Here is a 144,179-nt window from a genome sequence, read left to right as displayed (position 1 = left end):
AACAAAATGGAGATGGCTTCTAAAGTGCAGTGATAATGGCACTATGTCCTCCATCTAATTTCATCATGTTGCATTTTACACATTTGTGAAAGCAACTGAGGTTTTTTTCACAGGGAGAGGAATAGAAAGGCTGAAAGAGCTACTGTATTTCACTATCGCAAAACCCCTGAGATGCAAGAGCTCAGCACTGTGCAAGTGTCAGAAAAGCTAATATGATATAGGAGGCCCTCTGACAATACTTTTCAACTTGCATCAGCAAAAGGGAAGAAAAGCATTAACTGAAATCAAATGGCCAGCAGTGGCTGCTATGGGCCACAAATCATACTAAGTATTATTTGACTTTTAGATACCTGCTTCCTGATTATGCATAATGCTGAATTATTTCATCATATTTGGTGTGGTGCATGTGAGGGAAATAGGAATGCTTAAACTTCAGTCATGTGATACCTTTAGCTTTGACACTTATTAAACCACTTCAGATATCAGGACATTTATTTTTTTCATGGACTAATAAAAAATATTGCAGCATACTTTATAAGAAAGCTTCTAATAAGCAATCATGAATTAGATTCAGAGGAGTAAGTAGTCTATAGTGTTATAGAACCAGGACCTATAGTGCCCAAGAAGTATGGGAGGTAGGTAGGGGGCTAAGAGGTAGGATTACTGATTTGGAAAGTATGAAGCAAAATGCTGTGGTAGAGGCTACTGGAGGTAATGGTAGGCTGATGTCCGTGGGCATGTCCTTGTTTGTTTCTCATAGTAGCAGTAAAACTCTTGATCAGCTACCTAGGAAGTTGGGCCTTGCTTACTTTCCTTGTCTATTCAACTGTGTCATAGGGTGATCTGGGCCTTTAGGAGAGTTGTAAGTCCCTGCTCTGATCTGTATCTGATTTCCTCCCCTATCGAGATAATTGCTGGCCTTGTAGTTTCCAGGTATCATGTATCTGTCTGCTATCAAAGGGTCTGCTGAAGATGGAGATATGGTAATATAAAGGCAGGTCATGTTCTTCAATGTGAGGAGATATTTGAATGGGTGTCAATGACTGACTCCACTTGTCCAGAGATGGGATGGTGCATCCCTAGCAGAGACAGAGCCAAGGCCAAAGACCCCAGAAGATCAGAAATGGCTGCAGTGGCCAAGGAAGGGTGCCATGAGGGGAGTGCCCTGGAGAAAGTCAAGGACCTGGGGAGGACCGTTCTTGTGGGTGAATGACCATGCGCCTGGGCCTAACCAGAGCAGTAAGGACCCACCACCACCCCTCAACAAGGAGTTGCTGTCTGGCGAGATAGACTTTGTAAAAGAACAAAGGAGTGACTCGACTTTGGACCAGGTTTATGAACACGTCACTAGACCCTCAGCTTTTGAAATCAATGCTCCATTTTGAGCTGGTTGAGGAAAGGGCATATCAGGCCATGAAGGACACCAAGATGGGGGAGGTGAGAATGCAGCTGCTCATGCCCAGGAAGTTCAGGGGCGGGGGGTGCTCCAATCGGTCCAAGCAATACTACGCAGGTGCCACTTTAGGAGAGAAAAGACACTTGACAGAGTGACTGTGCGGTCTATTGGCCAGGCATTCACTCAGAAGTTATGCCCCAAGTGCTAGTGGACAGATCCCCAAAATGTCCCAATGGCCACACTGGTACCATTGCCCATTCACAGCTGCCCTTTGAAAGGATAGGTGTTGACCTCTTGGGCCCATTGGAAAAGTCCACAGCTGGGTACAAATACATACTGGTGATCCTGGATTATGCCACCCAATGCCCTGAAGCCAACCCACTCTGATCAGTTACAGTGGCCACTATCACTAGTGAGCTACTGAAAGTGTTTTTCCAGGTCAGGATCCCCAAAGAGATGCTAACAGATCAGGGAACCAACTTCACTTCACAATTAGTGAAGAAATTACATGATGTACTAAGGGTCAAGTCTTTGAAAACATTTGCATACCACCCTCAAACTGATGGATTAGTAAGTGGTTCAACAAGACATTGAAGAATACATTGAAGAAGTTTGTAGCCACTGATCCCCAACACTGGCACCCCCTGCTCCCACCTCTTCTGTTTGTCTGTGAGGTGCCCCAAGCACCCACTGGTTTCTCCCCATTTGAGTTATTGTATGGGAGGCAGCCCCAGGGACTTCTAAACCTTCTCTGCAACACACTGGAGGAACTGGACTCCAGAGCAACCAGAATGGTACGGTACTTTACCCTGTTCTGAGGGAAGTTGAAGTCCCTGGAGGGAAAACCTGCAAAGGGCACAGCACAGCCAAGAGCAGACCTGTAACAAGGGAGCCCATCTACACAAGTTCCAGCCAGGGAACTGAGTGTTGCTCCTGATGCCAACATCAGAATCAAAGCTATTGGCCCAATGGCAGGGCTCCTTCGAGGTGGTGAGATGAGTGGGGGAAGGTGACGATATGTCCCAACAACTGGGAGGAACAAGTGAACCAAGTGTATCACACCAACCTGTTGAAGGCACGGAAAGGCCATGAAGTTTTCCTCATCACCACATGCCCCTCCTCCCCAACCCCGAACTTGGCCTACAGGCTCCAAGATCCTACCCTTGCTCCAGTAGGGAGACATCTGTGGACCAACCAAGTACAATAAGTTTGTTGGCTGGTTGCCTCATTCCCAGAGGTATTCTTGGTGTTGCCCAAGCAAACACATATGGTATCCCACCATAATGACACTGAACCCAGAAGAAAGTTGTGCAAGGGTCTGTCTCCTTCCAAAGAAGCTGTGGGAGACAGTGCACCAGGAGCTCTGGGCCATAGTAGATCTAGGGGTCATGGAAGAGTTGCACAGCAAATGGAAAAGCCCCATTGTGCTCATGCCCAAACACTGTTCTGCGTTGACTTCTGCAAGGTGAACGCAATATCAAAATTCAATGCATACTCCATGCCAAGGGTTGATGAACTATTAGAAAAACTGGGGGCAGCCAAGTATATATCTCGGCCTAACAAGGGGGTATTGGCAGATTCCTTTGACACCCGAGCCTAAAGAGAAGACTGCCTTCTTCACCCCCATTTGGGTTGTATCAGTTCAAGACCACATCCTTCAGGCTCCACAGGGCCGCTGCCACCTTTCAGTGGCTGATGGATAGAATGCTATGGCTGCATGGGGCATACGCTGATGCCTACATCAATGACAGCATCTTATACAATGAAGGGTGGGCTGACCATATAAGGCACTATTCAGCGATATTACAAATTCTGAAGGAGACAGGACTAATGGCCAACACAACCATGTGCTGTCTAGCTGACCAAGAAGTCACTTACCTGGGGTATACAGTGGGAGGAAGACAGTTACAACTCCTGGTGGGCAAAGTCCAAGCCCTAGCAGACTGCCCTGTCTCCTCCACCAAGAAGCAAGTTTGCCATTTCTTGGGATTGGTGGGACACTATCAGCGATTCATCCCAAACTTTGCTACCATTGCCATCCCTTGGGTCAACCTAGTGAAGGATTCAGCACCCAAAAAAATCTGTTGGACAAAAAGTTGTGAGGAGGCATTGAAAGACTGATTGAACCAGGTATATAGAATCAATGCTGTTTGGGAAAAAATAATCTCAATGAAGGTGGGCACAAACAAAGCAGATTGGAGAAACACAACCAAGGTAAGAAAATGATGTTCTCAATCTTATCTATATGTGTTGTCCCTCTAGATTCTATAAGTGACTGTTGAAGGGTGGAGGGTTGCGGAGTTGCCTTGTGGTTGTGGGTTGGGGTTGCAGCAGGCTTGCCTTGCTGGGGAGGGGGGTGCCAGTTTTTTTGTATTTCAAAGGTGGTAATCCTATCCCCAAACCTGTTAAGCACACTCTAACCGCAGAGGAGCAGGTTAAAAGGAGCTAAGAATTCCAAAGAAAGGGTGGTGGACAGGCTGCAGGAAAGAGTAATCCTTCTCCAGGAAGTCAGACAGAAGAGTGATCATGAACAGGGACCACAGAGCAGGAAATCCCCACAGGCAGAGCTTTCTCTAACCACCATCCCCTTTGAGAACTCCAAGGTCAGGTAGGGCCTTGCGCCTTTGGACTCTTTTGGTTGTACTATACTGTACTTTTGGACTATAAGGACTATGCCCCAAACTGAAGGGATCTATTGGTAGGAAGTAGCCCAGGGAAGCAACTTAGACTCACTGCAGGGAGGACCCTGCTGGTGTTGCTTCCAACGGGGCCCTGAGCTGGGACCAGGTGGAGATGGAAGGCCCAGGTCCCCCTACCAAACTCCTTAAGGGCCTAGACCCAGATGTAGGTGGAAAGCCAAAGATGCCTAGCTTAAGGTCAGGAACAGGTGCTTCTACTGCCTGGACAGAGAGACAAGGGGCTAGAAGTTGTTGGATGTGCTAATCACTAGGCTGCCCATCCCACTGAACTCCATATCGCACTCCCCTACACCTCAGCTGCCACCAGAAAGTGGTGAGCTGTTACAGTTGCACCTAAAGAAGAGGACTTTGTGGACCCCTGACAGCAAAACAGGGCACCCCTCATGCAAGGGGTGACAGGAGAGGTCACATACAGAGGGCTGTGGCCCAAGAAGGTCAAAGGAGTTTCACTGCCTCCTGAACCAAGGGGTGATGGTTGGGATTTGTGATATTTGCATTTGGACTTTCATTTACCTAAGAAAGTGAAATTGTTTTAGTTTGGCCAAAGAGACAAACTACTCTATCAAGAAGAGGGAAACTGAGGCAGATAGACCAAGTAAGCCATGGTTACAAACTCATATAAAAACTTGCTGGCTCATCTGTGTGTCCCGGCATAAAACGACTTAGAAGAAGAGCAGGCTACCGTGATTTCCATGCTCTCCCTCTGTACCATCTCTTTCCTTTGTGAAATTTATCTTCTCCATTTCTCCTCTACTCTTTCATCCATTCTTGCATCCCAGTTATCCTTGGAGGAAAAGGAACAATAATTAAAGACAGAAGGGGAACAGGAGGACTGATGCTAGGACTCAATGCCGTAATGTTAATTGACCTTACTGTCTTTGCCATATAATGAGAAAAGAATAATACCTAGCTCTTAGCACTTTTCATCAGTAGATCTCAAACCATTTCACAATTTTTAGTGTCTTTATCCAGAAACACCTCTGTGAGGAAGGGAAATATTACATTTTACAGATGGGGAACTGCATGATTATAATGTTGCTTAGAATGCACAGATTGTCTCTAACACTGAATTCTCTAAAATCCTTTCTTGAGGGGCAAACTCCCCCAGACATACACAATGTACCTTTTCCTAACTGCAATTGCTTTTTAAAAGCAAACGTTTCATTCTTGCCTGACATACTTGGAGGGGAAAACAGGGAAATGAGTACAAACAGTTATGATGAATAGTTTCTCAAAAATTACCTGTTCTCAGTTTGGAGCCTTAAGAGTTATCTTTGCTGAGTCAGCTGACCAAATGACACTGACAGACATTGCCATGATGAATATTTCTCCCCGTGTTCCATGCTCCCTGTTTTGGTACAGTCAGAAGACGATCAGATAAAACTAGACTTTAACTTTTTAAAATATTGATCTTGACTTGTACCCTGCCACTGGAAAGTAAACATGTTATTGTAATGGCTGGCAGGGAAAGATAATTTACTGTGTAATCTGGTCACAAACTTGGAAGAATGGATAACTGAGAAATACACCATGCTAATAGCTGAACATTGGCGAAAGAGTAAACTTAAGATAAGCTTTCTATGTGTGCTAAATATCCATTCTGATATCACCTGTCAGGAGATGCTGGGCATTATATGCTTGTAATGGACTTCCAGTTATCACAGGCAGAGTTACCCATTGGATATGTGACAGAGAGAGCATTGAGTGCCGAAGACACTTACGTACAGGGCATTCACTGAAATTTGAGACCCTGCATTGTGGGATGAAGTAAGGAAGTCTAGGTGAAAATAATTATCTAAACTGGAATTTGACCAAGACTCTAGAGTGTAATAGAATCTGTAATGACCTCAGGTACTTAGAACCTTGTTTTTATATCTCACGTGAAAGCAGCACCTCCACAGCAATGTGTCCTTTACCATCATGCTGATGCATTAATTCTGTGCTAATTAAGACAAAAAGTATTACCTGCTGAATCACCACCACTTTTTGCCACACCTGGCCTTTCCTCAGCGGTCTCACGCTCAAATACTGACCAAGCCTAACCCTGCATATGATCTGACAGGATCATAGTCCAAGGTGGTGTTGCTACAGGCCAAGAAAGCTATAATGAAACAAACTGAGCCAACCTTGTAAATTTTAGAGATCAAAAAATAGTTCATATGGAAACTGGCAGACAAATTAATCTGAATCACTTAATTAAGCTACTACCTTGTCCTAATTTCCTTGTCCACTTTTGTCTATATGGAATCAACACTGTAAATTTGTAACGGTAATACAGCCACAGATCTTTAATATATCCAAGGTAACGCTGCTCCTTTCTTAGGCTCTGCAGGCACACACACAGAGCAAGACTGGTAGTTAGACTGCTCAAGATATACCCTGCTCAAGTGTTAGACTTCCCTTCATTTGCTGGATGCCTTACTATATAACCTAGAAATATAAAGAATATGGAGACAATGAAGAGTCCGGTGGCACCTTAAAGACTACAGATTTATTTGGGCAGATTTATTTATGCCCAAATAAATCTGTTAGTCTTTAAGGTGCCACCAGACTCCTTGTTGTTTTTGTGGATACAGACTAACACAGCTACCCCTCTGATAAAGAATATGGAGGCAGATCATTAAATGGAGATATGAATATTGCAAGCATTACACAAATTTATTCCATGTGTGTGTTTAAACTTTTTTTTTTTTACATCAGAAACTGTTGTGGGTATTTAGCAGGCCAGATGAAATATGAGAATTGGGTATTTTGGGGGTAAATGGGTATGAAAATAAGGACAAGCCTGTTTTGCTGACGGTTTCCATATCCTCCACTACATAGGGGGAGATGAAACGTCTAATCACCAGATTTCTGGCTGAACAGTTTTGAAAAGCTCATGCTGTGGGTCCCAAGCCCAGAGTTTATTGCATTCTACACAGGTTCTTAGACTGTGTTCATCAGCATAGTATCTGAGCACCTTCCAGTAGTGCATTAAGCAACATGACTAACATCTGTCACATGTTGTTTGTTCTCTCATCCTCTTCCCAGGGGAAGAAGTATGTGAAGTGAAGTGTCTAGTTTTTGTGTGGCTTTATTTATTTTTGGAGGGATTTTTTATTTGTTTTTTAATATAAGTTATGTGTTTATGTAAGAGAAAGCAATATCAAAGGCCAAATCCATCTTTCACTTGGAAAGTGGCGAGGTTTGTAATGGTCCTTAATTCCTGGGGAAGTTCCTTCCATAGTCTTGAACCAGCCCTCAAGAAAGTTGTCTCCTGCACAGATGAGCCTTACCTTTACTTAGAGTTTGGTGCAGCTCTTGTATATCAGCTGACCAGATTTGCAGAGCGAGGGAGAATAACTAAATATCACTATACTTGGATTTTCTGTTAACTGGGATCCAGTTACATGCTGTTTTGCTGAAATAAATATTCCTCCCTTGGCACACATTTTTCACTTACTTTGCCTTTGCACAGTGAACCAGCTCATTAGACTTAACTGGACAGCCAATAAAAATGTCTTGAGTGAACAATTTCACAGCAAGTTTGAAAATGACAAAAATCATCTCCTTTAACTGTTGTGTTTTTGTCAGGGAATATAAATTGACTGTTTTATTAACCTGAAAGTATTTATAATTTATTTATAAATTAATGTATATTTCCAAGAGCTCACTGAAATTTTACAGAAGAAATTAAAAGTTGTCCTTGAGATCAGAATTGAAGAGAGACATTGACACAAACATGATTTATTTACTAAAAAAATTCTTTGTGTAATGGTAACTATGATTTTCCCTAGTATTAACAATTTAGGTACATACTTGATGCAAGGTCTCCACCTAGTGGACTAATTTTTAATTCTGTGTAATTGATTCATAATTCATTATATGAGATAAGTTGTATTTCTGAGCAATGCAAGGCCCATAATAGTTATGTTTTTCATTCATATAATATTTTAAGTATTTTTGCAATATTACAAATATTACCAAAATAAAAATGCATTTCTGTACATAATGTTTATGAAAGCAGAATTATATTTTGTTTCAAAAACATAAAAGCCTAAGACAACTTTTAATAAACAACTTACCAAAAACTACAGTCTATCCACAGTACAACTTAAAGAAACACTGCTCCAAGCTACTTTATTCACCCAGAGGTTGATTGTCTGGCAGGTCTTTAGTTAGTTTGGTTTTTTTCTAGAATCTATTTGAAATTCCTAGGTGTTTCACAAATACTAAAATCTATGCACAAATACTACAAGTACTATACAATTTTAGACAGTATATATACATGTATATTTGCTCATATCTCAATAATAAAACAAGCCCACCAGCCCATTACAGTAAGGGTTAATAAATGGAGCAATTTACCAAGGCATGTGGTGGATTCTGCATCACTTGAAGTCTTTAGATCAAAATTAGATGTCTGGGAAGAGAGGTAGTCTCTGGGAGAAATTAACAAATATAAGGCACCTTCATGGAGATCACCCTGCAAGCAGCCTCCCCTCATTAAAATGGGTGGGGATCCTACTCAAGTGCCTCTGTTGATCACAATTGTGGTAGTATTGCACAAGAAGAGAAGTGTTCCCTCAGGTAACTTAAGCCCCCCTTAATGTCTGGGGACCTAGTCAAAATTAATAACATGAAGAATTGCACCTAGATATTTATTCACATCCAATGCAGATCCCGAGCACTAGTGTAATGTGTTCTTATCCCTGTATGACACACCACTTAATAGTTGTGTGATTGCATGTTGAACTACCTTTGGTTTCAGAGTGGTCTCTAGGTGCAGCCACACCCAGAGTGTGTTAGTCATCCAATATTGAGGTCCCAAAGGTAAGGATTACTGTGGCAGAGAGAAAAGGTCTCAATATTCTGAACAGGTTCAAATTAAACTGTATACTTGTGCTAACAGACTATCTGAACCTCCTCATACATAATCTAATAATACTAAACTGAGAACTTGTGTTTCCAACATTGGCTACACTCCTGCAGTTGAAGGAGATCTCAATATAATCTTTTATCAGCAGCTTCCACCAACCCACCAAGACTTATCACAATTTGATCTGGGTTTAGTCACACTCAATTTGCTCCTATCCAGCATGCAGTCTCACAGACACTGGGCTATTTGTTCCCCTGCATCAGGCATATCGGTTGTGATGGAGTTGTGGAGCTTGGTGTCACCATCCTGTATATACAGTATGGCACCCCATGTTCCTTCACTAACCTTCCTGATGGTTTCATACACACATTCAACAGAAAATGTTAGAATATAGATCCCTCGGTACCCTGTCCTTGGGGCAGAGGAGCAATTGTAGCAAAGAAGAACAGGCTAAAAACATTTAAAGACAATAGAAAAATAGCCAAGGATTATCTGAAATCGTCTCACTTTTAGCATGTGCTTGGAATATGTTTCAAGTTCACAATTTTGTGAACAAAAATGCCTTTCATGTCAGCTATAAAATTACTTCAAGCGTGTGTGTTGGGAGGGGAACTCAAATAATTCTTAGCACTTCTCTAGAGCTTCATATGTTTAAAGCATTATACAAATATTAGCTAATCTTCCATATACCCACGTAAATCGGTATCATTGTCCCTATTGCTTAAAAATGGAAACTGACACTCTAGGAGGTTGAGATTTACCTGGGAAACACAACGAATCAGAGGCAAAGCAGGGAATAGAATTCAGGCATTACCAGATTCTATTCCTGTACTCTAGTCACTTGATCACACTCCCTTCCAAAACATCAGACTTTCCTGGTTCCTATTCCAACCAGGAAAGAGGATAGTACCTGCAGCCATAGTCCAGTACAGAAGTTATTCCTTACAGGCCAGGTAAGATTACTAATTTTGGTTGGATGTATTCCTGGAGATTTCATCACATGACATAATCTTTAATTAAAAATTAATCTTTAATTCCTGGAGACTGCAGGCCAATCCTGGAGCATTGGCAACCCTAAGGCCAGGTCATGCCAGATAGGACAGACCCCAGTAGGGGTTGATATGGTTGCAAGCTGTCTCATGGGGAGCTCTGGCAAAAATTACAGGTGCTCATGGGAAGTACCATCCCTTACTAGGGCTGAGTTGTTATTGTGGGAGAAACATTAACTACTGGAATTCTGTGACTTTTGAGTGCTTGGTGTCTCAATCTCAATATTAAATTAACACTAGTTTATTGCATTTAATTTCCTTGGGTGAAAGAAGAAAAATGCAGATCTATACAGCTTGCAGAGTTTTGTAGCTGCTTTCTTTCAAAGTTGCTGAGCTCCCTTAGCACCCAAGTCCTATTGCACTGAATGAGGCAGCACTCACTACAAGCTCAGTAGTCTCTTTATTAGGAGCCTAAATTATCTACATGACATATGAATCACAGAATCATAGAATATCAGGGTTGGAAGGGACCTCAGGAGGTCATCTAGTCCAACCCCCTGCTCAAAGCAGGACCAATCCCCAACTAAATCATCCCAGCCAGGGCTTTGTCAAGTGCACAGTGCACTTCTCTCTTTTTTATAATGTTGGGAGTGTGATGGGCTCAAAGACCTGGAGCTCCAGAAAGGGAAGGCAAGAGTTAAGTAGCTGGAAAGTCTAAGCCTCCTGGCGCTTATAAGAGGAAGTACAAGCCTGTGGCAGGACCTTTGGAAAATGGCTTAACAGCCAATGGTGACTGGGCTAAGGAAGGTCTGGGCCTCATCAAGGAACCATAACTGTAAGCGTTCACTTTGTTTTAAGATGGTGTTTGGGTAAATACTGTAACTGACCCCTGTTCTGGATGTTACTGTGAGTGTTGTGGGACAGCAGTCCCCTCTGGTTGTCTGGTAGTATACTCTGAGTAGCCTGAGATTTGATGTAAGACTGGGTTGTACAGGCTCTACCCTTTTGTGGGTTCCAATAAGCACTCACACGCTTCAGGTAAAAGGATTCCCTTACTAGAACTGCCTGCCAGAAATTAAGAGGTGCAAATAACCTAGGCATAATGGTTACAGACAGTAAAAATCAACCCCACACTTCCTAACCCAGGTACAGGTGGCTGGGAACTCTCTTGGCACTGGTGGACCAGTGGTGGGCAGCTTGATTTATAGGGAGGTAGTAAAAAAGTACTGTTTTAGAAATAAAGACTCCTGCACATGTGCAAACTCTAGTTTTCAAATCTTCCTAGGAAATAATACCAAATTTTCAACACTCCTAACAATTCAAACTGACTGAATCAAAATGATTTTTGGCAGCACACTAAATAGCTATTTCCCTGCCAAATTTCAGCTTCCTTGCCCCCAAATGCTTTGGCACTAGGACTGTTACAAATATTTTTTATTATGGGAGGAAAATATTTTTTCCACTTTCCTTGTTGTCAAAGAAGATTGAATTGTCTTTCTCAGTCTGTACAAATAGCTATGACCCTTGCGTAGAGACTGAGCCTGGAAAATTTCCGTGCGGTAAGTGAAAGTGTCAGAAAACAGTGAGCCACTGGAAATAGTGGGTTAGAATGGAAATGCTTAGACATCCTTAACCATGTTTGTTGCTAATGCTCCAGCTATAGTATGCTAAATTGTTTTAAATAGTCACTTACATTGGTATAAAGCTGTGGGTAAACTATTATTAAGGCTAGTGTACTTTCCTTTGCATTCATTTAAAACTGAACTGGCATTTGGCTTTGACCTCAGACTACTTTGCTACCCTTTTGATAATGGGGGATTTCCCTTGTCTTTGCTGCTGTTCTTAAAACCACCCACCCCCACCACCAAAAAAAAAAGCATGCTATAGCAGAAGTACAACTTGCAGCTCCAAAACACTTATTTATACATTTACAGCTGAAAGCAATTTTCAGCAGATTGCTACTGTGCAGCTACAGGAAGGGAGGGAACATTGCTTCATTATATTATCATTATAATTAGGGTCATATTGGACATAAATAAGCTTCCCTTGGGATTGGATTGTGATTCCAAATTCAGGGGGTTTTTTTTCCCCTAAAGATTATGGATGATGGACACACACAGCACTTTAAATAGCGGCTGTCCCTTTTTTTCCATGTACATATGTAAGAAAATGTTCCTTTATGAGCTGACCATTGAGTAATTACAAAAATTCTGAAAGGTCTTTCACTATCTGAATTTGTTTGCTGGCAAGGATTATACTCTGTTAAAATGTCCTAAATTGTGGGAGGCACGTGGACTGATTATTTGTGTGTTTGACTTGGTGTTTTCATCTGATCTTTACGCCTACCACACTGAAGGTTTCCACACTATGTTCTAGAAAGTGACACTTTCAGCTTTCATTCTACAACACTAAAGGATTCATCACTGTCTTATTAGAACAACGCCACTAGCAGCACTGCACTACATTTCATGTTGTATGAATAGTGGAAGGCAAGCAACTTAATACAGAATCTTTCCCATACAGAGGATGCAAAGGTTAATGATAAAGAGCTATAGAATGTTATGCTATCAGTGTGTCTGCTGACAATGAAACTCATAGGAAGCAGATTCTAGAAGCTTTCTTGAGGAAAGATAGTCAGAGCAGACTCAATTGCCCCAGGAAATGTATAATAAGTCCAGACTGTTGGGCTACAAAGGAAAAGCACTTTCACTTTTCCAGACCCAAGCCCGGATCACCTCTTCCATGGAAATATCTCTGGGAGAGTGCATGGTGTGTACATGAATGGGGGGCATATGGATCCCCTAGTGGCAATTCCTTGGGGTGTTCTGTCATGGTTGCTCCCCAGTGGAATGGCTTGTAACTGTGCACAGAACCTGCCATTCAGGTAGTCCCTGGGCTTCCATGCCAGTCCAATATCCCCACAAATGTGAGGTATTGTCAAAGACTCTCTATAGAAGAGAGAAAGCAGCCACAAGGTACATTACTTTTGCCTGCTCTTCTTCAGCATTTGGAAGAAGGATGTCACTCACACATGCTACTCTGTATAGTCCTTGACTAGCCACAGACTTTCCAGCCCTATGGAAGAGATTCCAAAAGGCTGGAACAGGAGGGCATGTCTGTGAAGACAACTGACCACCCTGTCCACACAAAGAAACGGGATTCATATAGAGGGAAACTCTGTACCCTTAATGCTGGGAAAAATACTGGCCTTGAGTTTGACAGTAGGAGAACCGTAGTTTGAGAGCATAGTTAGAGACAAGGCTCTGAGGAACAAATGTTTCAATCTACACTGGGTTTAGCTAAATCTATTTAAATTAACACTTTAAGTTAAATGAGTGCAACTCTCTGTGTAAACAAACTCTCAGATATTAATCTGACCACAATCCCCAGAACGCTTCTGGATCTCACCACATCTATCTGAGAAGTCTTACTAAATGTCAAGTTAATCAAAGAGGGCCAGAACCTCATCAGGAATAAGTTGGCTTCACAGCTCTAATTAATTCAATGGTGATCTTCTGATTTACAAGAGTTGAGGCTTTGACCTTCCCTTTTTTCCCCTGTAATAATGCACTAAATTTCAGATGCGCTAAGTTCTCTACTAAAAATTACTTTAAACACCAATCAATCTTTCCATTTTTGTAGAATTGTACCCCCTCTTCCATAGTTTAGCCCTAAAATATTGGAAAACACCTTTGGCACCACACCCCATATCCTCTTCTCTGTTTTCCCAGGAGACCTTTGCCTATCACTCCAACACTAGATTAGCAGGTTGAAAAAATAATCAGTTACATATCACTAATCATTATCTTTCATTTTATCCCTTATGTTGTTGTTATGGCTATACTGGATACCATGACATCACATTCTGGACCGGAATGACAAGATTGCCAAGAAACATAAATGAAAGTATTGTGTTCCCTTACATCCCAAGTAGTGATCAGGTCACTTCAGTATTTTATTTATTACTTTATACGTATATCTCCTCTTGTCCTAAAGGATTCCAAAACACACTATTTAGAAAAGCAATCAATATGATGTAGATATTACTTACTATAATCTGATAGTGTTCCTTGCTTCTGTGTTAAATTACTGTAGCAGCGTAGTCCATAGATAACCAAAGCTGGTCTCTGAGTTCTCAGTTCAATAAACAGTGTTCTCTTTGACCAACAGACTTGCAATTGTAGTACAGCATTTGTCAAAAGCTCTATTCTATCCTTAGCTGAATTAAGCTTATAAATGATGGCACAAACACATTTGTGCTGCTGATAGTGACAGTGCTAGCTCTCCAGATGTCACTGTTGCGTCCCTTTGCCCCCACATAACTCAGGCAATCTTGGATATTTTTCCAGAAACTTGGACAAAGACTCCTTTGCATTTATTGAAACACAGGGTCTGTATAGTACATGGAGTTACAACAGCAAGAAGGACTTAGACTGCAATATCTTATTTATTAAAATGCGCGGTCTGAACTAGAGTTGCAGCAAGAAGTTTGCCAGAGATTTGGTCCCTTGTGAATGAGTCCCTCTAGCTCATTTGGAAGAGTTGAACTTTTTTTTACATACTAGGCTCAATGAGTGAACTTCACACCTGAGCAGAGTGACAGCACAAGGCTTATGCCACAGTTATGTTCTACTTGCCCTGGACTCTGAGGGTTTTGTGGTGCCTAGGCCTCATGCTTGCCAATTGCCAATATTGCTCTTAAATGAAAAATCTACGTTAATGCAAAATTATGCCCAAGACTTTGCACAAAGTAAGGAAATATATAGTTATGGTTCCCCCAACAACCATAACTTTTGGCCCATGTGATCATATGAGGAGTCTGGGTATTTTTGCATATGAATTTAAGCATTATTTTACAACACCCAAAAGTATACTCAGTGCCTCACAGTATAGAAATTTTTCACATATCCCTTGCCCTAAAAAGCTTATAATCTAATTTCACACTTGATGTGACAACACGGAAGAATGGACATGGGGGAAGAAAAGCAGGGATCACTGCAATAATATTACACAGATAACCAACAAAGAGGTATGCTCAACATGGTCAAATAATTTTTATATCATACATATAGATATAGATGATATAGGTGCTCAGCACTTTCTGAAAAATTGGCCTTTTTAAGGTGTCTCCAGTTAGGTACCCCAACCCTAAGACATCCCAATCACTAGTCATGTCTCAAAAATCTTGGCATGTATAATAGTTTTGTATATATATACATACAAAACTAACTAGAAAATAGTTAATACTGAAGTGTCTTATCAATGGAGTCTACCTAATACATTTTCTGGTTATTATAATTGCCACAGAATAATTCTTCGATCTCCAACAACACCCAGGATGTACATCTGTAAACGAACAGTTAAGGGAGGCAGCCACTCCACTCATCCTACATTCATTCTTCATTTACTATTGCAACAGGCAAGTTACACCTCCATACCTAACCTTGAGTTGATGCCCCTTATTCTTAATAACAAAAAGTTTCTCCCTCAACAGAAGTTGGCACATAAAATCTCCTTCAGAGAAACTCTCAAAGCTTTGTCCTTTTTTTAAAAAATGGCCACTATTTCCCATTTCTCTCACTGAGACTGAGATCAGCCCCGGTGGAGCCTTCCCAAAAGTGGGGTGTCCAGGGGCCCCATCCCCTCTGCTCAAGGCCCTGCCCCTGGCCAAGCCGGAAGCCAGAGCAGGCTGGGAGCCATGGACCCTCCACCTGCCCACGTTGAGGGGGCCGAGAGCAGCCCTCAGCCCATGTCCCTACCCTGTGGGCCCCCCACCCAGAGCAAGTAGAGGGTTTGTGGCTCCCCACAGCTGCCTGGCTGCACGGCTCTTACCCTGACCCAGCTCGGGGGAAAGAGGACAGGTGGAGGGGCCAGGTCCATCCACTTTCAAAAGGTAGGAGGGTCATGGCCCCTGGCCTCTCCTATTCCATCGCTGATGACTGAGACCACAGATTTTCCTTAGCAAATACAGCCTCTGCAGTGAAGCAAACCTGCCCTCAAGGAAGATGGTGGCCCTGTATACTCTCAAGGAGGAGAGCAGCTTGTGGCATCAATCCTACTGTGAACAATGAAGGTGGTGGCCATTTTGAGGAGATCATCTTAACTGAGGGTAGCTTGTGGTCTTAGTTCCATTAGCAGTCATGGGAGATGGCAACTATTTTGAAATAAGGAAATTCTTTGAGTTATTCTGAAGGAGAATATTACTCTTCAGCCACTGCTGAAAGTGAAACTTTAAATTACAAAGAATAAATGGGAAATGACCATTAATCCTAAAAAAAATTACCTTCAAAATATACCTATTGCATCATATCAACTCAAGATTCAACTCTCTGCCAATTTTTCTCTAGATAGCCTCCACTTCCTTTGTTGTGTTGCAGTTTTGGGGACAGGAGAAACTGACTGTGACCACAGCAAATTTCTTTCCTGTTTTATACACTTTTTTTGAGCAGGGAGAGGTGACAGAAAGGGAGACATGACTTTGAGACTTCTGTGTCTAATACAGGTAAGTTCAGTACCACAGCCCTCTCAAGTAATATAAAATACTGCAATAAGCACCGATGACTGTTCAGAATATTGCAAGGCCAGCTGACTTTACATGAACCAGGATCCAAACTTTCATGAAACCCCCCCCCCCACCCCCCCCCACACAAGTTGTTTCTTCAGTAAATGGACACAGAGTGCCTCTCCCCATCCTGTGTTACACTGAAACAGTCTTTTGTCTCTATTCATAGACAGAGGAAACCTCTGTCTGTTGCAATGTTCCTTTTTTTACCTCCCAGTTGTTTCAATTGTTTGCAGTGGTCTCTGATAGTCTTCGGATGGAGCAAGGCTAGACAATTGAGCCTTGCATTACATCACTGGCTAACCATGGCAGGGTGACAACTCCATCCTACTTGAATAGGCCATCACTGAGATGTATTATCTATTCCTATGGGAATTCTGCGCCCAAAAAAATCTGCTCATGATATTTTAAAATTCTGCATATTTTGTCAATAAATAAATTTGGAGGATCCAGCATGGCAGTGGGGAGCACAGGCCACTGGCTGCATGGAGATGGGCGATCACCATGCAGCCTTGGACCTGCCCAGAAACACCCCAGGGCCCTGCCCCTCCATGCCAGGCACTCCAAGATAGCAAGCAAGAGGGACAGAGTCTTGAACACACAGCTGGCCCTGGGTCAGATATGTAGCAGGCAAGCTCAGCCCAGCAGGATCCAAGTTTGGAGGGGCTTAGTGTGGGGTGAGAGGATTCTGTATAGGGCAATCTGGATGTGGGTAGATCAGTGGGGAGTAAGGTGGGATCTGGATGCACAGGGGCTTGTTGCAGGGTTTTGGGTGCAAGGGGAATGAGACTTTGCAGGGGGGTCCAGGTGAAGGTGCTTGGGGGAGTGGGACTTGGTGGGGTGGGGGGTTGGGTGAACTGGTTGGGGCTCACTGGGATGGGGATCCAGGTGCAGGGGGCTCATCGGGGTGGTCCAAGTGCAGAGGGGATCTGGCTCATTGGTGATGGGGTTTGAGTGCGGGGCGCTCAGCAGGAGGTGGTCTTGGGTGTAGGGTGGGGGTCCAGATGCAGACAGGATGGGTCTCTGTGGGAAGGTCGGGGTACAGGGGGACTCCGGATGCAGAAGATGAGGCTCGGCAGGGTGGGGGTTCAGGTGTGGGCGGGTGAGGCTTAGCAGGGAGTTCTGGGTATGGGGGGGTCCAGATGCACAGGGGTTGGATGGACAGGGAGCAGCTCCCTCTACAGTGACCCCTCCCCCTGCAGTTGAGGAGAGATGGTGCCAGGAAGTGGAGTTGGGTGGGGAGCTTCCTACAGCTGGGGGAGTTTTCTGGGCATGGGTCTGCCCAGCCCCAGCCCTGGCTTCTCCTTGCAGGGGAAGAGGAGGTCCTGTCCTCCCCAACCCAGCCAGAACCAGCAGCTGAGGCCAGCCGGGGAGCCATCCCCCCCCCATGCCACCCCCTCCACTGTGGTGATTTACCTCTCCACTAGCTCCTCCGGGTGCCCAAAACTTTGTGGCTTCCCTTTTCTTCCCTGTCATTTTCTGCAGGGAAGCAAAGAAATCTGCAGGGGACACGAATTCTGCAAGCAGACAGTGGCATACAATTCCCCCAGGAGTAATTCTCTCCTGTTGACTAACTTTTACTCCCAAATCCATAAAACATACATTCAATATAAATATATTTTCCTTAAATATTAACCATACATACATCTCATGATAATTATGAATCTTGACAAGTTACAAGTTTTCTGTAGATACCTTCCATGTTACTCTTTATGGATAAATATCATGCAAGATACAGTGTAGTGAGTTTGTCAGGTCTGAGGTGAGAGTTGTTTTCAAAGAACAGGGGACACTTGGCTAATGAGCTTCTGTGTCACAAGCACTGGCTTCAATAATCCATACTAGTTTAATTTAAACACTTTTATTTTGATATCCTTCAGTAAACTAATGTTTTAGCCATGACTAGTGACCTTTCTCAAGGCTTCTTCAAAATGAGTCAAAGATAACTCCCCAAATATTTGGAACAAATGCAATGTCAAAATAACTGTCAACATGTAAGATTAAATTAAATCAATCTGAATTGAAGACTATGTGCTGCTATTATCTTGAAATGCAAACCAAACTTTATACTCATTGAGGGAACTGCGCCGAGAATTAACCTTGATAATTTCACTTGATTTTTGGGAAAGCAAACATGACATACCCCGTATCATTAAATATCAAAGTAGCTACAATTTGTTGTTTAACATCGTTAGTGTGCTGGAACTACTTAATAGCTATATTGTATTGAGCCCTTATGTGGTCAGATATGGTATGTCTGGACTGGAGCTTGTGTCCTGGATCAAACATTTGTGGAGTATCTAGATTAGTATTTGCAATCATGTAAGTCAACTCACCTTAATTAACAACAAATTAACTAGAGTTAAAACAGGACATCAAACTCTAGTCTGGACAAACCCATGGGGGGCGTGGGGAAGTATTACAGATACTTTTGTCCCATCCCACGAGGAACAAGTAGGTGGGTTCACAGGTCCCCTCCTTGTACACCATAGCCATTGGAACTTGCTGATGGCACAGAGAGGAAGTATGCTGCACCCCATAAAAGAGTGTAGCAAATAATTTCCCCATACCTTCTCCTTCTTATCCCCCTCCCCCCAGCTACAACAGGGGATTCCTTGGTAACTGGTGTCCCTATGCACCACCCCTTACTATGGGCGGCATGCAAACAGAATGGTCTAGCACTCAATGTGATACACATTTATATAATCTCTGCAAAGCTTACCAGTTTCACTTGTGGGGATGAGTGCTACTTAATACCTATTATCAAGGACCATAACTCCTCATAACTTACTGGGTTAGAATCAGACCTGATGTAAATGGGTGCAGCTCCTGCTTACATAGGTCTGAATTTAGCCTGCCATCTGTGCTGCTATTTATAATATTGGAAACTGGAAGTAAACCAAAATAGTAGATCCAAGAGTAACCTAGGATGAATACATCTGAATGAGTCAAAATATTTTTTAAGTGCTGGGTCTGGTGGTATCCAGAGTTTCTCCCTTTCTGGAAGCTTGACAAAGCATATTAGGGCTGCTTCCATTATAGATAGCTCATGGATATCTCCTTTCACTTTAGTTGGGTCACACTATCATTCAGTATCCAAAAGTTTCCTATTCAAGTTTCACTGGGGAGGGATTTCTCACAAGTGTTGGGAGTCATATGGATCAAATTCTGAGCACTTGGGCCTTACTCATTCCAAATAGTGCCTCTGAGTAACTCCATTAAAATCAATTGCACTGTGTGCAGAGCAAAGCACTACTTCTTGTGAATAAGGCTATCAGAATCTGGTCCTAATACATCAAGATAATCCCTCATCTGACCTTTACTAAATTGGGACCTTTATTCAGCCTTTATTCATGATGGTGAGCACCAACTTTCACAAGTAATCTCACTGAAGTGAATAAGAGTTGCACAATCCAGCCCTGGGTTAGTTTCCTAAATCCTGAACCACAATATCTCATCTATTTTAATGTAACCATTTTTATTCTTGGCAGGATGCACTTTTGTATATATATATATATACAAAAGTGCATCCTGCCAAAAATATACACATATTATTTTATATATATATAAAATTAACTTCAATATTTCATGTATAAATATGCACACACTTGCAAGTAAAAAGATAAATAGCTAAAAGATTGCTGTTGCATGCAAAAAGTGACTAGTGCTTTTCATCTTGAGAAAAATATTTGTGGACTTCCAGGGCAGATCTGCTTGAACCATGGGTGGTATCCATCGATGTTGTTCTTGTGTTCTTTTATGACTTGTTCCATTACATTTCCAAACATTCTCATGTTCATTTCTACTGCTAGGGGCAGGGATCAGATGAACTTTCATTAATCAAAAATTATTACACCGGATTGACTTCATGATTCAAAAGAGCAGGCTGAAAATTGCCAGAAACTGGGAGAAATCAAGCTCTGAGTTGCTTCTCCTTTTGGTCCTTTGTGCAAGTAAATACAGGGAGCAGGAGGTGTGCTAAATCTACCCAACTATGGCAGACAGATATGCTTCTTGTTAGTTAAAATATCATCAGGTTTTTATTTAACAGCTTCAGTGTTGTCTAATGTATTGGAAAGAGCATATGGGGCAAAATGCACCTTCAGTGCTGTCCCATGATTCAGTTATGAATGGATGTCTACACAGTACATAGATAGGTGGGTCTGTGGGGCATGAGTCTGGATTCTAGCTAAGGAGGAGCCCCCGTAACTGTGACTCTGTGAGGGCAAATCAATCCAATTAAAAAAGGGACTTCTGCTACCTCATCCCAACTGGTTGGTCCCTCTGCTTCTCAAATCCTTCCTGGTACCCACAAACATTCCTCAGGCTAATATGAACCCTCCTGGGTTAACTCTTAGTTCACAAATGTCCTTATTAGACCAGCAATACTTCATCATTTCAATGAGAATTAGTTAGATGCCTGTCCAGACGTCAGATCTTGCCAAACCCCATGTCCTTTTTCTCCAGGAACATCCTATTTGAAAGGACCACCATGCTCCAGCTGCACTCCCCAGATGAAGTGGCTCCTCCTCCCTATGGATGCTGCTACTCCTGACTGGGTAGAAAAGAGCTTCTCTTCCCACTTGCTGCTCCTGATGGGATTAAAAGGCTCCAAAGCTCCCCTTCTCTCTGCTGCTCCTCTTGACCATGGGAAAAGCTGTTCTTGGACTACTCCTCTTCCTCTTCCCCATCCTTCTACCTCTGCAAGGGAAGGAAACTCAGAGGCTCCTGCTGGAAACTGCTCTTCCACTGTGGTGCTCCTTTTCTCACTCCTCCAAAGCACCTCTTCTGGTGCAGCCTCCTCCATTTGGAGTTCTCCTTCTCCCCTGCTACTGCAGTCCTATTCCTGATAATGGTTCCTTTGGTCAGAATAGCTCTGAAGAGAGTTTGTTGTACAACATGGAGTTTAAACTTATTTCAACTCGAACCTAAAAGTGTGGTCTTATCACTGTATTTATAGGAATGATCCTACGGGAAGTGTCAGTTTCAGTTCTTTCAGTTTCAGTTCTTCATCAGTATTCTGACTGTATTCAAGGTAGGCTGCATCCATTTCAGGGCCAATTCAACCAATGTGATTATAAAAGCATGAATTCCTGGTCCAGATGCTTCTTGGATACCTTTTCCAGATCCTTTCTAGAATTCATAAGCTGTTTTGTCCAGTGCATTCTCCACCATGTTAAATTTGTCTCCATTTTATCACCTAGAACAGTGGTCCCCAAATTTTTAAGTGTCTGTCCCCCCTTACCCCTGTCCATGCCCCCCTGCCTCCCGGAGCCAGGGCCAGGAGCAGGGTCGTGGCTCCTGGGGAAGGGGGGTGCAGACAGGGGTAAGAGGGACAAGGCTGGGGCTGCAGCTGGGAGCGGGTCTTTGGCTGGGAATGGAGCTTCAGCCAGGGACCGAGGCTGGGGGTGGGGCCAGGACCAGGTGTGGAGATGCAGCCAGGCGATGATTGGGGGCCGAGGCTGGGGGTGGGATTGGGAACTGGGGGTGGAGCTGGGGCTGGGAGTGGAGTGGGGTTGGGTGGCGCTCTCCCCACCCCCCGTGGGGAATAGCCTAGGCCCTGCCGTGCCCCCCCCAAATGTTACTCTGTGCTCCCCTTGTGGGGGAACCCCACAGTTTGGGGACCTTTGATAGAACATTATGACGGCACCTACAGTGTGTGAGTCATTTTAGTATAATATTGAAAATATTTGTTTTCAAATACTATTGAAAATCAGGAGCTGAATACACTGGCATTTCAGATATGGTTTCACTGATTGTTCACAAAGAGGAGGGATGAGGGACTGAAGAATTTATGTATTTTCTGACATAAGCAAAAACATTTTCTCTTAAGCCAGTACAGAGGTAACAGCACTTGGCAAAAACATGTCAAGTGCTCTCTGCTGAAAAGGTGTACTGAGTATATTGTCAGTAGAGCATAGTGTTTGTTGTGTGTCATTTGAAATGGGTTGGGAAGGTGATAAAAGAGACCTTCTTGGTCATTCATTTTTTACAACACCAGCCATGGGGAGAAATTGTATCTATTCCAAGAGCAAAACATTTGCTTTTCAAAGCTATTTTTATGAGCCACAGAGATAAATCACCCCAACCTTTCCCTCAGTTTTGTGGCAAAACTTTACTAGAGGAGATTTGCAGCATCCTCACATCACAGTAAGTTTTGCACTTACCAGCATATAAAGCCTACATATACACAAGTGTCAAAACTTTGTTTCCTTTTGTTACAACTCTTGTTTATTATATGTTAATCACTGACTCTCTTAATATGGTGTTTTCCCCCAGCACTCCACTGCACTCCTAAGAATTAAATTTGTATGCTCAGAAGCAATCATTCCACGTACAGAAATAATTAGCAAGAACTTTGCTAATCATCAAGTTAACTGTTCTTGCACAGAAATATGTATTCTATTCTGCCTCCATAACCTGTAGTTGGTTCCTGACTAGAAGTTTGCATTTACAAAAACTCCAGCTAGATCACAGATACTCATCAGCATAAATTAGACATTCTTTTATTCTTTTTTATGTAAAAGCCAGAGACCAACTTATGTGTACAAATATGTGAGGAATTTACTCATCCTAGGACATAAGGTCAAGCATCTGTTTACTGCAAAATATGGCATTAACCCTATTTGATCCTTATCTGAGGGATAGGATAAACTGTTGCATAGAATCCTTATGTTTTCACTTTAAAAGCCATTGGTAAGTTTAGTGCTCATAAAGTTAAGGAACTGGTAAGGTGCTCTGAAGAGCAAGACAGTTAGTCTGCAAAGTGACTTCTGTAAGACTGTATAAACTCTTTGGAATGATCATGAAAGCCTTTTCTAGGAATATTTAAAGTATATGACATTTATAGCAAAAATAAATGCTACTAATTGACAAAACAAGTAAACATACTAACCTGAAACCTAGAAGAATGAGCAACAACAAAAAAAAGGGTAGGATATTCATTAAACCCATTGGTGCCCCCAAAAGATCTCTTACATTTTTCCCTCCATTAAGGAGCAGGAGAGAGGCATGCTTAATTGTGACAAATTAAGGATGAATTCACTTGGATATGTTAACAAGCCTATGAATCTCTGTATAGTCTGCTTGTTTTGGGGTCATTCCACTTATACAATTGGCATGTCACAATGAATGTATTTTGCTTTTGCTTTCTGCTTTTTTTCCAATTTACACTGAGAGCCAAACAGTTCTGCAAAATGGTTATTTTTATGGTATGCCTGACATTGTACTCCTTGTACTGGATACTGTGTTACATTCTAATACTGTATTTGCCATATTCTTGTACTCGTCTTCTGCCTTTATGCATTTTATAAGATGCACTTCTTTTACTGCTTTCATTTGAAGGAATAGTTTAAAGTCTTGTTTAGACTCATAATACCACAAATAACTTGTTCTTTGATTAGTCCAATTTTTAATTGTTCAAATTCAAATTACTTCGCTATTTTATGTAAGTCTTCAACAGAATGGTCACTGATCTCACTTGACAGCTGATAACCTATATAAAGACAGTGCCTTTCCCAAATAACAAACTTAGGTATATAAAAATATTTTTGAAACTCCTGAATAACTTTATCTAGTAGTTTGTTGTCCCCTCTGAGCTCCCACTGGAGCGCATTATAGATCTCCAGTGCTTCTGAACACACCACATGTACTAGTGTGGGGGATTTCTCTTCAATATCACTTCCTTCCAGAAAAACTTAGAACTGCAACCACGTCCTCCAGTTCTCTGTCAGGTCACTCAGGTGTCCTTCCAGACCAAGGGAATCAGTTAATTTCCTTTGCTCTTTTTTTGCCAAAAGTCTGTTTTCTAGGGCTGTCGATTATTGGCAGTTAACTCACGCAACTAACTCAAAAAAATTAATCGTGATTAATCGTAGTTTTAATCACACTGTTAAACAATAGAATACCAATTGAAATTTATTAAATATTTTGGATGTTTTTCTACATTTTCATATATACTGTATTGTTATAAGTGAAATCAAAGTGTATATTATTTTTTATTACAAATATTTGCACTATAAAAATGATAAACAAAAGAAATAGTATTTTTCAATTCACCTCATACAAGTACTGTAGTACAATCTCTTTGTCATGAAAGTGCAATTTACAAATATAGATTTTTTTTGTTACATAACTTCACTCAAAAGCAAAACAATGTAAAACTTCAGAGCCTACAAGTCCACTCAGTCCTACTCCTTTGTCAGCCAATCGCTAAGATAAACAAGTTTGTTCACATTTACGTGAGATAATGCTTCCCTCTTCCTATTTACAATGTCACCAAAAAGTGAGAACAGGCATTTGCATGGCACTTTTGTAGCCGGCATTGCAAGCTATTTTTGTGCCAGATATGCTAAACATTCGTATGCCCCTTCATGCTTCAGCCACCATTCCAGAGGACATGCTTCCATGCTGATAATGCTCGTTAAAAAAAATGTGTTAATTAAATTTGTGACTGAACTCCTTGGAGAGAATAGAATGTCTCCTGCTCTGTTTTACCTGCATTCTGCCATATATTTCATGTTATAGCAGTCTTGGATGATGACCCGGCACATGTTGTTCATTTTAAGAACACTTTCACTGCAGATTTGACAAAACACAAAGAAGGTACCAATATGAGATTTCTAAAGATAGCTACAGCACTCGACCCAAGGTTTAAGAATCTGAAGTGCCTTCCAAAATCTGAGAGAGGCGTGAAGTATGCTTTCAGAAGTCTTAACACAGCAACACTCCGATGTGGCAAATACAGAACCCGAACCACCAAAAAAGAAAATCAACCTTCTGCTGGTGGCATCTGACTCAGATGATGAAAATGAACATGCGTCAGTCCGCACTGCTTTGGATTGTTATTGAGCAGAACCCGTCATCAGAATGGATGTATGTCACCTGGAATGGTGGTTGAAGATTGTAAATATATTGTGAAGCTGGCTACAACAGTGTCATGCGAATGCCTGTTCTCACTTTCAGGTGACATTGTAAACAAGAAGCGGGCAGCATTATCTCCTGCAAATGTAAACACATTTGTTTGTCTGACTGGCTGAACAAGAAGTAGGACTGAGTGGACTTGCAGGCTTTAAAATTTTACATTGTTTTATTTTTGAATGCAGTTATTTTGTACATAATTCTACATTTGTACGTTCAACTTTCATGATAAAGAGATTGCACTACAATACGTGTATTAGGTGAATTGAAAAATACTATTTCTTTTTTTATTTTTACAGTGCAAATACTTGTAATCAAAAATAAATATAAAGTGAGCACTGTACACTTTGTATTCTGTGTTATAATTGAAATCAATATATTTGAAAATGTAGAAAACATCCAAAAACATTTAAATAAATGGTATTCTATTATTGTTTAACAGTGCAATTAATTGCGATTAATTTTTTTAATCACTTGATAGCCCTACTATTTTCATGTGATACAAGGGAGTTCTGGTTTTTATCAGAGACTGAATTTTATCTTCTGGTCACTAGCGAGAAATATGGGCAGAAATAACAAATGAATGTAGCTGGTCACAACATCTCTTTTTTGTGATAAACATGTTTTTTTTCTAAATGTCCTACAAAAACTGTTTTGCTGAAAGACAAACCTACTAAAACCCTATTTTTAACCAAAAATGTTTACTGACACTTTTGGTTTTCAGTTTTTCATATAAAAATATTGTTAAACTTTGACCAAAATGAAAATTTTCTGAGGAAAAACTTTGTTTTGCCTGAAAAGTCATCTTTCACTTTAAAAAAGTTTTGCAATTCTAAAAATGAGATTCAACTTTAGAAAAGGAAAAATAATCCAAAGAAAGTATATGCAATAGAAAGGAGAACCCTAAGAAGCTGAAGTGCTGAAAAGAGACTTAAGGATGAGGTGTTTCTGTATGTGGAATGATTGGTTCTGAGCATACAAATTTAATTAGACATGGGTTTACAATGCAATATGGCTGGCGGGGGAGGAGGAGAGGGGGAAGGGAAGCAAACTTGGGCTACAAACACAAAGATATCCTCCATCAGTGGACATTGGTAATGATGCAATCGCATCTTGAATATTACATTTACGTGAGGGCAGTCCATTGCTAGAAAGATACTGACAAACTTGGAGGTAATTCAGAGAAGAGCGGCAAATAATTGGTAATATAAATAATAGAAGGCTATGAGGATTGATTTAAGAGGAACAATTAAGCCTAGTTGTCATTGTCAATATTTAAATAAGAACCATATGTAGAAGCTGATGTATTTGCTGCTTGTGCAACCACAGGATTCATCATCACACTCATTCAGTGCTCTATAAACTTATGAGCATTTTTTTCCTTTCACACTCGAAAGAAATAGTATATGACACACTTTGAAATGTTGCAAGTTGCTGCATTATAAATGCAGAGATATGAATGAGGAAATAATTAGAATTCTTAATACACACTAGCAAACTAAAATTGTGTGTGGTAGCAGTGAAGGTTGAGGCAGGATACGTTCCATCCACCTAACACTTTAAAATAATGGAAATAAGTTAAAGGGAAAGACGTGTATTCCTTTACATCTTTGTATTGCCATCAGTATATTAGTAACTCAGTCCAACATTCCCTATGGCTTTCACTTCCATCTCCAACAGATACCAAAAAGTAACATAACAGTGCAAAACATTAACAGTGACCTCATATACTTTGAAATCAGCTATACACAGATCAGCACATCTTATTAACACACATTCTATGCATTTGGGAACATGTTCTTCCTTAACACTACTGAAGTCCCTGTTTGGGTATGTCTACGCAGGGATAAAAGCCCTGTGTTACAGTTACAGCTGGCTTGGGTCAGTTGACTCAGGTTTGCGGGGCTAGGACTGCGGGGCTAAAAATCGCTCTGTAGATGTTCAGGATTGGACTGGAGCCTGTGCTCTGTGACCCTTCACCCTTGCAAGGTCCCAGAACTTGGGCTCCAGCGCAAGCCCAAAAGTCTACACAGCAGTTTTCAGCCCCAGAGCCTGAGCCCTGCAACCTTGAGTCAGCTGACTTGGGCCAGCCATGGGGTTTTTATCCTTGTGTAGACAAGGAGTTTGCTGTGGAGTGCAAGTGCAATTCTGCAAGGAGTCCCAATATGGTAAAGGATAGGTCCCAGAGTGTCTTACATTTCTTGCAATAATATCACCTATACACCACTCTTTTTATCAGCAGCTCTCAGTGGTTTACAAAGGAGGTCAGTTTCATTATTCCCATTTTGCAGATTGGGAAACTGTCTCACTTTTCTTTCAGAGTAGCAGCCGTGTTAGTCTGTATCCGCAAAAAGAACAGGAGTACTTGTGGCACCTTAGAGACTAACAAATTTATTAGAGCATAAGCTTTCGTGGGCTACAACCCACTTCTTCGGATGATATAGATGCATATATATGCATCCGAAGAAGTGGGTTGTAGCCCACGAAAGCTTATGCTCTAATAAATTTGTTAGTCTCTAAGGTGCCACAAGTACTCCTGTTCTTTTCACTTTTCTTTGTACCCCTTTTGATCAATCCAGTGAAAAACTGCTGTAAATAGTGATGTTAAAATTTATTATTCTCTATCAATTTGTTTTTCATGAAATCACCATGAAAAATTCAAATAGTGTTAAACATAATTCTATGTTCTGGTTTTGGCCATTTCAATGAGATTTTTACAGAATAAAGGTTGAAAACTCCTGTCAGAACAGAACTCTGCAACGCCATCTTAAGTATGGTGCATCTATCACTGTACCATAGTTATCAGAAATATTTCCCATTTTACTTCACCATCCATCCACCAGATAATCGCCTAATTTCCCCATCCAGATCCTCCTGTAAGTCCACAAAAGCTTCACCTGTCACTTCCCTCCACTGCCACTTTCCCTATTCATACCCTAAAATTGTCCTGTCCCAAGTTCTCTACCAACTCAATTGATTCCCCAAATCCTAGTCTAGACAATTCCTTACTCCTTCTGCAGTAACCACATCCACTCACTCAATAGAGATGTAGGTGGGTTTTGTAAACAGAGAGCCTCAATAGCATTTTTGGTTGTATTGGGGACCGGGCTTCAGACCCATCTTTGGGCAACCACATTGCTGTTTTATGGTTTTAATCTGTTTTATTCTCCCCCTCTCCCCCGCCTTCTCCCTGACATTGTTAGTAACGTTTTTAATAAATTTCCTGTTTGTTTTTGAAGAATTTCCCTCTCTGGTCTTCTGTTACCTACCTGGTTGGCGGTGGGAAGATTTTAGTTAACTTAATCCCCAGGTGACTAGATACTGGTATTGCCAGTCAAAGAACCTGGCCCTGTTACCTGAGACTGTGTAACAGTTGTGGCGACCACGGCAGAACTGGCAGAGGAGTAAGTCCTAGCATCTAGCATCTATCAGTCTGCTTGGTTTGGTTTTGTCCCTTTATTATTTGCTTTGTGGTTGCATCGGTCCAGCAACTCAGAGGGAAATCCCAAGAGGGGGTCGGCAGTCAAAGACAGGCTGCCGGGTAGCTAAGGTTGCTGCCACCCTCCTACAGTTTGGCAATTGGGAGCTGTGACCCCTTGGCTGGAGAGCAGTCCCAGGTATCTGGCTAACCTCACAAGGTGTTGAGGAACCAGTCCCATCGGCCTAGGTGGCGACAAGTGGGTGTTGTTCTGTTTTTTTTAAGTGAAGGCTCAGGTTCCAGGGAGAAGGCATGGCCGGCCTGTCTGCCCATAGGAGCTTGCGAGCAGCAGCACAGATTAAGTGAGGCCCCCACTTAGTGCCGTTAACGTGTCCCAGCCCAAGAGGGTCCAAGGGACGTGGCTGCAACAAGGGTCCTCATCAGGGCCTGGGGAGTTGGCAGCAAAATCCCTGACCGTAAGCAGTGTGGTGGGCTAAGGTAGGCTCGCCTGCTAGGTGTTGTCAGATGCTACCGGTGTGGTGCTCTGCTTTCTCCTATGTTGATATCACTCGGTTGCATGCGTGTGTTCCCTCTGTGTGCTGCCCCAGCTCTGCGCAGATAGCTGACACAGCAGACCCGAAGAGAACCCCCAATAACCACAGAGTCTAGTAAGATGCAAAGTCACGTCGACTAGGTTTATTGCGACCTTGGACACAATTGCAGTTCCCCGTAGATTACTTAGTCTACCGGGCATACTACTAATAGATGCCTCTTGGCAATGGACCCGGCTCAGTGGCGGGACTTTGCACTGCCCCCTCGGCCGGACAAAGATATCCACTCAGGGATGCATGCTTATACACAGATACAAACAAGTTACACATCACTCCTGACGTATTGAGGTGCAACCCCTCTACGCAGCAAGGTACAACCCCTCTACGTAGTAAGGTGCCGCCTCTCACCTTGTACATGTTGGTTCGAACAAAACAACACTATCCATCATTTTACCCTTTTGCCCTTGTCATTGGGATGGGTCGGCCTGTTCCTTGTTGTGTGTGGAATGTACAAGTATGCGAATGTTCTGATATCTGGTGTCCAGTACCTTTTAGGTATGTCTCTTTTTGCAGCATCAGCCCTTTCCTTGCCAGCTTCTGTGAGCAGGGCCTGCCTCTGGCTCACAGCTTAACTTTGCTTTATGTTAGCAAAGTCTTGACCATTACTTTAGTTCAGGCCTCAGGCCTCATATTGGGCCTCTGATAAGGGTTTATATCTCAGGGCCTCCTCTTACTACACTAGGGAGCTACCTATTTGGGACTGTACCGGTTGGTGGTGAGTCAACCACCAGCAATGGAGAAAGTCTTCGGACTATCAGGTTGGACACAGCAGCTCAATAAAACATCTTTAGAGTATTGTGTCTCTTTGTTTGGTAAAGGGCACAACCCCTGGCGGGACGGGTTATTTTCCAGGGAGGATGCCCTTCAGAAACTGGGAAGGGCATGGGAGCGGTACATGATCTGTAAACCGCTGCCTGAAAAGAGCTCTATTATACGGGCTCGCTATGGCTGGGAAAGAGCTAGACAAGCAGGTGAAGCTGCTTAAAGAGTCAGCTACCCAAGCCCAAGCCCAATTAAAGGGTAAAGATATAGAACTAGAGAAGCTGGCAGTAAAGTACAGCACAGCAGCTGCACAGGTTACCAATCAGACTCTGCAGCTGACACAACTAGAAGAGCAGCTGTGTGAACTGAATGAGAGATTGGTGTCATCTGAGTGGGAAGATTTCATCCTCAGCAAGAAGCTGGAGGAGTCACAAGCCACTGTGAGACAGCTGCTTAAGGAAGCTAAGCAGTCTGGGGAAGGCATCACCAACCACAATGTCCGCCTGAAAAGGCTACAGAAGCTGAGAGAGCAGCTTCAGAGATCACAGGGAGTGAACCATGCTATTGAGGCTGGTCCTCTAGCCGGGTTCACCACAGATGGGTCAGAGGCAGAGGACTCTAAGAGTGAAAGATCACCACCTGGCTATTCACCACCTATCCATGGCATTAGCTCGATACCATCGGCCCCTGTTAGCCATGAGGAAAGCCAGGAGCGGAGGTGATGCCCTCCATTTGCCCCAATCACTACCACGGTAGTGCAATTTGGCCCAAATCGGCCACCTGAGACGAGGTACGAAATTAAATTGCTGTCTCCTGAAAACGCAAGGGTGGTTGGGAAGCAGATGGGCCCTCTCAACAGAGAAAGTGCGCTCAACTGGCTTGCCCGACTGAGCAGCATCCCGGGTCTCAGCAAAGAGGACATGGTCACCGTGGTACAGGAGTGTATTGGGAATGAGGACTTTAATGCACTGCCTCATGAGATACCAATTGCCAATGTAACTGAGATGGTGGACATTTACTTGGGCATATTCAAACTATACTTCCCACACGAGAATTTGATGGGGAAACTGTACTCAGAGAGGCAGAAGCCCTCCCAACTCCCAGAAAGATATCTAGCCAGGAAAAGACTCTTGTATTGGCTAACTGGACTGGCCCCCGTAGTAAACGGCGTGGTAACGCATGACACTCCTGAGTTTAGAGAAATATATATGCAGAGACTGCTACCTGCTTTGAGACTATCAATAGGTTCAGTAAACCCACGGGTTGTGGGTCTTTAAAAACTAGAGGACAGGGCCCATGAGGCTTATGAGCTAAACAAAGAAGCTCACCCTGGACTAGGCGGCAAGAAAAAAATAGCAGCTTTTAACACCTCTGTTGCCAGAAAGCCTGATGATTCTAGGGACAAGAACTAGAACAGCAGCAGTTCTAGTCCCAATTACAAGGGGAAAAGGCCTTTCAAAAAGGAGATAGTCACCAAGCCTGCAAACTGGAAAGCAGATGGCCCATACCAGACTACTGCAGAGGAACTGAGTGTTTCGAAACATGCTCTGGAAAAGGCTGGTGAAGTATGAGCCAAAAGCTCAAATAAATGGTTTGCCAACCGAGGAGCTTTTCCAGAGACTCTCCAGACACAAAGGGAGTGGACAGCCAAGAACAGGTGCCCAGTTTAACCCAGGGGCACCGCTCCAGCATGCCTTCTGAGGAGGCCAAGCTCTCCCTCCCCCTGGATTTGTGGTTCCACTTAACAACCAAATTAACCCTCTACAAATCCAGTGGATAAGTGGGGAGACATCCAGTACTTGTGTGGAGACATCTATGACATCATTGTAATTTTAAAATCAGCTTTGTGCTCTAAACATAGGCCACAGGCTGTCCTGTGATGATGCCCTCTTTCAAAAAGACAGCACCTCCCATTGTTCCAAATAGTAGTGAATCCAACCTGTTTGTGGGAAAGATGGTAGCACTGGATGCTGTCAGGAAGTCAAAAAGAACATTACAGACTGTCTAGGAAGGAGTATGGCAGAAAGGGATCTAGGGGTTATAGTGGACCACAAGCTAAATATGAGTCGTCAGTGTGATGCTGTTGCAAAAAAAGCAAACATGATTCTGGGATGCATTAACAGGTGTGTTGTGAGCAAGACCCGAGAAGTCATTCTTCCGCTCTACTCTGCGCTGGTTAGGCCTCAACTGGAGTATTGTGTCCAGTTCTGGGCACCGCATTTCAAGAAAGATGTGGAGAAATTGGAGAGGGTCCAGAGAAGAGCAACAATGATTAAAGGTCTAGAGAACATGACCTATGAAGGAAGGCTGAAAGAATTGGGTTTCTTTAGTTTGGAAAAAGAGAAGACTGAGAGGGGACATGATAGCAATCTTCAGGTATCTAAAAGGGTGTCATAAGGAGGTGGGAGAAAACTTGTTCATCTTAGCCTCTAAGGATAGAACAAGAAGTAATGGGCTTAAACTGCAGCAAGGGAGGTTTAGGTTGGACATTAGGAAAAAGTTCCTAACCGCCAGGGTGGTTAAACACTGGAATAAATTGCCTAGGGAGGCTGTGGACTCTCCACCTCTGGAGATATTTAAGAGTAGGTTAGATAAATGTCTATCGGGGATGGTCTAGACAGTATTTGGTCCTGCCATGAGGGCAGGGGACTGGACTCGATGACCCGTCGAGGTCCCTTCCAGTCCTAGAGTCTATGAATCTATGAATCTATTATAAGGAGCAGGTGAATAGAGCCAATAACCATTTTCCCCAAGGCAGCCTCTGGCCTCAGTCTCACTGAGACTGGAACTTGGCAGCCTTTTTGAAAGAGGTCAATAATGAAATATTATTCCTCTGCCTCTGCTGGAGAAATGTTCAGTTACTAAGGGCTTGTCTACACTACCATTTAAGTCGATGTAATGTAAGTCACTTAGGGATGTGCCACTCGAGTGGGGAGGTGGGGGGAGAAGAGGAGGGATGCATGTGGCGAGCAGGGAGGGGGACAAGCGGGGAACAGAGCAGGGCCTGGAGTAGAACAGGAGTGAGACCTGGGGCGGAGTGTGGGCGGGGCCACGGGTGGAAGAGGCGGGATGGGGAGCTAGCCTCCCTGAGGGAAAGCTTCACCCATCACCCATGAGGCTGGGGGAGACTAAGCCTCCCCAAACCTCCCTTAATGCTCCCCGCCGCAGCCCCGGGGCCAGGCCATGTTGGGGCTCAGAGCTCCTCTGAGCGGCCTGGGCTCAGGGCTCCTCCGGGTGCCAGTGGGCCAGCCTGGGCTCGGGGGTGCTCTGGGCACCGGCTGAGGTTCAGGGCTGTGCCAACGGGCCTGCCGGTAAGAGCGGGGGGGAGGGGCGGGGCCTTGGGGAGAAAGAGGCAGGGCAGAGGGCTAGCCTCCCCAAATGGTGACCTTTGAAAACACCACCTATCAGGAGGCAGTGCTTCCTCGAGTATGTGGTTATACTCCCACCATTATCTATAGTTGTGTCTCCTCCCACAGTGGCTACTGTACACATTTCTACCTGGGGCATGGTCCTCTTTTTGAAATTTAATAATGAATGAGTAAGACAAGTTGTTGCCTTATTGCTTAGGCAGAACATGAACCTATTCTTCTATACCTTTGTGAAATTTGTTTAACAATCATTGAGTGAACACTTAATATTAAAATGTAGAAATAGCTCATAGCTCAATTAATCACTGAACAATAACACTTTGTACTCAATACCTGGTAAAATAGATTAATAGCTTAAAGGGAATTATTTTGAAATGTTTAAGCTTATTTGTAAAGCAGGTGAGGATTGACCTCTAACTGTGGTGCCACAGAAATTGCAGTTAGTGTGGTTAGATTTTGAAGTGTCATAATCAGGTTCCAGTTGTGTTTGAAATTTCCATAACAAATAAGCTAAGTGTACAAATGATTTCTTCTAAGTGCTTGCTCTGCAAAACAAGCTTGAGCGTTAAAAGTTACATTAGGTTCTCTTTTGAACATCACCCATAGCAAAGGTTCTGCAAGCCAAACCAGATCCTTACCTACACCAGCCCAGCCTCATCCTCTGAATCAGTTTTGCACATTTGTAAATTATTGGAATTTAGAAGAGAATTATGTTGATACAGACGGAAGAGCAGAATTGAGTTTTCTCAGCAGTGTTGATTCTGCAACACTAACCAGTAACATTTCATTTCTTCACTTAAGAAGGAAACTTCTCTTAAGAAATAGGACTTTATACCAGGGTGGTCAAACTGTGGCTTGCGAGCCTCATGTGGATCTTTTACAGTTAAAGTGCAGCTCGCAGAACCCCCAGCCTATTCTCCACCTACCAGACTGGGGGGTGAGGGGGCTCGGGGCTTCTGTCCTGCAGCAGGGTGGTGGGGCTAGGGGCTTTTGCCAGAGACGACTGGTGCCTCCTGAGAGTGGGAGACACAATTTAAAGGTTTGCTCCCCCAAACAGATTGAATCATGCCCCCAAGGCACACATGTGCTCCCCCCACACACATGTCACCTCTGACTTCTACCCAGTGGGGAGAGGGGTCTTGGGGCTTTAGCCCCACGGGGCACACCTGCCATGGCTTGGGACTTCATCAGGAATGGGCCTGAAGCTCCGAGCCCCAGCAGGTGTGCTCCAGCTCTCAAACTTCTGAAGATTGTCGTATGTGGTTTGGACAGTCAGTAAGTTTGGCTGCCCCTGCTCTATACATACACACACAGGAACAGAGCACTTGACTAAGAAGGTAGCAGGGTTTTTTTTTTTCACAGTCACATTTCAGAGAACTGCACTTTCCTGGCCCATCACTGATTTTAGGTTGCACATGAAACCATGAGACACGTGTGAAGAGCTACTATCATGGTCCTTATATTAAATATAGTTACATGCACCCAGATCTGCAAGAAGACTTAGATGCCTAAACCCAACATTTAGGCACATAAATACCAATTTTAGGCACCACTGCAATCCAAAAAGACCCTGCTTGGCTACTGTTGAACCCTATATGTGCTCAAATCACTTGGTGCCTAAATTTTTGTTCTAAGAGTCCTCTAGGTACCTAAGTTTTTGCCTCTGGGTATGTTCACTGCTTCACACACTTTCTGAAGGGGACTTGAGTCAAACTCTTAGCCTAGGAGTTAGAGCACTCACCAGATTGCAGGAAACCCAGTTTCAATCCTCCCCACTGCTTGATGGGGAGAAGGGATTTTAACAGGTGTCTCCCATCTCTCAGGGGAACACCCTAGCCATTTGGATACGGAATATTCTGATATGGGGTTCCCTCACTCTCTGCTGTTGAAGCTGTTCCACTCTGGATAAAGTCATTGGAGCAGGAGGACGAGACTCTGGGTTTCCAGCCTCCCAAGGAGGTGCCCTAACCACCAGGCTATAGCATCATTCTGCTCACTCTCTCTGGGCCAATGATTATTAATGTGCTTATTCAGAGTGAAACAGCTTCACAAAGCTCAGAAGCCTGTTCTTTCACCAACAGAAGTTGGCTCACTAAAAGATATTTCCTCACCCACCTTATTTCCCTAGCAGTAACTTGAACCAGGGGTAAAAATGAAGCAAATTCAATGCATATTTTCAGGGGAGTCAATTAATACCCTTTATGTAGGGATAAAGTATATATAAGGTAGAGGAGAATCAATTTTTCATTAGTTTCTGGTTGGAAGTGTTTGAAATGTATGGAGAGTACTGATGGAACTGAACATCTTAGAAATACAACTGGAAAATACAAACATATATAATGCATCAAATATATAATGAATTACAGAAGCCTGTGATGGATGACAGAGGTCCATTGGCTAAAACCATATAAGGAATTGAAGTGTAAGATTTTTTTAGAAGGTTAAAATAATATATTTAAACAATATTATAGGGGAGCTAGTAGAAGCCTATATACTGGGATTCTTACAACCTTTCCTTTGAAAAGCTCTCAACTCTATTGTTATAGCAGACCTTTGATCATTTAGCAAGGAGAATGCCCTGAAGCTACAGAAATGTGTTGGGGTTTTTTTGTTTTTTTGTTGTATGACACACTGTTCATTTTTTGTTGATATAAAAAAGTTATAAATTGCCATTGCCCATCTCTGACGGGCATTCCTCAGGAAATCTTTGGCAGCATACCAAAATAACTAACATGATCATTCTAAGATTGGGCTCATTCCACTGCTACTGCAACCGCAGCAGCAGATGATGATGATCCCCTTACTAGGGATGGTGGGGAGTTGCCACCATTCTGTAGCTCCCCTCCCAGACTTGCCCATGGCCTCAAAGGCCCATGACTTCCCATGGAGGCACAACTCCCTCTCTATCCCTGCACCGAATGGCCTATCCCCCCACTGTCTTATCCTGCTACCTGCTACCATCTAAAGCAGTCTCTCTTGTACCTCATATGGTAGCAGTCTGTTCTGTAATGATGAAGGTTCAGACTTCAAACCAAATGTAGGGGGAAATCTACAAGTTCTATTTTGTTTAGGCACTTTGCCATTTTGTTTGTGAATAGTTGTTTGTCCACCATGTTGGTGACCTTCTTCTTGAGACAATTGACACCTTTTTCCCTCTGAGGCGGGAAAAGAGCAAGGGTCACATGGTATTTGTTCTGCCTAGTAACAGGAGAACATAAAAGACTGCTGCGCCTGAGAGAAGGGGCTGTCCTTCCTGGTGGCAGCACAGTGGCATGTCCTAGCCAAGACTATGAGGGATCTACAGAAGATCACAGAAGAAGATCCAAACTCCTGTTCCAGTTACCTGTTCCTGATTAGTTCCTGTCTTACCTGTGTTCAAGAATCCTGTTGTACCTGGTCCATGAAGTCCATTGTCATGGGTCCATTCCTCTGAACCTGGTATAGTGTGTCTGTACCTTACATGCGGTAAACTCCCTTGTCTTGTGGGTTTGGGACCTTGACTTCAGGTACAGGTTGGCTTAACAAACTGACATGAATACTCTTTATGTACTGTTTTATTTGGGGGTCTTATTAGTTACTATTTAAGTCTTTGTTAAATAAATCAAACTGTTTCATAGTTAGGCCTGTCTGTGATTTCTCGCTGATGATAGATGTGGGTTGGGGCAATGAGTCTGCTGGGTGGGGCTTTAAGGTGTGGAACCTAGGGCACATCCAGTTAACCACTGGCAAGATATAAGCAGAGATTATTCCTGGTTAACACCAAGTGGTGATGATGGGGGACTGTTACAGTTGAACAGAATATGACCCTAGCATGCAGAACAGAATAGGACTGTTTACCTTTTTCCTTAAAACAACAACTCCCCTTCCCCACAACTACACACATCTAAGAATTACATTTTTAAACCCTATTTTAAAAGAATGGTATTTAGATTGCAAAGTCAATGTATTTAAATGTTAGCAAATGCCATATTTACAGTTGCCCATGGAATCTTAATTCTGCCCACATGTATGTATTCAGTATGTCTGCAATTACATATTCACTTTTATGGTTCCATGGAGAGCTCTACCTTTAACCCCCCTTGCTTAGTCTCAATGTGGGCACCCTGTCCAAATGATAGGCCTGCACATGGACTTCTCTTGGGGCAGAGTCCTGCAGTTCATCCTACTTTTAGACTGGGTCCTTGGGTCAGAGAGCCCCTGTTCACCACGCATGTCCTCAGCAAGTCAGAATAGACCAGATTGGAAATTTTCCAATGAAACAATTTTCCATTGGAAAATATTGATTTGACAGAACTGAAATGTTTCACGGGAATGTGTTTATTCTGCTGAACCTTTTGGCAGAAATCAGGCAGGCAGGCCAGCCCGCCTCCTTGCCAAGCTGGTTTGCTGGGCAGCCCGACCTCCAGGTGGCCAGCTCCCCAGCTGCCTGCCTGGCAGGTGGGCTGCTTGGCTTGCTGCCTCCCCAAGCTATCCACCCAATGGGTGGGCAGCTGCCTGACTTGATGGCTGGTGAGCCAGCTAACTGGCCAGCACCTCACTTGGCTCCCTGGCTGGCTTGCCAGAGAGCCAGCAAAGCTGGCCAACTGCCCTGCTCCCTGGCACCTGGCTAGACAGGCTTCCTGGCTCCCCAGCCAGCATTCTGGCCTCTTGGCTGGCTTGTGAGCTCCCTGGCTACCTTGCTGGGCAGCCAGTCAGCAGGCAAGATGGTTAGCTTCCCAGCTGGCATACAGACATATGCCAAAATGGATCCTTCTATTCTGTGGGAAATTCTCCTATGTTGATGTTTTGTTCTGATGTAAAACAAAATGTTGAGAACCCAGAATTTCCAGTGAAATGGAAATTCTCTTTTCCAGCCAGCTCTAGTTCACAAACTTTGCCTCCATTTTGCCAAGTTTTTGCCCTAATGGGCTTTCCTTTTTCATTGTTTGTGGCCCTGCTGAGTCTTGGTCTCTCCATTGTGAACCTACTCTTGTTGGGATGGCTGATACCAAGCCTGCCAAGTGTCTCCTGTGAGGAACCTATGTCCAAAATGGACCAGCGCACTTTTATTGTTCTGCCCAAGGGAGGGACATATTGCCAATTGATGCTTCATGTCAGGCCTTCTCTAATCACACAAAGCCCTTCAGAAGTCTGCCTCAAACTTCACCTGTTAAACATCACTATGAAGACTTCATTTCCCCCTTACCCATCATGTTGAATACTAAGACATTTCAATGTCCAGATACCTATTCTGGTCCACTGAATATGGTGCTGGTAATTGGCAACTTTGTTGCTCTACAAGGAGCATGATGCCTAAAGTACTCCCCAATGTCAACCAAGAAAACAAGCTTTGCAATGGAAGGTTGGTCTAAGCATCCCTTAAAGAAATCTTTGACTGAAAGTTTTCACTCCCCTATATCTGTAAATGGGAATCAAAATGGGTTAGCTTCATTTCATCCTATGCATTGCTAGCTCTCCTGTCCTACTGGCCAAAGTAGGCTCACCAGCCTCATGTAAAGCGGCAGTTCCCCAGGAAAGGCAACTAGGAGACCACTTCCATGCCAATTTCATCTTGAAATCAAGCTCCCTTGAGAGCTGTCTCCTCGTAACTATTTGGAGAATTAGGATGTTGATTTAATAGGCAGCAGGGTTAAAACAAACATAAGGAAGTCATTCTTCACACAATACACAGTCAACCTGTGGAACTCATTGCCAGAGGATGTGGTGAAAGCCAAAAGTATAGCTGGGTTCAAAAAACAATTAGATAAGTTCATCCATCGCTATTAGCCAAGATGATCAGGGGTGCAATCCCATGCTCTGGGTGTCCCTAAACCTCTGACTGCCAGAAGCTAGGTCTGGACAACAGTTGATAATTGCCCTATTCTGTTCATGTCCTGAAGCTTCTGGCACTGGCCACTGTTGGATGACAAGATACTGGACTAGATGGACCATTGGTTTGACCCAGTATGGCCATTTTTATGGTCATATGATGTGGTGGAATTGGCACATGAGTCAGTGCCACCACCTTCCTCCCCAAAGGCTGTTACACGGTCTGAAATCTGTCCTGAAATACTTTTTTAAAAGTCCACGATCTTCAGAAGAGGCACATTCTGGGCTAGGAATTGTCAGTAGTGATTGAAAAATACTACTGACTCTTCAACATCCTGCAGTTCAAGCAATTGGAAAGTGGTCCTTCCTATCAGTTAGGGCATTTTATAAACAGCAAATGACTTTTAGCTGACTCTGGCACCCATTACTCCCATTTCCAGGGAGGCAGGCTATTTCTACCAGCTCTCACAGAAGGAGTTTGAGTATTTTGTCACACACTTGTTGTCTGGTAGCTCATGAGAGGTCAAGACAAACTAGTCATCTTAGCTCACCATACTCAACAAGGCAAAGTGCCTGGATCTCCTGGACAGGAAGCTGTACTTTGAACCCTTCAGATTCACACAGCCAATTACTAAGCTGTCCTGGGCAAGTATGACTTAATGACTTGGAAAAAGCTGCCCTCTTTACATGATGAGCTGCTTAAGGAGACCAAAGTCATTATGATCATAGGTCAACAGGTCAAGAAATATATACTCTGAGCCACTTATGATTAAGGCTGCGAGTCTGTCACGGAGGTCATGGATTCCATGACTTTTCATGACCTCCGTGACTTCTGCAGCGGCTGGTGCTGGCTCAGGGGCTGCCGGAGCCAGACAGCCCCTGGGCCAGCAGCAGCAGTTTGGGTGTGTAGGAGGGGGCTCAGGGCTAGGGCTAAGTGGTGGGGGGGGGCACTAACCTCGGGGTGGGGGGCCCCCGGCTCCCACTGGTATGGCCCTGCAGCTCCTAGGCGGCAGAGGGCCGGGGGGCTCCATGCCGCACGCTGCCCGTGCCCATAGGCTCCACACCCACAGCTCCCATTTGCTGCGGTTCCTGGCCAATGGGGGATGCGGCAGCCGGTGCTTGTGGCTTATTTTTAGTCTATACACTGTGAAATTCTTGTACCCATCTATCACTAATGGAGGCCATTCTCCCCCAAAGTTTGGAGGGTTTGCAGCTCAGCTTGTAAGAAGGGATGAGTTAATAGTCCCTTAATGGCAGTGAGACCCATTCCCAGTGAAATGGGGGAAACCTCATTGTAAAGCTCAGGATAGGCATTCAAATGTTGTACAGTCCATATAGGCACAGTAAACTTAATATCACAACTATCCATGGTGTTTACATTACAGAAACAGTGATTAACGTAAGGCACCATGGGTTGAATCCAATGTCCATTAATCAATAGAGTATTACATCTCGTTCTCACACACACACATGCTTTACCAACATAGACAATAACAGACCCCTCTTCCTGGATAACATTGAAAGAACAGTGAGACTTATTCCAAGGTTGTGGGAAGAAGCATTCATCATGTTCCTCCAATGCTTGGTCTTCACAGATATAGCTCAAACCTTCTTTTCTCCTACACCCTTTTACATTTACTCTGTTCCACACATTATCTTTCTGCCAAGCCCAAGTGTTAGGATTTTTGGAGTACATTACTGAGTTACCATTAATCTGTAATCCCAGTGGGACTACTGGGTGGATTACTCTAATTTTTTGCCTGCCAGTTATCAAGAATAACTGCAAGCTTTGCTGGTGGTGATTGTATGAAGTGTTAGCTAGTCTCCACCAGGGCTGGAGTACTAATTCTTCCTCCATTAAATGGGGCTGAATCAAGTTGATTGCCTCCATGGGAATTTGTCCTGCTATGGCTTGCCGAATCATTCCCATGATTGTGTTCTGGGTGAGAGCCTGAGCTTGCTCACACGCTGAGGTCAATGAGACATTATTCTGGAGGGACTGTACGCCAGACATTATTAACTCTTCATCTTTTTCTATGAGTCTTTCCTACCCAGGAAATACCTTACTTATTAACTGCTGTTCCTCACTTAACGGTTTCAAAGATGCTGTTAATAGGGTTCCCATCTTTTTTATATTTTCAGTGGCATATGATAGTTTATTAGCCAGAACTTCTATGTTTGCAGCATCAACGAAAGAGATTTGTGTTCCTACAGGTGCAATCCATTCACTTAATTCCCTTTTTACTCTATTTACATGGTCAGCCCCTTGCCACGTTCTTATCCATTCATCCCAACCCTTATGGCTAGTTCCAATCAAGGGAGCACATACAGGTGCAATGTGAGAGATATTCATGCCTTCTAAGTCGATTTGAACCTCCTTCAGAGAAGTCTGAGGTTGAAGAACCAAATGTTCTTCTTGATCCAATTTCAGCACATGGGGCCCTGAAATTGGGGCTCTTAAACATCGGTGGGGAGCAAGGTTTGTGATCAAAGAGTCGAAATTTAAAACTGTTTTTTGTTGTTGGCCCAATTCCATTCTGTACAATCCGGGCTCATGGAATCCCTCCGAAATGGCAATGTGCCCATAGAATTAAAACCAAATTGTTGGCATGAGCTTATCATAATGTGTGCCTTTTAATGGGACTACCCAGTATGGGAGACCTTGCTGAATCAGGTCATGTCCAGTTAAAGTCCAGTTCAGCAGTTCCAAATTTATAAGGAACTGTGTGATATTCTTGCCTGCTGGTGTGATCAGAGACAGCTGCAGTTCATCTCCAGGTAACAGAGGTGTCTGGGTTCCGATGACAATTAGGACACGTAGGGGCATGGTTTCTCCCCAAACAGCAGAGGAAACCAGGATTATCCTGCACCTTCTGCTACCCTGGAGGCTGTCACTGGTTGTGTTTGATGGTGTACATCCCTTTTGAGAACACAATGGCTTACAGAAGAATGGAACGGAGTCTGGTGTGGTCTTAGTTTCATAACAAAACTTGAGTGACTCCCCAATGGCACTCTGCATGCAATTGGCAATGCTTTCCCGGGGCAACCCGAGGAGTTGCCGACAGCACAGAACTGATAGTGACGCTGCGGGGCCAGGGGGTTGCTCCCATTCCCATAGAATCCATGCATGTGGCACAGCAATTTTACTTCCTGGGCTCCAGCTGGCAAGCACCTCCAGCGGTTCAGAGGGATCACAGGTTCAGCATAGAACCTGGACAGCATCAGACTCCAGACACTTATGAACAGCAGGGTGCTGGTGCAAGGGTGGCATGTCATGGCTTGTGTTCGGGACCTATGAGGGGGCAGAGAAGAGAGAAAAAACTCCCACACTCCCCCCATATATACTGGAAGAATCTGGGACCAATATTGCAGGGTGAACATGAAGCAGTGACCTATGTGAGGGTGGCCATAATAAGTCAATGACTTCTTTGGCCTTTTCCTACCTCAACATCAGGGTAGGCACCGACAAGCCCACCCAACGCGTATTTTCCAATGGCCCCAAGCCATTCCTTCTTGCTAGCCAAGACGGGTGGCTGGCAGGATGGAGAAGACAGTTATAATATTCCTTGTGGGTCAGGTGGTTTACCCTTCCCCTTTGAGCTGTGAGGAATGAAACCATTTCCGCCAGGGTTTCCCATTTTTTCCATTCAGGATTTCTACCTGATAAACACTGGGGCTGGCCCGATTCACAATAAAGCAGGAGCCATCCCAGGTGTGTGTCAAAGAGTGCTCCTTCACTGAAAACCTTCTGTACATTACTGGTTGGTCTAATTTCCGTATTAAAGGAGGTTTTCCCCAGCCTAGTTTTTTGTCCGTGTTTTGCTGTACTATGCCCAGCTGTGCTGCCATTTGCTTGTGTAGAGCAGCTATCGTCTCTGCTAAGGTTTGTACCCATTCATCTTTTACCACCTTCCCTTCCCAGGCACCAGGCAGTTCCACTCCCAACCACCAACTTTCAGGCATGCGCATTTGCCTTCCAGTCATAACTTCAAAGGGAGTGTACCCATGTATCGCCTTAGAGCCTCTTAGAGCCAGTAAGATGATTGGTAGCTTTTCATCCCAATCCCTCCCTGAGCTCTGTACTTGTTTTCTCAAAGCTTCCTTTAGCGTGCGATTGGTTTGTTCAATTTCTCCAGAGGACTCAGGGTGTCCAGCTATGTGGAAATGTTGCTTAATGCCTAAAGCCTTACATAGCTCTTGCATAACATCTCCCACAAAATGGGATCCCAAATATGAATCAATTACTCTGGGAATTCCCATTCTTGAGAAAAACATGTTAAAGAGATGATTAGCAGTGACAGAGGAAGTGTTGGTTTTAGTAGGGATGGCTTCCACCCATTTGGAGAAGGGATCTACTATTACCAGGCAGTATTTATTCCCTCTACTGGTGGTGGGTAAAGGGCCTATGTAATCTATCTGAATCCAGGACCAGGGACCCTCTATTCTTTGGTGCCCCGCTACATTTTTTTGAACCTGGCGATCAGCATTAACCATGGTGCACTGCAGACAATTATCACACCACTGATCTATATCCGCTTTCATGCCTGGCCACCACCCTGTATCTTTAACCCTATTTAAAGTATCCTGTTATTCTCTATGCCCTTGCTCATGCACAAACTGAATCAGGTCCCCCCCGTACCTGGCTAGGGACTTTCCAGTGCCTTTGACCATCTGCATCCACTGCCCACCAGACATCTCCAACCTGCTCAATCTTGTGGGATTTTTCCCTGTCTTGGCTAAGGACCGGATTTCTGTATCCCCATCTTGAAGGGTACTTAAGTCCAAGGTATCTATTCCTTTGCCTGAAGTTTTTCTCCGGGTAGTTACTGCCTCTATTTGCTCTACCTGGACTGTGTCTCCAGTGTGGTTACTAGTAGCAGCAGCTTTGGCTAAGGCATCAGCCATATTGTTCCAGTGTGCTTCTTCTGAGTGATTTTTCTGATGCCCCTTTGTGTGAATCACCTAGCTGTCTCCAGTTCTTTCCTTGATCAGATTTGCAATTTGTCTCCATTTGTCTGAATGAGAAATGGAGCGCCCATCTGTGGCTACCATTTTTCTACTCAACCAAAGGGGGAGCCACACAGTTACGGCTCTGGCTGTTCAGTCAGAGTCAGTGTAAATAGTAACAGAAGTGTCCCAAGATTCATAAGCTAGGACAGCTCTAACTGCCTCCACTTCAGCTGCTTGGGCAGAATAGGGGCGAGCTGGTCTTTGGAGCATCTCTCCCTCATTTATGCGGATGGCTCCATACCCTGTTCGGGGATGACCTGTATGGTAGAAACTTGAACCATCTGTAAACCAAACTGTAAACCCCTTCTGTTTAGTGTCTGCAAGCCTCATGCCTCCCTTGACTGGCCACTCAAGGTGTTTTACAAGGGTGGAGCAGGTATGCTCCTCTCCTTCTAGCCCATACGGGGCTGGCAAAATGGCTTGCTCTTTTTTAAACTCGACTCCTCAGTTTACTAGGATGAGGGCCCATTGAGCAATGCGGGGGTTAATGATTTTCCCCGATACGATGTACTTGAGTGGAGAATGCTCAGTCTGAACAATGACCTTTGACCCTCCAATAATAAATTCCCAATGCGTGAGGCTCCAGACCAACACAAGACACTCTTTTTCACAGGGGGGTAAAGCCTTGCTCTGTTTGATTCAGGAGCCTGGAGGCATATGTGATGACTCTGAGCTTGTCACATTGCCTTTGGTTGAGAGCAGCTCCGACGCTTGTCTCTCAGGAGGCCAATTGAATCACAAAGAGCAGGGCAGAGTCCAGATAAGCCAGGGCAGAAGCACTAACCAAACCTTGTTTCAAGGTGGCCAGGACAGTCTATTGGTCTGGTCAGGGCCAGCTCCAGGCACCAGCGCAGCAAGCAGGTGCTTAGGGCAGCCAATGGGAAGGGGCGGCATGTCCGGCTCTTCGGTGGCGAGTCCCTCAGTCCCTGCCGAAGAATGAAGCGGCGGTGGCAGAAGTGCCGATCGTGGCTTTTTTTTTTTTTCCCCCACCGCTTGGGGCAGCAAAAACGCTGGAGCCAGCCCTGGGTCTGGTCCCCATTCCCAAATCCTGTCTTTCTTTAATAACTGGCTTTGCTTTGTCAGAGAACATTGCAATGAACTCTCTGGAGAAATTAAAAGTTCCCAAGAGAGCTCATAGGGCGTGTGTGTCGGTGGGAACAAGTAGCTGTCATTCTGTAAGTGACCCCGTCCGCCTTAAGGACTGGCCATACTGGTGAATTGCAGATATTTTGCATAAGCACGAGCACCCCTTGTTCCGAGAGACAGTCTATAGTATTTTGAATGCCCTCCTCTGCTGCACCTGGGTATTTATATTGCCTTTGAGGAGATCTTTTCCCACAATTAAAACTTCAGCATCTATTTTTCCACACTCCGTCTTATTTTTAGTCCATATACTGGGAAATTCTTATACCCATGGCTCTCTAATGGAGGTTAGGGTGGCTGTGGGTGCCTTTATAGCAGCACAACGATGCACAGCAGAGATCTCTGCAGGCCCCCCTTCTAACTGCCATAACACACCGTTAGCTAGATCCACAGTTAGCTGAAAGGTTTGGAGGAAAGGAACACCTAGGATTCCCTTCTCATTTCCCTTGTGAGCACAGCATTCTCCTTGTCCCTGTAGTCTGTCAATTTGCAAGGGAACATCCTGTCAGACCGGCACTTCCTGGATTTTCCCCCCATACCCGCTGAGCTGAACCTGTTTAGCGGTGGGTCTCCCTCCGGAGATCCACCGGCGACTTAGAATATTTACTAGTGCTCCAGTGTCCACTAGTGATTGGGCTAACATCCCTGGGTTCCCCACTGTAGCCCTCACAGTGGGTCTCCCCCATACTTGCACTGAAGTCTTGCAATCAGCTGGGGAGGCCCGCGGGGAACTGGGCACTCCTACTGATTGGCAGACTCCCTTGAGAGCCTCCACTCAGAAGAGGGGGCAGGGATCTGGTTTTGACAGGGAGTGGGCATGGGAGACGCACTCCGTACCGGGGCAGTGGGCTGAGGGGAGCTCCCTTCATTAAATCTGTTCTCTGCATGACCTGAGACAAAGCATTAATCAGGATGCTGAGGGGCTGGCGATCATATTTTCCCATATCTTCCCCTAAGTTCACCATCTCCTTCCAAATCATGTTCCTAAGGGTCTCCTTGGGTCGGCGTTGCCCAGGGTTGTGGGAGGTAGGGGGATTAGAATTGGGAGGGTGACTGGCAGAGTGAGGACCATTATTTGCAAATGTGATAGCCTGCACGGGCTCTGAGGTAGTCTTTTTGCTGACTTGTCTTTTTAAGATGCCAGTCTCTCGCACCAAATCTCCTGCCTGCTTGATTTTTGCCACTAGTTCATTCCAGGTTAGATGTTCTACATCCACAGCCCCCATGGTAATTTTTATCTGAGAATTTAGTCCTGCATAAATGCTCTGTACTAATTCAGGTCCCTGATAAAGGGAAGTGTTAATCCCATTCTCTTCTGTCTGGGGTAATGAATCAGAGAGAGCTGCCAGCATCTTCTTTTGAATTAGGGAAGCTTCTGGGACCTCTTCTGGTTTCTACTCTTCATAGATTCTAGGACTGGAAGGGACCTTGAGAGGTCATCGAGTCCAGTCCCCTGCCCGCATGGCAGGACCAAATACTGTCTAGACCATCCCTGATAGACATTTATCTAACCTACTCTTAAATATCTCCAGAGATGGAGATTCCACAACCTCCCTTGGCAATTTATTCCAGTGTTTAACCACCCTGACAGTTAGGAACTTTTTCCTAATGTCCAACCTAGACCTCCCTTGCTGCAGTTTAAGCCCATTGCTTCTTGTTCTATCCTCAGAGGCTAAGGTGAACAAGTTTTCTCCCTCCTCCTTATGACACCCTTTTAGATACCTGAAAACTGCTATCATGTCCCCTCTCAGTCTTCTCTTTTCCAAACTAAACAAACCCAATTCTTTCAGCCTTCCTTCATAGGTCATGTTCTCAAGACCTTTAATCATTCTTGTTGCTCTTCTCTGGACCCTTTCCAATTTCTCCACATCTTTCTTGAAATGCGGTGCCCAGAACTGGACACAATACTCCAGCTGAGGCCTAACCAGAGCAGAGTAGAGCGGAAGAATGACTTCTCGTGTCTTGCTCACAACACACCTGTTAATACATCCCAGAATCATGTTTGCTTTTTTTGCAACAGCATCACACTGTTGACTCATATTTAGCTTGTGGTCCACTATAACCCCTAGATCCCTTTCTGCCGTACTCCTTCCTAGACAGTCTCTTCCCATTCTGTATGTGTGAAACTGATTTTTTCTTCCTAAGTGGAGCACTTTGCATTTGTCTTTGTTAAACTTCATCCTGTTTAACTCAGACCATTTCTCCAATTTCTCCAGATCATTTTGAATTATGACCCTGTCCTCCAAAGCAGTTGCAATCCCTCCCAGTTTGGTATCATCCGCAAACTTAATAAGCGTACTTTCTATGCCAATATCTAAGTCGTTAATGAAGATATTGAACAGAGCCGGTCCCAAAACAGACCCCTGCGGAACCCCACTCGTTATGCCTTTCCAGCAGGATTGGGAACCATTAATAACAACTCTCTGAGTACGGTTATCCAGCCAGTTATGCACCCACCTTATAGTAGCCCCATCTAAATTGTATTTGCCTAGTTTGTCGATAAGAATATCATGCGAGACCGTATCAAATGCCTTACTAAAGTCTAGGTATACCACATCCACAGCTTCTCCCTTATCCACAAGACTCGTTATCCTATCAAAGAAAGCTATCAGATTGGTTTGACATGATTTGTTCTTTACAAATCCATGCTGGCTGTTCCCTATCACCTTACCACCTTCCAAGTGTTTGCAGATGATTTCCTTAATTTACTTGCTCCATTATCTTCCCTGGCACAGAAGTTAAACTAACTGGTCTGTAGTTTCCTGGGTTGTTCCATTATATATAGTTTCTTAAGGGAAGAAGCAGGCAGTAATATTTTAAGAGCACTTATCATCCATTCCCAGGGTCCAGCAGCAGTCTGCTCCCAAGAACCTATGCCTATGTCCAGAGCATCTGCATCACAAGGAGAGGCACATAACTGAGCCAACTGGGTTAAGTCCATGCCTTCGGCAGAGGGGTACATTTGCCAAATGCAAGCCAGCCACACAATGACAGTGTCATGGTTCAGTGGCCCCAGTCTCACAGCATTAACCTTGGCTTGACTAGGAGACCATCTTACTACGTCTGTGACAGCTCCGTTGTGGGAAGATCAGCTCCTGAACTTTGTATTTAACCTCCCTGGTGGAAACAGGGGCAACATTATGCATGTGTGGCCAATTGGGGTTGAATGAGTTTTTGGGGCCAGCATCAGGGGGTATCTCTACTTTTCCAGGGGGCTCCAAATCGCAATCCTCTCTCAACCTTACAGCTACTACCACCCCCTTATGGGCGCTAAATTGGGCACACAATTTACTAATCTCTGCCTCAATCTCCTGATGGCCTGTTGCCGCCTTATTCTCATCTGCCAGGAAGCGAGTTGCTGCTCTCGCTTCTTCTAACAAAATTTGTGTGTGTATTAATTTTTTCCTATACTGTTCTGTTTGCCTTGTCTCTCTCCTACTGCATATTTCTAAGTACAGTCACCATTTTAAGCTTTTCTGCTATAAATTCACACCTGTCTATCTCACATTTGTTCAAAAGCTGTTGTAACTGTTTTTATTCCAGCTCCAGTTCCTACCTTCCCTTTACCATTTCAACCATGTCCATACATGCATAAAATAATGCCCATGCAGCAGCCGCATCCTTTGCTCTACCACATGGCTTAATGGTTGTGCAATATTGTTCAAAGCTCAGACTCGCTTCAATCAGGGGATTCTCACCCTTAAAGCACTCCCTTTCCCAGGGGCATTTCCCCTTCTTCATTACCCATCTCTCTAACCTGTTGGTTTTCTCCTGTCTCAAGCGAGCAGCCAAGGTTTTTTTTTCAGTCATCTCTATTTCCCTCATCTCACTAATGATCTCTACCAAAAGCCCTTTCACACAGTCACAGTATTGCTCTAAAATCTTCTTTACTTTTAAGACATAACTCTTAACTCCTTATTGCACGGTCCTACAGTTATTCTAAGCATGATTCTTAACTTAAAAGTTACAGGACATTACCAAATATTCCATGAGAGAGAGACCTCGCTAAAGGAACTTAGTTTGAAAAAGGAAGAGACAGTTTGCGCAGATCTGTGCCTCAGTTTCCCCACTCCGCAGCAACTACTCAACAATTACCACGTGATCAGGTCACGTGCTGCCCGCATTCTCCACCAATTTACCACCAGATTTGCCCATTACTTTGGGGTACGCTCATTTATTAGGGTTACTCTTTGGGGGAGAAGGTTCTGTGATTCTATCAATGTACTGCTTGTGTCACTTGTGTTTTCATATGGAGCTCTAAGTTCCCCAGGGCTGGGTTCCTCCAGCCGCAGAATCAGATGAATACATACACACACACACACACATTAACAGAGCGTGTCTGAGCAGACCAGGTCAGTCAGCACTCCCAAGCTGACCCCTTATATGTCCCTGGACTTAGCAGGCTGGGTCAAGCAGCACTTCCAAGCTGCCACCCTCATATGCCACGGGCACCGCACTGGAATAAAGTATGCCTGAGAAGACTGGGTCGAGCAGCACTTTCAAGTTGCCACCCTTATATGCCCCTGGACTCTGCAGGCTGGGTAGAGCAGCACTTCCAAGTTGCCATGCTCCTATGCCACAGGTTCAGCACGTCCCTATCCCCACTTTCACATTACAATTGTTCTGGTAGTAACCCACTTGATGAGCACACCCCACAGGGTTTTTGGGCACTACAGGGATCTTTAGCTTAGGTAAGAGGAGTGTTGCTGCAAAGCAAATGGGGAAGCCAAAAACACAAAAGAGAGAGAGAGAGAAGCATCCAGCTTAACCATAAAAGTTATTTATTGCCAGGTAATAACCATACAAGGAGAGCCAAACAAACAAACCAGTTACAATATTAAATCTATTTTAAATCTGATTACAAAAGTCAGGTTAAGAAAACTATACCTGATCACACAAGTTAGGGTTAGAAAGCTATACCTAGAGTAAAAAAAAAAACAGAGAGAGAGAGAGGGCGAGAGAGAGTTGGGTTCTCATGACTCCATGAAGCTTGAACCTGTCGGGGTTCCCAGATGGTGGTGGTAGCTGAGCATCCGGAGTGCGGGAGACAGGCAGAGCCCCCAGCACCATCAGTCAGGAGAAGGTGAAATCCCAATGGAACTGATGCAGATTTTGGATTCAGGCATCAGAACACTTACTTGAGCATGGGTCGGGATTTTTTGTAGGGAAACAACAATGGTTCAAGGGAGAACACTAGATTTGTTTATGGGTAAACTGATGGCTCAAGGTTGTTTTGTTCAGGCTAGACAATAGGAACCGATCATTCCTGGCTGTGGGCGGTGTTCCTTCAAGGAAGCTCACAATGCAATTAGGCAGCTTCAGTATTTTGGATACCAATAAACGATTTATTACTAGAATTGGTCTAATAACTACTGAGCTGGGTGTGTGCAGCATGGGTTCATTAACATCTGGACCAGAGATCCCCCATCATGCAGTGCTTCCCTGCTTTTCTGGGCCCAGAGTTCAGTGCGGTTCTTGCCTTGGAATTTCTGTTCTCCATTCTGTACGTTAATGGAGATGCCTCCATGTCCCATCTTCGATGCAAATGAGGCTAGGGGAGTTGCCTTAATCCTGTCACCCTTGTCCCATGGGTTTAGGTGTGTCTCCCACTGTCTTTTCATTGCTTTTTGTAAGTCTTTCTTCTGATCGGTTTTGGTTCAAGCAGAAGCTGGGGGAGGGGGTGTCCTTTGTGAGTCAGACAGGCTGGATACTGTGCCCTGGTTCCCCAAGAACACAAAGCTGACAGGTAACAGAGGGTTGGTCCCCTCCCCCCCCCACCAGCGGGAGTCCCAGACCACCTCTCCTAGCACCCGTGGCACCCCCGGACCACCCCTCACCACCCCCCGAGGACCCGTGGACAGGTCATGGGCCATGAATTTTTATTTACTGCCCATGACCTGTCCATGACTTTTACTAAAAATACCCATGACTAAAACATAGCCTTATTTATCATGCAGCAGATATAGCAGCAACATCAAAAGCAACAACCGTGAGCATATGGAGACCTTCTTGGCCCAAGGCTTCCAGCTTGCTGATGGAGAAACAGAAATTGATTGAAAATCTACCATTTGTAGGCTTTTACAAAGTTTAGCATTCTTTTTTAAATTTAGGTTACAAATGTTAAATATATATTAGTAAATGAAAATAGAAACTAAAAGGGTGGCCAGAACCAGGATAGTGGGGAAAGTAATAAAACAACAGCTAAGAGCTTCAAAAGAAAAATAAATATAAATAACATATAATATATAATTATGTAAATTTATATGGCTAATGTAATGTTATAGCAAATAAAAAGTGGAAGTTAAATCAAGCAAGGAATGTGCATTCCCATTGACCATGGAGTGTATACAATAAAAGGCATAAAAGAAAGGTAAACGAGACATGCTACTTTTAATTAAAATCCTATAAGGTTTCCAAAGAGAAGCCATGACAGTTTGTGTTTTCTTTTTCTGGCGGCAGTGTACTTTAAGAGCAAAAACAAACCCAGCAAATATAAGGAGTGAAGCCCAACCACCAAAATCCATCCAAATTCTATTTTCTTTTAATGGGTTATTAATTATGAATGATGAAGCTACTTTGAATGGTCCAGTAGCCATTCAAAAATGTGACAAAACCTCCAGCCATTGAAAAGTTCTGTTTAACTGCAGGGTAAAATAAATGTTACTAAGGGGGTAAAAACAAAACTATATGATGGAGTTCTATCTAATATAGTATTAATGGTGGTTCAAATGATTACAACTACTATGGTCTTGGGAATATGTTGCTGGGTAATGAACTTAAAAAAGAAAGCATAGAAAGACAGGAATATGATGCAAATGAAAGAAATGCTAATATAAATAAGAAAAAACAAAAGTAGTGGAATATAGGCATGGATTGACGTGAGTAATTGGACATGAGTGAGGCCCCATTTGTTGGGAGACAGGACTAAGAGGTAAATGAATCAGCAGGCTAGGATAAGGAGGAACACCCAGGGAACCATTTACAATATATAAGATAACAATGGACAACACAAGTCAGGAATGTAAAGATGAGGTAAAGAGTAAGTCATGCAGCAGCGGTGCGTGGACAGAGCATACTATACAGGAATTAGTTCCTACAAAATAACCAAGCCAATCCCAAAACACGTGATGCAATCTATAGTAAATACAATGCAATGTGTACATTTGGATAAAAGAAGAGGTTTGCTGTATAATTTTGGATCTGTGGTATACCCTGTATCCATCCCCTACACCTGAGCCTGGTCAACTCAAGTGTAGTTTAACTGTAGGCCAATAAAGGAACCTGACTGACAAGAATGGAGTTGAACTGAGTTCTTGGGGAACCGAGTGGAAGAGGTCTCAGGGGAACCCCAACACCATTCAAGGACCCAGATCTGTTCACTGGGAAAAACAAGTGAGTTTATGCAAAAGCTGAAGGACTCAAAAGTCATCTCTATTTTCTCAGTCTAAGAGATGGCCTAATATCATCAGAACCCAGATACTAGGCAGAAATACAAAGTCTTCCATAAACTACTATAATCCCATCAGCATCTTCTGCAGTTGGTACAAAATACCAGATTTATCAAACTGCCTGAGAGCCTCAAACTGACCATACAGACCCTTTCCTTTCCATAGCCTTTGGCAACCATCTTTCTTTCCCCCTTGTGACATGGAATGGAATTACTATGGACCCATGAACATTGAAAATCACAGAGAAGGATGTTGTTATTCACATCATGATGTCCCTTGCTGCCCCTTTTCAGGAATCCCTCTCATGAGATGACGCTAGGGGATATTTTATCCCTCTGTGATGCTGGCAAGCCAGATGTCAGTTCTTGCCCAGGCTGCAGGCATTAAGAACTGACTCATAGCTGGAGACCAGACCAGGTCACCTTTTATGTTAGTTTTCCTCAAAATAGGTATTAGCCTTATAAGAATGTATTTAGTGTTTAGACTCTATGAAAAACTTGTATGTTGCTGCATGTATTAATCTCACATAATATCTATATCCCATGGTATAAGGTAATATTTAAGTGTTTGCTCTGAAACTGTAAACCCCCATAGTCAGGAGAGAACCATTACCAAATGTGAAATACTAGTTTGCCACAAGAGGTGTTATCTCCGGCTCAACAAAAGAAGGCCCATAAACATCAGACAAACCATTGTGGAACATCAGAGGACAAAAGATTTTGTTGATTTCTCTCCCCCCCCCCCCGCCCCCGCCCCCATGCCCAATGAAGAGGAGATGTGCACATGAACTCATCCCATCACCTTGAATTCTGGGGGAAGGGAATAAAAATTCCTGACAAGCAGGAACTGCATCTTTTTTGGCTGTTTGAACTCTGAAGGGCCAGAGACTAAACTGAAGCCACAGATCCCCAGGGGTTGCCTCCTGGGTCTGCCCTAAAAGCCACTTTGAATAGATAAACCACTACAACTCTGTCACTCTTAAGATTTAAATGGTAACTCATTTGTGTTGATATGTTTACTTGTTTTAACCTGTAAATAACTCTCTTCTTCCTCTTTCCTCGTTAATAAGCCTTTAGATAGGTTATTACAGGATTTCTATAGGCATTGTCTTTGGTGCAGATCTAGAGGAGGAGTTCTCAAACTGGGGGGTCAGGACCCCTCAGTGGGTCACAAGAGTCTTACATGGGGGGTTGCGAGCTGTCAGCCTCCACTGCAAACCCCACTTTGCCGCCAGCATTTATAATATAATGGGGGGGGGGGCACACTCAGAGGCTTGCTATGTGAAAGGGGTCACCAGTAAAAAAGTTTGAGAATGACTGATCTAGAGTATCAGCTGATCTGGGGCAAGTGATTGGTCTCTTGGGACTGGAAGTAACCTAAATGTGGTGTGATTTTTGGTGTAAATGACCATTTATCACTAAATCCAGTTTTTATGGGTGGCAAACTAGACAGGAGAATGTAGCGACTGTCTGTGATGGTAAGATCGTTATAGTGATCCAGGAGTTCACATTTATTACTGGCTTGGTGAAACAAAACACACTACCAGTTTGGGGTGTCTGCCCTGATGTAGGCGCTCACATTTGTGAGCGACTCCAGATAGCACGACACCCTCCTCCACATAAAAGCCGTAGGAAAAAATCCAACTGCAAGACCAGGGTTCAACTCTTTACTTCCAGATAGCAAAATTTAAAAGAATGGCCACTTAGAGTATGCCTACACTACGTGTGCTATAGCAGCACAGCTGCAGCTACGCCACCGTAGTGTAGTCCATTGCTACAGCGCCAGAATTGGTTTTTCCATCACTGTAGTAAATCCACCCCCTTGAGGGGAAAAATTCGCCCAGCAGCCTAGCTGTGTGTACAGTGGGGGGTCGATCGCTCACCTACATCACGCAGGGCATAGAGTTTTCACAGCCCTGAGCGCTGGAGCTAGGTTGACCTAAGCTTTAGGTGTCGACCAGGCCATAGCGTGTAGCCACTCTGGGACAAGAACCATCTTTTTGGTCTGTGTTTGGCCAGCACGGCGGGGTCCTGGCCCACGTCCTAGGCCGCGGCAGCAATACAAACAACAATATCCCATAACGGATCTTAGCCGTCAGACCAAACAGTGACATTCCCGAGAGGGAGGGACACTGACATCCACGGCCCCTTCCCTGCACCCACGGGAGGGGGCTGCCACGCTCGTCCCATGCACAGCGCATGGCAGCGCCAGGTACGCCACAGGGCGGGAGGGCACCACAGCCTAGCTCCCGACCCCAGTCCCCGGATATGCCTCAGGGCACCTGCCTCAGTCACGGAGGCCCGCCCGAAGGATTCTCTCTTCCCTCGGGCACTGGGGGGAAGCCGCCCCAGGAGCTTTTCTCTCCTAGCCTCAGGCAGGGGCAGGACTCCTCGCGGGCGGGGCAGGGGTAAGAGCTGCCTGTCACACGGGCCCTCCCCAAGCATCGGCTGCCTCAGCGCTTCCGGGTCGGCGGGGGCGGGGCGGAGGAGGTTGCCTTGCGTGACGTTGCTGAAGGGTTCGGGCTGCTGCCGCCGCTGCCTGTTATTGTTCCTGCTCTTGCGGGTTGCCGCCTCCGGACGCTGAGCAGCTCGAGAGGGGGGGAAGCGCACGGAGCGCTTGAGAAGAGGGGTCAGTTGGTGGCCGCTAACGGTTTGGAACTCTCCGCAGCGCGAGCCCTGACAGCGGGGGTGGGGGGAGAGCGCGTGTCACTGAGGAGCGAGCGAGCGAGAGACCGAGAGGCGGCGGGGATTGGGCAGCCATGGCCTACGCGTATCTCTTCAAATATATCATCATTGGGGACACAGGTAAGAGGGTAGGGGAGCGGAGACCTGTACTGCGGAAATGGGGGAGGGTTGTGAGGCGGGGAGAGCGAGAGCGTCCGCGCTAAGCCCGACCCCGGCTGACCCATTTCCGCAGTGGTGGCGTCGCCGACGTGGTGACTTCCCCCGCCCTGCGCTCGGCAGAGGGCCCCGCCCGACGTGGCTTTGCCTGTGCTGATCAGCCCCGCACTCGGCTGTCCCAGCCCCGCAAGAGATCGCGGTGCCAGTCGCTGGGGCCTGCTGTCTGTCCGAGGCTTGTGCAGGGCCTGACTGCTCCGGGCCCGGCCCTTCGTGGTGTGGAGGCGGCCCGGCCGGGGTCAGGCCTGGGGCGCTGGGGACCCGAGTGCTAGGGGCGGGAAGGGTGTCACGCCGGAAACATACTACAGGGGAGCTGCCTTCCCGGGGCTCAGGTGTTGGCTGATGCTGTTCGGCTCCCAGGGGCCTTGCAGAAGCGTGTGGCAAGGCCCCTGCCCCAACGAGCCTCCATGTGCGAGAGCCAAGGCGCTTAAGGCCACTAGCCCCCCACATGCAGTGTAACTGCCGCACCAGGCCGCCATGGAAACCAGCCATTTAACCAGGCACGTTATTTTCTCCATCTCCAATAAGTGCCTAGTCCAGCTACTTGGAGGGAAGCTAAAATGCACCTCTGCTTCTGTCACCAAAGGTCCCTAATTATAGACTTCAAATGTTGCCTTCTGCCAGGTCACCGTCTGACTTGGTCCCTTTCTCTTGGTCAGGCACACCCTTGCTCCTTCCCATAGCCCAGTGGCCCCGCTGTGGCCAGTGTGGGTTCATCTCTAGCTTTGAGAGGCCTTAATATATGAGGCCGCTCTCTATGCTAGGGCTGAAAACAGCTAGCCACAGGTGTTAAAATCAAGCTTCCCAAGTTAATGTGCTTTCCTCCCCAGTGTAGGCAGGGCCTAAAGCTAATCAAAACGCCACAAAATTATTTGGTGTAAGGTATCATATTTTGATTTGATTTCACTATAGTCATGGCTAACTTTTAAAAAAAAAATCTATGGTGTATCTACCTGGCAAGATTTTCTTTGATATTTTAACAAACATGTAAGTGCTCTAAAATACTTTACCAAATATAAAAAGGCATTTAGACCAGGGATTCTCAAACTTTATTGCACTGCAACCCCCTTCTGACAATTAAAATTACTACACGACCCCAGAAGGGGGGACTGAAGCCTGAGCTCACCCGAGCCTGAGTCTGTTTTAACTTTAAATGCTGAATGTGGCACAATATGACAAAACTCTAAGATGGAGGAAAATACACATGTGACGGAAACAAGTTATTAATTTAAAACTATTTCTTATAATTTCAGTTTCAGGATTCAGAATTTCTGATGGAAGCTTATAAAGGAGACAAAATCATGGCTAAAATAAATTTGCTTTTAAAATGAGGGGTTCCGCCCGTAAAGGAAGGAGAGCCATATTTCTGTAAATGGCTAAAATAGGTTTATTGTGGAAAATCTTTTGTGAGTTTGTGGTGTTTAGACCTCTTGTGAACACTTCAAGAATTCTAGTATGGCATCAAGGAACTGGGTTATCTGCACTAGTATTTTCATACTGATCCAGAGATTATTTCAAGGATTTCCATGTAGAGTCTTCAGAGTTGGATGGTGATTCGGCAATTATTTTTCAATGTGCTGTAGAAAGAAAAGTTAAAGGAAGACATTATTGAACCCTATCAAAAGATTAAAATTAAGTTGCTCTCCATTGCTCATTACTTCATAACGGAAAGCAGGTTATGCAAGTAGTAACAAAAATGGTATGCAGTTATACCAAAACTGCATGTCTCTGATCTGAATCATCATGCCGAGTGCTTTTATTCACTTAAGTGCAGGTATCATAAGTGCTTTTAAAAAAAAAAATTAAATTGCAGCTACAGAAAATTGACTGTAAAACTGGCACTTCTTACTCAGCCGATCTCATCCGTTTGTGTTCTGCTTACTCTAGTGACTTCTTGCTTCTGTTAGCTTCAGACAGTAACAGCATTGGTAGAGTGATATGGATTCTGTTCTAGATCATATCTTAGACAGAATTGTTAATGTCCAGTTGCAGAGTTTCTGTTGTGGGTGAGGCACATGCCAAAAATAATATATCTAGGCTTTCAGATCCCAGGTTGTGTTTGAAGGACTGGGAGCTAGGAAAAGACAACGTATTTATAAAACTGAAAAGATTTTATCTGGAATAAGTGAGGCAGCAAGCATGGAACCCTATGATGTAATTTTTAGTCATTTTTCAAAAGAGATACTTAAAGTATCATTGCTTCTAAACAGCAATCACTAGAGGAAATGGGTCTCTATTTTACAGCATTCTAGAAATACTTAGATTCAGTTTTCAAATATGTTGAATTAGCTAGCAGTAGACCACGAACTGCGAAGCAGGTAGTAAAAGTTTAAGGTAAAATAAAAACATTGTACTTCTATATTAATGGATAACTAAGCGCTCTGTATAAGATTATTTCAATCAGACTTTTAAACTGGCAGGTGGTTATTAAATAGTGTTCTGTTTTAGTTGTTCTACATTTGAATCTGTGACACAGGATGCATCATGGACACATTAAACATAGACTAGTTTCTCTGCACTCCATGTCAATGCATGAGGGGCTTGATGCATTTTTAAAAGAAAACTATTGAACAGCTCCTTTTAACGTGCACATATTAAATCAGACCCGATTAAGATGAAGAAACTCCTTTTAAGTTTACATGTAACACAGGCGTCAAGTTCCTCATGTAGAAAGGTTATTTTCCTGATGGCAGTGACTTCATCTTACAGTGCATAATGTGTCATAGTGATTGATCATCTTACACTAACCCTTTCAAGGTTCTGTGGATACGTTGTGAATTCCTTCCCAATGTGGTGATGGAGTCCCATCTTATAGAGTCATTCATCCTGGAAAGGTACTTCTCCCCTCCCCCGCCATAAGCTTGAAGGTCCCTTCACTTTTATCAATAGGTTAATTGAAATCCTGGAGTCCACCCAACTTTTTAACATCAAATACAAAAAATAGGATTTCCTGTTACCAAGACAATCAGCAGCTGTTTACAGATGTTTCTATCTTTCTCTTGCAGCTTGACAGTTTTGTAACTTGAGCATCATGTCAAGCCTCATTCCATTTGGGGCTGTGAGAGGTTATACTATCTCTCTGCGTTCCAGATAAGTGACCAGGTTAGAAAGCATTGGGGGCCTCCTGGTTTCTATGCAAGGAAGCAAGAGTTAGCTAGGAGGATCATGCAACACCTAGAGCACATTAGCCTCACAGAAAGCCAGCCTGGAGCACAGGAGAGGAAGTGCAAGCTAATAAGGAGCTTGGGAGTATGGGTATCTCAGGTTATGTCTCACTACAGAACCCATACTGGCATAGCTGTGCGTGTGTAGCTCCTTAGTAAAGACGTGGCCCATGCCAACAAGAGTTTTCTGTTGGTGTAGAAATGTCATCGACCTCCCTGGATGACGTTTGCTACATTGACAAAAGTCCTCTACCATCAATATGACTGTGTCTACACTAGAGGTTTTGTCGGCATAGCTATGTTGGTCCAGGGTGTGGTTTTTTCACACCCCTGATGGACGTACCTGCTGACATAACTTTTAAGTGTAGACCAAGTTTCAGCAATTGTACTGGAAATCTACTTTTCATGAAGATAACACTAGTAATCTGGTTTTGTTTAAAGTCTGTTTAGTGTTTTTTATAAACTGTTTTGTTTGGTAGTCTTTGAAAGTTTTGTTTTCTCTCTTTCTAAAAGAGGCAATACAAAGACTGCTACCTGATTAAGTACTTTTTACTTGTTCAGAAGAGGAAAAGAAATGTTGTTTCAGCACATTTGAAGTTATACATACTATGGGACAGAGACCAAGAGAAGCAGAGACTGGGAGGAGGAAGTTGTTGTAGGCAGGCAGGAGAGTTTAGGGAACAAACCAAGACTGTTGCCTTGAATTCAGGGTCTGACTCTAGAACTGCAAGCTATAAGGTTAGTTGGAGTTTCCTTCTGCCCTCATTATTGAGGGACTACTGGGAGACTACTCAAGAACATGATTGAATATGCTTCAGCTGCCAGCCTCAAGTCTGTTCAGTAGATTTCAGTGATGCCAAGTAGTCGTCTCTTAGTATGTAACCAAGCATTATTGTTTAGATTTGGCTTATAAACAAGAGCTCAGGTTTACTTTTTTTCTTGGCAAGGTGTGTCCAAACTGTTGGTCTCTATCTTGAATTAATCAGGAACTCAGGATATCTCAAATGTTGCCCCCTTCAGGATGTGTCTTAACCAAATATGTATAACAACATTAAAATAATGTTATGGCAACAAAGTGAAGAGCACACCAATTAGGAAATAACAGAGTTAAGGCCTGTGCAATTTTAAATCTGCCCCTTTGTTTTTATGTATTATGATAGTAATTTATTACAAGATCAGATACTGTTTTTCCCCAGGACCTCTGCTTCATTTCACATACAAAATAACAGTGCTGAATGAATAAGACAGCTGTTCAATATTTTTTTTTGTCCTCATTGTTCCCTGTGGCCCCATGCATTATTATAGCATACCATCCAAACACTGCTGGGCCATATAGTTTGCTGCCTCACAAACACTAATGAATCTATTCTCGTGACACCCCTGTGAGGTCATGAAATGCAATCATCATTTTACAGATGCTTAAATGAGGCACAGGAAAATTGACTCCCACGTTGCATGGGGAGTCTGTTGCAGAGGCAGGGATAGAACATGTTTTTTCTGGGTTCCAGTCTAGCATATTATCCGTGGATTGTTCTCAACCTTTTGTATCCACAATACAACTGCAACAAATGTGGCAGGCATGCTCTGCATCTTGGAACAATTCACTATACAGCCCTGCCTAATTCTTGGTCTTATGTGATTATGTAATTAAAGATTGTGTCGTATATACATACAAGAGGGCAGAGTTAAGTTTGGGTAGGCCACCTTATCTTTGTTATGTCCTGACTTTTGACTGCTTCATTTTGCAAACTTAATGTTCATTTGAGGTCTTAGGGTAAACCCCACAAAATTTTCTACCCAATCTAGCTGTGCAGTTAATAAGGCAAAAGACTTTATCTTGTTCCTTGCACGCTTTTCTGCACCAATTCTCATTTGAGATCTGCATAGCTTCGTTCAAATTTGCTTAAACAATATTTGCGTAGAATGTTGACAAACCGCTAGGAGGTGGTTTGCGAACAGGGGCCACTAACAGGGAGTTTCAAGAGGGAGTTTGGAAGGGGAGTGGGAAGGGGGCAAGGTATACTTGCCAATCTTTAAAGCCTTTAAACTAAACTATAATCAAAACTTCATGATTTAAACAAAAACCCTATCATTAACCCAGGTAGCTGTAGGAGAGAATACAGGCAGAAGCCCAGCAGCAGAGTGGGGCTATCCTGTTTACTGCACTCAGTGTAGCATGTATGATTACCTACCGTGTAGCGTATGTGTGCATTCGGTGCAAGGAGCTCCTGGCCCTCAGAGACCGCGTACAGGCTTTGGAGGCCGGGGTGGCGGAACTGGAGGAGCTAAGGGAGGCAGAGGTATGTTGATGAGGCTTTCCGGGACACTGTAGATTTGTCCCAACTCCGGTCAGACAGCTCCTGCGCTGTTAAGGAGGATGAAAGGCTCAGGGAAGTGGAGCAGTCAACGGGAGTAGAGGGAAACCTTCCCATAGTTGGGACCCTCTTTCCAGATGATGTTGGGGTATCCTCTCGCACTGAGGTTACCTCTCCCGGGGGAGGGAACTTCAGTCATTAGGAAAAGGCAGGTGTTAGTAATGGGAGATTTGATCATTAGAAACATAGCTGGGTTTGTGATGACCGGGAGAACCGCATGGTGACTTGCCTGCCTGGTGAGAAAGTTGCGGATCTCTCGAGGCATCTAGATAGACTTATGTGTAGTGCTGGGGAGGAGCCGGTGGTCGTGGTACATGTAGGTACCAATGACATAGGGAAGGGTATGAGAGACGTCCTGGAGGCCAAATTTAGGCTGCTAGGAAAGAGACTGAAATCCAGGACCTCTATGGTAGCATTCTCAGAAATGCTTCCAGTTCCACGCGCAGGGCCAGGTAGGCAGGCAGAGCTTCAGAGTCTCAATGCGTGGATGAGACGATGGTGTAGAGAGGAGGGGTTTAGATTTATTAGAAACTGGGGAAACTTTTGGGATAGGGGGAGCCTGTACAGGAAGGATGGACTCCACCTAAACCAGAGTGGATCCAGACTGCTGGCACTTAGTTTAAAAACTGCTCTGCGACCTTTTTAATGTTAAGAGATGGGGAAAAGCCGATTGCTGCAGAGGAGCATGTGGATCGGAGAGAGACCTCTCTTAAGAGGAGAGTCTATTGATAGAGATTCTCTAGGTTTTAGTCAGGAGCAGAGGATGGAAGAGGATAAAGTATGGGCCAGATCAGACGAGAAACATTCACATAAAAAAGAATCTGACCCGTCAGAAAAGGGCAAACAAACAAACAGTGACAAGTTTTTTAAAGTGCTTGTACACAAATGCTAGAAGTCTAAATAATAAGATGGGTGAACTAGAGTGACTTGTGTTAAAGGAGGATATTGCTATAATAGGCATCACAGAAACCTGGTGGAGTGGGGACAATCAATGGGACACAGTCATTCCAGGGTACAAAATATATCGGAAGGACAGAACAGGTCGTGTGGTGGGGTGGGGGGCAGGGGGAGAGAGTGGCACTATATGTGAAAGAAAATGTAGAATCAAATGAAGTAAAAATCTTAAATGAATCCACATGTCCCATAGAATCTCTAGGGATAGTAATTCCATGCTCTAATAAGAATATAACAGTAGGGATCTACTATCGACCACCTGACCAGGACCGTGATAGTGATGATGAAATGCTAAGGGAGATTAGAGAGGCTATCAAAATAAAGAACTCAGTAATAGTGGGGGATTTCAATTATCCCCATATTGACTGGGTACATGTCACCTCAGGACGAAATGCAGAAACAAAATTTCTTGATACTTAAATGACTGCTTGTTCGAGCAGCTGGTACAGGCATCCACAAGGGGAGAGGCAATTGTCGATTTAGACCTGAGTGGAGCGCAAGATCTGGTCCAAGAGGTAACTATAACAGGACCGCTTGACAATAGTGACCATAATATAATAACATTTAACATTCCTGTGGTGGGAAGAACACCTCAACAGCCCAACACTGTGGCATTTAATTTCAGAAAGGGGAACCATGCAAAAATGAGGAGGTTAGTTAAACAGAAATTAAAAGGTACAGTGACTAGAGTGAAATCCCTGCAAGCTGCATGGGTACTTTTCAAAGACACCATAATAGAGGCTCAACTTAAATGTATACCCCAAATTAAAAAAACACAGTAAAAGACCTAAAAAAGAGCCACCGTGGCTTAACAACCATGTAAAAGAAGCAGTGAGAGATAAAAAGGCATCTTTTAAAAAGTGGAAGTCCAAGCCTAGTGAGGTAAATAGAAAGGAGCATAAACACTGCCAAATTAAGTGTAAAAATGTAATAAGAAAAGCCAAAAAAGAGTTTGAAGAACAGCTAGTCAAAAACTCAAAAGGTAATAACAAAATGTTTTTTAAGTACATCAGAAGCAGGAAGCCTGCTAAACAACCAGTGGGGCCCCTGGACGATTGAGATACAAAAGGAGCACTTAAAGACGATAAAGTCATTGTGGAGAAACGTAAATGAATTCTTTGCTTCGGTCTTCACGGCTTAGGATGTTAGGGAGATTCCCAAACCTGAGCCGTCCTTTGTAGATGACAAATCTGAGGAATTGTCACAGATTGAAGTGTCACTAGAGGAGGTTTTGGAATTAATTGATAAACTTAACAGGGACCAGATGGCATTCACCCAAGAGTTCTGAAAGAACTCAAATGTGAAATTGCGGAGCTATTAACTATGGTTTGTAATCTGTCCTTTAAATCAGCTTCTGTACCCAATGACTATAAGATAGCTAATGTAACGCCAATATTTAAAAAGGGCTCTAGAGGTGATACCGGCAATTACAGACCGGTAAGTTTAACATCAGTACCGGGCAAATTAGTTGCAACAATAGTAAAGAATAAAATTGTCAGACAAATAGAAGAACATAAATTGTTGGGCAAAAGTCAACATGGTTTCTGTAAAGGGAAATCATGTCTTACTAATCTATTAGAGTTCTTTGAAGGGGTCAACAAACATGTGGACAAGGGAGAAAATGAAATTTAATGTGGATAAATGTAAAGTAATGCACTTTGGAAAAAATAACCCCAACTATACATAAAGTATGATGGGGGCTAATTTAGCTACAACTAATCAGGAAAGAGAACTTGGTGTCATCGTGGATAGTTCTCTGAAGACGTCCACACAGTGTGCAGCAGCAGTCAAAAAAGCAAACAGGATGTTAGGAATCATTCAAAAAGGGATAGAGAATAAGAAGGAGAATATCTTGTTGCCCTTATATAAATCCACAGTATGCCCACATCTTGAATACTGCGTACAGATGTGGTCTCCGCATCTCAAAAAAGATATACACCTCTACCTCGATATAACGCTGTCCTCGGGAGCCAAAAAATCTTACTGCGTTATAGGTGAAACCACGTTATATCAAACTTGCTTTGATCCACTGGAGTGCGCAGTCCCGCCCCCCGGAGCACTGCTTTACCGCGTTGTATCCGAATTCATGTTATATCGGGTCACATTATATCGGGGTAGAGGTGTATTGGCATTAGAAAAGGTTCAGAGAAGGGCAACTAAAATGATTAGGGGTTTGGAATGGGTCCCATGTGAGGAGAGATTAAAGAGGCTAGGACTTTTCAGCTTGGAAAAGAGGAGACTAGGGGGGATATGATAGAGGTATATAAAATCAGGAGTGGTATGGAGAAAGTGAATAAGGAAAAGTTATTTACTTGTTCCCATAATATAAGATCTAGGGGCCACCAAATGAAATTAATGGGCAGCAGGTTTAAAACAAATAAAAAGAAGTTTTTCACACAGCATACAGGCAGCCTGTGGAACTCCTTGCCTGAGGAGGTTGTGAAGGCTAGGACTATAACAGGGTTTAAAAGAGAACTAGATAAATTCATGGAGGTTAAGTCCATTAATGGCTATTAGCCAGGATGGGTAAGGAATGGTGTCCCTAGCCTCTGTTTGTCAAAGGATGGAGATGGATGGCAGGAGAGAGATCACTTGATTATTACCTGTTAGGTTCACTCCCTCTGGGGCACCTGGCATTGGCCATTGTCGGAAGACAGGATACTGGGCTGGATGGACCTTTGGTCTGACCCATTATGGCCATTCTTATGTTCTTATGTGTATTATAAAATCTAGTGCAGTGGTGAGCAGCTTGTGATGGGCTTTGAGACATTTTGCTGATGTTGACCGTCCGCTGGCACGTCTCCCTGCAGCTCCCAGTGGCCGCGGTTCGCCATTCCTGGCCAATAGGAGATGCGGGAAGCAGCGGCCAGCACGTACCTGCCACTGGGAGCTGCAGGGGGCTGTGCCTGCGGACAGTCAACGTCAGCAAAATGTCTCGTGGCCCTCAATGAGATTACCCTGATGGGCTGCAGGTTTCCCACCACTTATCTAGTGAGTATGTGCAACATCCTTCTTAAAAACCTTTATGATTTTCAAAAATCACAGTTCACTTTTCCCGGACAACAGAAAGGCATATATGCCCCATAGACCGTCTTATACAAATTCAGTTTTTTTTTTTTTTCAAATTGCCAAGTCACTATAGCTGTTCCCCCTCCCCACCCCCCCACCCCAAAAAGTATCGATCGATCTATCTATAGAATATGGTATATTTTTACTTTACTTTTGTTCAAACTTTGATTTTTTTTTTTTTTTTAATTATAAGCAGTTGAAAATGTAAGTGATCCCTCAGAATAGAAACGCTTGTGCAACTTTAATTATGTGTGTCACTTACTAACATAAATGCTGATAATGAGAGGAAGGACTGTCTTGTAGTTAAGACTCTGGGCTGGGACTCGGGAGATCTGTGTTCAGTTCCTGGCTCTGCTACAGACTCAGTGTGTGACCTTGGATAAGTCACTCAAATCTCAGTGTCTGTTTCCTATCTATAAAAATACTTTTTTCCCCATCTTTTGTCTTGTCCATCTACGGGGTAGCAACTGTTTTTTACTCTGCATCTGAATAGTGCCTAGCATAATGGGGCCTGATCTAAGCTGGGGCATCTAGGCGTAACTGTAGCAAAGTAATTATTAACGTAGTGTAGACTTTAATCTTGAGGATGAGGAATCCACTGAAATTGGTTTATTTTCTTGAGAGAAGAGAATTACTTGTATATCTTTAGAGAAGAAATGCTTCATTTCTGTGGATTTCCACTTGTCCAGTGTCCTTTCCATAGAGTTGATGGTATTGTTACTCCTGGGGGAATTCTGCACCACTGTGCGCGTGCAGAAACTCTGCCCCGCTCCGCATAGATGCTCTTTGCTTCCCTGCAGAAAAATGGTTTCTGTGGGGAAGCAAAGAGAAGCTGCAACAGTGCTCATTCACCCCTGCCGAGCAGCACAGGCAGGAGAGAGATAAGTCACTGTGGGGGAGGGAAGGAAGGGGGTTCTGTGGATGCCTCAGCTGCCCAGGGACATTAGTCCCAGCTGAGGGGAGAGGGAGAGGGGGAGGACGACGTTAGAAATGGAGTTCCCCCTCCCCTGCACAGAGCAGCCGGGCTGGGTCAGATCAACTCCAGAAACCTCCCCCGGCTGCAGGAAGCCCCCACCCCCTCTGTACCAAAAATACCATATCATACCGTTGGCGGGGAACGGCGAACAGCAGCCACTGGGAGCTGCGGGCAGCCGTGCCTGTGGACGGTCAATGTAAACAAACTGTCTTGCGGCCAGAACAGGTTGCCCACCACTGATATACATCATAAACAAAAAAGGGCAGACACCTAAAAGGCAGTTTTTTAAGTGTTTTCTGCTTGTTTTACATTGTAAATTTAGGTACAGTGTAGTCTAGAATACTCTGACTGGAGAGCTAGTCAGATGTCTCCACAAGAGCCAAGAGTGGAAACAGCAGTTGAGGGAAAGAGATTTTTAGTCAGACTTTAACATTTTGTTTTTTTATTTTTTTAACACTTACTTGATTGAATGACTAATATGGTAAAAAAGGAAGTCTTGGCTGAAGATTCAGCACACTTGCCCTTTTAGTTGAGGTGGCAGAACAAATGATGTCTCCAAGGCTTCCATCAAAACAAGTAGGGCCCCCTCCTCCCACCAACCTTTCATGTTTTCTTTATACTTCAGAGAAACACATGGAATGGGGGGAGGATACGTCACCTCTAAAATTTCCTGTCATTAAAATGGAATGACTATGTTGATAACTCATTTACTTTTCACTATTTATGCTGTTGGTGTTTTGCCTTTCAATCAGTTTGACAATAAAAACGCACGCTAGTAGTTTCACATTCTTGTCTTTATGGGATAGATTACAGACACTCCCCGGGTTACGCAAACGTGATTTACACAAATCCGCACTTATGGAATAAGTTCCCTAAGCTTTTTTTTGTGTGTGTGCGTAATTGTCGGGTATACGTTCCCGACTTACGCAAAATTCAACTTACGCAAGGTGTTCCAGAACAGAATGCTTGCGTAAGTCGGGGAGCGTCTGTAATGCTACAATGTTTAGATTACATTCAAGGCATGGCATTCTGATATTTTCTATCTTAGTTTCTCTTTCCTAAATGGTTCCTAATATTGTTAGTTTTTTTGACTGCTGCTGGATATTGAGCAGATGTTCTCCGAGAACTATCCATGATGACTCCAAGATCTTTCTTGAGTGGTAGCAGCTAATTTAGAACCCATCATTTTGTATGTATAGTTTGGTTTGTTTTCCAGTGTGCACTACTATGCACTTATCAACACTGAATTTCATCTGCCATTTTGTTGCCCAGTCAGCCAGTTTTGTGAGATCCTTTTGTAATTATTCGCAGTCAGCTTTGGACTTAATGATCTTGAATAAGTTAGTGTCATCTGCACTGTTTACTCTTTTTCCAGATCATTTATGAACATGTTGAACAGCACTGGTCCCAATACAGATCCCATTTATCACTTTGTAGTTTAAAAACGGACCATTTGTTCCTACACTCTCTTTCCTATCTTTTAACCAGTTACTGATCCATGAGAGGACCTTCTATCTTGTCCCATGACTGCTTACTTTGTTTAAGAGCTTTTGGTGTGGGACCTTATGACAGGTTTTCTGAAAGTCCAGGTACATTATATCAATTGAATCACACCTGTTGACACTCTCAAAGAATTCTATTAGATTAGTGAGGCATGATTTCCCTTTACAAAAGCCATGTTGACTCTTCCCCAACATATCATGTTAATCTATGTGTCTGATAATTCTGTGTACTGTAGTTTCAGCTAATTTGCTTGTTACTGAAGTTAGGCCTACTGGCCTGTGATTGCCAGAATTGCCTCTGGAGCCTTTTTTAAAAACCGGAATTACATTAGTTATCTGCTGGTCATCTGGTACAAGGGCTGATTTAAACAATAGGTTATATAACATAGTTGTTAGTTCTGTGATTTCACATTTGAGTTCCTTCAGAACTCTTGGGTGGATACTATCTGGTCCTGGTGACTCATTACTGTTTAATCATTTTGTTCCAAAATTTCCTGTATTGACACCTCAATTTGGGACAGTTCCTCAGGATTGTCTCTTAAAAAGAATGGTTCAGGTATGGGAATCTCTCTCACATACTCTGCAATGAAGACCGATGCAAAGATTTCATTTAGCTTCTCAATGGCCTTGTCTTCCTTAAGTTCTCCGTTAGCACCTTTATCGTCCAGTGCCCCCACTGATTGTTTGGCAGGCTTCCTGCTTCTGGTGTACTTCAAAAGTTATTTTTTTTTGTTTTTAGTTTTCGTGTCTTTTGCTATTTGCTCCTCAAATTCTTCTTTGGCCTGCCTAATTATACTTTTATGCTTGACTTGCCAGGGTTTGTTCCTTTCTATTTTCCTCAGTAGTATTTAATTTTAAATTTTTAAAGGATACCTTTTTGCCTTTAATCGCCTTGTTTACTCTGTTGTTTAGCTATGATTGCATTTTTTTGCTGCTCTTACTGGTTTTTTTTTTTTTATTATTTGGGGTATGTGTTTAGTTTGAGCCTATATTTTAAATAGTTTCCTTGCACGCATTTCACTCTTGTGATTGTTTGATGTGATTTTTGACAGTTTCACTGCTGTCCACAGGGTTTTGAATAGCAAGAGTGGAACTAACCGGAGTTTTGTTAGGGCACGTCTACACTGGCAAAGTTACAGTGCCACTCAAGAGAGCGCAGAAGGAAAATCGCTGTTATGTTTTCACACTGACAGCTGCCTGCGCAATAGCGTGTTCACTCTTGCAGCACTATTCGGAGTGGTGCACTCTGGGCAGCTATCCCACAGAGCACCTCTTTCTCTTTTGCTGCTAAGAGTTGTGGGAAGGTGGAGGGGGTCACGGGGCATCCTGGGTCCTGTCCCAATGCCCCGTGATGCATTGCTTCGCATCCCAGCAATCCCTGTGCTTCCGTCTGCATTTGGCGCCAATTTTCAACGGTTTGTGTACTGCGCACCCTGCCTCTTTCGGGCTGCAGGAATAGATCGCGAACAACTGATCAGTATGCTGCTCGCTCTGATCAACACGTCACGAGTGGCAATGGAGTTATTCCTTAAACTACAAAAGCAAGAGGAGTGTGACATTGATCTCGCCACACGTAGCAGCTATGACACAAGATTGCTCGTGACATTCACGGAGGTGCTGACCACAGTGGAATGCCGCTTTGGGGCTTGGGAAACAAGGACTGAATGGTAGGATCACATGGTGATGCACATCTGGGATGACGAGCAGTGGCTGCAGAACTTTCACATGATGAGCTCGCCCCAGCCCTGCGGTGCTAGGACATGAGAATGAGAACTGCCCTGTCGCTGGAGAAGCGCGTGGCGATTGCACTGTGGAAGGTGGCTACTCCAGACTCCTACCGATCGGTCGCTAACCAGTTAGGAGTGGGAAAGTCAACCATTGACGTCGTGTTGATGGAAGTGTGCAGGGCCATTAATCGCATCCTGCTCCAAAAGACCGTGACTCTGGGCAGTGTGCATGACATTGTGGATGGCTTTGTACAGATGGGCTTCCCTAACCGCGGAGAGGCGATAGATGGCACGCACATTCCAATTCTGGCACCAGATCACCTAGCCACGGAGTACATTAATCGCAAGGGGTATTTCTCAATGGTTCTCCAGGCACTTGTGGATCACCGTGGGCATTTCACAGACATTAACGCAGGCTGGTCCGGAAAGGTGTATGACGCACGCATCTTTCGGAACAGTGGTCTGTTCAAGAAGCTGCAAGCAGGGACTTCCTTCCCAGACCAGAAGATCTCGTAGGGCAGGGGCGGGCAAACTTTTTGGCCTGAGGGCCCCATTGGGTTTCCAAAATTGTATGGAGGACTGGTTAGGGGAGGCTGTGCCTCCCCAAACAGCCAGGTGTGGCCTGGCCCCGCCCCCTATCCGACTGCTTCTTGCCCCCTGACATCCCCCCCGGAACCCCTGCCCCCCCCGCTCCCTGTCCCCTGACCACTCCTGGAACCCCTGTCCCTGACTACCCCTACCCCCATTCAACACCCCTGTTCCCTGCCCTCGGACCGCCCGACCCCTATCCACACCCCCAACCCGTGACCATCACCCCAAACTTCCCTGCCCTCTATCCAACCCCTACGCTCCCTGCCCCCTTACTGCGCTGCCTGGAGCACCGGTGGCTGGCGGCGCTACAGCCGCACTGCCCGGCTGGAGCGAGCCACGCCACCGTGCAGCACAGAGCACCGGGTCAGGCCGCGGCTCTGCAGCTGCACTGCCCGGCAAGAGGTCGCAGCCCTGCCTCCCAGAGCATTGCGCTGGTGGCGCAGTGAGCTGAGGCTGCAGGGGGAGGGGCCAGGGACTAGCCTCCTGGGCCAGGAGCTCAGGGGCCGGACAGGAGGGTCCTGCAGGCCGTAGTTTGCCCACCTCTGCAGTAGGGGAAGTCGAAATGCCCATTGTGATCCTCGGAGACCCCACCTACCCCTTAATGCTGTGGCTTACGAAGCCATACATGAGGCAACTTGACAGCAGCAAGAAGTGGTTCAACAACAGGCTGCGCAAGTGCAGAATGACTGTTGAGTGTGCATTTGGCCGTTTAAAAGCCCACTGGCGATACCTGTATGGGAAGCTGGACGTGGCCAATGACGATATTCCCGTGCTTATAGCCGCGTGCCATACACTTCATAATATTTGTGAAGGGATGGGTGAAAGCTTCACTCAGGGCTCGACCGCAGAGGCTCAGCGCCTGGAGGCTGAGTTTGAACGGACAGAGACCAGGGCTATTAGAGGGGCACAGTGTGGGGCCATAAGGAACAGGGATGCCTTGAGGCAGCAATTTGAAGCTAAAAGCCACTGATATTGGTTGCAATGCTCAGGATTGCAGTGTTTGTAATGCTAGGAGGTGATTGGTGCACATGATGCAAGAAGGGGGCTTAACATTCTTATATGTTGCTTTGCAGTGTTCTTTTTGCTTTCACTTAATAGAATAAAGATTGTTTTCAAACAAACACAATTCTTTTATTGAAAGACAACAACCAGAGGAGAGAGTTAAATTAAAACAATGATCAGCAACGAGGGGGATGGGGGAAGGGAAGGTCTTAAGAGGAGGAGGGGTCCGGGACGGCTACAGATTTGTGTATGTCCAGGGATCATACTCAACCTTCTCCTTTGGAGTACAATGCAGTGAGTGCTGTACTTGAGCAGGGCCAAACTGCAGAGGGATGGCTGTTGAGTGCAGTGGGTAGTGGGAGTCTACAGTGCTGGACTGTGAGGAGGGAGGAGTGGAATGCTGTGGGTAGAGAGTGGAGCCAGGAGGTTGATAATAGTGTGTGGGGTGCGTGGGAAAGAGTTTTGCGGCAGCGGCTGCAGGGGAGGGCGGATGCGGAGCTGCTCGGTTTGAAGAGCTAGTATCATAGAATATCAGGGTTGGAAGGGACCTCAGGAGGTCATCTAGTCCAACCCCCTGCTTAAAGCAGGACCAATCCCCAACTAAATCATCCCAGCCAGGGCTTTGTCAAGCCTGACCTTAAAAACCTCTAAGGAAGGAGATTCCATCACCTCCTAGGTAACTCATTCCAGTGCTTCACCACCCTCCTAATGAAAAAGTTTTTCCTAATATCCAACCTGAACCTCCCCCACTGCAACTTGAGACCGTTACTCCTTGTTCTGTCATCTGGTACCACTGAGAACAGTCTAGATCCATCCTCTTTGGAACCCCCTTTCAGGTAGTTGAAAGCAGCTATCAAATCCCCCCTCATTCTTCTCTTCTGCAGACTAAGCAATCCCAGTTCCCTCAGCCTCTCCTCATAAGTCGTGCTCCAGCCCCCTAGTCATTTTTGTTGCCCTCCGCTGGACTATTTCCAATTTTTCCACATCCTTCTTGTAGTTTTGGGCCCCAAACTGGACACAGTACTCCAGATGAGGCCTCACCAATGCAGAATAGAGAGGAATGATCACGTCCCTTGATCTGCTGGCAATGCCCCTACTTATACAGCCCAAAATGCTGTTAGCCTTCTTGGCAACAAGGGCACGCTGTTTACTCATATCCAGCTTCTCATCCACTGTAACCCCTAGGTGCTTTTCTGCAGAACTGCTCCCTAGCCGTTTGGTCCCTAGTCTGTAGCAGTGCATGGGATTCTTCCGTCTTAAGTGCAGGACTCTGCACTTGTCCTTATTGAACCTTGTTAGATTTCTTTTGGCCCAATCCTCTAATTTGTCTAGGTCCCTCTGTATCCTATCTCTACCCTCCAGCATATCTACCACTCCTCCCAATTCAGTGTCATCTGCAAACTTGCTGAGGGTGCAGTCCATGCCATCTTCCAGCTCATTAATGAAGATATTGAACAAAACCGGCCCCAGGACCGACCCTTGGGGCACGCCGTTTGATACCGGCTGCCAACTAGACATGGAGCCATTGATCACTACCCGTTGAGCCCGACGATTTAGCGAACTTTCTATCCACCTTTTAGTCCATCCAGCCCATACTTCTTTAACTTGCTGGCAAGAATACTGTGGGAGACACTAACAAAAGCATTGATAAAGTCAAGGAATAACACGTCCACTGCTTTCCCCTTATCCACAGAGCCAGTTATCTTGTCATAGAAGGCAATTAGGTTAGTCAGGTATGACTTGCCCTTGGTGAATCCATGCTGACTGTTCCTGATCCCTTTCCTCTCCTCTAAGTGCTTCAGAATTGATTCCTTGAGGACCTGCTCCATGATTTTTCCAGGGACTGAGATGAGGCTGACTGGCCTGTAGTTCCCCGGATCCTCCTCCTTCCCTTTTTTAAAGATGGGCACTACATTAGCCTTTTTCCAGTCATCCGGGACCTCCCCTGATCACCATGAGTTTTCAAAGATAATGGCTAATGGCTCTGCAATCATATCCGCTAACTCCGTTAGCACCCTCGGATGCAGCGCATCCAGCCCCGTGGACTTGTGCTTGTCCAGCTTTTCTAAATAGTCCCGAACCACTTCTTTCTCCACAGAGGGCTGGTCACCTTTTTCCTTATGCTGTGCTGCCCAGTGCAGTAGTGCGAGAGCTGACCTTGTTCGTGAAGACAGAGGCAAAAAAAGCATTGAGTACATTAGCTTTTTCCACATCCTCTGTCAGTAGGTTGCCTCCCTCATTCAGTAAGGGGCCCACGCTTTCCTTGACTTTCTTCTTATTGCTTACATACCTGAAGCAACCCTTCTTATTACTCTTAACATCTCTTGCTAGCTGCAACTCCAAATGTGCTTTGTCCTTCCTGATTTCACTCCTGCATGCCTGAGCAATATTTTTATACTCCTCCTTGGTCATTTGTCCAGTCTTCCACTTCTTGTAAGCGTCTTTTTTGTGCTTAAGATCAGCAAGGATTTCACTGTTAAGCCAAGCTGGCCGCCTGCCATATTTACTATTCTTTCTACACATCGGAATGGTTTGTTCCTGCAACCTCAATAAGGATTCTTTAAAATACAGCCAGTTCTCCTGGACTCCTTCCCCCCTCGTGTTATTCTCCCAGGGGATCCTGCCCATCTGTTCCCTGAGGGAGTCAAAGTCTGCATTTCTGAAGTCCAGGGTCTGTATTCTGCTGCTCTCCTTTCTTCCTTGTGTCAGGATCCTGAACTCGACCATCTCATGGTCACTACCTCCCAGGTTCCCGTCCACTTTTGCTTCCCCTACTAATTCTTCGCTGTTTGTGAGCAGCAGGTCAAGAAGAGCTCTGCCCCTAGTTGGTTCCTCCAGCACTTGCACCAGGAAATTGTCCCCTACATTTTCCAAAAACTTCCTGGACTGTTTGTGTATTGCTCTCCCAGCAGAGATCAGGGTGATTGAAGTCTCCCATGAGAACCAAGCCTCTGATCTAGTAACTTCTGTTAGTTGCCGGAAGAAAGCCTCGTCCACCTCATCCCCCTGGTCTGGTGGTCTATAGCAGACTCCCACCACGACATCACCCTTGTTGCTCACACTTCTAAACTTAATCCAGAGACTCTCCGGCTTTTCTGCAGTTTCATACCAGAGCTCTGAGCAGTCATACTGCTCTCTTACATACAGTGCAAGTCCCCCACCTTTTCTGCCCTGCCTGTCCTTCCTGAACAGTTTATATCCATCCATGACAGTACTCCAGTCATGTGAGTTATCCCACCAAGTCTCTGTTATTCCAATCACATCATAGTTCCTTGAATGTGCCAGGACTTCCAGTTCTCCCTGCTTGTTTCCCAGACTTCTTGCATTTGTGTATAGGCGCTTACGATAACTTGCTGATCGTCCCGCTTTCTCAGTATGAGTCAGGAGTCCTCCCCTCTTGCACTCTCCTGCTCGTGCTTCCTCCCGGTATCCCACTTCCCCACCTACCTCAGGGCTTTGGTCTCCTTTCCCCGGTGAACCTAGTTTAAAGCCGTCCTCACTAGGTTAGCCAGCCTGCTTGTGAAGATGCTGTTCCCTCTCTTCATTAGGTGGAGCCCGTCTCTGCCTAGCATTCCTTCTTGGAACACCATCCCATGGTCAAAGAATCCAAAGCCTTCTCTCCAACACCACCTGCGTAGCTATTCGTTGACTTCCACAATTCGACAGTCTCTACCCAGGCCTTTTCCTTCCACAGGGAGGATGGACGAGAACACCACTTGCCCCTCAAACTCCTTTATCCTTCTTCCCAGAGCTATGTAGTCTGCAGTGATCTGCTCAAGTTCATTCTTGGCAGTATCATTGGTGCCCACGTGGAGAAGCAGGAAGGCGTAGCAATCTGAGGGCTTGATGAGTCTCGGCAGTCTCTCCGTCACATCGTGAATCCTAGCTCCTGGCAAGCAGCACGCTTCTCGGCTGAAGCGTGTCCACTTGGCGCTCCATAACGTTTAAGAGCCGCTCTGTGGCTTCTTTCTAGTGTTCCACGTTCTACTTTTGGTCCCTCTTCTCGCTGTCCCGCCACTCCTTCAACTCCTTTTTCTTGGTGGCGGAGTGCATCATAACCTCACGGAGAAAGCCCTCCTTAGTTCTTTCTGGCCGCTTTCTAATTCTGCACAGCCATTCTGCTGCCGATAACAAAGAGGGAGGCTCGGCTCCCAAGGTCATCTCTGTGAAGTTTAAATGCAACATTTTACAGAAGCAATATTGTTTGCAACACAGAAAACACAGATTCAGTGCTTTAAAGCACAGCCAGTACTCTCACACCTGTCACTAACTGGCTGACCCCAGGCAAGCACACATGAGCCACAAGACCCCCAAAATGGTGAGTAGCCGCAGGGGCAGTGTAAATCACTCTTCCTGTACCCTGCTGTACACTGGGCACGTGGCTCTTGGGGAGAGCCAGCACTGTAGGGGGGGCCTAATAATCATTCCTGTTCACACACTTTCCACAGGAGATGATCATTATGGAAGATATCTCGCTGCTGAGGGTGAGCAGGGAATCAAGGGGAGGGTCTTCTCCAAGCCTCCGGCTTCCGCCCTGGCACCTATGTGGCTCTCCTGTGTACAGCAACTGTTCTCCCATCTGTCCCCCGTGATGGCACAGTGACGCGGGAAAGTTACCGTTAATGGGGCAAGAAACAAAGCAGCACGGCCGAGGAATCTGTGGCAGCGGATTGCCCAGTATCTCCGCAGGAGTTTCCTGGAGATCTTTAAGGGAGATTCCCGTGAAGTGAGGGAGTCTATCAACAGCCTGTTTTGCCACTCAGACTGTGCATGCGGTGGGATACAAGCCTGCTTTCTGCAACCCTCCTACCCCCAACAACTTGCTTCAGCAATTCACAAAATCAGATCCACTTACCAGAAGCCTCCTTTCCTGTTCGCACTTCGTCAAGATCCGACTGCTGTAAGTGGCTAGGCTCCTCCGGGGTAGAAAAGAGCTCCTGGTTGCATGCATCTCTGGCCTGCGAGTCATCCTCTGCCTCTGGGTCCTCTTCTCTCTCTTCATCCAAGATTTCCTCCTCCTGGCTCGGTCCATTCTCAACTGGCACGCAAGCCAGCAAAGTATCCACAGGGTCCTTCGCAGTGGAGGTGGGGTCGCCACCGAGTATCGTGTCCAGCTCTTTGTAGAACCGGCAGCTTTTACCCTACACTGCAATGTGTCCCAGTCATGGCCCCTTTCTATCATGCATCATGAAATCTGTCCATAGGTATCATAATTCCTACAGCTGGAGCGCAGCTGGGACTGCACAACCTCCTCTCCCCAAATGCCGATGAGGTCCAGCAGCTCGGCATTGCTCCAAGTGGGGGATCGCCTGGTGCGTGGAGCAGGCATGGCCACCTGGAAAGATGCGCTGAGACCACTGCACGCATCACGGAGCAAACAGGAAGGGGACTTTCAAATTTGCAAAGGAATGTACGGTGTGGGGCTGATGGTTTGTCACCTGAGGGCTGGGCAGTAGCATTCAAACCGATGACCAGAGAGGTGAGAACTGGTATTGTGAGATACCTCCCAGAGGCCAATCACAGCGCGGTAATCACCATGGTGTCTACAGTGGCACCTCAATGCTGTAGCCCTGGCGCAGAAAGCTGTACGCTTCTCGTTGGGGTGGTTTTTTAGAGCTCCACAACTGCGCAGTTTCTGCACACTAAGCGGCGTGGCAGTGTGTACACCTCGGGAGTTACCGCGCAGAAAGCTGCTTTACTGCGCAGAAACTTGCCAGTATAGACAAGGCTTTAGTTTCATTCTCCTGTTGCTTAGTAAGTCTGAGCAGAGTGACTACAGCTGTCTGCAGATTTAGGAAGACAAAACTACATTGTTTTATATTAGATTCAATTTAGAAGGATATCTTAACTGTAAATTCTAGAAATTTTATTAATTTGAAATGTAATCCCAAATTCAGCAGAAATTGATGGCTTGAGCCTCCTGTGTTCTCCAGGAAAAACTTCCCCCTTACCATAAATGATTTTTTCAAGCTGTGGTTTAAACTGCCTAATAGTGTCACTTTGTTTAGCTAAGTCTGAATTAATTTTCAATCTGAATACATTGCTACAAAGGAACAAGGACAAGACTTGTGTGAAAGCTTGGTCAGCGACATAGTTAGCAACTCAGAGCTTTGGACTGTTGCATTTTAGGCTTGCATTAACATCACAGAGGGATTACATTTCCAGCAAGGATACTTTACCAAAAGTCTTCCTGTGGCTTTAATTAGACAAGCTACTTTTCCTCTGATGGTGTCGCTATCTACTCTGGCGACACCATCATAGGACCCAACCACATCAGCCACACCATCAAGGGCTCATTCACCTGCACATCCACTAATGTTATATATGCCATCATGTGCCAGCAATGCCCCTCTGCCATGTACATTGGCCAAACCGGACAGTCCCTCCACAAAAGAATAAATGGACACAAATCGGACATCAGGAATGGTAACATACATAAGCCAGTAAGTGAACACTTCAATCTCCCTGGTCATTCTATTACAGATTTAAAAGTCACTGTCATTGAACAAAAACACTTCAGAAACAGACTTCAAAGAGAAACAGCAGAACTAGAATTCATTTGCAAATTTAACACCATTAATCTGGGCTTGAATAGGGACTGGGAGTGGCTGGCTCATTACAGAAGCAGCTTTTCCTCTCCTGGAATTGACACCTCCTCATCTATTACTGGGAGTGGACTACATCCACCCTGATTGAATTGGCCCTGTCAACACTGGTTCTCCACTTGCGAAGTAACTCCCTGCTCTCCATGTGTCCGTATATAATGCCTGCATCTGTAACTTTCACTCTGTGCATCTGAAGAAGTGAGGTTTTTACCCACGAAAGCTTATGCCCAAATAAATCTGTTAGTCTTTAAGGTGCCACCAGACTCCTTGTTGTTTTTGCCTCTTAACTGTCCCCCTCTATCCCTTTCTGAGAGACTTCATTCCTCTTACATTTAAATTTGCCTCAGTTTTTCACAAACCTATTTACATCCTCCTGATATTTTTGATTATAACTAGCTGAATTATGTAACTAAAGCAAAATACCACATTTCCTAGAAGTGTGTAAAACTTAAAGGAAGCTGAAAGGTCAGTGTTCTACACTGTTGGCAGGCAGCAGCTGTGTCTGCTGATGAAGTTATGTCTTTATATAACTTAAGTGCATTTTTTTCTGGACCTTCTACTTTGTGGTGTCATTCTTATGGCCTTGTTCTGCCATAATGCAACAAAATCTTGTAAGCGTGTTAGTGATTTTGCCGTCACATTCATGTAGGCTGTTCAATTACATTCCCTCTGTTCTGCCCCCACCGCCAGGATCGCTATCCCAGACACACTGAAAATCACTGTAGGATTGGAGTTCCTGGTGTGCTCTGCTTTTTCTCTGTTTGGTAGGTTGATAATCAGATTATTCTGGTCACATTTTAAAGGTAGCAGGCATGTATCTGGCAATATGTAAGCAGCATGAAGGAAGGGATATGGAAGAGCGAAAGGTAAAAGTACAAGTGGAAGTGATAGAGAAACTATTTGTAGGGTACTGAGAGGGCAAAGTGCCGTTCACATTACAGTATGAGAGAATGAAAGATAAAGTGTATTATTTTAACTGTTAATCTTAAAATTGTGGTTGTCATTTTCCAGACACTTGTGAATTTTTTTTAAAATATGTAAGACAAGGATATAATTATATTCTAATATAATATGACTTGGATAAACAAATGTCAGGTCCTGTATATCAAAATGGGGTCTAATGATAAATTGTCTAATGATATATATTGTTTTAAATGAGTTATAAATTAGGTTTTAATTGCAGCAGCTTAAGTAAAGTTTTTGAATTTGCTTGAAGAAAATATTCTCTCTTTCAGGTGTTGGGAAATCATGTTTATTGTTACAGTTTACAGACAAAAGGTTTCAACCAGTGCATGACCTAACTATTGGTAAGTTCTTCCTATTAAATATTCTATTCAAAAGGTGTTTAAAAATAAGGATATATTTTTAAGGGTGATGGACAGCTAGGTGCCTCAACATGTTGGCTATGGGTTGTATATCCTTTCATTTGTTTTATTGTGGCACAAATCGTATATCTTTGCTGTCTGCTGGCTATATCATAACTGATGTGAAATAAGATGCTAATCCAGTTCTTAGTGGGTAAATATTCACATCACAAAAGTGCTCCACATTCATAATTTGCAACCTCCTTGGCTGCCTCTGCAGGAAGGCCATAGATTGAGTGGGCATAGAAACTGGTCAGGCTTGAAGCACATTAGTAGAATGATGTGCAGAGCTTGCATTTGCTCAGTGGGTCAGACTTCAGTCTCCAGGGCTCTCTGCCATTTGCCACAAGCATAAAATTAAGATTAAAAACAAAGCAGACTTCAACAAATAAAAACCTTTGTGTTTACTAGATGAGAAATTGTATAGAGTTTCCTGATGGCAAAAGGTTGAATTGTGGATATAATTATCACCTGGAAGGGGAAGGTTTGAGGCCTGGTTGTGCAGCTGGACGGGCATGATGGGGAGGTTGCATGTGTAAGAGGTGTGTCTGATGGTGGGAGAGGTAGATGAAATGAGTGAGCTGGGAGGGAATGTATTAGCTGTGACTTGACTTTGATTTTTTCGTATGAAACAAATTTGCAATTTTTTACTTTCCACTGTGAAGCAGATGGATACTTCTGATGCATGGTATGGGAAGTAATTTTTCTCTTGTGGAGAAGGCTGGTCTTCAGATGAGTTTTACTTAAGCTATGCTTGAACAGGCACCAGCCAATATAAAATTGCAGAATCTTTTAACTACAATTCAGGTTATTTCAAGGTCCCTGTTAAGGTAGCGTCCCCAATTATGCTCAGCCTTGCACAGGACGGACAACATGAGTCTGTACCCACTTTTGCTTTCCACTCTCTAGCATAGTTTCTCTTAGATTAATGAAGCTCCTCTCCTGTGGGAGTACTTAAAATGGACAAGTGCAAAACAAACAACCGTTCCTCTTTTAGCAGAACAGTGCAGGATGGTCTGTCTCTTGACAGACCTCCCAGTCATTGTACGCAGCTGTCTCTGAAGTACTTCAAACTGTCAGCCTTAGCAGCAGCTTTGTTCCCCCTAGTTTTGGAACCAGGTAGGTTGGTTGAATAAAGAACCAGGACTTGTCTTTGGAAGCAGACTTCTTGTCATCTTTCTTTCAAGACCAGGGCAGTCAAGTATGTCAAATCTTGAATAAGATTCATGCATTTGCCGCCCTGTCACGTATTTCTGCAGCTAGCTGGATTCTCCTGTTCCCATCTGGGTGATGGTAAAGAGCTGCAGTTCCCATGATGACTACAGTGCCTGCTCTGCCTACCTCACCAGCAGCCAGCATTGGAGACCTGGGAGAAGGCAGTTGCTGACAGGAAGGGTGTCGGGGGGGTTGAGATCTGGAGTTGTTAAAATGTCTGGGCCTATAGAAGGACAAAATGGGGGATAGGAACAGAACTTAAGAGCCTGATGAGGAAAGGAAAGAATGGGAAGAGTTTGCCCCAGGTACCCTACCCACCCACCACAATTCTCTCAGGCTATGCCACCCACGTGTACTTTCTCCCAGCATGCTTTTACTATGTTAACCAATTGTAGTTAATAAAATAGCAATACTTGGTCAGTCATTTTGTTGTGAGCATAATATATTTATTAAAAAACTAAATATTTCCACTGTCATACTGTTTAAATATTAATATCTAGTACTATAGTAAATGAAACAACAACTTCACACTACTTGGCTCTTTCGGGTAAAGTTGATTTGCTAATTTGGCTCCTGAACCACAAATCAATGGGATTTGGTGTATAACTTCCTTAAACTCCTTTGAAAATCCCACCCTTGCGTGTCTGCAGACACTAGCCAAAATTTTCAAATTGAGTGCCTAAAACTAAACTACTAAATCCTTATTTTCCAGTAGTAGTGAGTACCTGCAGAACCCATTGACTTTGTTATGACAGTGAGAGTTCAGTAGCTTTAAAAGTAAGATCACTTCTATTTAGGGGCCTAACCCTGAGTTGAGGAGCATAATCTGACACCCAAGTTTGAAAACTTTTCCCACAGTATTTACCAGAACTGTTGAAGCATCTGTTCTTAAGAAATAGTCCTGTGCTTATGTACTGAAGAAATGCCCCAGATCCCATCTTGTTGATGTGCCATGTCCACTCAACAAGTCTCTTTCACATGTAAATAGTGCTGCTCAGGTGGGCAGCATCAATCTTTTGCTGTTATGATGTGTTAGTACTACTGGTACAGTTTGATGTTTGTTAAACTGGCCTGTTAAGGAGCTATATTTCACGGACTATGGTCACTTTCACAATCTCTTACACTCACCAATAAACATTGCCAACTTAATCCAACCTTGAGTAAAATTCATTTATTTTTCAAACTAATCTCATTTTTACCACTGTCTCACCCAGGTTGTTTTTGTTTTTATTTTGGGTATTTAGCAGTTATAGTTGGGGAAGCTAACGGGAGCCTTGAGATACTTTGATTAGTGCTCAAAATTTCTACAATTTTACTTTGATTCATCAAGCTGTTAAATTGTAATATAAGCACAAACTTCTCTAGTTAGAAATTGACCCTGTCCATCAAAAAAAAAACTATTTACAGTTGAGAAACTATGAAATTCTTTACAGATATCGATTATACAGTGTTAGCAATATTTACTTCATGCTTTTATTGCTGTGCTAACGACAAATGGTCAGAATTTTTACTTTGTCTTTGTTGTTACTGTTTGAATTTCTGTGGTTTAGCCTTGCTTATGTAAAATGTGTATGAATCTATATTTTGAAAAAGTAATGAAAATCAACATTAATTATAGCATTCCAGTAACAATCTTGGGTATAGAGAACAAAAATGAGTAGGGTTGTATGTTTATCTTTAATTTCCTGTGTAAGCCTAAACAGACACATGGGTGGTTTTTGTTTTTCACCCACTTGAACTAAGGAAACACCTTTTTATTAAGACTTTTGGAAGATTTAGAAAAAGCAATGCACGTTTAAAGCTGTAAAAGCAATATAGGAAACCAATTAGAGCAATGGTTCTCAACCTGTTTACCATTGTGGGCTGCATATGTAGCTCTCTGTGTGGCCCTGAGCTGTAGTTGTGTGCTGATTGGGCTGTGTGTTGAGAACCACTAAACTAAAGTAAAAGTGCACTGCAAGGTTGCTTCCTATGGTTACAAAGTTGAGTTAAGTCTACACCACCTGTTTAATTTCATGTTGGATAGATTTTTCCCTCTTGGGTAGTAACACTGTAACTCTTAAAATCTCTTCAGGTGTAGAATTTGGTGCTCGAATGATAACAATTGATGGAAAACAGATAAAACTTCAGATATGGGATACGGTAAGCATAATAAAAACGTGTTCTTTGTATATACATTTAAATGCATTTATTTTCTGTAAAGATTAAATATTCACTATGGTTCCTCTAAATTTTTATATTCAAAGTACTTCTTAAAAATTGTGCAGTTTTTGCTGTTAAATGAATTTAGCACTGTAACTCTTAGGAACAAAGACAAAACTCCATAAGAAGATGGGAAGGAATAGAAATATGTAATAAGTACTTGCTAGGTATAAAATGTATCTCTAGCAGTACCTCTGAAGCATGTTGTGGCGGTGTGAACCTTTCACAGACATGAAATCATTTTTTCCTGTGTATTTAAAGAGAGATGCTGCATTTTTAATATTCTGTTTTGTTTCATTATGAGGATAACCAATTTAATTATAGCTGAGTGTTTGTTTTTTAACTGTGGAGTTTCCTCCACTGCTTGATTCTGTCCAGGAGGCGCTCAACAATTTTTTTTTTTTTTTAAACTTACAAATTTGCTACTGACAGCGAATTTTTCTGTCTCCCCCTTTTCCCACCTCTCATATTTGTGATGGACAGACACGAGGCCCTTACTAAGTTCATGTTTCCTCATTTGGTTAAACTTTCTTAAATGTGAATATTTCCATCATTCGTGTGTTTATTTTTTATTTTCTATTTGAAATTTGTCAAAATATAACTTCAATTACTTTTTCCTGAATTTGTGTTGGTCAGGGGTTTATTTATGGTGACAGTGGCTTAAAAACTGCACTCAGTTTAAGGACCCATATTTTTCTAAGTCTAAGAAATAAGTGATTTGAGAAAATGTGTTGCATAAACTAGATAATGAGAAAAATATCTATTTCTTTTAATAAATCCCCTCCTGTTCTTGGAGCTTGTGGCATCAAACCCAACATTTCCTGTATTTCCAAATAGAGACTCTCCAACTGACTAGTGTTATATGTATTTATTACCTTTTTTAAAAAAAGTGAATTTCTGCAAGAGAAAGCATAATCATCACAAATGTCTTCATTCATGGGACCCATAGTAGAATTTTTTTTCTTAATATACTTCGCAAATGCTCTGGGTTTGGATGGAAATGCCAGTGTTGGCTTTGGCAGGTCAATTATTCAAGTTCTAGTCTCTTAAAAGCAATTAGTAAACACCTTTGTTTTTTAGTAACACGTGATAAAGTTCACCAACAAAAAGACTAAGTTAACACACAATGAGAGTCTTCATTCTGTGAACCAGTTTTTGTGATCTTCCTGTAAATATCTCCTTACAATTCTTCACTTATTTTGTGGTATTTTCTTCCTGTTTTGTTAGTAATATGCACTATCAGAAAGTGTTCTGCAGACCATAGTTTGAGAACTCCTACTCTGTTGCCTTGGACTTACTTCTGAACTTGGGTAACTACAGGTTTATATCTAAATATTCTGGCCCAAGTTATGGCTGTGGAAGGCTCTGAATTTAGTTAGTGTAATTCTGCTTTATAGCTTGTACAGTCAGTATAAAGAAGTTACGCTGAGAGTCTGAAGTGGGGCAGGCTCAGGCCAGGGGACAAGTTTAGTTGTGAACCCGCTGGCCATATCTTTAACCATAAGTAGGGCCCTACCAAATTCACGGCCATGGAAGAACGCGTCCCGGACTGTGAAATCTGGTCTTCTCTGTGCTTTTACCCTATACTATACAGATTTCAAGGGGGAGACCAGTGTTTATCAAATTGGGGGTCCTGACCCAAAAGGAAGTTGCAGGGGGGATCAGAGGATTATTTTATGGGGGTTGCGGTATTGCCATCCTTACTTCTGCGCTGACTTCAGAGCTGGACAGCCGAAGAGTGGCGGCTGCTGACTGAGGGCCCAGCTCTGCAGGCAGCAGCGCAGAAGTACGCGTGGCGATACCATACCATGCCATCCTTCATTCTGCGCTGCTGATGGCGGCAGCTCTGCCCCCAGAGCTGGGCTTCTGGGCAGCAGCCGCCACTCTGCAGCTGCCCAGCTCTGAAGGCAGCGCCAGCAGCAGTGCAGAAGTAAGGGTAGCAGTCTCTCCCCTCCCCCCATGTGCGCGCACACAGTAACCTTGCAAACCCGCCCCCACAACTCTTTTTTGGGTCAGGACCCTTACAATTACAACACCATGAAATTTCAGATTCAAATAGCTGAAATCATGAAATTGACGATTTTAAAAATCCTATGACTGTGAAATTTACCAAAATGGACAGTGAATTTGGTAGGGACCTAACAGTAAGCTTATTTTGTCTTTAACCTGGGTTCACAAGGGGAGTAGTCTGTACCTTCAAATAGTTTTTTCAAACACACAGTCTGTGTGCAAGGACCAGCATCTGAACCACAATGGGGCTTTATAGCTAAGTTGTAATCTCCATTTCACCTATAAGTACCTCCATCCCAGCTATCTTTTGAGAGATCCTCTAACTTTGCATTCACGTGTTTGGTTATACAGTGGATGCCATCCTGATAAAGACAACTTTCGGTTATTAGCAACATTTTCCCAAGAACCAATTCTGTCCCATTGACTTGAATGTTAATAGAATTTGGATATTAGCAATTGTCGTGCTGCTTATTGACAACTTCTTTGGAAGAGGGGTTCCACTAGTAATTAATTTATTGGCTCTGAGTCTGCAGCCTGGAGATTGCAAGAAGAGGAACTGTGCAGCCTTGTGGGGCCCCGCCAGTGTCCCTGTTCCCCGTGGAAAGCCCCAGCTGCAGGCAGGTTTACAGGGCTGCAGCCAGCAAGGAAAGCACTGGGACATGCCACGCCTGGCCCCTCAGTGCCAGGGCAGGGTGCATTCCAGAGAGTGCAGGGAGAGAGACAATGGCAAGCCCTGGGAGCCCTTTCCAGCAGCCTCCTCTTCCAGCCTGTAGTGCTGGATCTCCGTCAGGGGCTCTTCTGGCATTTGGACTGCAACCACCTTCTCTGCTGTGGCCTTGCCTCCAGGCTTTCACTTAATGGCAGCTTTCAGAGAATGGCAACTTTTTGCTGGCAACCGAGAGGTTGCTAATATCCACTGTAGTTGTAATATAGGTTCACTGTCTGAGAGCACACATGTTCCTGTTTCAGAAACTGGCTGAACACCTCCACAATGAAAGAAGATTCCTTCCGATTTCTTCAGTGGTGGTGTATCTTCTTGTGTTCATCAGGAATTTCTCCAAAGTTCCCCTGTATGTGGCAGCAACAGAAGTAAACTGGGTCCTTGCTTAAGATGTGGCTTTAGGTGGGAGAAGAGAGGAAAATGTTTCCTGTTGCCCTTACCAGGTCTTTATGACCTTGTTAAGGAAGCTAAAATTGCTTCTGCAGAGAAGTGTAGGCTTTATTTAAAACCTGAAGACCTCAGCAGTGTTCATGTTTTCACACAGTGATCTCAGTTTATTTTACCAGTAGTAAACAGAAGCTTCTGGTTTCTGTGACTTAAAGGAGATCTCTTTAATATGTTCAAAAGGATGGATTTTAATTTCACAACCTAAACATAATAGGCACTGGTGTATCTAATTTAGGGTGGGAAGCATGGGCACTGGATTTTGCACTTGGATATCTTGTTCCCTCTAGAAATCCAAACTGTTTTTTAAATAAGGATCTCAGAATGTTGAGGATTATTCTGAACTCATATGTTACTTTCTAGGTACTAAAAAGTGTCCTAAAAAGATAACTTTATCTGTGGACAATTCAGCAGCTATTTGTTTTACAAATCTTTATGGAAAAGCTCACTCTTAAGAAAAATGTGTATCTTGAATAACTTTGCAGGTAAGTTACATGCTTTTACATAGGTTTTCTGAGAATGCCCTGAATTAGGTGGAAGTGAACCAAATTTTTCTGGAATAAATTATTGCAGGGTGGATCTGTCATTTACTCCTGGTGGAATTCTGTGCCAAAAAAATTAAAAATTCTGCATATTTTATTTGTCAAAATAACAACATAATATAATCACGCCAGTTTCAATTATTTTGGAAATTTATTTCAGAATACCTGTCAGCAAGTATGTCTGTAACAGTACAGACCAAAAAAATAAAGATTCAGGAAATGTTTTTTTGACAAATAGATTCCTTACTAGGCAAATTAATACAGAACTTTGAGTAATACCTTTCTGTATTGTAGTTTAAATGAATTTCCCACACCCCTCAGAAGCAGTGCAAAGGCTTGGGGAAGTTGGAGGTAACGGAGGACCTGAGGGAGAGGGAGTGAACCTAGAGGATTGTTGGGTGTGGATGGGAAGTATGGAATTTTGGGGGGGGGGGGGGTTGCAGGCGAGGGAGGGATTGTTAGGGAGTTGGGGAGCCTTGCCCATGCTGACCTTGACTGATTTCTAGCTTCTCCCATTCAGTTGAGCACATCTGCCCCTGTCCCCGTGTGGCCCTGCAGCCCTCCTCCCATTCAGTCCTTGGCTTAATGCTGTCACCCCACTAGCTCCTGAGTTCCATGTGCAGGGAGCTGTGTTGGCCATAGCTGGCTGTTACTGACGGTCAACTGGCTGCTGGCTGTTCTGGCGCCACAGCAGCCTCTAATGGGAGAGAGGCGGAACTGCAGAACTTCTTGGGCAGAATCTATTTTCTGCGCAGAAAAACAATCTGCGCTGGGCATGAATTCTGTGCATGCGCAGAGGTGCAGAATTCCCCCTTCCCCCAGGAGTAGTCATTGCATGAAAGTGAGGCTCATTTGTGGTTGGCTTCTCTAATTTATTTACACATCTTGTGTGTAAAAATATTTCAGAACTACAGTTTAAGGGCACATATCTGTCTCCCCTTTCACTCCATCTAAAATATTTTATTCCACAGACCATACTTTAAGAACTGTCCCAGAGTGGCAGCCAACCTGGATATCCTTTTGCCCAAATTGCATGGGCTAGTTCTTAGCTTTAGTGAATTGAGAGCTTATAAAATGTGTGTAAATTAATTAAAAAATCTCAGTTAAGAATAGATAATATTTGCAATTAAAGGTCACAAACTTTCACTATGTCTTGTAAAGTTTGTATAGCATGTAGCACAAAGGGACCCCACTACTGAATGGGGCCATTGCGCTATTGTAGTACAAACAAGTCAGTCACTTATGTCCAATATAAGCTTTTTTTTTTTTATGCATTATATGCCACAAATCAGAAGATAAAGCTGTCTACACAAGAAAAAAAATATAGCAGTGGCACAATTTAAATTTACTGAGGAAACTAGTAATTTACGTCCAGCATCTTGTATTTCTAGTGTCCAAAATCTTGATTACCGAGGAGAAAAGTGTCTTTGATCCTTACTAACAGAGAGAAACCCAGTATTTTCTGATAAGACTTTCCGTTGCTGATCCTGTCCAGTTATGAAACTGCTGAGACATGATTGACTTGTACTAGATCTCTACTCTCTATTCTAACTTGTGATTTCTTGTTTGCATCTTCAAAACAGAAAATAAAGAGCTAATCTAGTGTATTTGAGAAAGTATCTTCAAGTTCTAAGTGAATGCAGGACCCCTTTGAGTCTGATTGCAAGTAGTATAGGCTTGCTTGCACATATAAGGCCAAGCAATAAGATCCATTTATGTCTCAAATGAAAACTGCAAGTGTGTATTATACACTGTACAGTATGGTTGATAACAAGCATCTTTCTGGGGTAGTAGTTTGGGGGGGGAACAGATCAAGTTGTCCTATATGATAGCACTCGTTCTATTCCACTAGTATCTCAGGAGGATGTTAAACAGCAGCTACTAAATTTAGACATCTTGAAATCCATGGGTCCAGGTGGCTTGTATCTAAGAGTTCTAAAAGAGCTGGCGGAGGACCTTACTGGACCGTTACTGTTGATTTTTCAGTATGTCTAGGAACACCGGGGAAGCTCCAGAAGAGTGGAAGAAAGCTAATGTATGCTATTACATAAGAAGGGTAAATGGGATAACCTGGGTAATTGTATACCTGTCAGTCTGACGTCAATCCTGGGCAATATAAAGGAGTGACCGATATAGGACTTCTTTAATAAAGAATTAAAGGAAAGTAATATAATTAGTGCCAATCAACATGGGTTTATAGAAAATAGATCCTGTAAACTAACTTGATAACTTTTTTGTTTATGAGGTTACAGGTTTGGTTGATAAAAGTAAGAGTGTTGATGTAATATACTTGGACTTCTGTGAGGCATTTGACATGGTACCGCAGGACATTTTGATTTAAAAAAAAAAAAAAAAAAAAAAAAAAACTAGAAAAATCAAGATGGCACATGTTAAATGAATAAAAGCTGGCTAACTGATAAGTCTCAAAATTTAAATGTAAATGGGGAATCATCATCAAATGGTTGTGTTCCTAGAGGGGTCCTGCAAGGATTGTGGTTCTTGGTCCTATGCTATTTAACATCCTTATTAGTGACCTGGAAGAAAACATAAAATCATCATTTGATAAAATTTGCAGATGACACACAAATTGGTGGAGTGGTAAAAAAATGAAGAGGACAGATCACTGATTCAAAGTGATCTGGATTGCTTGGAAAACTGGATACAAGCAAACAATATGTGTTTTAACATGGCCAAATGTAAATGTATACATCTTGGAACAAAGAATACTTACATGATGGAGGATTCTATCCTCAGAAGAAGTGATTCTGAAAAAGATTTGGGAGTTGAGGTGGATAATCTGCTGAATGTGAGCTCATAATGCAACGCTATGGCCGAAAGGGCTAATCTAGTCCTTGGATGAATAAACGGGGGAATCTCGAATAGGAGTAGAGGGTATTTTATCCCTCTATTTAGCACTGATGCAATTGCAGTTGGAATACTGATTCCCGTTCCGGTGTCTACAATTCAAGAAAGATGTTGACAAATTGGAGAGGGTTCAGAGAAGAGCCATGACAATGATTAAAGAATTAGAAAATATGCCTTATAGTGATAGACTCAAGGAGCTCAATCTATTTAACTTAACAAAGAGAAGGTTATGGGGTGACTTGATTATAGTCTGTAGATACCTACATGGGAGCAAATATTTAATAATGGGGTCTTCAGTCTAGCAGATAAAGGTATAACATGATCCAATGGCTGGGAGTTGAAGCTAGACAAATTCAGTCTGGAAATAAGGCTTAATTTTTTTTAATTTTTTTTTTTTTGACTGCGAGAGTAATTAACCATTGGAACAATTCATCAAGGTTCATCATGGATTCTCCATCACTGACAATTTTTAAATCAAGATTGGATGTTTTTCTAAAAGATATGCTCTTGGAATTATGTTGGGGAAGTTCAGTGGCTGTGCTATACTGGAGGTGAGACTAGATAATCACAGTGGTCCTCTCTGAGCTTGGAATCTATGAATAGGTGTTGTGCTGGCCTTCTGCACGGTGGTGAATTTAACCCTAAAAGTCTAGCTATACTTTTGACACATAATAAACTTGTCGCAAAAAAAAAATCTTTATTTAGTTTGTGGTAAAGTTTAGAGCCTAATAGCTCTTGAAACCTTTAGTAAGGGCCCTACGTTTCTAAGGTACTTGAATGACATTGGGTTGGTGGTAGTCCTATGGAGCATCTTGCCTCAAGCATTTTGAAATTAAGATCCTATTTTGATCAGAAGTTACCACCTGACAGATATCCGTGGGTCTGTGTGAAGCAAACTGGTGGCCTGTCTAGTTCATAAGGAACAGATTGACAGTATTGCCAACTCCAAGAGTTTTGAGTCTTGGGGCATAAAATCTCTTCTTTCATTTTTAAAAGTTTCTAGTCTGCATGGTAGTAGGGTGACCAGACAGCAAGTATGAAAAATCGGGATTGGGGTGGGGGATAATAGAATCCTATATAAGAAAAAGACCCAAAAATCGGGACTGTCCCTATAAAATCAGAACATCTGGTCACCCTACATGGTAGCCTAGCAAAACTTAGGAGCCTTAGGCAGAGGATTGCAGAATACCTACGGGAAAGTTTCCTAGCGATCACTATGGAGGATTCCCAGGACATCCCAGTGTACATTAACAAACTTTTCCTCCTGGCCCCCACAGGCTGTGTTGTTAATTTCTGACCCTTATCCTTCCTTTTCCATGTAACAAAGTAAATGAGAGCTCAATCTCCACACACCATGCAGTATTAAAGCATCACTTACCGGAGCTCCCCTCTCCGGAATCGTGTATCAGAGCTGGAGTGGTGGGACTGGCTAGACTCCTCCAGAGTCAAAAAGAGGTCCTGATTTGCCACGCAACCGGACGACTCTATTGACTTTTGTCAACAAAACCTGAGTCAGTGGGGCTGACACAGCAGGGCTGCAAAGGGCTCCCTGTGCTGCCCCAGGAACCTTTCAGAAGCAGGGTAGCTTCCCCCATGGCTGGGGGCTCGTCGTCATCGTCCTAGCCGGGGATCTCTGCTCTATCTGAACCTATGTATTATTCAAATCCCTTTCTTGTCTTCTAGCATAAGATACGTGCTGTGGAGGTTTGGATAATATGGTTTTGGATAAATGGGAATATGCTGTATTGGCTTTTACAAGGAACCTGATTAATCCTATTTCTTTATGTCTATTCCATATGAATGTATAATACAGTGTCAGACCCGTTTTTAATTTTATATTCAGCTTCCAGTCTGCTCTTTTCATAAATGTCATTCTTGGCATCATAAGTAGTTAAACTCAAATTGGCCCCACCAGATCAGACTTGCAAAGTAGTAACATGAAATCTTTTTATAAATGTGTGAATCAATGTATTTAATATAAGGTTATTGGAAAAATGTAAAGCTTATTTTATGGCTGCTTAATAAACACTGCTTTTCTCTTTACTTTTTTTTTTTTTTTTTTTTTTTTTGCTGGTATCAGGAAGCCTTAACGTGTATGTGTTTCAGATTAGCAGGGCTTAAAATTATCCATATTTAAAAATCAATTGTAGGTGTGTATCTACTTGCTATTTTGGCCTTCTTTTTGAAATGTGTTTCTGCAGTATGATATTTGATACACACTTTTTTAGAATAAAAGACATTACTCATTAAAGAGCAAGATAATTAATTGCATATAAATCTAAATTTATGGTCTTCTCTATAGAAACTTATTTATCCACTCTCTTATTCTATTTAGGGTGAAAAGAAACTACATTTAGGTAGAGTGTTGAGAACCTATATCTATCTATCTGAGGGCATGCTTGATGTAGTGCTGATGTTTGTGCCCTCAAACAAGTGTTAAGTACTGAGCTGTAAATTTACTTAGCACCTCTGTCAGGTGGTGTTGGTAATAACTAAGGTTGATTATTTGTGGCAAAAAATGGCAAAAGTGATGACTATTCTGGCAATAAAATAAAATTATAGACTTTTATGGCTTTTTTCTAAGGGAAAGTCATGGCGCACAATATTTTTCATGAAGGGAAATTATGATATGACCAGATATTTGACAATAAATGTTTACAATAACTTCAAAACCCATGCGCTGTATGTACATGGAGCCAAATTTGTAAAGCTTCATAGAGCAGTCGCAGTTCAGTAGCAGTCTAGACAGGGTGACAGACTACGACTTTTCAGGGGGTAGAGGATGGAGAAACCGGTCATGGTTTTTTGTGATGGCATTTATGATCGTGACAAACAAGCAACCTTAATGTAGAAGTATTTGTGGCAAATGCCTAACCATATCAGACTAGCATAAATACGGTTTATAAATTCTGTTTGGGAGGAAAATTTCTTTGAGTAGATACAGACATGTATTTCACTTAGGGATATGTGTGCCCATCACGCAGGAGCTGGAGACTTTTGCCTAGCACTACTTATAGAGGGTCGCACCTCGTGGCTTTGACCCTTCTCCTGGCTATATAAGGCGGTGCCACCCTGATCCCCCCTCAGTTCCTTCTCACCACCTCTGGCTGGAGTTGGAGCTCTGTGTGGTTGTAGTCTCTCAATCTTGCATTTAGTCTTAGCCTAGTTTATTGTATTAGTGTTAGTTAATAGTGTTGCCCAGTGATGCCCTCACCAGGGTTTAAACACTGTTCTTCCTGTGTAGGAGTGATCCCCAACACCTACTCCCACTTGCGGTGCTTGCTTTTTCTCAGCGAGGCCCACCTCTAAAGAGCGGTGTTCAATTTGTAAATCATTTAAAAAGTGGACTCAGGTGGTGCAGGACCTTTGCCGGAAACAGCACCTGCTTGAACAGACTATGCAGCCTGATCCAGTACTGAGGCCCTCCTTGGGCTGAACATCATCCTCTGGCTCAGAGAGTGCTGCCACCTCTTGTTCCGGAGTAGGCGCCTTGCCAAAGAGGCAGAGGAGCCATTCTCTGTTGTCAGTGCTGAGGAAGAGGTCTCATAAAAACAATCTGGACTACTCCAGGTTGCAATGTGACACCACTGCCTTCCCCAGGAAAAGCACGGACTGGCACAGGGCCAGTTCCAATGTGTGGGATGGCATGGGTACCTCTGACCCTTCCCCGGCACCAAGTTGGAAGGGCAGAAACCCCATACCATTGACTCCAATTCCAGCCTCCAGGGTCTGTTGAGTCCAGTACCAACGAGGGAAATGTCAGTCACGATTGTGTCCATGTCATCAGTGTACCAGGCAGTCGCAGACCTCCTCTGCCTTTCAGTCCCAATGTCACCATAATCCAGGAATTCCCCAGGGCTGCGCCACCTGTGGTCCCTCCAGTGGAGTAATGCACTGAACCTCCATGTCTGTTGACACTGCATCCTGACACTCCCCTTCCTGTGATGGGGATGGAGCTGGTACTGGAATCGGTGCGGGGGACCTTTGGCACCAGGACTCCTTGGCCCCGCTGTGTTCGATGCTGCAAATGCTCTCATGGCGGCTCTCGCCACCTTTGATGCATTTGGGCACTCCGATACTGCTGTTTCTGCAGGGACCAACACTGCCTGTGTCCACCGGCATGCTTGGTACTGACAATACCACTTTCACTGAGAGCACCAATTCACACCTCATTCTGGGCGCCAGATGAATCGGGCCACCTGTTGGCTCCTTCAGGAGTCACTCTACCCATGTTGCTGAGATTCTAAGGCTCTGAGTCCAAGTCAGAGTTGTCATCCTCGCACTCCACATCACCCAATGAACTCGGGGGGCTATCAGTGGACCAGTATGGTTCCCCAGGTTGGCGAGTGCCCTGTGTCCAGGGTGGAGGTCCCTGGCCCAGCCCCTACTGGCCACCAATATTAGTGGCCTTGGACTCAGTGGGATGCTCCTCATTCGCAGAGATCCTGTTCTTTGTACCGTTTGAAGCCGAATTCTCTCACTAGGTTGACGGTGGTGGCTTTGGATCAACTGCAAGCCCAGGCATTGGTGGTCTTCCTCTATGTGGAGCCAATGGAGTCTTCCCTCCTGGGTAAATCTTCCTGGGAGCGAGAGCCAGTTTTGCCTCAGCCAAGACCTTCATTCTCATAACCGGACAATGCCGTGCTGACTGGTTCATCCTCCCCTTCTATTCCGAAGGACATCTAAGGCATACCAGGACCTTTTATACTGCATAGCCGCATCCCAGGGTAGAGTTCCTCCAAGACAAAATGCACAAACTGGTGGACATTTTACAAACCATTGTCTCCAGAAGAGTGTCCCTTCCAATCAATAATGCACTCCTTGAACCGGCAAGAGCTCTGTGGAGTATACCAGCCTCTGTGTCACCAGTGGCAAAATGCATGGAAAAATGCTACTTTGTTCCCAGGGATTTGAGGGGTTCTATTCCCTCCTGACCCCAAATTTCCTAGTCATAACGGCAGTAAACAACAGGGCAGGTTCAAGTCTATCCTCAAGGACAGAGACTCCAAGCAGTTGATCTTCTGGGCAGGAAGATCTACACCTCATAGTCCTTACAGATGAGGATCAAAAATCACAAGCTTCGTTGGCCAAGTATAACTTCCTCAATTGGTCAGCCATGGCTAAATTCAAGGACCACTTGCCTGAGGCCTCATGTGAGAAGTTCCAGGCATTCCCTGCAGAAGGCTGTTTCGTGCACAAAATGTCCTTGCAGTCCACCCTTGTTGTTGCGGACATCTTGGCCAGAGTTATGGCTTCAGTGGTAACTAAGAGGGTGGGCTTCCTGGTTGACGTCCGGAGCAATCCCAATTGAGGACTTGCCCTTTGACAGCCAAGTCTTGTTCTTGGACAAAACTGATGACACTTTGCAATCCTTCAGGGATTCCAGGGCTACCTTGAGGTCCTTGGGAGTATACATGCCATCCACACAAAGATGCCAGTATGGGGTACAGCAGCAACAGTATTGCCTGCAGCATTGCTTTGCGCAGCCTTTTCCCCCTGAAGCAACAGGACTATTCTAGAAAGAGAGAGAGAGATCCCACAAGAGGAAGCAGTCGGGCTCAGACTTTGGACAGTCCACATGGCTTCCCTAGGGACAGGCCAAGCATCCATTTTAACTCCTTTGTCCGGAGCAATGGTCCAGTCATCACCCTGTCCCTTGTGTTTTCCCCTGCCCCCCGTCCCTTTGAGGTCAGCCTGGCCTGCTTTTACAGTGCTTGGGACTTCTTACCTCAAACAGGTGGGACCTAGACATTGGCAGATCGTGCTATGTAATCCAGTTCCTCTCCACACCCCTTTCCTGACCCCTCTCATGAGACACTGCTCATCAAGCAGGTCAGCTCTCTGTTGAAGTTGGGAGCGGTGGAGGAATTTCCCCAGAAACACTGGGGCCACGGCTTTTACTCTGGGTACCTCCTGATACTGAAATCCAAGGGCAGGATGAGACCCATTCTCAACCTTTCTGGCCTCAACAAATTCATCAAGTACATGAGATTCCACATGGTCACTATCGGCTATCCTCCCGCACTGTCTCAAAATGACTGGTTCGCGGCTCTTGACCTTCAGGATACTTATTTTCATGTGATTCTACTGAGTCACAGGAAGTTCTTGCATTTTGCAATAGGCGAACGCCACTTTCAGCATATGATTTGCTGTTCGGCCTCTTCTCTGCCCCCTGAGTCTTCACCAAATGCATGGCAATGGTCGTGGCATATCTCAAGAGGAAGGGAATCCACATCTTTCTGATTGGTTGCTGAAGGATGGCTCCAAAGAGGAGGGTCTCACTCATGTCAACACCACATTGCGTTTGCTCAACCGTCTGTGACTCATTTTAAACTCCGCAAAGTCAACCTTGGCTCCCACTCAAAAAATTGAATTCAGTGGGCCCTGTTATAGTCCATGAGATTGAGGGCATGCCTGCTGACCAACCGCTTCCAGGCAATTCAACAGCTCTGCCTCAGCCATCAACAACAGTCTGTGTGCGTCTGAGGCTGTTGTCCAAGCAGACATGTGGCACACAGATGGTCCAGTTTGCCAGGTTGCACCTTTGCCCTCTTCAGATGTGGCTGAGGACAGCTTACCGCCCTCCCCAGCATTCTTCGGACAGGTTTGTTCACCTTCCTCCACTAATCCTGGATTCCTTGCACTAGTGGGAGTCCCCACATAATGTTGCCAAGGAGTCCCTTTCACTCAGCTCTCTCCAACCAAGTCAGTGATTACCAGTGCTTCCCTTCTGGGTTTGGGACTCATTGAGAGCGCAGGGCCTGTGTTCAGAACAGGAAGCCTAAGTCCATATCAACATGTTGGAACCTTGGGCCATCCACAGTGCATGTTGTGCCTTCTGGGACTACATCATACGCTCAGTGGTTCGCATACTCACAACGCAATGTACCATGTGAACAAGCAAGGGATAACATTCCATGTTACTGTGTCTGGAGGCAGTCAACTTGTGTCAGTGTTTTGCATCAAAGACGACATCACTCCGGTAGCAATCCATTTGCCAGGGATGTAAAATCATCTTGCAGACCGTCTCAGCCACGAGTGGTCCTTGAAGTGTTCTCTGGGTCATCTTTGCAACGTGGGGCATCCCTGTCATCAAGCTGTTTGTGACGGGGGGAAAACAATGTCACCTGTTCTGCTCCCGGAGGGGCCTCAGTCCAGGCTCCCTCTCCAAGAGCTTCGACCGCAGCTGGCAGTGGGCTCTTTTGTATGCCTTTCCACCTATTCCAATCAATCCACAGGTCATCCTCAAGCTCAAGGCGGATCGGGCCGTAGGTCATTTTCATTGCTCAAGCTTGGCTGAGACACAGTACTGGTTCTCAGACCTCCTTGCTCTATCAGTTCAGCCTCCCATACTGCTTCCTCTCCAGCCCAACCTCCTCTCTCAGGACCATGACTGCACCCTCCATCCTGCGATCAGCTCCCTGCACCTTATGGCATGTATGCTACATGGTTGAATGAAGAGGAGGAGCAGTGCTTGGTGGCTGTCTGACAAGTCCTCCTCAACAGTAGGAAGTGCTTCACTAGGACAGCCTACTTAGCGAAGTGCAAGAGGTTCTTGGTGTGGTCTTTGACCTGTGGGATCCAACTGACAGGGCTCCCATCCAGGACATCTTGGAGTACCTGCTATATCTTCGGAAATCAGGCCTTGTGCTCAGTTCACTGAGAGTGCATTTGACAATAATATCTGTGTTCCACCCCCTGACTCAAGGGAAGTCATTTTTTTCCAATGCCATACTGACAAGATTTCTGAAGGGGCTTCTCCCCTCACATCCTCCAGTCTAAGAATCAGTTCCCTTGTGGGACATAAACACAGTCCAGGCCCTTCATTCAGTCCCTCCTGTCTCAGAAAACCGTGTTCCTGATTGCCATCACTTTGGAAAGAAGAGTGTGAGAGTTGCAGGCCCTAATGGCTGAGCTGCCTTATACTCAGTTCCCCAAGGACAAGGTAATGTGACCACACCCAAAAATTTTATCCAAGGCAGTCTCTCAGTTGCATCTGAATCAAGCAATGTATTTACCTGTGTTTTTCCCTGAGATGCACTCTTCCCCAGAAGAACAACGCCTTCATACTCTGGATGTCAGATGATATCTAGCCTTTTACCTAGACAGGACCAAACCATTTTGTGTTTCTCCTTGCTTGTTTGTGGCAGATGCAAACCACATGAAGAGGCAAGCAATCTCTGCACAGACCACCTCTAGATGGATACCATCTTGTATCAAGGCTGCATATGAGATAGCTTTGGCTACGCCTCCTCAGAGCACATGGGGCTCACTCCACAAGAGCACAAGCGACATCGATAGCGTTCCTCAGTGACATTTTCATACTGGACACTTGCTAAGCAGCCACGTGGTCATCCATGCATATGTTTAGGGACCATTATGCTATTTCTGCATCTTCCAGGGTAATGCAGGCGTAGGGATTGCAGGACTCCCCTTCTAATTGAAGTAAACTCCAAACCCCTCTGGATTGGGGTACTGCTTGCAACTCACCTAATTGGAATACATGCCTGCATCTATTCAAAGAAAAAGAAATAGTTACTTACTGTAACTGTGGTTCTTCAAGATGTGATGCAGACGTGTACTCCATGACCCACCCTCCATCCCATCTGCGTTGGAGTCTCCTCTCAGGCTTTTGGTGCGAAGGAACTGAGGGGGATCAGAGTGGCACCACCTCATATAGCCAGGGGAGGGGCTACAGTCATGTGGTGCAAGCACCACTCCTCAAAGGGTACTGCTAGACAAAAGTCTCCGACTCTGCACACTGGCACAAACACACCTAAGTGGAATACACGTCTGCATCACATCTCGAAGAATCACAGGTTTCAGAGTAGCAGCCATGTTAGTCTGTATCCGCAAAAAGAATCACAGTTACAGTTAGTAAGTAACCCATTTTTTACTAGTGTTTTACTTTGTGTGAGTTTGAGAACTATTCACTCACTAGGAAAAACAAAATTATATTTGTAGAGTTCATGGAGCTTCTGGGTTTAGAACTAAGGACAGAGTTGTAAAACCTTATTGGCATCCTGTCTGTGGTGCATATAAACTTTAACAGCAAACTGAGAGTAGCAGTTTTTAACTTTGTAAAGATGTATATGTGTGGGCGTAGCACCTGAAGAGTGGCTAGAATCCTGTTTGTTACAATTGTTCCAAGAAAACACTATAAAAATTGTATTTTTTTAAAATGTGTTTGTGTGTTGCTCGCAGTGTGGTTAGGGCATAAGCTTTCAATAAACAGTTTCTTAAGTTACTGGTTAGCCTGGAAGGTCATAATATTATTTGAGAAACCCATATACACCACAGCAAAACTCTAACAAAGTATTCTTAACAATGTGTGTGAGTTTTGATTTTGTTTTTTAATATTCTGGATTCTTTTGTGGAGTAGATAGGGCCTATGTCACTCTTGCTAGTGAACTCTTCTCTCTGATTCAAGAGGGCCTTTCTTGGAAGATAAGCTTATTCAATGGGAGTAAGTTCCCTGCAGACCCAGCATGTATATCTGGCAGAAGCCTCTCTTTTGATAAAATAACAGATTAAGAATACATGGTTTCCTTTTTTCAAAAATCATTATCTTAATTTCAGCTGAGTAACAATATTTTACTACCTGTAGGGCCTTCTCCACATAAACGTTAGTATGTCTTAATCCTGCTCAGTGGCATTTTCTGACATCACTAGAAGACATATTGTACTATGTGGCTTAGAATTGGAGGTGAACATTTCACATCTCAGCATTTATAACATGGTTGTCAGATGCTGGTGAGCATTTCTCTTGGGGAAATGGGGGGAGGGAGCTCAGGGTCTGCTGCTGTGCATTTCTGCATTTTCCAGGAGCTGAATCTTGATTAGGCCTACTCTTCTGTCCACTGAACCTGTTTAACTTTCTGTAAATTGTTTTCTTACTGTACAGTTGACTAAATACATTTGTCATTAGTTCCCTTGCCCTGAAGAGTTTAATACTGTTATATATGCAGAAATGGATCTTTCCAAATAGAAATAGTACAGGTGAATCTTCTCTGGAAGCTGCATGATGACACTTCCAAGGGGTTAAGGACATTTTGGACTGCGCAGAGGGCTAAAAACAAACTGGAGAATCTTTCACTATGACCATAAATATGAATCAGTGGGCCACATCCCTTGTGCTGAGAGACCTTTGTAACAGAAATTCTTATCTACAAAAAAGAAACTGCCTAATTTATGCAGGATCTCTGGTGTTTGATTCACCAGTGGGTATGAAGATGACTCTTACATCCTGTTGCCTTTTGACAAGCATTATATATCAAATAGAAAGGAAACTGATTAAGTGTAGAGCAGAATGATATGAAATTAAATTCTGAACCATTTTCTGTTTTTCGTAATAAAATGATTACTGAAAGAATTCCAATTGAAGACTGTTGAAAGCTGGCTGCAGTTTATGATATAACGGATAAAATCTGCATCCTTGGCCTTCCAACAACCTTTACACCAGCAGATGGTGGGCGTAAAGATGTCATTCATCATTTATTTACAATGGGCTTTATTTATTCTAGTGTCAACAGCTGCCCCAGGGAGCGGGTTATTGAATTCAAATGTGAAGCTCTGGGTTATTTGCTTCCTTTCAAATTTGTCTTCAGAGCTTAGTTGCTAGGAGTCCATTCTGTGTTCTAATAATGATTCATGTATTGTGAAGCCATTCAGTAAATTGGGTTGTCAGGGATTGCCAAAAAAGGTTTAGAGGTCTTGTTCCTGATCTTTCTTTCTTTCTTTCTCTCTCTCTCTCTCTCCCCCCCCCCTTTTTTTTTTTATTTTATTAATGACATTCTGCTGTAGTCATCTTCTTATGTGACTTTTCTTTCCAGAACTAGTGAGGTTTTGTTCCCCAAGTTCTTCCCTCCCCGCCCCCCCAAAAAAACCCTCAATGTAATTAATAAGTTGGTAGCTTTTGTCACAGATGGTAATTTAATAAATGAAATAATTGTACTTTGTTTTCCTACAGGCAGGGCAAGAGTCCTTCCGTTCCATCACAAGGTCATACTACAGAGGGGCAGCAGGGGCTTTACTAGTATATGACATTACAAGGTGAGAAACTTAATGAAGGACATCAGAAATATTTTAGAATGTACAATTAGATTTTTTTTTTTTTTTTTTTGTCTGTAGAACTGTTATAGATACGTTTTAGGTGTGAGTGAGTAAAATAAACTGAAATACAAGCCATGCGAAAACTGTAGTAAATGGTGTATTAACGTCACCTGGTTTAAATGTTCAAAAGCTAAGAAATGCCAAGTGAAGGTTGAACCTTACCTCTGTACCATATGGTCTTTAATTTCATGATTTACTTTTTTTCCTCAATTACAATACGTATGCACCTGGGATCCTAGGTGGGCTTGTACTTGGGTTGCTAATTTTTGTTGCCACCTGTGTTGCCACAACTTTACTCCTATTTTTAGTGAGCTAGCACAATCAAAACTAGCTCAGGTATACCTTCATGTGTTGCAATCATGTCTCCTATGCAGTATGGATATACAGTAACTCCTCACTTAAAGTCGTTCCGGTTAACACTGTTACGTTGCTGATCAATTAGGGAACATGCTTGTTTAAAGTTGTGCTATGCTCCCTTCTAACATTGTTTGGCAGCCGCCTGCTTTGTCCACTGCTTGCAGGAAGAGCAGCTTGTTGCAGCCAGCTGGTGGGGGCTTGGAACCAGGGTGGACCGGCAGCCCCCCTATCAATCAGCTCCCCTAAGTTCCCTGTGCTGTAGCCGCCCAGCAGGCTATCGCTGGCAGTTCAGCTGTCCCTCCCCCCCACTGCCATGTGCTGCTCCTGCCCTCTGCCTTGGAGCTGCTCCCAGAGACTCCTGCTTGCTGGGAAGGGGGAGGGGGGGCTAATGTCAGGGTGTCCCCCTGATCCTGCACCCCGCTTACCCCTTCTCCATATAGGGCAGGGAGGGGACACGGACGGAGAGAGACAGAGAGCGCTTGGGGCAGCAGCTGCTGTCTTAACTTCCTGATCCACTTAAAAAAAAAATACACTTAAGAGTGGGTCAGCTGACTTAAAGGGGCAGTGTGCATCTCTCTCTCTCTCCCACACACACATGGTGTGTGTCTGTCTCTATCTGCTAGGCTGTCTCCCCTCCCTCGTGTTCGTGCTGCCTTGTGTGAGAGGCTACATTAACGTGTTAACCCTTGAGGGCTCAGCCGAGTGCTAGTTCATCATTTACCAGCAAGGCATTCCCTGGGAAATATCCCTCCCTCTTCCACCCTCTAACTTCACCACCTCAGCCAAGCTTCACAATCATCATAGCTGTGAACAGTATTAAATTGTTTGTTTAAAACATATACTGTGTGTATATCTATATAATATATAGTTTTTTGGTGGAAAAAAATGTCTGTGGAACCTAACCCCCCATATTTACATTAATTCTTATGGGGAAACTGGATTCGCTTAACATCGTTTCGCTTAAAGTCGCATTTTTCAGGAACATAACTACAACATTAAGCGAGGCGTTACTGTATCCTTAGAAGCCCTGCAGGATGTATAATCAAATAATTTCCAATTATGGAATTTACATATGCTATTTGCTCATTTATTGCAAACCAATGGAGCTTCCAAGTTAGGGAGAGTAAAGTGCTTGTCAGTAGCTTTTCTTTTGCCCATTTTTTTTAAAACCCCGAGGAGACTAGGACTGTCAATCACAGTTAACGCAAGTGATTAACTCAAAACAAATTAACTAGATTTAAAAAACGTCGTGATTAATCACAGTTTTAATCACACTGTTAATAGAATACCAATTTAAATTTATTATAAATATTTTTGGATGTTTTACTACATTTTTCAAATATTGATTTTGATTACAACACAGAATACAAAGTGTACAGTGCTTACTTTATATTATTTTTTATTACAAATATTTGCATTGTAAAAAAGATAAACAAAAGAAATAGTATATTTAATTCACCTCATACAAGTGCTGTAGTGCAATCTCTTTATCGTGAAAGTGCAACTTTCGAATGTAGAATTATTTCTTTACATAACTGCACTCAAAAACAAAACATAAAATGTTAGAGCCTACAAGTCCACTCAGTCCTACTTATTGTTCAGCCAGTCGATAAGATAAACAAGTCTGTTTATATTTATGGAAGATAATGCTGCCCACTTCTTATTTACAAAGTCACCTGAAAGTGAGAACAGGCATTCACATGGCACTGTTGTAGCTGGCATTGCAAGGTATTTACGTACCAGATATGCTAAACATTCGTATGCCCCTTCATGCTTCCACTTTTAGATGCTAAAGTTTTCTATTGTTTTGTTTGAGAGTGCAGTTGTATAAAATAATAATAATTCCACGTTTGTAAGCTGCACTTTAACAATAGAGATTGCACTACAGTACTTGTATGAGGTGAACTAAAAAATACTATTTATTTTGTTTATCTTTTTACAGTGCAAATATTTGTAATAAAAATAATATAAAGTGAGCCCTGTTCACTTGTATTCTGTGTTGTAATTGATATCAATATATTTGAAAATGTAGAAAAATATCCAAAAATATTTAATAAATTGTAATTGGTGTTCTATTGTTTAACAGTGTGATTAAAGCTTTGATTAATTGTGATTTTTTTTTAATAATATGACAGCCCTATAGGAAATTCCATACAAGATCTTTCAAAAGTTGTTACAGCTGCATGGGTAAGCACTAAGAAAATACCAGAGTTCGTGCTGAAAGCAGAACTTTACCGTTGCTCTCTGTATGTGTCCATTATAAAGTCAGCCTATATACCTCCCAGTTGCAGTATATATATACCCGAAGACACATCGGAGGCTTCTGAAGTGCTTACATCATTAGCCCCTGCTCCTGCCTTGAAAACTGTGTAGGTGGACATGAGGTTCTGAATTCAGGATTAAAGCATTAGTGTTTTCAAAGTGTGTAGCAGACCTCCCTTTGCACCTTACAACTTTTGCAGAATCCTTGCTGTGGTTCATGCATGTTTTCATTACACTTTTTCACTACATATCGAACTTACTCACATTTACAAGCTAATAGTTGAAAAGTTCAGTATATAATTTTTTTCAAGGGTCATAACTACTGAGTTAAAACAAATTTCATCACAACGAGTAGCAGCTTTGTCAATAAGGGCTATTTCCATGCTAAGTTTAGTCTTTTGCAGCCTCAATTGTACAGCTGTTCAAAAAGAGTTGTAAGGTTTTTTGTGATTTTTGCTTATAATGGAACAAGCATCTTTGTGCAAAAACTGTTTTTGTGGGGGGGGGGGGGGGGGGTTAGTACAAGGAGAGTGAAGCCTATGTAAATTTTTTTCATTTTTCTTAAAAGAAAAAAAAATTTACTTAAACTTCCTAAAAAATATATTCTTTTAGGCAGAGACTGAACCTGGAAATCTTGACTGTAGCAGTTGCTATTGTATCCACTGCATTAGTGTGTTGTGGTGTTTGTGTTTTTAAAGTTTGAATTATTTAGGTCGTTTAGAAGAATTCTTTACAATGTGTGGGGCCTTTTATTGATTACTCTTAATGAAAGTTAGTCATGAAATCTACAGTTAGGATGCTTTCAGCAATATGTTTGAACTTGCTGATTTTTAGGTGAAGACAACCACCGTTTTGTTCTTGCTTCCCTGTTTACTACTACTTGTCTGCCTGTTCCTTTTCCCCCCCGGGGGAATTCTAGCTGTTGTCAGCAGACATGTTTCAGAACTCAGTGAGTTCACTGCTTGAGTCATGAGGTGGAGCTTCTGAAGCAGCACGTCTTCTAACTGGCACTCTGAACCCTGAACCTTGCATGCTGACTCTCTCTGCCAATAATGAAACAACAAAAACCTTTGAACGCTGAACCTGAGGTGTCTTTGAACTTGATGAGCTTTCCTTTCCATCACCCACCTCCTTCACCCATCCCTTTACCCCCGGCTCCTTTAAGCTGATAACAGTCTAGCTATCAGAAAGAAGGAAAGATGCGGTTAAAACCTCCCATACTCCATATGGCCAAGAAAAGGGAAAGGGAGGTATGGCAAATAGTGGATCTTGCAGCAAAATGGAGCAGCAGCCTGTGGCATAGCTCAAACTGGAAATCTTCATTAAAACTACATAAATGAATAACAAAATTAATACATGTATATTAGTTCAACAAACCTTCATTTTCTGCATTCTTTTCAATGCATTTCATGCTATTATAAAAGTTTTGTTTTTGTTTTTTTCCCCCCCCAGAATGCCGGGGTGTACTTGCCACAGAATATGGGTGAAATCTTGGCTCCATTGAAGTCAGTGGAAGCTTTGCCATTGACTTCATCGGGGCCAGGATTTCACCCTTTATGTCTTGTGTCTCAGAGTATATTGAACTTTGATTATGCTTACAGTATATTGGCTTGTGTGTGAACTTAATGTAAGAAATCTTATCATTGAAGTAAATTACTAAAGAAAAATCTGTGGGTGATAGCATTTGGGCAAATACTTTTCTTTCTTGAAGCATCACTCTTAATTTTCATTCTTGTTCAAACTCAGGAGAGATACTTTCAATCACTTGACAACCTGGTTAGAAGATGCTCGCCAGCATTCCAATTCCAACATGGTCATTATGCTTATTGGAAATAAAAGGTAAAAATAATCCTTTATGAAATAGAAGCTAATGAGTTTGCAGGTAATAAAGCTCTATGACCTGTTTGTTTAGGTAATAGTTCTCCTCTGATATTTGTGATTCTTTGTAATCAACGTGCTAATTTTAGATCATTTTTAATCTTTAATGAACATAAAGATTTTTCAGTGCACAAAAAAAACGCTTTTCTAAATAGTCTGGATGTCATAACCTCATACATGGATGAGCTATATGCACTCCTGCTCTGGCTAGATCATTCAGAAGTAATTTTAATTTAAAAAGACAAAGTCCAGTAATTTGTTTAGGTTTAGTTTTTGATGCTGTTTATTAATTTTCTGAGCTTATTTGCATTTCTTTCTGTTTCTAATACTATTTGAAATGTAAATTTTTGCATGTGTATGCCAGAGTGGTTACAGTTTTTCCCTAAATTTGACAAAAATATGTGCCTTTTCCTGAAAGAATGGTGAGGAGGGGGAGAAAAAGCATTTTTATATATAAAACTCATACTATGCAATTCACTTCATAAGCACATTTATTCTGCAAAAATTAAAAAGACACGTACACTGTCCAAAATGGAAAGTGTGTTCAGTATGTGAAACTAAAGTAGATCTGGTTACACTTTTAAAAAACATGCACGTCTCTATAAGCTAGTTGGAAAAATAAAAATGTTTGCAACAAACTGATAAAGTAACTGATTATCTAGACCTATTTTTCTTGTGTCTGGCCTTAGATGCGATATCCTACTTGCATTTTCAACACCTAGGCTATTAATTGTCAGCCAAAGCAATTCAAATGTGCTAAAAATGCTCTCTTGATTTCTGAAATGGTTGAACAGGAACGTAGATCTTTAGAAAAATGATAATTATTAAATCATCACGCATCTTGAGTTTTCTACTATTTTGATTCAGCGAACTGTGACAACATATTAGCAAACAGATTTTTTGGTAAAAATCTGGAACTTCAATTTCAAATACTAGAGGAGAAGATAGAAGTTCAGGATTTAAGTGATCTGTTAGCTATGTTACAGCTGCCTTTTCCTGGTCTGAGATCCACCTATCTCCATGCCTGAGCAATTCTACAAAGGTGTCAGTTGTAATGGTGACTTTTGTAATGTGGATACCTGTCCACTCAATTGAACTGACTACAAGCTCATTTCACAATCTGGCTCATTCATCTAATATTTTTCTATGAAATCTTATTTCCATGTAAAATTAACTTTTAACCTTCTCTGAAGTCAAGTAATTGTGAAAGCTGCCTAAAAGTTTTATATTGCATATAATCTGGAAAAAAGACTGTATGGCTAACTGACAATTTTCCATTAGCCAGTGAAATGGATTGAGTAGTCAAACTGGCAAAAGCTAACTTTTCTGAATGAAATGTACAAACTACACCTATTTTACTTAAATGAGTGGTCTCACATTCTTCTGGTCATGTGAGCTAAAATAGCAGTGGGGGAAATAGCATATTTTGTGGCAAATTAGATCTGCATTGTGTGAATGTGAGATATAAATACCACATCAGTTTGCGTAATATAACTGCTCTTTGTCCAGCCATGTTAGAAGAAAGACAAGCGATGATAAATGTGGCAGGCTGCAATTTCGTTCACTTAAAATATCTGGGAGTACCTGGCAATAAATTGTACAGTGCAGGTCCATCCTCACTTTCTTAATAATTTCCACGTAATCCCCAACCTTGTCCCAGCCATCCCATTGCTGCGACCCTGCTTCCGTCGCCTCATATAAGATGAAATGGAGGTTATAAAAGATCAGCTCCCTGCTGTTCGTCATTAGGAGCCCCAAAACCCCCTTTCTCAGGTCCCGTAAGGGATGCTTTCCTTCAAATCCTTTTTCCAGTCCATTTTATCCAATAACCATATCCCTTGCATACCAAAGACCTGCTCTAGACATCTGCCATGAGTTTTATGTACTGTGTTGCAATTTTACACCATAAATCCCCTGCTCTACCTCATTGGGTCCCAGACCTGCTGGTGGGGAAGGCAAAGGAAAACATCCTGTCCCAGCCAGTCTGGCAGTGAGGAAAAACTTCATTCCCAACCCCCAAAGAAAAGGGTGACTATTGTAATCCCCACAGCGGGTCATGAGAAAAACACCTGATCCTTTTGCATAGTTGTGGATGGGTACTACAAGCTCAATCCTGGTAAAAAGTGCTTCTCTGGAGCTGCTTGTGGTATAAATAACCCCCATATACACTCATCTCGTCAGCAGGAAAACCAGTGACCCAACACTGACCTGGCCCCAGCTGCTTCCTGCCCATCCATGTAAACTTTCCTCCTCCTTCCCACCCATTGTAGGGGGAATCCCTTAAAGGGTCAGCATCCCTTTTCCACCGACCAGCAAGATAAAGACCTCTTGCATGAAGGCTACCGTGAGCACGTTTTCCCAAGCTGCTAGGGGACTCATCTGTTTTTGTTTTTCTCCTGCTAAGATATACTGCATATTTTGAATATATTCTTTTGCAATTATGCTGATATGTTTACTATAACACATAACTGGGAGTGTGATGATCCATTAGTCTGCGTGCCATAATCATTAATATCACACTTAGAACTCCTATTGCTTAAACATAATCTGTTAATGTACAGATATCTCATAACTTTGTTACTTTACAATGTAGTGAGATTTTTGTAAATGCCTTTAAAAAGCTACAATCCTAAAGCAAAAGGAGCAGTAATCTTCAAGAAACAACCTTTCTAATTTTTCTTTAGATTTCACTAGGCTTTAAAGGAAAAAAATACACCCAGCTGAAATGTATATACTACAAGAGTGGTTTTATTTCTTGAATTCTGGTAATGGGGAAGATTACTTAAATTATGTAAGTATCCCTAACACCATAATCCAAGATATTGCTTAAATTGATGTTTCATTGTAAATGTTTGATAAAGTATATGCAAATAATATTGTCAGAATAAGACTGTACAGTGCAAACTGCATTGTTATATCTGCACAGTAACAAAGCACCAAAACAATACAGGTCCCATCAAAAGAAGAAATAATGGCAAACCATTATAGCTGTACTATTCTGACAAGACCATATACTTTAAATCACTGGAATGGGTGGGTAGGGATAGGGTTGCAACCTGGGGTACCAGAAGATACAGAGAAGACTTTACTTCCAAAAAAAAGTTGAGAAATAGTGGGTTTGGACTGGATTCACCCCTCAGCTTACTCCAGTTTTAAACTGGTGCAACTGCATTGAAATTAATGGAGGAGTTGTACTAGTTTAAAACTGGCATAACACTGTTGTGGGTTAATCTTATATTGTATTGGCTGAGACTTAATATCCAGCATTTCTTTTCTTTACCCCTTTCTCCTCCCCAGTCCTCAGGTTTTAGGAAGTGTTCCTTTACTTTAGTCTTTCAAAAAAGGGAATAAGTAGACTTTTGGGGAGTAACTCTGACATCTCCTCTAGGAAGATTAATTGGAAACAAAGAAGCCTTAACTCATTGAGTTAAGAAGACAAAGTACAGGAGAATTTTCAGTTTTTATAATTATTTTTATAATGATGCACACGCGCAAACACAGGTGCGTGTGGGTGGGTATGTAATATCAAGGCAGCAACCTTTTCTATCAGATATTTGCATGAATATTTGAAATGATTACTTAAATTTAGAACTTTGTTCTGCATATGTGTTTTAACACATTAATTGAAAGGACATTTTAAAATATCCTACAAATTCTAGACCACTTTTGAAACTTGCAGATCTCAACTGACAGACAGACACTGCATGTACATATTAGCTCAAGCCTCAGTCATTATCAGGGCAGGTATTCCAGGACTTCCAGAACAAACACCCTGCTAACTTGCCCCAAACTTTGAGTTAAATGTTTAATATGAAATTAAGTTGTTTTTTTTCATAAGTCATATTCATTACACAGTATCTTAGTATCTTTATAAATGCAGCTATAGTCTTAGTACATGTGCTTAGCCAAAGTATACAGTCAAAATTGTTATATTCACACAAAACAGTCAAAATACCAGATACCTGTTTTGTGATGCAAAATATAAGTGCAGTGGGCGGGATTAAAAAGTAAATATGTAAATAAAATATTATATAGATACTTTACTCTTGTATACATTGTGTTCATCAGAATTGTCATTATAAAGTCAATACGGCACTAATATTATCCGTGACTGACCACTACAAGATCTTATCTTTTTAAATGGGTGTTCAGTTTACAGTTAGCTATTTTACTTGGAACACTGTTTGCAAACATCTTTTACATGCACAGTTAAGGTACAACTTTTTAAAAGTGTAATCCCTCCTGTCCAAAATGAAGATAAGCAGAATAGACAAGAAATAAATATCACTCTGCACACTAACAAAATCTGAGTTCTTAAGAATGAAATAGCCACAGCTATTAAAATTACCTTATGTAACTCACAAGATGTGATGTCATTTTTTTTAGTTGTCCAATCCGAGTACGCTATTTCCTAACCTACAATAATAAATTTTCACCTAGACTTCTTAGGAAGTAGAAAACGAGTAGTTTTGTGTATGTCACTCAGGTTCATCTGTCTGTTGTAAAGGAGTGTTTATGGGTATGCAACTTCAAGACCAAAAATTAGGTTTTGTAAGAAACAAGGTTTAATGCAACGTAGAATCATTTAGAAATGTTTCTCTTTATTATTTGTAATAAGTATTTTGTCTGAATATAAGCTTTCTTTTGTTGCATTTCAATCCCCACATGCAAATGTTGTGTTACTGCATGTGATCCCCAGAAAATGAAGCTGACTGGTCCCTTTTTATTTCACAAAAAGTCTATTTGTATAAATACATGCTTTTTACCAGTTTAAATTTCTGGAGGGTGGATCAATTGATGATGCTACATTTCAGAGGAGAGATACTTGCCTCTAACAATAGTTCTCTAAAGTTAGTGTCTATGCATGCATGCTCCCCTATATTTTCCTTCTGGAAGCTGGTTCATTAAGGTTCGTGCTATGTCTGGGTCAAAAATAACTTTACTTCAAACAGATGTGGTATGACTGTCCCTTATGGTACCACTGCTGCATATCTGCCTTGAGGTAAAGATTCTAACTAATAGATGTGAATAGTTCCCTTGATGGGAAGCACATGAAAGCCATATGAGGTACGTCTCTAAAGAAACTGCTTTTGGAGTCTTTTTACTTGTACAGGTAAGTAACTCTGTCTCTTGTTTGGTCATCTTAGTGACTTAGAATCTAGAAGAGAAGTGAAAAAAGAAGAAGGTGAAGCATTTGCACGAGAGCATGGACTTATTTTTATGGAGACATCTGCCAAAACTGCTTCTAATGTCGAGGAGGTAACTGCACTTAAAATTGTTCTTGATAACGTTTTAATTAAACAGTTGGTTTTAAGCTTTTAATCTTTTAACATGCTTTCCCGCTGCTTTATACTGAAAGTTTTTTAAATCTCATTTTACTCTCCCTTTTAGAAATATGACTTGAACCCTACTCTTCATTTTTCTATTTTGTTTTGTTTTTTTTTAATATTCTGAGACGATGTTCAGTAAAATGTAGTGGACACATCAGACTGAGTAAATTGCTGAGATTGCTGTGTTTAACTTCCCTGCTATACTACCTTTCTACAAGAATTTACAGATATTTATCAGTTTAAGAAAGCTAAGATGTACATTTACAGCATTTCAAATATAGTGTCAAAATACTGAGTGTTGTAATACTGTGCCTCTTCCTTGAGTTTTTGTTAGCAAAAATCATGGGTCACCTGATGAAATTAATAGGCAGAAGGTTTAATACAAAGCAGAGGAAGTACTTTTTCCACACAACTCACAGCTAGTCTTTGGAACTCATTGCCATGGGATGTAGTGATGGCCAAGATTATAATTGGGTTCAAAAAAGAACTGGATAAGTTCATGGAGGATAGATCCATCAATGGCTAGTAGCCAAGATGGTCAGGAACGACCCTAAACCTCTGATTATCAGAATCTGGGAGGGGAAGCTAGGAATGGATCACTCTATACTTGTCCTGATCAGTATGCTCCCCCTGAAGCTCTGATATAGGCCATTGTTGGAGACAGGATACTGGGCAAGATGGACCGTGCTTAGACTCTTCTGTTCTAGTATGTATTTCTGACTGTTTAGTTTGATTTTGGTACTTTTCATATTGTGTTCACTTTTGATAGTGGATTTGTTGCCTATTAGCTCTCTGATATCAAAAGGAGAAACAAGGTAAAACTACTTCTCGTAGAGGGAAGCTGGAAATAGAACCCACAGCCTTCTTACTCCCAGTTGAGACGTAGGGCTTTCATGTGCTGCAATCATAAGTAGTACAGTCCTGTCTAGGGAAGTTGAATACAAGCTTCCTAAACTACGTAAGATATAAATTCTCTCTGCCTGCTGGAGGGATCCATACCTTGTATGAGTCAAGCTCACATCTAGAGTCACTAAACAGGATCCTACTTATATTTTCCCAGATTGGCCAATGTTTCCTGTGGTCTAAGGCAGATGTATTCACCAAAATAAAGTTTAAATTTACTGAAACTTTCACAATGGTGCAAATTCAATGCCTGTGAAATTTCAGGTGAATTTGGTTTCACAGTGGCAAAATTGGGGTGGAAGTGTGAGGGTGAGTGTTAAATCAGGTTTATAAGTGAAGACTTGCTTCAGCTTTAACTAAGCCGGCATGTCTTCATAATATGCAGATATAGAAGATGTGCATCCCAAGATAAACAAATTTTGTGATGTATTTACCTCATCAGTGGCAAGAATTTTTGAAAATGGGGAGGCACTAGAAGAATGTGGGGGAAGCAGTGTCACACTGATATTCTTCTCCACCCCCACATAATCCCTCAAAAGAATTTTGGGGTAGTGAGCCTGATGATAATCATCCAGGAAATCCGATTTCAGTTGCTAGTAACATAATGGAAGAAATATTGAGATCAGTAAGGCTCTACGGATAATGGTACCATGAACAATAAACAGCATGCATTCATAAAATAGACATCATCTCACTTTTTTAAACAGAATTAGGTTATTAATGGTCCCTAGTGAATTTAGTAGGGCTGTCAATTAATCGCGGTTAACTCACGTGATTAACTCAAAAAAATTGTGATTAATTGCAGTTTTAATCGCACTGTTAAATAATAGAATACCAATTGAAATTTATTAAAGATTTTGGATGTTTTTCTACATTTTGACATGTATTGTATTCTGTGTTGTAACTGAAATCAAAGTGTATACAACTTTTTATTACAAATATTTGCACTGTAAAAATGATAAACAAAAGAAATCGTATTTTTCAATTCACCTCATACAAGTACCATAATGCAATCTCTTTGTCGTGAAAGTGCAACTAACAAATGTAGATTTTTGTGTGTGTGTTAAATAACTGCACTCAAAACCAAAACAATGTAAAACTTCAGAGCCTACAAGTCCACTCAGTCCTACTTCTTAGTCAGCCAATCGCTAAGACAAACAAGTTTGTTTACATTTACAGGAGATAATGCTGCCCTCTTCTTATTTACAATGTCACCAAGAAAGTGAGAACAGGCATTTGCATGGCACTTTTGTAGCCAGCATTGCAAGGTATTTACGTGCCAGATATGCTAAACATTTGTATGCCCCTTCATGCTTCAGCCACCATTCCAGAGGACATGCTGATGACGCTCGTTAAAAAAGTGTTAATTAAATTAACTGTACACCTTGTATTCTGTGCGGTAATTGAAATCAATATATTTGAAAATGTAGAAAACATCCAAAAATATTTAAATAAATGGTATTCTGTTATTGTCTGTCAGTGCGATTAATCACGATTAATGTTTTTAATCGCTTGACACCCCTAGAATTTAGTAAATGGTCTCAGAAATCGTACCAGAAATATTTTCATTGTGACTTGGATGTGAGCAAGAATACATAGAATGAAAACTATCTGAAGGGCAAATTATAGTTGTTAGCTGTAATGTATCAAATTGAGAGGAGGAATCTAGTGGGGCATCAAAGTTGGGCCCAATCTTTATTGATGGACTCAATCAACCCCTGGGGGGGAGGAACTGCTCAAGAAACTCAGTGAGCTCCCAATTATCCTTCTGTGCGTCAAAAATAGAGAAGGAGAGGTGCCAAGGGGTGAGCACACCCTTCCCTCATTCCATTCCCTTACCACAACCACATCTGGTAGATTATGGTTCCTTCCACTTTAGAAGAGTGAGTATCTCCATCTCTCTATCTTAATGTTTTGCAGTGTTGCACCTCACTATAGCATCTGAATGCCTTCCACATAAAATAGATTGGCAATAGCAAAGTCTCTAGAGGACTTCGTGGACTCCTTTGCAGATGTCCTTCTGAGTTCTGAAATTTCTGTGTGGGCCAGGATGTCTGTCTTCGGGGGTCAGGAGGATGAACAGGGTTATAATTAGGGCTGTCGATTAATCGCAGTTAACTCACGCAATTAACTCAAAAAAAACGCAATTAAAAAAATTAATCATAACTAACTGCAGTTTTAATCGCACTGTTAAACAATAGAATACCAATTGAAATGTATTAAATATTTTTGGATGTTTTTCTACCTTTTCAAATATATTGATTTCAATTACAACACAGAATACAAAGTGTACAGTGCTAACTTTATCATTTTTACAGTGCAAATATTTGTAATAAAAATAATAGAAACAAAAGAAATGGTATTTTTCAATTCACCTCATACAAGTACCATAGTGCACTCTCTTTATCGTGAAAGTGCAACTTACAAATGTGGATTTATTTATTTATTTATTTATGGTTACGTAACTGCACTCAAAAACAAAACAATATAAATCTTTAGAGTCTACAAGTCCACTCGGTCCTACTTCTTGTTCAGCCAATCACTAAGACAAACAAGTTTGTTTACATTTACGAGAGACAATGCTGCCGGCTTCTTATTTACAATGTCACCTGAAAGTAAGAACAGGCATTCACATGGCACTTTTGTAGCCGGCATTGAAAGCTATTTACGTGCCAGATATGCTAAACATCAGTGTGCCCCTTCATGCTTCTGCCACCATTCCAGAGGACATGCTTCCATGCTGATGATGCTCATTTAAAAAAAATGTGTTAATTAAATTTGTGACTGAACTCCTTGGGGGAGAATAGTATGTCTCCTGCTCTGTTTTACCTGCAGTCTGCCATATATTTCATGACTTTGCACATGTTTGTTATAAGAACACTTTCACTGCAGATTTGACAAAACGCAAAGAAGGTACCAATGTGAAATTTCTAAAGATAGCTACAGCACTCGACCTAGAGTTTAAGAATTTGAAGTGCCTTCCAAAATCTGAGAAGGATGAGGTGTGGAGCATGCTTTCCGAAGTCTTATAAGAGCAACACTCCAGTGTGGAAACTACAGAACCCAAACCACCAAAAAAGAAAATCAACCTTTTGCTGGTGGCATCTGACTCAGATGATGAAAGTGAACATGCATCGGTCTTCATTGCTTTGGATCGTTATCGAGCAGAGCCCCTTATTAGCATGGATGCACGTCCTTTGGAATGGTGATAGAAGCATGAAGGGACATATGAATCTTTAATGCATCTAGCGTGTAAATATTTTGTGATGCTGCCTACAACAGTGCCATGTGAACACCTGTTCTCACTTTCAGGTGACATTGTAAACATAAAGCGGACAGCATTATCTCCTGCAAATGTAAACAAACTTGTTTGTCTGAGCGATTGGCTGACTAAGAAGTAGGACTGACTGGACTTGTAGGCTCTGAAGTTTTACATTGTTTTGGTTTTGAGTGCAGTTATTTAACAAAAAAAATCTACATTTGTAAGTTGCACTTTCATGACAGATTGCACTATGGTACTTGTATGAGGTGAATTGAAAAATACTGTTTCTTTTGTTTATCATTTTTACAGTGCAAATATTTGTAATAAAAAAATCATATACACTTTGATTTCAATTACAACACAGAATAAAATATATGTCAAAATATAGAAATACATCCAAAATCTTTAATACATTTCAATTGGTAGGACTGAGTGGACTTGTAGGCTGTAAAATTTTACATTGTGTTTTTTTTTAATGCAGGTTTTTTTGGTACATAATTCTACATTTGTAAGTTCAACTTTCATGATAGAGATTGTATTACAGGACTTTGAGTTGAATTGAAAAATACTATTTCTTTTTTTATAGCACAAATATTTATAATCAAAAATAAATATAAAGTGAGCACTGTACACTTTGTGTTCTGTGTTGTGATTGAAATCAATATATTGGAAAATTTATAAAGCATCCAAAAATATTTAAATAAGTAGTATTCTGTTATTGTTTAACAGTGTGACTAATCACGATTAATTTTTTTTAATCGCTTGACACTCCTAGTTATAATAGGAAAGCTTTATGAAATAGGAAGGCTTTGCAGAGTTTCCTAAAGGAGGTAAAGAGCACTTTTTAATTATCTTTTCAGGCAGTACTAAATTAAGAGGTGGCATGAACAGGAAATAATCAAAAGGATCTAGAGAAGTTAAAACTGTAAGCAGGAAATAATGAGCTTTGGCTTATAACACACAAGATAATGGATATGGGAAAAATGAGGGAAATACTTAAGAAAACATGATGAGATCGTGAACACAAGTAAAATTAGATTGTACGTTGAAAGATGGGCAGGCAGTGCTGTTTTGAGCTGCATAGGCAAAAGGTGTCACATTATGAAGAAGTGAGGTGAATAATGGCTTTCCATAAAACACTGTTGAGGCTGCACTTATCTGCATTCAATTCTGGATACCAGTCAGTAACAAAAAGATGTCAAGAAATTGAAGGGTGTCCAAAAAGGTGGTGTTTCTGGCCTGGAGGGATTAATTTATGAGGACGGAATTATAAAGAACTAGAGGGACAAGGTCTTGCAAGCCCTCTTTACTCAGAGCTCCCATTGACTTCAGTTGACTTCACAACTAAAAGGTGGTGAAATGATAGTTTACGTGTATTTGAAGATGATCCAACTAGAATTAATGAGACGAAACGAAGCAAAAGTCATGTGGGCCAGATATCAGGAATGTTTATCTTAATGGTGACTTATAGATTATGTTTCCAAAGGGAATAGTGGAAACATCATTGCTTGAAAAATAAATTTGGACTATAAAATGCCTTGGTATATGTACTGTTTGGAACAGTTCTGCATTGACAGGGAGATGGACGTGATGACCTAACAGATTTTCCATATTTAACTTCAAGTGTCTGGATTGTTACAGTAATTTCCAAGTTAACTCACATCAAATAAGTGTCAAAACAGATTTACACTACCCTTTCCACTTTTTATGTCTGTCAGAGACTTGGTTCAATAGTCATTTTGACAAAGATATGTTTTTACCTAATTAACCATAACTGTGCCAAGAGCTATTGTAGCCCCTACAGAGGTGGTTCACCACCTTTTCCACATAGGTGGCCCCCTGCCTTCTATCCCTTCCCATTTAGCAATATGGAAAGAACAGGGTGGTTGCAACCTCCTGGTTGGGAACCCTGACCTTAGTGCTATAAGTATCCAGAAAAAACCCACAAGCCATGTATTTATGTAGCTAATATGTATATGAATTATGCAATTTTAAAAATATTTAAAGCAGCATGAGCACCTGCCAGCCCACTAGACCCTTTTTTGTATCCCAGTTCGTGGAAGCTTTTTGCATTTTAAACTTATCATATATTTTACAGACCTTAGCTCAATTTAAAAGACAAAAAGCATTTAAAAACAGAGGGACGAAGGCACAAAAAGTGTCCTAGGAAGCTGGCAAGAGGGATTGGGAGATGCTTATGCTATTTTATATTGGCAGGTATTTACACAGGTATGGAAATACACAGTTAGTCCACTATACTAATGCACTAGTTGTCCTTTGTCTAGTTATAGAGCCAGGGAGTTTTCTTTTAAAAAAGAAAGAAATTTACACGAATGCCACATTAAGGTCATACAGTTGAATGTTAAAATGTAATGTGAATCCTTAACTTTTCCTCCCTCACACATGCATTACAACTGGATCTTTCCATTCTTGATCACATTACCTTAGATATGTATTGTGGTCTTTGATAGTGTGTGTGCACATCTATATAATGCACATGTACAAAGGGGTAAAATTTAACTTCAACCTACATATTTCTTGAGTGTGCACTGTACAGCCATAATCTTGAATTAGCATGGCATTATGCAATTAATAGGTGACACAAAAACATTTTGGATAAAGGGAGCACCAGGTTGAGTTGTTGGTGTTAGCTGTAAGCAGTAGTAGTCTCATTTTAATGGGAAGCAGCATGGTCCATTAGACTAGGAATCAGGGGACTCTGGTTATATTTCCTGGTCTGCTACTGACCTGCTGTGTGATCTTGGGCAAGTTGCTTCACCTCTCTGTGCCTCAGTTTCCTCATATGTAAAAAGGAGATAATGCTTTACCCTGCTTTGAAACTCTTTGAGAGCTATAGGTGAAGTATTTTATAAGAACTAAATAAACCTCTCTTTTTAAAAGGTGAAGTAACAAATTCCTCCTATCATCTAATGGAGAGAGAAATGTTTAGTCCTGAACATACTGAGTCTCTCTCACCAACTGAACCTTGAACTTTCAAGAGACTGGGTCTCTGCTCCCAAGAGCGTTGGTTAGTGCACTGGGCAATCCCAAGTACGTTCTGTCTCATGCCATTGTCTCTTCATGTTACCATGATCAGGTGGTGAGGAAGAAGGGGGACAAAGTTAGCAGAGCCCAAGAAGGGATAGAGTTTTACAGCAGTTATTGACATATTGAATGGTGGGATAGTATCTGCAAATGAGGGCTCAGCAGAGCCGTGAGGGAGGAATGGATGGTTCAGTGGCCTAGTAACACGTACAAAATCTAGGTTGTTAGTTAGAACACAACCCAATTAATTAATGTCCCAAAGCTGCTACTATCTTACTACTGCACGGTGGCTACTGTGAAACAAATTAGTGGTCAATACTTCCTGTTAAGGTCATCACAAGAATTGCAATCGCCACCTACTGGTAGAGTACACTTGTGGACAGTGCAGGGAGAAAGGGCATGGTCATGGGGACTGAACTGTCTTTCACTCTGGTGAAGTATACTGGGAAAGAGTTGATGCACATTGACAGGGTGAAATAGGGAAGTTTATTGAAGAGTTGTCTATGCTGGTCATATTTTATGGGTACTTCTGGCTCCAGAGCTGCTGCTCCAACTGTCTTCACAAGTACTAAATTCAACTTTAGAAAACTATGGAGATGTCAGGTTCTAGGTTCCATTATTTTATGGGACAATAAAGGGACTGTTCATCCTAAGCTAGTACCCTTCTTCCTTCCTTCCTTCCTTCCCTCCCTCCAAGTTAAATATGAGTGAGTTACTGCTGATGGGCAAGATGAGAGTAACATTTGATATTGTTAGATGGAATATATTCCTCCTAGAGTAGGTAGGGGAGTTGGAGATAAACTATGAGGAACCCAGTGTCCAGTGGGAATAGACTTTAAAGGCAAAGTGGTTTGTCAATATGGATATTGAAGTCTCCCAAGGTAAAGGATTGCCTCTCTCTTGGGGGTATTAAGGAGTTGTTTAAGGGAAAGAGAGAGACCTTGAGTTCCAGGCTGGGTCAGTCAAATATAACTCTAGCTTTTCAGAGGTGGTTTTGTATCAGTAACGTTTTATTAGTGGATTAGTTGTCTAGGATCAAGTGTCATGGTAGGTCTACATTGTAGTCTTAGCCTGCGCTCCTCCATGTATTTGCGCAAACCTTCCTTCTGTCTACACACACAACTTTCAGGTTATGTGCTCATTTGTGCTTTCAACCCATGCTTGCTTTCATGGCTGGGGGTATGGTTTAAGCCTAAACTGCACTTTAGCTTTGGCCAGAATGCGCCTGCTTTGCAGTGAGAATGCAGGCAAGTGCCAGTCCTCCAGTGCCCTTCATACTGTTTCCCCTCCCCCAAGGGCTCAGGCAAGTTCTCCTGCAACTGACAACTGACTGGAAAGAATCCTAGACTATCTCAACACAGAGAACCATTGCATATGCCCCCAGACACACACAACCAAGTGTATAAACAGTAAGGACACAAACACGGAGAGGGCTTTGCTGTGGGAATGCTCGTACTCAGGCTGGGCTAACCCAAGTACTCAGATCTTGGCACCAATCACCTGGATAATTATCAGATAGATAGTGGAGAACTGACTGGTCACATGATGCTAGTTCTCCTTGTTTCCAGCTCTTAAATTGCACTAAAGGAAGCTTAATAAAAAAACCTTACTCTTTTCTAATATTAATTATCCATGTAAGTAATTAGTGTAGCTTCCATAAGGATAATATCTGATAACAGATGAGATGGAAGGTGGCCCTAGAAACTCTCCATTAAGAAATGATGCATATTATTTAAAAAGGGGGGGAAATTGACAACCCCTGAACAAGACTGAACTGCTCTCAGAAATGAGTCTTTCTCCAAAGTAAACTTATTTTTTAAAAGCACACTATGTTGCACTTCTGCCAGTTAAGCTTGCTTGGTTGGGTGATATTAAAGTTTAAAAGACGTATCCTCAGAGAGTAATAAACAGCTGTTAAACATCTTGATTTGGCTAGCAGAGATTCTAGTTAATATAACTTGCAGAACCTCATAGCTAGACATACTAAATTCACTTTTTACAGAATAGGGGACACTTAAGATTTGTAGTGACAATGCATAGACATGTTCACTGACAAGTTAGCTCTATTTCTAAGATGAAGATATATTTGGCTTCACTTCTGCTTCCAGGCACACCCTTTTGTTTGTTCTAGAATTAATGTATGACAATCTGTGCTCAATTGCATCTTATTATTTAATGGTGGAAAATAAGAATGAAACTTTAATTCCAGGAGTTGGCTGAATAGAGATGAATACCATATTTGACATTTATTTCTGGGTGACTAAAATTCCGACTTATTTTTAAATTTTCTTGATTATTTATTCTCAAATTGTATAGCACATTACCTATAAATTTTTGACAGTATTTCAGATTGTTGACCCGGTCAGCTGAAAATTTGAATTAACAATTGATACCTTTAATGTGGCCACCAGATGGCAGCATGTTACATGAACAGAAAACAGGTTGATGTATTTCAGTTTTAAGCAAAGGAAGAGTTTGATTCCTTTTATTGCTGTATTTCTGTTTAATTTTTCCACTACTTTTGTGTTTATGAAGCTTCAAAAATCAGCAGTGATTGATTCATTTATAGGCTTTTCTGTAGCTCTCATTTTAGCATCTGAAACCCTCACAAACACTATGCAGGATTGATCCTTGCCATCAACTTCTAGGTTAGCGAGATGATATTATCTCCACTTTACAAATTGCAAAACCAAGCCACTGTTTTAAGTGACTTGCCCAATGTGTGTCTCAGCCTGCAGCAAAGTTAGGAATAGAATCCAGATTTCCTGAGTCCCAGTCAGTGCCTTAACTTCAAGATCTCTCAATGAATGGATTCTTCTTTATTTGTGGACTCGTGAAGTATTAAGACAGCTGCAGGCAAGCTATTCACTTACTCTAGATCTTGACTCTCACTAGTAATAGGCAGAGCGAGTTCATTCTTGCTGCTTGTTAGTGGTAGGGTCCAGTGAGCAAAGGCTACCTGTCTTGCTTATGTGGTAGACAGAGTGTAGATAAATACTGCACTTGATATCCTAGATGATTATTAAGGTGAGTTGGATTGTTAGAAATATTGATCTCACATTGCTTATCCAGTAAGCACTCGTGTGTGTTTGCTTTAAGGGAATCAGAAGGTCAATTTGCTCCATAAATTCATGAAATATCATGGGTTTTTTTATTTTTACCCCCAGATAGTTTTCCAATACAGACTGATATAACACTGTTCAAATAATCTCACTGATGACTTTATGCTTAATTATGAAGATGAAAAACTGAGGCTTAAACTTGCACATGGAGATCCCTGGTTGTAATTATTTTTTGTAATAGTTGTGGGACATCTTAGTCAAATGGAGGTCACATAAATACATGAAATTTCAAATTATATATTAAATATTCCACATAGTACAATCAGCATTTAAATGACTTTTGGTAGAAAGTCAGTTATGCTGAGTTCACCCACTTTCCCTTGCTAATTGGGGCACTACAGAATACTGAAATTGGTATAGAGCTCTTAATGAGAGTCAACTACAATTTTTAGTTAGTTTTTTCTTAAGACTCATATTCTTAAGTCTACCTATGGTTTGAACCATGGGCTGACTTAAAGTATGAATGTCTAGGAAACTAACTGAAAATTGTAGGTTTCTTTATTTTATTTTATTTTATTTTTTAGTGGTAGATATGAAGTGTTTCACTTCCATAGCTGACTAGTTCTTTCAGAATCAGTGCCAGTGAAGAACATTTTAAAAAGTAAACTTATCAAGTATTGTTATAGTACATGAAAAAACAACTTTTTTTCAAATCAGCATTAAAGTTAATATATAACTTCATAAAAGTGGTTATTTCCCAGTGCAGCAGGCTAATGTACAATGTATTACCACTAATAGTTGGTGCTGCAGAACCACCAATGCCAAGTGGTTAATCTGTTACTTAATTTTTTCTAAAGATAACCAGTTGAATTAGAATATTTTTATTACTTTTTCCTACCATTGTTAATCACACACTGTTGTAGGCCTCAGTTCAGCAAGTGTGTGCCTAACGTGAAGCACATGAGTAGTCACATTGAAGTCAAAAGAACTACTCACATTCTTAATGTTAGGCACATGCTTAAGTACCTTGCTGAGTAGGAGCCCTGGTTGTGATCCGGATCGCAAGGTCACTGAACAAAAATGTTTTATATTTGATTATTTCATATGAGTGACAAAGTACTCCTAAAACAGTTATCTGCTGAATGTTAAGTTTGAAATGCCTGTATTTTCTTTAGAGAGACTTACCACTGTATTTTGTAACTTTTATGCTCATAAATTACAATGCAGTTTTCTTTGTCTAAAATAAACTAAGCCCTTGGAACTTAATTTTGATAGATTACCTTTTATTTTAATAGAATTAACAGTAAGAGGTAGGCATGCTCAGATAGAGACTTCTAGGACTAGTCATTTGTATGTTCCAATTGTTAAGTGCTTGTTTACATAAAGTTATCATAACACATTTTCAGGACTTCATGATTCTGTTTAATGTTCTAGTTTAATGGGAACAAGTGAATATCCGCATAAGAGCTTCCAGCTGTGTGAATTTCTCAAGCTTTGACCATTGTTTTCAATTAGTCCAGTGTATGAGGCCATTGCAATAATTGGTCCGTTATCAGAAACAAAGATAAGTTTCTTCTTTATATTGAAAACTTCAATTTCTGAGGAATGTGAATCAATTCATAGTTGGCTGAAAGCCAGTTTCTTCTCCTCCTCAACTCTAAAACACGTTTGAAAAACGTACTCTCTTCCTAAGTGCCTTGTGAATCTGCAATGATTAATTCTTCTCATTATTTTGCTGCAAATTCTCATGACCCTCTGTGATGATTCGATCACCCACTTAGAGTTTATGCATATTCATATCTTTCCGCTCCTGCTGCAGTCGTTCAAGTCTCCTTCACTGGCTGTGGTGTGTGCTTGGTGCAGTAATTGAGCTGCAGTAGATTGATTACTCTGGGGAGCTGTAAGGCCTTTAAAGGTGAAAACATATCAGTCCTGTTAATTAGGAAACAAAGCTCTGGTGGCAAGTTCAGCAGTCAAATGCTTCCAGTGTAGAAATAAGGAAAGGTATGATTTGTTCCTCTCCATGAACCCTGTTTACCTTTTTATATTTGAATTAGATCCACATCAGCTGTGGTTGGCTTGTGCAGAAGATAGAATCACTTTTATGATTGTACAGCGATGGTGTTTCAATCTGAAGAGAATTTGATTTGTAATATTGATTGTAGATATTATCTATTGTCAATCAAACCTTAAATTATACATTGTCTTTCAGGAGTTACTTGCCTTATAAAGCTAAATAGGGCAAGAGTACATTTTGTATCTCAATACTAATGCTAATCTTTCTCCAGTAACTCCCTTTCATTTGACTAATGTGTTAGTTTTGACCTTAACTGTAGTATAGCTAAGTCATTACTTTGAATTCAAAGATACGTTTTCTGAAGACAGTATAAAAAGCCCAGGTTTTTGGCTTTTTAATATTCAGATGACTGCCTATAGCCTCCCAAGTACAAGATTAATTAAGAGAAAAAACTTAAAATTGGATTAATATTAAATGATAGTATAAGGTTTTGTACAACAGGCAGAAAGCCTCCTTACAACATATCATAAGCACCCTGTAGTTTTACATTGCTAAGCACTCTAATCTAGAGTGGAATATTACAAAGATATTAAGGGTGAGAGAGCCATCTGCCACATTATCTGTCCATAAGGGTCAGAAATAAATTATTTAAGAGTAATTTATGTATATTTTTAAAACCACTTTTCTCAGTAATTATTGGACGCCAGATTTAGGGCTACCTATGCTACTACAAAAAACACTGTTTTTGTAAGCTGTGTGTGATACATGCTATTTCGGATGGGTAATGGACATGATCTTCATTAGGGCTGTCTATTAATCGCAATTAACTCAAAAAAATTAATCGTAATAAAAAAATTAATTGCGATTAATCGCAGTTTTAATCGTACTGTTAATAGAATACCAGTTGAAATATATTAAAGATTTTGGATGTTTTTCTACATTTTCATATACACTGTATTCTGTGTTGTTGTAATTGAAATAAAGGTATACGTTATTTTTTATTACAAATATTTGTAAAAATGATAAAAAAATACTATTTTTCATTTCACCTCATGCAGTCTACTGTAGTGCAGTCTTTGTTGTGAAAATGTAACTTACAAATTTAGATTATTTTTTTTGTTACATAACTGCACTCAAAAACCAAACAATGTAAAACTTCAGAGCCTATAAGTCCACTCAGTCCTACTTCTTGTTCAACCAATCGCTAAAACAAACAAGTTTGTTTCCATTTACAGGAGGTAATGCTGCCTGCTTCTTATTTACAATGTCACCAGAAAGTGAAAACAGGCATTTGCATGGCACTTTTGTAGCCAGCATTTCAAGATATTTACGTGCCAGCTATGCTAAACATTTGTTTGCCCCTTCATGCTTTGGTCACCATTCCTGAGGACATGCTTCCATGCTGATAATGCTCGTTAAAAAAATGTGTTAATTAAATTTGTGACTGAACTCCTTGGGGGAGAATAGTATGTCTCTTGCTCTGTTTTACCTGCATTCTGCCATATATTTCATGTTATTGCAGTCTCGGATGATGACCCAGCACATGTTGTTCGTTTTAAGAACACTTTCACTGCAGATTTGACAAAACACAAAGAGGGTACCAATGTGAGATTTCTAAAAATGGCTACAGTACTCGACCCAAGGTTTAAGAATCTGAAGTGCCTTTCAAAATCTGAAGGATGAGGTGTGGAGCATGCTTTCAGAAGTCTTAAAAGAGCAACACTCCAATGCAGAAACTACAGAACCCGAACCACCAAAAAAGAAAATCAACCTTCTGCTGGTGGTATCAGACTCAGATAATGAAAATGAACATGCATCGGTCCACACTACTTTGGATTGTTATCGAGCAGAACCTGTCATCAGCATGAACACGTCCTCTGGAATGGTGATTGAAGCAGGAAGGGACATATGAATCTTTAGCGCATCTGGCACGTAAATATCTTGCAACGCCGGCTACAATAGGGCCAAGAGAATGCCTATTCTCATTTTCAGGTGACGTAAACAAGAACGGGCAGCATTATCTCCTGCAAATGTAAACAAACTTGTTTGTCTGAGCAATTGGCTGAACAAGAAGTAGGACTGAGTGGACTTGCATGCTCTAAAATTTTACATTTTTATTTTTGAATGCAGTTTTTTTGTACATAATTCAACTTTCATGATAGCGATTGCACTACAGTACTTGTATTAGGTGGATTGAAAAATACTATTTCTTTGGGGGTTTTTTATAGTGTAAATACTTGTAATCAAAAATAAATAAAAAGTGAGCACTGTACACTTTGTGTTCTGTGTTGTAATTGAAATCACTATATTTGAAAATGTAGAAAACATCCAAAAAAATTTAAATAAGTGGTATTCTATTATTGTTTAACAGTGAGATTAATCGCGATTAATTTTTTTAATCGCTTGACAGCCCAAATCTTCATACCTTATTGAGGTCTGTGGTAGAACTCCCACTGAATTTAGTGGGAGCAGAATTTGACCTTTCATGTGAGTATTGGGCTTTGTAGAGTACCTTCTTATGTCCATATTTGTTTTGTCTCATTAGTATGATCTAATTTTATATTGTTTCCATTTCAGGCATTTATTAATACAGCAAAAGAAATCTATGAGAAAATCCAGGAAGGAGTCTTTGATATTAATAATGAGGTAACATTTATAGTATTCTGATAGCATGCTCTAGTGAGTTTATTTTTTTTTAAAAGCACAAAATTACAAGACCTTGGATCGTTTTTCGTAACACGTGTATTACAGTATTCTGCACACACTGCAGTAAAACATTTGTACATCCCGTTTTTACAGATTCACTTACTTTTGTGATGAAAACAGATTAGAATTAAGTGACCCTATCCATTCATGAAGCATCACAAAATCATATAAATCCCCAAAAGAGAGAAGAAAATCCACTTTCATTCACTTCCCCATATGGTATCATCTGCTTTCAAAGATAATTTTCCACTATGTAAATGGGGAGACCATGTTAATATGCCAGATGTACTACATGAGCTGTCCAGTGTGGAAGCGCTGGTATGGGAGCATATTGTAGTAAAATCTCATTCTGTGGGCAAATTAGTGATTGGAAAAATAAGGGAGAGATGTCATTTGATTTGTAAAAATCTTACAGAATCATAATTTCAATAATGTTGCCCTCTGTGGCATATCATGGGGACTTGCTGCCCTCCCAGATCCAGGTCCCAAAATTTGTGGAAATTTTGATAGTACAGTGTCGTCAGAAATAGGTCAAGTTGTCTATCATTCGAAAGCCATTTCTCCCATGAAAACAATGGTACCACCCATGAGAAACCTAGAACAATTTATGTTGATATATATTCGAGAAAATGTTTAAAAATCATTTTTTTATTAATTCTATGTTAACATCAGGATGCATTGCTCACATAAAAGACAGTCAGTCTTCACATGTAGGACTGAAAACATTTATTCTTCGAAGTCATCATCAGTGTTGTTTCCATCTAGGACAGTGGTTCCCAAACTTGTTCCGCTGCTTGTGCAGGGAAAGCCCCTGGTGGGCCAGGCCGGTTTGTTTACCTGCCACGTCTGCAGGTTCGGCCAATCGCGGCTCCCATTGGCCTGGAGCAGCGAACTGCGGCCACTGGGAGCCGCGGTTGGCCGAACCTGCAGACGTGGCAGGTAAACAAACCGGCCCGGCCCGCCAGGGGCTTTCCCTGCACAAGCAGCGGAACAAGTTTGGGAACCACTGATCTAGGACATCACTGCTAGACACAGGTCACACTGATCATCATCCACATTACACTTGCACATCTCTGTACAAGGCAGGCTGCTGGCCAAACACTTGCAGCGTGATGAGCATCTGGTCTTTTACACAAGCATTTGATTTGATTCATGAGCATGTGGTATTTCACACATAACTGGTTTGACTAGTCCATTGTCCAAGACCCATCCAGGAGCAATAGGGAGAGTAGTTTTGGATGTGCTCAATTATCCATTGGCCATTCTATTACTTGATAATTTGCTCTCTTCATAGCAGGTATAAATACACCTTTGGTCAGTTTTTCTGCTTCTTGGAAAACATTCACCAACATAGCTCTGCAAGGTGTCATAATGTTGGTCTTCAAATGGTAAACTTGGTACACTAACACCTCCAGTCGATTTATGACCTCACCATTCTGAGCACCTTCACAATGAGGAGAGAGTCTTCAGAGGCTGAATCAAATGCCTTTCAGTAAGAGAATTTCCTCTTTCCAGCCAACCTTCCAGTAGTGTCACATCCTGAAAGAGCATGGAAACCTGGCAGTGTGGTAAGTGATAGGCACATATCTCAGAGTATACAGCAATTTTATTCCCCAGCAGCAGGCACAAAAACAGAATCTTGCAGAGTCTTGGGTAGAGTCTCTCAGTGAGCACTAGAACATCTGTCTTGTGCAGAAATCTGGAGCTTAGTAGTGTCTCTCTATGGTATTGATGGCATGCAAGATAATTTTAGTGTCACCTTTCTCGTGGGAACTATGAAGAAGCTCCACTGAACAGCACAAGATAGCAACTTCATTGTGACATCTGATGACATTTGTTGAATAATTCTTCACATGCTGGAGCATTTTTCTGCAAGGTATTCGGTTAACTCATCCTTCATGTGAGTGTGAGACAGTAGCTTCTTCATTGTGACATTGGAGATGTTTGTGGAGTCACAGATTTTGTACAAGGCAGTGCAATACCTTGAAGTCTCTTCTTTCTAGTAATATTTTCAATTGACTCCTCTGCAAATGTGTCAAACATGAGGTGGACTTCGTCATAGGTACAGTATTTTCTTTGTAGCCCCATAATGAGGTGTTCAGCCAAATCTCAGCAGGTACTAACAGTTTCTGGTTTATCTAGAGCTTGTACCTCAACCATACCATCTATGAATCTGAAAGGTTTCTGCTGGCATAAGCTGACAGTCACATTGTCAGTAGATGCTGGCTTAGGAAGACCATGCAAAACGTTGGTTCATTTGCTTTTCACCTGGTGCACATGCATTGTTCTGTGACCTTAGAACATCCATCATGCTACCACAGAGAACTCGTACTTTCCAAAGTCTGACATAGATCAACATCTTGCTACAATCTGGACGTGACCTGGAGATGAGCAAACAATGACCTGTCTGTAGTTAGCTCTGTAATAGTCCCTGCCACCTTCACTCTGACTTTCTTTGCATTCAAGCACAGCTTCAGTCTGTTCTCCTTGTTTGGAGCCCATAGACTGACAGAGCCTTGGATAATTCTTCGGGGTTTGAAGGCCACATACAAGTCATGACAGAAAGTATCCATTCAACTGAAATCTTGGATATGTCTGAGGAAGTCATCCTAGCCATGCTTAATGTGTCATTTGAAATTTGATGGAGCTCTGGGGTTGTCAGGAAAAACTGGGAAAGAGTAACTGGAAGCTGTGTTATGCCCACCAGCCTCCCCAACCCCCCAATTATTTTCATTGCTCTATTTTCGCATTCCAGTGCTTCATCTGAACCAAGTGCATAGAAGCACCTCTGAAGCACCTGGCATTGGCCACTGTCAGAAGACAGGGCTAGATGGACCTTTGGCCTGATGCAGTATGGCCGTTCTTACGTTCTTAAGGGTACTGGCGACCTTTTAACAACCCAGTTTCCTTTTCAAAATTCCTCCCATATGTCAAAGTCAGACTTTTTTCTACACTTTTTATTTCCGCAAGGTACCAAGGACATCATCACAGAATAGTTGGTTAGATCAAAGCAAAAAAGTATTTCACAACATCTTGGAGTTCTGCAAGGTGAACATTCTAATTAGAAGTCCTGAGATATTGAATAGAGCAGCAAAGATTCAATCACCTACATGTATTGCCGTACCATCCCAAAAGTTGGCTTTGTCATCAATTCAACCTCATTGAATTGCTTCATCTGTTCTGTGATGATGATGCAGCTCTCCATTGTGCTCAATAGATCATTATGAGCAGAATGTGCACTGGATTTGTGGAACTGGTCTTACAAGTCCTGTACCCTTTGGGAAATGACTTCAAACACATCAGTATGCTTTTCAAAGAAGACATGTAGGTAGCATTTTTGAAGGGCAACAAGCATTCGGGTGTGTGCTTCCATAGCGCGTCACATCATTTTTCCTGCAAAAATTTGGTTTACAGTACTATCACTGTTCAAAATCCCGCCCCCATATCTCAGGAATACCAGTGCCGCCATCAAAGGATCCAATTATATGTATCACTGTAAAGAATATGTACAATTCGCCAGGACATAGACTCCACCATCCTCAAAGATCATCACAGGACATTTGCTGTTGAACAGGCCTTTAAAGGCCCATGTCTAGTGTCCTGACACATTTGATTCAGTTATGCAGATATATTTGTTCATGTGTTCCAGCTACATAAAGAATGTTACCTGCTAGGCCCATTGATTGCTCAGTTATGATTGGCAGGATGCATACATGGGTCTTTTTCTCTGGCCCCATTTGTAATGTCGTATTAAAGGCTGACCATGTTGGAGAATGTATCTTTCTCCTGAAATGTTGTGGTATGCTGTCCTGGGTTTCCAACTCATTTGAGAGTGCATGTTCTCTCTCTTCAGCGGAAGCCATATTCAATGATTTTTTGTCTCTGAAGTGCATCTGACTTTAGCACAAACAAGTAAGGTCAAGGTTAGTGAATGTAGAAAACTCTACTATAGTCTATTTAACTGCTACTTCATTGAAAACTGGACTTCTTGGCTTCAGAATTTTTGGATCTTGATAGGAAAGTGAGTGAGTTATGAAGTTAGTAAGCTCCTTCAAGGACCCAGTTTTTTTGCGGGTCCAGATAGCACTTGAGGAGGGGACTGATCCCCATTAATTCTCTTCTAATAGCAGACCATCACAATAGCATAAAGGGTACCTTTGCCATCTGCTGTATCTTCAAGGAAGTCCAAGTTCTCAACAGCACTAAATATAAAACTATCCTAGACAGGGTCTGGAGGAAGACACAATTCTTTATTCAGTTCCATGTGGCAAAGAACCTCACTTTCAATTGCAATCTCCAGGTGGAGTACTCTGTTTTGGAATGAATTGATAAACCAACAGCTACTTATGTGTAATCTACCACTGTCTCACAGTTGTCATGCATGTGTTGGAAACCTGCCTTTCACTCAAACACACGTACATGAGGCTTGTGCTATGCTTGCTTATTAATATACTTGTGCTGAAGTCATTGAAACTACTGATGCACTTCTTAAAGAAGTAGAACAGGTCACACTTTTTTTTTTTTTAGGTTTGTCATCCACTATGGATCCCTGAAACTCCCATATACTCCAGGACAGAATAGTTTTCCATATAAATTTAGCAGCTGCAAACAGTCTTCATATTACAATTAACATCAGTGCTTTCTTCTGCTTTTGGTATCCTTAAAAGCTGCAAAAGATGTGGTGCTATGTGCTATGATTCATTTCTGCGGATAGGATTGCAAAAACTATGTTCATATCCCACAGTTCATTTTCAATAAGTTTAAGAGCCTTTCTGCTAAGCACTTGTTCCTCTTCAATCCCATTCAAAGCACACTCGGTACTTAGCTCTGCGTTGGCCATCAGCACCAATTTCCCATCCATTAGAGCCCTTTTGAGGCAATATATGAACTCCAGCTGAGTCGCACAGTTTGCAGTAGTAAAATCAGTATTGGTTTCTGTTGCTTTGCCCTTTTGACATGACATATATTGTATACATTACTGGTGTAGGGCTTGGTGTAACACATTGCATATCACATCCTACGCCAGAAATGTATGTAATGTTATGTGCGTGGGTGTCTTTTGGGTCAATGTACCCTTTACTTTCTCTGCAGTGCTTTTGCTAGGAGTACTCCTTCATGTAGTTTCTGATCTGTTGAAATATGCTTAAGGGATGCCTTTGAGCTTACTGCAGAAGAAGTAGTTGTTCTCAAAATGTACCATATATACGCGTTCATAAGCCGAATATTTTTGGTGAAAAAGAGCGGGGGTCGGCTTATAAACAGGTCTGCACCAAAATTTGATGATTTTAAACTCTATGGAATCATTGAATTGAATATCTAATACATTGTCGTTTTGTTTACCTGGAGCGTCTGCAGACATGGAGCCCCGCAGCTCCCATTGGCTGGGAACGGCGAACCGCGGCCACAGGGAGCTCAGGGGCTCCATGCCTGCAGACGCTCCAGGTAAACAAAACATCCCGAGCCGCCAGCAGCTTACTCTGACGGGCTGGGAGCCAAAGTTTTCCAACCCCTGAAATATAGGGTCGGCTTATGAAAGGGTCATACAGTTTTTGCTATTTTTACTTAACCATCTTGGGGTGGCGGGGGGGTCGGCTTATAAACGAACGAGCTAATGAACGAGTATATACGGTATGTCTTGGGACCTACTATTAAGTGTCTCGCCCACAGCTGGCACTTGTCCCAGCATCCTCAACTTTTTCCTGATGCTCAACGTACTTCCTCTCCAACATTGTCAGATTCAGTTTATGGGTGCACTTCTTACAGCATGTAAGGTGCCACTGAGCATTGTGTTTAACTAGGTCCTCTGCAGTGGTATTCTCCAAAGAGTCAGCTACTCTTCATCTGCCCATTGATGCCTAAAAATGATCAAGACCAAAGTAAAAACAAGGATTTTGTAATAAATTACTTTGGGATTGTAATTAATTATGTTATATAATTATGTGCATACTGTTTGCAGATGGATTCCAGTAATTTCTAGCTGGATGTTGACCTCTTAACCAGTGTGTCATTACTGAGGCTACGTTTTAGTCCCGGGTATTTTTAGTAAAAGTCATGGACAGGTCACGGGCAGGAAACAAAAATTCACGGCCTGTGACCTGTCCATGACTTTTGCTATATACCCCTAACTAAAACTTGGGGGGCAGGGGGAGGTGCCGCGGGTGCTGGGAGGGGGGGATTCGTGGGGGGGGTCCTACCCAGCTCCACGTGCCGCCTCCGCCCCAAGCCTCGGTTCTGCAGCTCCCATTGGCTGGGAACTGCGGCCAATGGGAGCTGCGGGGGCAGTGCCTGCAGGTGGAAGCAGCACATGGAGCTAGGAGCTGAGGATGGGGAGTTCCTGTCACCCTTCTGGCGAGACACCCCACCCCCCAAGGTAAGCACTGCCCCGCACCCTAGCTCCTAGCCCTGAGACCCCTAAACCCAAACTCCTGCTGCTGAGGGGCAGGGGAGCCCGAGATTGCCCCAACAGTGGCCAGTGTGCCTGGCCCGGGGGCTGCTCGAGCTGGCCAGACAGCCCCCGGGGCAGGTGCACCAGCTACTGCAGAAGTCACAGAGGTCATGGAAAGTCACAGAATCCATGACAAACATGAAGCCTTACTCATTACAACTCTTTTGGCGTAATAAACCAAGCTGATAATCAATACCACTGAACTGCTTCTTTTTTAACAATAATGGCAAATAAACTTGAGGTACTTCTTCCATTTATAGTAATCTGTAACATTAAAAAATGTAATCAAGTATCATGTTCTGAGCATTAACTGATAACAGAGTATACTGTTAGTCAGGGGCCACAATTTAACTTTGACATGTTTGACATGCCTCTGTTAAAGTATAATTTAAAAAGCATTGGTTTTTTTTAAACATTTTCTCAAATGTATATCTACAGAATTGTTCTAGGGTTGTTCTGTTTGGTACCATTGTGTTTGTGGGAGAAAGGGCTTTTGAATGATACTGAGCTTGACCCATTTCTGATGACATATCAAAATTTCCACCAACCGGGGGGTTAGCAAGTACACCCATTCACTCCGGATAGGATGACACCACTGAAATTATGATTCTGTATATTTTTTTTAAAATCAAATTACACCTTCCTATAGTTTGTCCAGTAATTGCATGTACACCCAGACTGAGAGGGGAAGAATTAACTTTGAGAATTACATGAAATATGACTAAATAATCCAGATTTAGGTAGCTGGATATTATAAGGAGTAAAATACTGCCCATTGTTAGGAATTTGTGTAGGCAAAGTAAAGATTATGGCTTGTTCTTGTTCTGTAGTGGAGAAATTCTTAAAGCCAAAAAAACCCTTTATGTCTTGGAACAACTGAAAATGTCTGCTCTGGATCAATGTGTACTGTCTCAGAGTAGATCTTTGTGATGTATGTCCTTAAATTCTCAAATACATCATATGCCCTTACATTGAAAATGACTATGTGAGAGGGCTCTGGGTAGCTCAGGGAGATAAAGAGCCTTTCACGTCTGATCACTGGTTCAAATTCAGTACAGGTTAGTAATCAAAGTTATCATCTAATATAGCTCTTCATTCCTCTTTTGAAGTAAGTTGGTGGGATCAGTCACGTTCTCGGTGGACTAATGTCCACATCACAAAGCAACAGCACAATCAGCTCTAATTGGGCACCCTTGTTGGCAGTCTAAGATGTCCTTTTAGTCCTTGGCACATAGCCTTTTCTTTCACCCATAGAGATGTCCCTTGAGATCAGTGCGAAGGCCAGTTGGTTGGAACCACACAAAGGATTATGCCCTGCCACCAACCATTCTGTATCTGTTCTGTGAATAGGGCTTTCATTTTCTAGCAGTGTCAATCTGACTGCTTTTAATAGACATGAAAGTCACTGACTTGTTGGGGAAGATGGGGTAAAGGAATTAGCAGAACTGCATTAAGTTGTCTCAGCACATGGAAGCTTAAAAAGTAAAAAGTTACTTCTAGTTATAGTAATAGACGTTATTAGTAAGGCATTAGAGAGAAGCTTCACTACCACTCCAGCTGCTTAAACTATGTGACCTGTAGCTAAGACCTTCAGTCTTAAGCATAGGTTCTTAAAACAAAGATCCCAACTTCTCAAATTATTTATAAATTTTAATATTTTATTATGTTAATATCCTTTTTTCATCCAGCTTGTTCAGTTTTTCAAAATTCTTCAGGGTTAATATAACAGAAAATCTTGAGTTGGTTTAAAGGAGATGCCATTCAGTTAGAAACTGATGCTTTATAAATTGGACAGTAATCAGGGCCTCTGAAGAGGCATGCTCATTGTATCTGTCGAGTTTCATATACTAGCTGACTGCTTTACTGTGCCTTATGGAGCTTTGATTGCAATATGCTGTCAAGAGCCAACAGTCCGTGCTATTTATTTGGCTTAATGCCAAGTCTGGCTCCTTGATTCCTCAAGAAGTTGCTACCAGCCCAGAGGGGGCAAAACCAATGAGCCATAGGGCATGCTTTTTATTAAAGAGGAGTCAAAGAGCGAAAAGAAACCACATCAGCTGCTGTCAATACTGAGCTAGTGCCAGAAACCCCAAGGCTACTACTGTTGCAGAACAACTGCCAAGCACTATAAATCTGAGATTTACTGTGACGCAAAGTTTCCTTAAGAGCTTAATTTCTGAAGCTACTGTATTACTTTTCTCAAAGTGCTGTATTTTTAGGTAAAATCCACTTGAGGGAGTGAGGGTTAAGATATAAGTGTGAGTTTGATGAATGAAAGAGCTACGCTGTGTGTGGGTTCTTGGCAAGTTGCCATGTCTTTGGGGATCATAGAAATTATTGATGACACAGAACACTCGTATGCCCTTAGCCTGTACAGCTGATTCAACATGGAAATAAATGCTGTCTAGAGAGGAAAAGTTTTACATTGTATTAAACCAGTGGAGGTTTTGAATCTCTTTTAAGTGTGTATTAGAAATGTATATATGTATTTTTAAACATTTGCTACTTTATGTGGAATAGCATTTAAATACTATTCTTCCTGTGTGTTTATGTTAATAGTTTGATAACAGGCAGAGTTCTGTTTATAGCAATGAAATGGAGAAAAACTGAAACAAGAAGGAAAGCATCTTTCCCTTAATTTTACTTCCTTATTTGCATCCAGGCACAGTTTTAAATAGGATTTTTTTCTGTGGTTTATTGTATATGAAACTAAAAGGAGAACTACTTTTAGACATGTGCATAAACAAAAATTAATGGACTAATTTTAGTATTTTCTAGCATATTGAAATGTTTTAAAATAATAATTGCTGTGTATTCAACTTTTTTTTATTTCAGGCAAATGGTATTAAAATTGGCCCTCAGCATGCTGCTAGTAATGCAACACTTACAGGCAATCAGGGAGGACAACAAGCTGGTGGAGGCTGCTGTTGAACCTATTTTTACTTTCTAGCTGCCCAAATGGGGCCCACTAACTTGTTCTTTCACCCTCCCCCCACTGCAGCTCAACTGAGACATGAAACTATTGTAAGTTGGTTTCATGCGGCAGAAGAAGACTTTATCCTTCAACTTCTTGTATAACTTTGAATAAATGGTTAATGTTCACTTAAAGACAGATTTTGGAGATTGTATTCATATCTATTTACATTTGATTTCTAGTTCAATTGATGTGATTATTTTTGTTAAATGTTGTCTTGTGCCCTTGACTACGAACTGAATTGTATTAAACACTACAAAGTCATCTGAGTATTTTAATCAGTTTGTGTAGTTAGGTTTCCCAGCTACTGTGGTTACCTAACGTTTAATATTGTAGAGCTGTCCAAGTTTTTGTCAATTTTCAAAGCTATAAAGAAAAGCAGAAGGACTCTTTTAATTCTGTATTTATCATTTACTTTCTGTATATATAGTGTAATAACCTGCTTGGGTGTATTTGCCAAGCTATAATTCTTTAATGCATTTGCATAAACTCTATACTATTTAGAGCTTGAAAACTACAGAAACATTATTAGAAATCGCTTGGATGCTGAATTTTAAACCTTTTTGACATTGTTAGCATGTTCATCCTCTCCTGCCATTATCCTCAAGTCCAAGAAAAATGCTTAATGTATATTACTGGAGGCTACGTATGTGTTAACTATTTTAATGCCAAATGTTTGCTGTTTGTCCACAATTTCCACAGCACCTCTTCAGAAATGGATTAGCTGTTTGCCTTAATGAATACTGTAGGTAAAAACACAGTATAATGAATGAAAAATACAGGAGGAATTGATACCCTTTTAAAATGGCACATTATGAAGACTTTGATCTTTTCTTATTTTTTTTCTTGTTTACTGCTTGATTTCTCAGTATATTTTTCATGCAGGACAGTTTTTCAACCTAGTTGTACAGTGACCGTGTAAAGTTTTCTTTCAGTGGCAACTTGTAATCCTAAATATATGGTAAGCATCTTGTCTGTTGTGAAAGGGGTGTGACAATAAATCTGCCAGATTGAAAATCTTGATAAAAGCCAAAATTGGAAATGCTTTGGTACTTTACTCAATGTGGTGGTTTATTTTATTTTTTCTCACAATGAAATAGGTAACAGTGCAAAATAAAATTCTGTGTTTAAGTATTTAAACTGGTTAAGGTGCAGAATATTAATGTCAGTCTGACTGCAAATGAGGAAACAAACAACTTCCCATTATTTTTCATATTTATATTGAAGGTATTCATATACCTTTTCTTTAGAGAGGTTTATGAAGCATGAGCTAGCATCAGTGTCACCCCGTTATTTTTGAGTGTGTGTGTGTGTATATATATATATATATACACATTCAAAAATAACGGGGTGACACTGATGCTAGCTCATGCTTCATATACCTCTCTAAAGAAAAGAATTTCAGCCACAAGTTTTGTCTTAATGGACCAGGAGAGACTGAGGCATAAATCTGGGGGCACGGAGTCCCCCTCAATTCATCTACACTTACTGTCAAGCTACAAAAGGGAACATTAACATCAAAAGTGATAAAGCTCAATCTGAGAAGTGTAACATAGCAATGGTTCTGAGATTAAATAAAGTTTAAAAGTATGTGGGGGTCTTTTGCAATTTTTATAAGTGTTATTAATGAGCAAATGATCATCACTGATTCTAATTTTAGATCTCTTTCTATCCAATTATAGTTGTAGAAGTATTGGAATCTGTCTGTAATACATTATGTCCATCTATATTTTCAACTAGTGAACATTGTGAGACCATTATAATGTAATTCCATACTTATCTCAGTTATTAATATTAATTATTTGTAATATAACATCATTTGAAACCAAAATTTTGTACAACTCGAAGCATTTATAAAGCACAAAAAAGAAGGGTTTCCCTTGTGCTGACTCAGAGGCACTACACTGATTGAATTCATTCTAATCAGTTATATGGGTAATGGTGGTAAACAATGTGATGATTGGGTAGCCACACAAGAAATCTAAGAATAAAAATCTACCTTGAATCTGATTCGTAGTCTAGCAATACAACTTGCTACCTTATGTGAGCCAAGAGTCTTTTGCTCCCAGGATATTGGGGGCTGCCAGTGCTACAAAGATAAAGTGCTTGATCCTGGAGATGTGAGAAAGGAATACAGTGCTCCATAGTAACCTCAGGCCATTTTGGAAATTGGAGCCAGCCTTCCTTGGCCATAGCAATTGTCAGTATAATAAGTCTTATGGACAAGAGATTCCCCTTCTCCAATACAGCCTCGCCCCCAGGAAAAGGGCAGGGGGTGATCATGTCCTCTATGAGTGATAGGTTTTGGGGTAGAACTAAAGAAGCATCTGACAACCATTTCACCTGCTGAAGGCTTGGTGGACTCTCCATTTTATAGGATTGGAAATCTGAGCCTCTCTTGCAGAGCGCCAACCTTAGTTTTCAGACTATACTAGTATTATTCAGAAGGCTGCAGACTGGAATAACATCTTCACTTTGATCATGCGGCTAATACTACTCCAGTAGAAGGATGTAGTAGAAGTTCTGCTACAGAATCCACTCCTCTCCTAGTCCTGTTACCATAATCTGGTACTTTCAAGGAGGAGCTAGAACAGGCCTAATGTTAGTTCGTGGGGGGTGTCCTGCTGCCCTGCTTTGGCCACCAGTTTAGTGTGAAACTTCTCCTTTAAAACAAATACTTTTCACTGTAATATACCATCTGCATCCTTTTGTGTGTTGAGGAATTACCCATTTTTTGTGTGGATATTCAACACTCCCAAATCTAGCTACTGGAGTGAGCCACCAGCAGTAGGCTGGACTAGGGTGGTTGTAATTCCACAGCACACTTTACCAAGGTTATGACAATGCTGTGGCAAATTTTACAACTTAAATTATCACAGCTAATAAGGTGTAAATAATCTAATTTCCTAGTTGCATTCAAGAAACCTATTGCCTTTTTATGGCCAAGAAATTGCTTGGATGCCAATGGAATATAAATATTTCAGTGTACATCAGGGACTTGAACAGCTGCTGTAATCTAGTGGAAAAACCACTACTAGCACTGGAAAAGTCATATCAAGGTACACTATTATGCAACTTGCTAACTGTTTCTGTCCCTCTCTTAACTGACAATATGGAGTAGAAATACTGCTGATTACAGAAATGGTAAATTCAGGATGGCAAATTCCCTCAAGCAACTTCTAGGCTTTTCTGTATCACTCCTAATACAAATAGTAACCAGCCTCCTGGAATTTAGGAACACTCACTTAAAGATTCTGATCTTGCCCACAATGGTTTTATGCCAGTGTAATTCCAACTTCAATAGTTAGCTCTGATTTTACACCACAGTGAGATCAGACTCAGGCCCTTTGTTAGTTAAAGGTAGCAGTATTCCCTCAACACTTTTAAATACACTAAATTGTTGGGCTTATTTGTTACAGAGAATAGTATTATAGATGTGGATGAATAGACCATCTGCTGAATAATTACCAGGAAAAGAAAATAACTCAAAGTAATTTATTCCACATGTATATTTATTTTGTACATTTACCTCCAAAAGTTTAACCTCTGGATAGTCTATACATTTTGGGGTGGGTTGGAACAACAAATTAACGAAGTTGGAGGTTATGAGGCTGCAAACATCCTAGTAATTCTACTAATTAGTACAAAATGTTTTAGAGGGAGTCTTTTATGGGTGTCCTTTAAACAGTGCTGTTGTACAAGACATGGCTTAAGTAGCATTTAATAGATGCAAAAACCTGTGATCTGCCAAATAATTTTCTGAGTTGCTTAGAAATGATTTAATATTGCAAAAGTTTATTTAAACATGTGGTGGCGCTTTTGTCAATTTCGTCCAACAAAAGCTCTTCACAAAATTAGTCTTCTCCTTCCCCCCCCCCCCCTTCCTTCATACAGTTTAGTAACTTCATTTTGGTTAGAGGAGCATTCTGTGTCATTCCTTTCTTTGTCTTCAGCCCCACCCCACCCTTTTTGGTGGATGTTGATAATATATTAAGTGATATTTTAAAATACTACTTTTAAGAAAAATACTGTTCTCTTGATTTTTGGTTATTGTGATGGGGTGTACCTACCCCACCCTGTCCCAGAAAGGGTTAACTGTGCATTGTAGGCTAAGGAGGCCATGCCTCTCCACCCCTCCTGGGCATACTCAGGCTGGAGATAGGATATAAAAGGAAGCAGGTCAGTCTGGGCAGGTTGCTGAAGGGGAAGCATGCAGATTACAAGCTCTCTCCCAGGAGCTGATACAGCCTCTGGACCACAGAACTAAGGTAGGCCTGTTGTCCCAGACAGATCCTAGTCTGCCTGCAGAACCTAGAGCGGGAACCAAGTAGTCAGGAGCTGCACCAGCCGAGGACCCCAGAGACCCAGGGGAACTGTGGACCACTGCAGCGGAAGACAGGGTAGGAAGCAGCCCAGGGGACTTAGATGTTGCTCTGGTTACTGCTGATTCATTGGCGAGTACCCTTGCTGCTGCCAGGTCCCTGGGCTGGGACTTGAAGAAGCAGGGAGGGCCTGAGTCCCCTTACCCCAGATGCCACAATTCCCTAGGTGGTGTCCTACTTCTCTGCTGGGCCAATAGGCCACACCACCCCATAGAGGTGGCCAACTTTAGTGACTCCAGCCAATAGGCCACCGCAGCCCTGTAAGGATGGGCCTCTTTAATGACTCCAGCCATTGGGCCGTTTAGCCCTGTAAGGAAGGACCACCTATTAACTTGGGCCATCAGGCCACTGCCCTGAGAGTGAGGGCAGTCCAAGGGACTCTGGTCACTAGACTGTACTACCCTGCTTTATAATCAGGCTCACTTGCTTTTGACTGGTTTCAGAGTAGCAGCCGTGTTAGTCTGTATCCGCAAAAAGAACAGGAGTACTTGTGGCACCTTAGAGACTAACAAATTTATTCGAGCATAAGCTTCCATTCTATGCATCCGAAGAAGTGGGCTGTAGCCCACGAAAGCTTATGCTCGAATAAATTTGTTAGTCTCTAAGGTGCCACAAGTACTCCTGTTCTTTTTGCTTTTGACTGTATGTGACCTGACATCCTGCAACAGAGTGTACCTACCTCACAACAGTTATTTTTTTAAAAGGGGGGAAGGGACTTTTTTTTTTTAATTTTCCCTCATCACTATTCTGTCTCAGCTGCTTCTCGGCCACCCCCTGGGTTTGCTGTGAGGGGAATCCAAGCTGCTGTGCTCTGGATTCCCAGGGCTGTTTCAAGATCCTCGAGCCTGATTAGAATCCAGCCCCTGCCCTGCTCTCAGGGGCCCTAGGCACAGTCTCTGCCATAGACCCTTCCAATTGCTGGAACCCACTGTCTAGCTCCATAAGCCCTCTGGGGACAGACTACCTAGTTACTTACACATACCTCCCAGAACTCCACCCAGAGGTGCAAAGCTTCTAATTGCCAGTGTAACTGGCAGGACCATGTAGTAGTTGTGAAACAGTCAACACAGGTGTGCACCTTGCCCAGTCTTCATGCTCTGTTATATTTAATCCTGGAAAGCACAGAAAAGTACAGATCACAGAAAACAATAAACATTCAGAACTGCAATCCCCCTCCATAGCCCACCCTTTCCTTGGGGCATCTATCTGTGTTATGGGAGGCAGGCAGGGTTGTCAGTCCCCTTGCCTATTCTGCCCCTGCACTAGCCTCCCTCATATTAATCTGGGGCATAATGGCTCTTCTCCCCTCGCCCCCGTTCACCTCTGAGTCCCTTTATAGACTCCTATTGTGGTCACCTGCTAACTTTCCATTACATTCCAACCCCACCTCCTTTCAGTTAAGAAGAGGAAGTGTCTCCTCCCAGCTGCAGCAAACCCACTGTGCCAAAGTGGTTTACTTTGAATGGACCATTGTTGAATGCTGATCATTCATCATTTGCTCTGGCCTGGCAGAGACATGACGCAATCCTGCTAACTCAGGGTTGATCTATGTACATACAGGCTTTCTATCAGGACGGCTGGAATGTTGACCGAGGGGGGCGGGCCATGAGGTCCTGCTCCTTTCTGTGGCCCCACCCTCTGCTCCTCTTCCCCCTCCCCTGCCCCCAAAGCCCTGAGCAAGCTAGAGCTGATCAATGGTAAGAGCTGTCCAGGGAGCCTGGGCCGCTATGGGGAGCCCTGGACCCTCCACCTGCTCTGAGAGGGAATGGCCCCCTGAGCCGCACCACCCAGGGCAGCTGGAGGGTCCAGGGTTCCCCACAGCAGCCTGGGCTCCCTGGGCAGCTCTTATCACTGCACAGCTCCAGCTTCTGGCCTGGCCTTGAGTGGAAGAGGAGGGGCAGGGCTACAGAGAGGGGCTGGGCCTCATGGCAGGGGGGGGATAAGGCCCCCTTCACCCCCGGAAGAGGTTGGCACTGTGTGTAGGAGCTACCAGTGGTGCTCTGTGCCTGCCTGAGGTTTGCAGCTTGTGCCCTCAAACTATGCCCATATTAAAAATTGTGTAAGCATGGCCCTCCCACTTTTTAAAGGAGGGGAAATGGCCCCCCTAGTTCCAGTACCCCTGCTTTCTATGATAGTCATTTCATAGTACAACTTCATAAAATCATTCACTATTATGATTGGTCCAGACAGAACCCCCAATTTGTCACTTTTCTCTCCCTTTCAAACAAGAATAAAGCAGGGGATGTGACAAGTATCCCAGGGATGAACAGGCACCCTACTTCTAGACAGAGCATCTGCTGTTACTACTTATTAATTTGAACTTCATACATTCAGGCATTAAACAATTCCAATGATAGTACCAATATGCAGTTTCATGGCATTATAGGTCAGTTCCTGTGTTCGTACCCCTGTGGGGAGAGGTGAAATGTGTTCCATCCCCCTCGGATATAATTATATCTCAAATGACCACACTGAAACTATCGTTTCAGTAAGTAAAAGGCATCTGTCCCATCTACACTTCCCCTAGCGGTTGCCTCACATCCTTCTGGGGCTTCCTCCGTCCTCTGCCAGGTATCATGAATTTGTCAGCACTCTTTACTACCCAGAGTCTCCCTCATTCCAGGGGAGCGCTGGCATACATCACCTTTTGGCCTTGCCTCACTTTGCCTTTCCCCGTGGAAATCTGAATCACAGCACCTTTTAGCTGTGCCCACTTTCTCTGTTCCCAGTGGAGTTCTGGCATCTTCTAACTGTACCAGTGGTTCACCACTCCCAACAAGATTGTTGGCCATCATACCTTCTGGTTCTGCTACAGTCTTCCCTGTTCTGGCCTGTGAACAATATGGCAATTTCCTGCATATCTTTGGAAGATTTTACTGTATTAAGTTACTCTATCATTGTGGATGAGGGATTGTATTCCATGGGGGAGGATGACCACAGCTCCGTCAGGAACTCAGCACATTGGGGGTGACTAGGCACGTTGACTCAGGTTGTGCGGGGCATGGATCAGCATTCATGTTGCACTCTTCATCAGTACCCAGCCCAAGCCAGGGAAGCTAATGATTCAACCACCGCACCAAATTCAGTGATGAATGCTGGTCACATGCCACCTGAGGCATGTTGGGCATATGCTAAGAAGACTTTGGCTTGGTCTACACTTACCCCCCAAGTCGAAGTAAGGTACGCAAATTCAGCTACGTGAATAACGTAGCTGAATTCGACATACCTTACTTCGAACTTACTGCGGTTCAGACGCGGTCCACACGCGGCAGGCAGGCTCCCCGTCGACTCCGCGGTACTCCTCTCGTCTAGCTGGAGTACCGCAGTCGACGGCGAGCACTTCCTGGTTCGATTTATCGCGTCCACACCAGACGCGATAAATCGAACCCGGAACTTCGATCCCCAGCCGCCGAACTAGCGCGGCAGGGTAGACATACCCTTAGGGGTAAATAATAAATAAATTAAATAGATAAATCGAACCAGGAAGTGCTCGCCGTCGACTGCGGTACTCCAGCTAGACGAGAGGAGTACCGCGGAGTCGACGGGGAGCCTGCCTGCCGCGTGTGGACCGCGTCTGAACCGCGGTAAGTTCGAAGTAAGGTATGTCTAATTCAGCTACGTTATTCACGTAGCTGAATTTGCGTACCTTACTTCGACTTGGGGGGTAAGTGTAGACCAAGCCTCAGGTTGTAACATCACCAGACAAGTAGCAGCACCTGGAGAGGTTTGCATATACTAGTTTAAACTGGATTCTGCAGAGACCAACTGACAAAGGCAGGCCTTTTGGATAAATAGCCTGAGTTTACACTGACTCAGGGCTTTCTTTCTGATCCAGCAAACAGACAGGCCCTTCTGTCCAAGGGGGATCCCAATCCTTGGGGAGGGGTTGGAAGGATTTGAGCTACTGGGGCCCCATAAGACTGAGCAGTGACCTCTTGTAAGCTGTTAGCATGCATATAGGAACACACTGTTGTTTTTTTATGTTTTCCCTTTAATGCTTTCACCTTAAGAATAACTGTATGTACTTATTTCAGAGTAGCAGCCGTGTTAGTCTGTATCCGCAAAAAGAACAGGAGTACTTGTGGCACCTTAGAGACTAACAAATTTATTTGAGCATAAGCTTTCGTGGGCTACAGCCCACTTCTTCGGCTGCATAGAATGGAACATATATTGAGGAGATATATATATACACACACATACAGAGAGCATGAACAGGTGGGAAGAGCTGTGAGTTAACTTGTAGCTGAGGACAATTACCCTCTTCACTGCCTTCAGAGAGAAAACAAAACGCAGACGCTGGTCTTTTAGGCAGTGTGGCTTGCTGGGGATATCCATGTGTAGGCAGGGAACTGTGCAACCGGAAAAACCCCATAACGAAGGCTCTGTGTTTGTCACGGAGGTCTTGGAAGTCATGGATTCCATGACCTTCGTAACTTTTGCAGTGGCCCATGCGGCTGGCCTGGGAGCTGCCTGAGCAGCTCAGGCAGCCCCTGGGCCAGACACACCAGTTGCTGGTGTTTGGGTGTGGGGGGGCTCAGGGCTGGGGATTGGGGTGTGGGGCAGTGCTTACTTGGGGGGTGCTCCCTGGAAGGGTGACAGAAACTCCCCTCCCTCAGCTCCTAGCTCTACCTGCTGCACCTGCAGGCACTGCCCCCGCAGCTCCCATTGGCCGTGGTTCCCAGCCAATGGGAGCTGCAGAACCAGGATTGGGGTGGAGCCAGAGGCAGCATCTGGAGCTAGGAGCTGGAGGTCGCCGCTTCCCAGGAGCTAGGTAGGAAACCTGCCCCAGTCCCCACCAAGGCTTCCCTACCCCGAGTACCTGCAGTGCCCCCCAGGGCCATCTCCACCCCCACCCCTCCCAAGTTTTAGTCTGGGGTATATAGTAAAAGTCATGGACAGGTCATGGGCCGTGAATTTTTGTTTACTGCCCATGACCTATCCATGACTTTTACTAAAAATACCCATAACTAAAACATAGCCTTACCCATAACATCTCTTAGCTGAACCACTATCTCATTGCTCCTAGCAGGATTCTTGGCCACAAACATTCAGCACTAACTCAGTTTCCCTGGTGAGGGTAGACATCAAGTTTGCCCCCTCGGCCACTGAGTCTGACTATGGCGGGTTTCCACCAGAGCCCTCAGGGTTTCACCCTGTTACATAATTACAGAAAATTACATATCAAGAAAAATAACTTCCCCAGATTCCTACAGTCAGAATCCTAGAAA

At 42.6% G+C, this 144,179-nt stretch overlaps 1 protein-coding gene across 1 annotated transcript; it reads left to right on the top strand.

Moving 5' to 3' along the window:
* Positions 1 to 55,489: 55,489 nt before the first annotated feature.
* RAB2A (RAB2A, member RAS oncogene family) lies at positions 55,490 to 135,701 on the top strand. The gene is made up of 8 exons (XM_065397736.1): positions 55,490 to 55,795; positions 79,089 to 79,160; positions 82,507 to 82,574; positions 100,186 to 100,268; positions 104,694 to 104,786; positions 109,973 to 110,084; positions 125,022 to 125,090; positions 134,431 to 135,701. The coding sequence occupies exons 1-8, from the start codon at positions 55,750 to 55,752 to the stop codon at positions 134,524 to 134,526; spliced, it is 639 nt and encodes a 212-aa protein (XP_065253808.1). The 5' UTR covers positions 55,490 to 55,749; the 3' UTR covers positions 134,527 to 135,701.
* The last annotated feature ends 8,478 nt before the right edge of the window (positions 135,702 to 144,179 follow it).

Source organism: Emys orbicularis, chromosome 2, assembly GCF_028017835.1.
Source record: "Emys orbicularis isolate rEmyOrb1 chromosome 2, rEmyOrb1.hap1, whole genome shotgun sequence".
NCBI classification, from domain to species: Eukaryota; Metazoa; Chordata; order Testudines; family Emydidae; genus Emys; species Emys orbicularis.
Note: the sequence above shows the minus strand (reverse complement) of the source record. Positions and strands in the feature narration are given on the sequence as shown.

What these genes read in the sequence shown, in the direction of transcription:
- RAB2A (XM_065397736.1), top strand. Translation starts at nt 55,750, where the DNA reads ATGGCCTACGCGTATCTCTTCAAATATATCATCATTGGGGACACAG. An exon ending in TATCATCATTGGGGACACAG is followed by an intron (nt 55,796 to 79,088) that starts GTAAGAGGGTAG and finishes TCTCTCTTTCAG; the next exon opens with GTGTTGGGAAATCATGTTTA. An exon ending in ATGCTTATTGGAAATAAAAG is followed by an intron (nt 104,787 to 109,972) that starts GTAAAAATAATC and finishes TGGTCATCTTAG; the next exon opens with TGACTTAGAATCTAGAAGAG.